Here is a 121,896-nt window from a genome sequence, read left to right as displayed (position 1 = left end):
TGAACTCTAAAGAGGCAATGCCACTGGCAAGTCCAAGTGAACAAACTAAAGACAAGCTCTTTTTCTAAAAAAGAGGAGCTTTACTAAGAAGAATTGCTGCCAGTAGGAGTCTGCAACAATATTGTCTTCCTCCTTCTAAGATCAAATGAGGAGTCTTCTAGATGTTACACCTGCCACCTGCTTTACAAGTTACAGAGAAAGTAGATATACAAAGAGAAAAAAAATGCAGAAATTTGTTTACAGCATCAATATTTCCCAGATAATTATTTTCTTGTTATGTTTTAAACATATCTTCTACAATATTCAATTATCATATCAAGGTATATGCACAAAGTAGAACAGAGAGCACTGACTGTTTATTTTAAGTGAATTTTTCTTTTACAGTTTAGTGTAACTGGAGGTAGATGCAATATTGAGTGATTTTTTCCCAGTGGTTTGAAATAAGTAATCTATGAACATTATAGGATAGAGTACTGGGGATTGGAATCAGTTGCTTGAAGTTACGTCTACATAAACATGCAAATGAAACAACAAATAAATCACAGCAGTTTCTATGATGATTGTCAATACAGTATAGCACAGGTCTTCTTGGATGAAAGGCTGTTCCTGTGATGTCAAAATAGTAATGCCAATACTGCAAGATATTCCATGTGTACTGGAAAAGATACAAGATTCAGAGACAACTTTGCCATTCCTATTATTTCCTGTATAACTCAAATGATCAAAAGCAAGTTGAAGGGAATTACATGGCAAAGAGTCTTTGATCTGCTATCCAGGAATATATTTCTGACCTTGCAGGCAGGAGTTTCATTTCATGTAACTGTATGAAAATGGATACTGCCATTGTCGGGACTTTTGCCTTAACCACATCTGCCAGCCTCACTGTCAGAGCTGTTAAATTTGTGCTCTGCAGCAGATTCCTTTGTGGGAATAATGGAAGTTCCCAGCAACTTCAGTTCAAAGTATTTTTTAGAATTCCATGATTACTTGATCAAATCAATGAACAAGTGCTCGTTAACCTGTAACTGAGGACAAATACTGATAAATAGACAGGACCTAACTATGGTTTATTAACAAAGTTTTGTAGTAATGCCCTTTCCTTAGAATTCTAGATTTGCAAAGGAGCAAAACCAGTCTGGTGTAATACAAATGGCAAGAAATATTTTTAGCAACAAAGTAGAAAATGTTTTTAAAATAAAATCTTCAATGCTCTTTCTTTTAAATTTCCCACAAAGTTTGTTGAATAGATGGACAACCCAAAATACAGATACTTCTGTAAACTGAAATACCAATATATATCTGCAGATATGACCACGCACTGCAATATATCACTAGTAGATGGTCAAGAAGAACTTAGAAAAATCAGAGTACATGCTTTCTGTTTCCTTGGTGCAATTTCTTGCCAGCAGCATAAAATTTTTGTATCAATTAACAGATTTAAGCATGCACTTAAAGTCAAAGACCACAAGTAATTTTACTGGAACAAGTGGGACTCTTTAGAAACTTGCAAGATAAGACTGTCCCAATGTCCTCAAATCAGCAGACCTGTAACATTCTGCCCCTGGCAGAACTGAATTCCTTTCAGGAAATGAAAGATACCAAGTAAGACTGACATCATTCTCACCCTTCCCTACTAAGAACAGAAAGCTTCCCAAATGAAGTTTACACGGAAGTTGAAGCCAAGCCTCTCTCATCATGCAGATGTGATGGTCCTTTTAAAGTCAACAGGCAGGATTAACACTTGACCTCTAATATACAGAACACATACAATAAAACTTACACTGGTATTTAAATGTACTTCCTGGCCCAGGAACTATGAATCTGCTCTGTAATGCATGAAATGTATTAATTTTCATTTGTTTTCCTCTTAGTGAAAACCAAAACATAGCATTCAATATAAACTTAAAGATTTTACATATCAAACTGATTTATATAATATTTGAAACTTTACAAAATAGTACTAAAGTAGTCAATAAAAAGATCAAATTTAAAATATTTACATTTTATACATAATTTCCCCTTACTTACAATTATTAAATTATCTTCCATAGTTTCCTTAATTTTAGGGAAAAAGCTTTTAACAAATAAAAACTAATTTTGAATTAATATCAAATGGCTTTTTACTTGAACAGAATTTTAGCAAAATCCCATTTCCAATGTGAAATATTCTCACGTTTCCAGTAGCAGTTTATAGATATATATAGTTTTATAGGTGTTTTATAACGCAATCCTGTTTTCTATAATAAACAGTGGAGATCTAATAAGAAAATGGCACAATATGGATGGAAAGATTGTATTTCCAACTCTTAAATCCCTTTATGTCATTTGGCTTCTAGAATATCCAGTTTCTTCATCATTTATGTTATTCTTCCAGTACTTTCACGGAATTGCATCCATACTTATTTAGATTTTTGTGTCATCATCTTTTGAGAAATTATTTCCTGAAGGTACTTCACAGAGACTATCACCATCCGTGCTGAAATCATCGTCATCGTCATCATCATCAGAATCAGCCAGCACTTTGCTTGGTGACTTCTTGAGTCTACTAAAACAAAAATACACATATTTGCTATTAAAATAGCACATCTACACAGAACACTTAGAGAAAGCTTTAAACATTGACAGGCAGGATTTACATTTTTGAAGGATGTCGAAGTGCTGCAGCAGGGGTTATCATAGACTACATCTTACATGAAGGAAACATGCACAAGATTGAGCAATCACATTTTTAAGCATCTCTAACTAAAGTGGCAGAGAGAGGAAACTGTAAACTTTGCACACTGGGATGTTCAGAGATGGCCAAGGAAAACTAACACAGGATGACTGTACCTCTCAGCCATTAGAGAAATTTTTACTGCTACAAATGGTAAGAGTGTCAAGTCCCACCACTTTTTTCCATTTTATATTCCCTGCCTCAATGACTTTATTCAGTAGGGAGATCTTGGAAAGAAGGCTGGGACACCTACAGAGTTTCACAGGTCTGTGTCAAACTGTGTGTGCTGATGACAAACTTGTAGAGGAAGCTCTCTCAGAGTTTATGGACTACAGCAGGAAGTGGTCAAATGTGTGAGAAGTGGTGTGATACAGAACTGGAACGTCTGACAATTCATCCTACCTTAATTCTTTTTTTGCAGTGTTAAGCTGTCCTTGCAATTGTTCATTTATGTCTAGTTGCTCTTCAAGTTCTCTCTGAAGTTTCTTTTTAGCATTTTCCAGTCTGTCTATTTCTTCTTCAGCTTCTTCAACTTGACGTTTCATTGCTTTCAAACGCAAACTCAACTGCAATATTTACATGTCATCTGATTAGAGGACTATTTTAACAAAGGAATTTTATTCTTCCAGCATCTATGAGAGGGAGAATAAAGACAAAACTTTGCCTGTGTAGCGACACTGTAATCCGCTGCTTCAGAAATATTTGAAAGTCAGCATTAGACTTTAAGAAAAATAATGTAATACTGGTTTTTACTGAAAAAACTAGATACTGAAAAACCAGCAGCAAGCGAAGAGAGCTTTGGTAGAGTAAGACAGTATTATGTGATAGCAAGAGCTGGTTATCAATTACAACAGAGTAAAGTTATAAGTGCATCTAAGTTAAGCAACTTTAACAGACAGATACTATAAATACATTTCAAAAACCGAGAGGATTGTTTAAGATCACTTCTGTAATGCATGTCTGCAATTTGAGACACACTGTTCATTCTCCAGGCAGAATATTAACTGTTGGCTCAGATGCTGAAACAAACCATATGTTACTCAACCAACACCATGGTAATGGTAGAGCACATTGCTGTTGGAACATCAGTGTGTGCTTAGACTTACAGCCTATATTTAACAGTAAACAGCTTTTTTCTTTATACAAAATTTTATGGTGGTAAAACAATATATTATCTGTTTGTGTATTTATAGGATCTGTTATTTGCTTTATTTCTTAAATTAGCATTACTTCTGTAACTGCTTTCTTTGCATAATTTTCAAAATTAATAACAATTTAGTACCAGACAAAAGCACACCATGCAATGGCAGCTGCAAATATCACTAAATGGGAGTTCATAAACAACAGAGTAACCAGCATCTACCCCTATTTGTCTTGTATCTTTTATACATGATGGTTTAGGCTAGTAGATTAATATCAGATATTTGCATATTAGTCTTTCCCCTACCTGGTCCTTCTGATCAGTCAATGACAGATGTTCATCATCTACTTGCAACATTAACTCCTTCACTTTTCTCTCAAGTCTGCGGTTACTTACTTGGAAATTGACTCTATCCCTAGTAAAAAACCAAACCCAGGAAAAGACAGGTTTGTAAAAAAGCAACTGAAATGCTCCCAATCCTGATAATTTAATTCTTTAACAATCTTATAAGAATTAAATAAATACTTAGGCTCCCTGCTTGGATTTACTGATTCCATGCAACATATTGAGAAATTTGTTCATAAGCAGAAATGACTAAAGAGAATTTCTTCTGACACCATAGCAACATTTAGCAACAAAAGTATACTACTCCATGATTAAACAAAAAGCAAACATGAAAGTGGATGTTACAGTACAGTTAATATTTCTAAGCCTATTCCTGATATTAGACTTCTATGAAATAAGGAGCTATGAAACCATGTTAGGACTGTGCCCAGTTGTAAATTTTAAGATAAACTTCTACTGTGTTTGCAGTAAAAAGGAAAATTTGCAATACTTTTATGAAACAGTAACCATTTTAATTTGGTGGAAAAAACCCCCAGGTTAATTGTAAGAGAGATTTAATATTAGCAAGAGGCCATAATAACAAGCATAAATGTGCATGTTTTGATCTTAACATTACTGGTTTTACCTCTCTTCATTTGCAAGTCGTTCTTCCAGCTCTGTGATCCTTGCCTCCATCTGAGCAACAAGTCCCTCCTTACTGGATCGGTAAGAACCTTCCAGGTGAAGGATTCGGCTCTTCAAGTCCTTGTTCTGTGGTTAGAACACACTTGGTTAATACACACTCACTAGGATCGACAAATATCACCTTAACACCAAATTCATGCCTCCAGGAAAACATGTATCAGTATGTGCAGTGATCAGTATGGTATTTAGTGAACTTGGAAAGTCATTGAGATTTTACAGTTTACTACAAACAAATTTTCTACTACTTTGGCTTATTGAAAAGAATTTACTGTTCAGCTTCAGTTCAAGTTTTAGGATTAAATGGACACTTAAACCTCAGGTAGTTGCAAACCCCTTCCAGCAGTACTTTTTAATGTGCCAATTTTTTTTTTTTTTTTTCAAATACTCTGTTTTATGCTACACTGAATTCTTTTATAAAATTCTGTGTTCTTGCCCTGTAAATCACTGATGTATGGCCAGAACAAGTAGACAAATTACTTACATCCAATACCACTTTATTTAGCAAAGCTATTACTGGGGTGTCCCCTTGCCTTTCTTGACTCTCCAATGCTATTCCTACTACAAAAATAGCTCAAAAAAGATTTGTAAAAGGAGACTTTTTGCTAAGATTTACACTTATATTTTTCTGAGACTAGGTAATATAGGTTTTCAATGGGGAACTAGTCAAAGAATTGACAGAAAAAAAATGCCCCAACAAATAAAGAGTTACATGATGAACAGAAAAATAAAGCTCTTTGTTACAGAAATTCAAAGCATGCCTTCAGGTCTCAAACACAGAAAAAAAGACTATGACAGGAAGATCAGAACTAAAGTATAAGAATGTACATAATTTATACCAGTAGGTGGCATTCTTTTTTCTCAAACAATTAAATGAGAGCCATGTCACATAATTGAAGGCACTTAATTAGGTGTGTTGTACTAACAGGTTCTCTAAATTCCCATTACAATCTGTTTTATGTTCTTGAATGTTTAAATAATACTACGACCTGTTGAGATATCTTTCCTCTGGATCTCACCTAAGGGCTATGATAAGTAACCTTGATTTCAAAGACCACTGAACTGCAGAAGAATTGTTTACTACTACAGAAGAAAACACTCAACTAAAATCACAATTACTTTAAATGATATCTTCAACAGTGCTCCTGAAGGACTGTTCAGCCATGGCAGAAGAGTTCCTCTGAAAGTGGTCATTTACAACCAGACATAATTACCTGTCTTTCCAAGGAAATTTTGTCACACTCCAAGTCTTGCTTTATAGCTCTTTCCTGAAGTAGCTCTGTCCTCATTTGTTCAATCTATTAGAGAAAGAAGACAGAAATGTTAATAAGAGATTTAAATAATATTTATCAATATTATACTGTGTGTACGTATATATATAAACTACATATACCTATGCAATAAGCAATGTGCTCTTTCTCGTAACTCAAGACATATACATGATTTCAGATGAGCTTTACAGCTACAATCTTAGACAAAACTTTCTGCTTCAAGAAGTCCATGTTATTCCCAGCACTCATTCTAGGCATTTCACACCCACATTGGATAGTGTTGATGTTTACCATATACATTCTGTAGCAAGGAACTCAACTCTAAGCTGTTCTATAAAAGACACATCATGTGGTAGAACACTGAGTTCTGGAACATCACATCCACCTTCAAATATCTTTTCCAGTTGTTTTCTTCATACTTAAGTCTGAACCTCTGAAACTGTAAAAACTTAAACGTTTAGTCAGCAGCTTAAACTTTTAAGCTGCTGATTAGTCTTAGTAAAGTTTCTCTTTATTAAACACAAACTGGTACCTGCAGAGAAGTGCCCAGAACTCAGTGAAACACTCCACAGAGACTTGCAGTTTTCTGTATGTATAGGAGTAGTAAAAGCTCTTTTTCAACAGACTCTGTTGGATGATGGATACAAACATTGCTCCCCTCCTTCAGTTCATTTTATGTCTGTTGTACTGGAGGGGCACCAACTTCCACATTTGGAGAGGGGGTGGGTTTTCTTCTTTTGTTGAAAGATAACTTTTTCTACAGTTCCTGTTAATATTTCTGCTTCATATTCAACAACCACAAGGAATATATATTCTCCAAGTGTAAAGATGTTAAAAAGCTACCTAATCAATACAGACTCAAGATAAGAATGCAAAATTAGTTTGTTTTACCTCACTATTGGACTTGATTGGAAAAAAAATCGAGCTCAAAGAACAATTCTAAACTACCTAACAGCTGCTACCGAAACTTTGGTGCTGAAGAACAAAGTTTGTAGGGCTATTGAAATACTTATCTTGCTTCCAATCTTTCTGAGACTCCCTACAAATCTCTAGAAATGCTTTTACAGGCACAGCAAATGTTACCACAATATCTGTGGTTTACACTGCACAGGGCTTTTTATGATGGATATCATCTGGGGAACACAGTGAATATCTGTACCAATTACTGTCCCTGCAAAAAAAAGACTGATAAAGATTTCAGTGGCCACAGCACTCTTCCCTGCTTTGCAGCAGTTACATATGAACTTGCATGAACACATCATCCCAGTTAAGCAGCTCTCAGTTACAAATTTATCTCAGTAAAGGACTTTCAACAGTCATTGGGAATTCTTGCATAAAAAAATCCAAAAGCAATGTTAAGAATGTGAAGGTTAAACAAGTACAACAGATGAAAATTTTCCCTAGGCCTTATTTTTTTAACCACATCATAATATTAAAATATACATTTTCAGTTAATCATGGTTAAAGGAAGTAATTTGCACTTTTTCTGGAGCTTGTAAATTGATATATGAATAGAAATAATGGCAGCAATGCATGCAATTGCATATGTTATGTCACAGGATGGGGACAGAAGAGGAGAAGGCATTCCTGAAAACTAAGGTCATAACAGCTCCTAGAATACCAATAGCAGCACGTGGCTGTGCTCTCAACAGCTGGGTAATTTCTTAAAAGCTCTCATTGTCACATGGGAGCCTAATAACAACATTTTATACGTGATATAGTAAAATATTATATAGTAAAGTATTACTTTATAGCCACAAATTAGAATCATATGTATACAATAGCTGTATTTATTAATGAAATATATGAAAAAAGTTATAATGTGAGGGATTACATAGAATTTATTCTGCTGTAATTGCTTTAGCAAGACAGACATAGGAAAAAATACAGCTAGATTTGTGGTAAAATGAATGACTAATTAAAAATGTAACTGTTAACTGAAGAAAGGGGTTTTGTTTTATGTAGGAACTTGCTTAATGGACTACTCTGAGGTTCCACTGTGCTCTTACTGTGCTCAGAGGCTGTAACAAATTTGTGCAGCCTTCCCAGGATTCAAACTAAAGAATTATTTAGAGGATAATTATTATATTTCCAAGACAACTGCTACTGTTGTTGAACACCTCTTGGTAAAAGCAACCTCACAGAAAGGTACTGGGAGAGAGAAAAATATCTATATCCGATCAGGATCAGTAAGCTACGTGCAAATATCTACAAGAGCTTGTTAAAAGAAAAGGGCAGCAAATAGAATTTTTGCTGGAGAATATATAAACTGTCTTATCTTCTTGTGTTTTTCAACAGTAAACACTTAATTAACATGCACGAAGGAGAAAAGCAGTTGTCTGGCAAAATGTGCTTGAAGTTCCACTTATTTCACAGCAGTAAGATGTACCAGTTTCATGGCCAAACTCTGTGTAAGTACCACGTGGGACTTCATGATCCATGTTCTACCCTTCCTATGTCTAATATATTATAGCTGTGTTAAAAGAATAAACTATTGCTGCAGCTTAAGGCAACACTTATCACAGCTGGATTTGAAGAATGCTAACAACAAAAAATTGAGAAAAGCAGCTATATCAGATTTTACAAAGCTTTATCATTTTGTGCCAGCTTTAGGATTAAAAGCAGCTGTTGAGTTCATTACAGTGAAAGCAAATTGATTTCTAATAATAATTTAAATGCCATCAGTATTGTTTATCATCTCACAGGTTTATAGCCTGTTTCCTGTTAATTGCTAAGTCGTGTGTGTGTGTATACATATATATGTATATAATACATGCCTTAGACACAAGTACGTGACCAAAAAACCTAATGATTAATCAAGAAGAAAGTTAAAGCTAAAAAATCCCTTTGATGCTTCAAAATTGAAAAACAACCTTCATGTCCAGATTTTCATTTCTTTGCTACCCACAGCCAGTGCCAGCTAAAGAGCAGGTATACAGCTCTCCACAGGGAACACTTTACCAAAAGAAAGCAGATTATGCAGGTCAGTGTAATTTTATCCTTATCTATTTATTCTAAAATTGTCATGAAAACTAATAAGTCCATTTTTCACACTTAATGGAAACAACTCCAAAGTCACTAGACTCTTCCTTGCATTGTCACAGAACACAGGAACTGATGAGGGTATTGTCAGGATTTTTCTATTACATTTGTGAAGTCAATATGGCAAGAGATAATTCATATCACTTGTTCATAGGAAAAAAACAACTTACTAAAATATAATTTTGGTTGTCCCTGTTCCCCATGCCCGTCCCTGCCCAGGGGACTCTTTAGACTCAAAGAGCAACTGAGAGGTCTAGCTTTCCATTTGTGTCTGTGTTAATGTGGTTTGAGCATTTCAGTCTTTCTAGAGTTACTAATACATTATTATTTAAAAACTAACAGGATTTGACCCACTTTTCCCCAACATTTTTTTTCTGTTTCCACTCTGTTGTGGTACTTCTTAGCACAAGGCAAAAGGAGATGAGAACAGTGTATCATGCAGCCATTCAGATTCAAAAGGGTGTTTAAATTAAAAAAGAATAACATTTCATGGCAAGTGAAATGTGATCTATTATTCTAGCCAATGTTTATTCAAACATTCAGCTTTATGTAAAACAGAACCAGTTGTTTAAATTTGTTTTTACTGGAATTTTCTGTATTATAGTTCATTATCAGTATGTTAAAATAACATATTTATAATAATGGTTTTTAAAATGTAGAGGAATACAGATATTACCAAAATAAATCCATTATAATTTCTCATGTCATTATGAATGCTTAGCAGACCCTGAAATACTCTTTAGTAATTTGACTACTTAGTCATTCTGGCATAAAATCAAAACAAAGCAACCTTTATAACTCATGTGTGAAATGAGAAATTCCAGACCTCAAAATAAACATGTCTTTTACCCATTATGTAACATTTTAGTTACCAAACTGTATTTTATGTTTCCATTCAATTAGCAAATTAACTTCCATGGCAGCTATGACTAAAGTACTTTTATCCCAGGTTTACAACACAGGCACAGACTCCAGTATTAAAGGCTTCCTGATTTAACAACAGCATGACCCCACATTATTATAGGTCCTTTACATTGTATTTCACCCACCAACTCCGAGTCTGAACAATATCAATAGAACAATAGCAGAAAGTCTTTATTACAATCAAATAGAATATCAGTTGCCTGAGTTCAAACAAAGAAGTATGGTGCCCTGATGCTTCAAGGATGTGTGAGAGAAAGCTGAGCTCTACCTCACTTTAAACTCTCCAGCTGTCTCAGTGGAGCACACAATTTCATTGAAAAGACACAGAAACTAAGATTTTACTTTCTGTTCTCCCTCTAAAGCTACAGCTATTCAAAAGAATGTCAATATTTCTTTTTTTTTTTTTTTTTTTTTTTCCCTGGAGAAAGAGAAATGAGAACAGAACAGATTATTGTGGGTAACTCAATGCTAATTGTCCCCTGAGCTTCTAGGAATCTACTATGAGCTGTAGTACTTTATGCAGTTACAGCAGCAGATACGCTGCAAGGAGTTATGCATCAGTTTCACACCTTTCAGAAAGCAAAAATAAGGCAAAGAACACTACCTAGACCATGATATTCCAAGACAGCCACATCACTGTATTTTTTTCCAGGAACTATTACAACATTTGCGTGATTCTGACTACTGAGCCATGGATGTCTGGCTGCTTTTGCAGTAATTAGGCCCTATACTCTACTAATTTATTATAAATCTTTGTTATAGGACCTATAATTTCTTATGTCAGTTCTTTCAAAAATCTTGAATAACATTGTTAAGGCCTCTGTCTTCAAACCAATGAACTCCTAATTCTTCTAAGACTTGGTAATTTCCAACTCAATGGTCTCATTTCCGATATATTCACTCCAATTCCCCCCACCTGCACATTCACAGGCTTTACTGAAGACAGGGGTAAAATTTTCTTTTATTTGACAGGGCATACCTGGATTACTTTTTATCTTGACTGAGGCCTCATCCTACAGTCTCCACAACTTCTTCCCTCTACTTATACAGACAAAAACCCTTTTGTTACTTGTTTGAGTTACTATGATAGGTCTCACTTAGCTTGGCAAGTATTACTTTATCTTTACATTTTCTGCCCCATGAGATACAACCTCATTAATACATCCTTCTTCCCCTCTTTCTGGGCTACCAACTTATATTACATTTCTGGAACAAAAGACTGATGTTTTTATGTGGAAAATACTTTCCAGTTGTCTTGCCTTTCATATATGTTCATCAGTTTTTACACTTGTAATGAAAATAAAGCTTCCTCTCTGTTGAAACTGGCTAGCATTCTTGGTTCAGCTGATTTCACTAAATAATTCCACAATTTCCTAAAGGTCCTCCTCTTCCTTCTTTGAAATTAAGAGTCTATTATGCTGAATTACGTTTCAGTACGATTAAAATAGTGATCTTTCAATATAAGAGACTCTTCACAACAGGCTTACTAGCCTTCAGTCTTTATGTATGTCCTGTGGTTTTTTTCCAGTTAGAATAACAGGAAAAAATGGTCTCTGATGATGTGGCGGGAGCATATTTCATCATGTTTGTGAACCTTGGGTTTTTTTGGATTTACATGCTCTGCTCAAGTATAGCATATAAATCATATTGCTAATTATTATTTAGTTGATCAATATTGACTGTGATCCTAATAAAACTTTTTCACAGAATCATTACACAAAAGCTGCAAAACTTGAACAAGTACCTGTTCTCTGCACCTGCTGATCCTCTCAGACAACAAATCCGAATTGTTCTTTTCTTCATCAAGCTCAAGTTCCAGGTGAGACAACTTGTCCTAAGTGGAACAAAGGAAAGCAACCTCAACATACTACTTTCCATTCTCTTCAGATTGCTATCAGGGCATTCTTCTTTAAACTGCAAGGACCCAAAGTGTCTGAAAGACTAAGCTCGGAAACTGAAATGCCTCTTAAAACACACAGCCAAAGAGATGGCAGGTAGATAAGCCTCTAGAGTGAATTTGTTTTACAGAAGTAAAATTAGCGTTTTGTTTCCTTTTTTTAATCACTCCCAACAATTTCAAGAATATAAGATAAATTCTGTAATGTTTCTAGAGAATTTTTTTAAGTGTCTGCATTACATTATACATTTTGAAGACTAATTTCTTTTTATCTGAGTACAATGACATAGAGATGTTTGTTTATGAAAGACAAGTGACAGCCTAGTTAAAATGAACAGTTATGAAGCCCTGTAACAAGTTAGAGGAACAAGTTCACTCCTGAAATAAACTGATATCAAAGGCTAAATAAAACTTACACTTCTAAATACTTTTGAAGTTGAATGATGGGCCTAGAAATTAAAATCATGCAAATCTGCATCATAAGCGCTAGATGAAATTAATTAAAAATAATTTAAAGTATGACAGAAAATTCTAATTTAGACCATATCATGTTACAATAGATATGCTAACAAATTACTTTTAAAATATACCACATTAATTCCTGCAGTAACACTTCAAGGATTTTCAAAAACATGAAGCTACTTTGATTCCTTCCAAGTAAAATCCAAGTGAAACAAAATTATGTTCATCTCTTCGAGAAAGAAACAAACCCTTAAGAATGTTTTTTACCTCCATTAGTTTGATTTGTCTTGCCCGATCATCTTTTAAGTGGTTTTTGGCTTCCAGTTCATACTCCAAGCTTTTCACAGTCTGTTCCAGTAACTGAGTTTTTGTTATTGCCTCATCCTGGGCTCTCTGGTGGTCCCTCAGGTTTTCTTCCATCAGACGCATCTGAAGCAATAAGATCAAGGGAATTCACTAACACTGTACTTGCTACAAACAAGGGATGGCAGCAAAGGGGACTCACTGCAAACATACAGATCTGGAAGCATGACAGGAATTCCAGTGAGTTACTGGCTTTTCACAGTAATTTTTGTTTTATCCACCAGATGGCACCAAGAAAATAAACTTGGATTATGACCTATAATGAGATAACTGCAAACACAGTGTGCTTACACTGTGTAAACATATATTTACATATTTGATGTATATATTAGTGCAGGTATCTACATACAACTTCATTCAACTCAAGAGCTATGTTCTCAAAATCACTGTTTTATCTTTCATTTTTCATCATGAGTCTTCATCCCTCTACAGAGGCTCTCCATCCCTGAATGGAATAAATATAGAAGGAAGACACAACAATATACATAAACTAGTCTTTCTTCTATTGTTGTTCTTTTAAATTTAATTAAAAACAAGTTTTCTAAGGGGAGAGGGCAACATAAGAGTTCTAAACTAGAAAAATCCTACTACAAAAATATTCCATACAGAGAAAATATCTGTGACCAATGGATTCTCATAATTTTTCCAACTGGAGAGCAGGTATATGCAGATTTTTAAAAGACTGGATTGTCTTTATGGAAAAATTTACATACTATGAGGCAGACACTCAAGACTGGTTAATTCTTGGTTGCACAGAACCCACTATGATTTAAAGCTCCACCATGGCTCATATGAAAGAAGAGGAGTATGTATGTTTGTATGGTTGTTTGTTTTTCCTAAATAACTGGTGGGTTTTTTCCCTAATTAAAAATATTTCTGAACTCTCAGTTTCTTCAGTAGCAGGTGTTAAAGAGCAGCAGATCATCAATGGAATCCTTGTCATTTCACTTAAGGTGCATTCATTTGACAAACTCTGCATTTATCTGTCCTAAACAGGAACCCCCATTTCCCCAGCAGAAATAAGATGCTGATCACCACCACCATGGAAAATCAAACTCAAAAACATGCTGAGATCAGCCTCTCATGATGCACATGAGAGTACACAAAAGCATGACAGCAAACATTCATTATCTTGAAAACTACCTGCACTGAATTCTAGGCCAAAATTGAGAACTTCTCACTGAACTTATGAGTCGTTACCTCATCTTGCATTCTTATGTTCATCAGGCGTGATTTTTCAACCTCAATGTTTTTCTCCTTTAATTGCCTCTGCAGATCTACAAATTCCCTGCGATTTTTCTCCTTGTATTCATCAAGCTGGCTCTGAAGTTCTAGAGTTGATGTTCTTGAGATCTCCACCATTTCAGACATCTGGCAAAAAGTACATATACAAAAGGTTCTGTTGTGCTTAATACAACAGAAGTTTTTTTTCCTCCAGCTTCAGTATTCAGCTCAGTATTTTCAAACAGAAAATTTATCAAACATTCCCAAATAAATTAATTTCTGTGCAGAAGTGGGAAAACACAAAACAGTAAAGTTAATTTCTAATAGCATGTGTGGCTATTCTCTTTTTGTCTGCCAGCAGTTCTTCCAGCTGAGTGACACTATGAACTGCACAGTCACACTTCAGTATGTCAGTATTAGCTGTACAGTTTACACACAGATAGCACAACAAATTTGATGCAGAAATTTTGAGAATCAGCTGTAAAACTCTGAAATATCACTGTACTGTACATGAGAACAGAACTCAGATCTGGGATCTGATTTGTACAGAACTGGTTTACAATGCCATTTTGTAATAGTGGTGTTCCAATCATTGTTCCAGCCCTGAAAGCTTTTAATAAGAGACATCACTGTAAAGAAACTAATACTAAGAAACTAATACTAAAAAAAAAAAAAAATAAACCTAAAGTTTTCACTTTACTTTCTTTTACACATTTAATAATATATCATTCTTTATAATTTGTCAGTTCATTTACTTCTATCTGTTAAATATTCAGATCTCCGCAGCCTCTTGGGCATGAACTCATACCTCCTCCTGTAACTTCTCAACACTCTCGTTCAGTTGCAATCGTTCATTCTCCATTTCATTCTTTATCTGCGTTAACTGTTCCTTCTGCTGAGTTTCATCTTTTAATTGCTGACTTAACTGCTGTCGCTCCTGCGAAATGCAACGGATCTTCTCCTGCAGGGGATTAAAAAGTACATGTAACGAAATGTAGCCCATCTCTTCTAATGCCTTAAAGGTATGTTACTCATTACAGTAATACCAGCAGCTGCTGTAAAATTAAGGCAAATTTCAGGTTTTACAGTTTGCTAGCTAATATAGGACAAACACTGATATGTCATGCTACAAACAACTGAATGTCCATTTATACCTCTTTTCTTAACTCATGTATTAAAACCACGATGCAATGGGAATGTTGCTACCAGCTATCCAAATGCTGCAGTTTCTTCAGTGTCTGCTTGCTCAGTACACTATACTGAATTTCAGTATTTGAAATCTAGATGTCCTGTAGGACAGCTTCAATGGTCTTCAATGGAATTTAAGTATAATCTCTAATTTGAGTGCCCTTCATGTACAAAAATTCTTGAGCACTTTTCAGTGGAATTGGCTGGCCTGTCACAGTGTAACTGCAAGTCAGGCAAACAGCCTGTCAGTTGCCAATTTAAAGTCAATCTTTAGTGGCAATTAATTACTTTGTGAAGAAGCTAAATTGTTATTATATGAAAAGAGAACAAAATGGGGGAAATGAAAAGGAGTAATTTGTTTTCACACTAACCTAAAAGATTATTCTGATATTTCTCTATTTTTTCCAAACAATACTAGTTGAATGTTCTCTTTACAAAATCAGTAATTCATCTCAGCTGATAACTGAAAATTGAGAATGTATTTCAACTTACAATGCTCTGCAATGCTAATTCTAGATGCCTACCATTATCTACCACAATGAAAAGAAACTTCCTGTTTTTCCACCCATTGAAAGGATCCCATGTTCTGATTGTTTCATTTAAAAAGCACAGATTACTTGATGCTGCCATCCATAATGTTGGTATAATTATTAGTTTTTAAGACATCACAGTACCATATATGCTATGGTTAAATGGCATATTTCCCTTCTCAATGGTACAAAAATGTTGAGATGTATTTCATTTCCTGAAACACTGCCCCACACAGAGGTGGCTACCTTATAACAGAGTTTAGAACACAACACGAAATGCTACAAAAATACTCCTCACTTGTGCATCCATATACAAAATTTCAATATAGAGAATGATTTTAGATGAAAGCACTAATGCAAACTGTCTATTACAATTAAGTGCATACCAGCTTTAACTTTTCTGAAATCCAGAATTTTCTAGATATCTAAATTTTTCTAGAAATCCAGAATAGAGGAGGAATAGACGTGGCTGTTTCCAGTAACTGTTACAGTTCTATTGGTATTGTCATTGTCTTTCTTATACTAGACCACCATTAGAAGTAATTTGTGTTATGTAAAAAAGCAAGATGGGCCAGTCAGGAATTACATTTCCACTGAGATACACATTATTACAGTGCCAGAGTTTGTCGTCTACATTGTCAATGGTAACACAAGGCCAAATCAACCTACTGCACAACATTATTCATTAGAACAAATCTAAAGACAGAAAGGCTGAATTGTTCCAAACAAAAGGCCCACTGATTACATCCTGAGCTCTGTTAGTGCTCATATCCGGTGGACAAGAGTGTAGAATCAGAAAGAGGACTCAATTTAGTGTGCCAGAATTTAGACATAAGTTGTGAATAAAACGTCAAGACAGACTCTCCTGTCACCTTCCCTAGAATTCTTTCATTTGGAGACCCTGCTTGGAGGCAGCTTATTTGGCATGATGCCCTGAAGGATGCATAAACAGAAAAAAAAAGAACACACTTTTCAAGTATCTTGACCCAAAGCTAATCAAGATGCAGGAGATGTGCATGGTGCATTGATCCATGTTACACAGCAAGGTCAAGTCAGACTGTGACAGAAGGGAGTTCTTAGGGGAGTGTGCTAAATGCAAGGCAGTGATGAGCAATGCACCCCTACAGTGATTGTGCAGACTATCAGTGATACAGACAAGCAAACAAGGAGAAACAGTGAGGAAGAGCAGGTAAACAGATTAAAATGAAAAAAAGATAAAAATTAAGACAACCAAAAACCAAGCCTGACCAAAAGTCTCAGAGGAAACACTTATTCATGAAGTTACAAGAAACAAACATAATTTAGCTTAAAAACATAATTTTGTGGAAACAAAACTCACCCATATTGTTCAAACCTTATATTCTTGAAGCACATTAAATTTTAAAGACATAGAAGTATTTTTTTGCTTTTGTTATTTTTTCTTTTTACCATAATTAACTGAATCATGAGAACATGCTGGTTAACACAGTGTTTCCTTGGCTTTTTACTCACATAGAGACAAGTTTCATTTTCAAGTTTTCAAAACAGGAATGCAAAATTTATGTTGAAGACAATAGGGGAAAACATTCATTCAATTTAAAAAGTGGCACTAGCAATTTACATGTACCTCACCTTTGAGTCTGACTTGAATTGAAACTTTAGCTTCTAAAAGCAAAACTAAGATAATTCCAAACTGATACTGTTGAAATCAACCCTTTGGTTCATGTAAAAGGTGAATCACAGAGAAGAAAAATTAGGTTTGTAGCTTTTGTAGACACAAAATATGAGGTAAATAAGAACAGTTTCAACACTTATACACATTCCCGTCATTTACAAATAGATCTGAGTTTTCATGTCATCTGAATCACCCAATCTTGACTCATACACAATACTGCCAACATTTCTCTCCACTGCTTTGAAGTAGATGCATTCCTCACATGTTTAATTTCTGGGCTGATCTGAGAGAAAGTATAACCTTTCCAGGACACTGGGTGGACTAAGGAGCAAGGTGGAAAGAGGACTTCATTCAGAATTTAAGAGTCTGCAAATCCTAGTGATACATGTTAAACATCTCTGGTTTTGTGATTAAATATTCCAGTTCCATACAACATTTGCAAATAAGACAGGTTCATAAAAATAGAGAAGCAAACATCCTGATATTTGTCCATTAACAATATTTTTGTTTATATTCAAGTACAGCTTTTTATTTTTTTACATGTAAATACCTTCATGAGTTGAATTTAATGAGATCATTGAAAATAATAGATTTGTGAAACCTTAGGCAGTTTATTTATTTGGCAATTCATTTCCCCAAAATTTTGCTAGATCCATGGAAATAGAAAAAAAAAAAACTTCATTAAGGAAACAATTTTAATTTGATGATGCTATGGTTTCATTCCACATTTGAACACTGAAGTGAGGTCTAAACTTTACAACGAAGTGTACTTCAAAAATAACGAGATGTAACTGTACAGAAAGCAATAGTGACTCAGGTAAACAGAAAATTTAAATTTAAATTATCCAAATTCTTCTTGTTCCTACCTGCATATCTTCTAGCTGGCTTTCCAAAGCAGCTTTTAACACTAACAATTCTTTTCCCTCCTTTTCAGCATGTTTCAAAGCTTCTTGTAATTGTTGCTTCTCTTCCTGCAATGATGCAATTTGAAACATTCAGAAACAGTGGCCAGGCCTTTAATCTGACAAGTAAACTGAGCTGTGAAGTCTTTTCCCTCTGGCCTGTTACCAATTTCCCCAGTCCCAAGGTGTGACTTGGTTTTACTCTGGTTTTTGATGGGAAAATCTTTCCTACACATGTCAGCAAACTGCATCCTGCTCCTTGACAACCTGGTTTACCTTACCCTATGGCATTGTCCTTACTCCCCTTGGTCAGTTTTTATTGTACAATGAACACATTGCAAAGAGGAAGACTTAAGGGGCTTGTTTGCTTAACTTACCTCATATGTCTTTAATTTTTCCTTCACTGAGTTTTCTTCTCCTTTCATATTATCAATTTGTTTGTGCAGCTCCTCAATTTTCCTCTCTAGCTCAGCAAGTGTTCTCTTCAATTGTTTATTTTCCTCAATCAACTCTTTGACTTGATTTTCTACACTATTTCGCTCCTCTTGTGCAGCATTTTTTTCACTTGCAAGGACAGCAGCACTCTGGTGAAAACAAATTATGTCATGTTTAAAAAAAAAGAATTTATGCTCTTTTCCAACAGGAGTTCCATAAGACATCATAGCAAATACAGCTAGGATATAACATTAAATTATAAACAGAGGCTTATATATTTAGCATTTTTTCTCCTTGGGCATATGAGCAGATAAATATATGACACCTGAACAGTCTCATGCTTGTCATCTCATATTTTCACCTTAACATCTTCCTCTTTTTTGCCCTAAAATATTTAATTACCAAATTCCATTGTTAGGTAATTCCAAGTAAAAAAAAAAAAAAATTACAGATAGAAAAAGCCATATGGACCTTTAAAGAAGAACATATTTATGAAGAGTGTCTTCCACAGCAACACAAAATTTAAGCAGCCTCACCCCGCTGATGATTCCAAGCACTAACATGCAACACACTACATCCACACAGCTACTGGTGGGGCTGCAGAGTAAATGACAGATAATATAAATAGATCTTTACACTAAATAAACAGTGGTGGTTCAACTTGTACTGAATACTGAGTTCAACTTGTATTCAAAAATATACACTTTTTTTTTTTCAGAAACTCAAATCAATACACAGCACAAACGCAGATTATAATAATGAACAATGCATCACAACTTGAGGCACTGGATTTTTTACTTTTTTTTGCGGGGCAGCTGGCTGCAGCATGTTACTTTTCAGAGCTAATCGCCACCTTACCACTTACCCTCTAAAACACCTACCATTTACTGTGGAAACCATGAGTGGAAGTGTCTGTCCATACTGTTATACTATCTATACTCCTGTAACACAGACCAAGTATGCACTCACAAACATTTAATTCTGTAAAGAGCAGGAAGGATTTCATCTTTGCTCTTCACTGACTTCTCATTCAGAGTCCCCTCCAAAGAACATAAAAGAATCCAGGATATAATGCATGGTTCTTGTCTCTGGGCATTCAGGGGCTGATACAAAACAATACTCTGTAAAAAGATCTGGTTCCCAAGTGAAGCTCCACTGTCTTCTAAACCAGGATCTCAAACAACAGCAAGAACATCAGAACAAACATAAGAATCAATCTAGACCAGGATTCTCTCTCATGGCTGTGGCTGATGCATATAGGCAAAAAGAGGAAGAACAACTATGAGGCAAGCCGTTCATCATTGTACACTCCCAGCTTTCACTGGTTTTCTTCCATGAATGTATCATCCATTATTTTCTCTAATCCTTCTCAAATCCATTTATACTGTTGGCCTCTACATTATCTGGGTAACAATAAGTAATTACACATTCATTACTGAAGCACAACATTTTTTGCATGTGAAATTGTGTTTATCTGGGTGAAAATGAAAGAAATCCTAGCAAACTACTCAGAAATTATTTTGTGAAATATTTTATGAAAGCATGTAAATTACTTTTCATTTACACTATTTTTGATTGTCGTTCCTGATCTTCCCCTCTCCTTACCCAAAAGGAATAAGCAAAGTTATATAAAAGGGTGTTTACAAAGAGTGCCCTCACTAGACTGTTTTCTAGCAAGCAGCAGCTTTAAAATCATGCAAATTAGATAAAGCAGTAACTCAGAAAACACTCAGATTGTCTACAGGGTCAATGAACTTATTATACAAAAACTGGCAGCATAAGCAGGCTGACAAGTTCTGGTCTTTTGAAAATCCTGAAAATACTTGTTCTTCTAAATACATGACTAGTTAAAAGCTCTGAAATAAATCTCTGTCAATGCTTTAAGTTTTCATGTACTAGAATTTCAAGAGTATTTATATATTCCTTTAATTTTTTTCTTTCTGCAAGCAGCAAAGTTTTACTAATTAGCAAGCACTCCACCAGTGGCTCCTTTTAGTCTAATTTCTCCTTTCTGGAGCTGAGTGAAGGCAGCTGAGGCATGCTGGGGAGTTCAGGGAAAGGAATGTTGATTTGTCTGTTCTTTTTCATCCAACTGCCTACATGGGGCTGCACAGTAAGAGAGGACTGCAGTAGACCCACATCAGACCTGGAGATTCCACTACATCAACCATGGTTTGCTCTACTTTCCCAACACAGGAAGCAATATTTACCTAAAAGTGGATGCACACATGCATAAAAGCAAACAACCCAACAACCCCCCCAGAGATCCATATACATAAATAAACATAGAAGTAATACCTATCTATATACATTAACCTAGAAGGTTCAAAATTAAGTTCAGATTACACTGATGCCATCATATCTAGAGATTGCTCCAGTCTGCTTATTGTAGTATGTATCTTAGGATACAGACACTAACATTAAACTAAACTATTATTTGCTCTCCTTTTTCAATATAAGTTAGGTAAATACATGTAAAATGTAGAGAAGCGTAAAGAGCAAGTTGCAAGTATTGTCTTTATTAACCTAATTTAAAATTTTGGAAATAAATTGGATATATAAATAAAACCTTGCTAAAGTTCCAGCTCATTGAGTGACCAGCACTTAGCCAGCAGATCTTGACAAGTCTCTAATGACCTTGGCATCATTACAAAGGTTACACCTGCCAAAGCAAATTCTCTAACATGTTAAGGACAAAACTCCTTTCTTTCACACACACATACTTTTAAAAGATGGTAGAAAACTCTCTTGATATATATGGAGAGATGCACTGTATTGTAGTTGGAGAGTGAACACTTTTCTTATAAATTGGGGCGAGTAAAAGGAATTTTTTCCTCACAATGTGGTTTCACTGTTCACCTTGTTTCAACATCTTTTCAAGTTGTTTCTGACAAGACTGAAAAGAAACACAGGAGTATCTATCTTATCAGTTTACTTTACACAACTGTACTACACACATAAGGCATGGAAGATCACCCCGAGGATATTGTTCAGGAGAATACTAGACAAAACAAACCAAAAATATCTTCAATTTGATACTGAAGTTTAAACAAAGAAAAGCCATACAAATACAGTTTAGATGTTTCTAGTATAAGAAAAAGCACACATGGCATCATTTCTCCAAGAGTCAAATTACACATCTGGGTTTAGACAGTAAAAAGCTTATACTCATTTTTCCCTAGAGCACTGAGAACTTCATGCAGAGCTTCTTCACTGGCACAAATGAAGTTTCTGGATTATAAGCTTTTGGCAACGTATGCCATATTCTACAGCATATCACCACAGAAAGTTAAGGTATCAAAATTCTCCACAGCTCTTGCCTTGTATTCTCCATTGTTAGTCCTCTCTGGCACCCCACATCACCTTCTACCTCCCCTCCAGGCCTGCTCTTGGGAAGACACATGAACATGACAGCAAAAAGCTTAGGGATCACTGCAGAGCATACACAAAGCATCCAAGCACTGAAATGGAGTTCTGACAGACCTTGTAGCAACACCATTAGGAGAGAACCTGGTGGAGAGAGATCCCTGTCCATATATTGAACACTTACATAAGGTTCCGGCCAGCAGCTATCAAACCATACAGGGCCACTGCTGACGCACAAAAGGATTGTGTGTCCTTTGCCAGTGGAGCCCCTGCACACAGGCAGTGTGCTCCTGCAGTCCCACACAGCCAGCAGGCACATTACCATGTACAGACCACAGGTACAATTCAACACTGTCATTAGGGATGGCTCACTACACTCTGCAAAGGATTTCCCTAACAAAACACAGAAGTAAAAGATATGAAAATCACTGCATTGAAATGACAGTGAAATTATTAGGTATGTTGATAAAGTCTGGATATTGCTGTGCTTCATAGGCTAAAACTGAATGTGGCAACAACAAGGACAGTTATACTGTCCTACAGTATTTGCCAACAGCCAGGGGTAATTCTGGGGCTCTGCCTACAGGAGCAGGGATGCATGTTTCCACTGAAAATTCAGGGACTGGCTCACACATTCAAAACAAGGAGTTGAAGGCTGTTTGCAAAAGCATTCAACTAGTGGGTTAGAGTGATGAGGATGAAAGAAGAAGGAAAACTGAACACTGAAGGGGTAGTAAGTACAAATGAGGAAAAAGCCAGACAGAGAGAGATTGTGCTGTGGATCCATTTCCCTCAGTCCACATGTGACTTGTTTGTAATAGTGCTGCATATAAATAGTGTGTGTTAACTAATGGTCCTCAAGGCTTAATGACACGACATCAGTTAATGACTCCTGTTGGTGCCCATTCATAAATCCTTTACATTTATTTATTGGGGGCTGTTGGAAAAGTTTTAGCAATTATTTTAACTAAGTTTTTAATTTAACCCATGGTAACAGAACTAGGTGAAGGTCACAAAGTAATGAATTAAGTTGAATATAAAACATTAACAGACATTGTTAATATAAGAACTTTAGTTCAAAGAATTGTGGATCAGTCTCTTCAGAAAGTTTAAAGAAGATTATGCACATAAACATACAGAGCACAAAACAGACAAAACTGGTTAAACAAGATTCTTGTCAACAAAACCTGGAATGAAATACTGTATATTCAGACATATTTGCCATACAAAGAAGAAGAAAAAAAAAAAAAAAAACAAACCAAAACACCTCTGCAAAATATCAAGCCCCTCAAAAAACAGGAGGGGGGGAGCAATTTTATTAAAAATTGAAGTGGGGCCTTTTGGATCTTAAAACTAACATGTGTGAATTCCAATTTTGCAGTTTCTTGCCTGTGATATAGAAAATGTCTATTTCTTTTTAGTCGCACTTACTAGTTGTGGCAGCATGTTTTAGTAAACCAACTTCTTACTGTTACTATTTACTGCATTGTATTACAGAATTATATTTATGTAAGTAAATACCCCATAGCATTTTGCTTATTATGCTTATTTACTTGCACTTGTTTTGTCTTTCCTTTCAATCTGCCTGTCCTTGCTCTGTCTTCCAGGACATTCAGTGCCTTCTAGTCTCTACATTTTTACTGTTTTACATTCAGATATTCATCTCCTCAATCTCTGAAGGAACAATACTTTTCTCTTAATAACCACGTCATTTGAAGACTTCTTAACCACACTCATATCACCTTCTTATTTATTACCTTCTAATCCACTGAATATTTTATTATACTTTCTCAAATTTGATCATGTTTAAACTCCTGATTTAGACTATGTAAGCCTTATCAGCAAGATTAAGCTACAGAGATTAGGGAGAAGGAGCTGGAAATGGGTTGCGAATTTCTGGAAAAAGCTGAGAATAAAGAAAAAGAAGCTTGTCTAGAAGAAAGAAAACACAGTTGTACAGAAGTTCCCATAATACAAAGTTCTCTGTGACTGACTGAAGATAAGCTTCTGCATTTTGATGTTATCACTGTGCCACAGTACACATGCAGTAACTTTACTTATTAGTCCAGCAGTGGACTCAAACTAAATAAAACAAGTTATCAAATCCTAAAGAAAGATGCACTGGAAAAAATCAATTTCTGACCACAAAAATAGATCATACATGGCAGAATATAATCCATGGTGTTCAATAACCACTGACTTTTTAACAGTTCTCATACATTTTAATACTAAAGCTTAAAGGACTAGTCAATTAGCTTGAGATGTTAAAAGTTTACAGCAGAAATTAGTGAGGCAATAAAGAGAAAGGACAGTTTCAAAGCTAAGGTACCCAAAACCTGCCCTAGAGAATCTGGAGTCTTTTTTTTTCTCTGCCAAAGATCTCCTGAGGCAAGTCACTCAGCGAAATCTTTCCAGAGGATCAATAACTACATGCTCCTTAACTTCCCTGGTGTTTGGGACACTGGGGCTTGGTTTCCATAGATTTGAGTTGCATAGAATTGCACAGTTGCAATTAAAGTCAGCAAAAATTGTACCCTGAATACATCAAGGAGTTCATACTGAATAACAATGTTAACCTAGGTACTTTAGTTCAGACATGCAAAACCAAAGGATCCTCTCAACACCAATCTCACTACCTCTTACTTTCCTGTATTTAATACAGGGAATAACATTAGTTAGAAGATGGCAGGGAAAGGGAACGTTGAGAAAAGGAATTAAAAGCCTGTGAAAAAAATGTCTATAATTCTTTCTCCAGAAGATTTTTAATAGTATGTGCAAGCTCCATTTAACTCCTAGCAGATGAGAAGACAGTGAGCACACATATATTTACATACATATATATGTGTGTGTATTGTTTGATTTGGCATGTACACCTGATCTATAAAGTTTTACCTAGCATAGGTCTGCTTATCTGAGCCACACAGTCACAGCTGCTGGAATTTATATGCATGTGGCATTTGGTTTTCAGCTCTAGGCCTATGGAACACAGAAGGGAACATCAGCAGTAAAATACATTTCCCTCACCTTTCATCCTGCTCCTTTCAGGTGTTTTGCCTAACAAGAAATTAATCTAATAAAGCTTGGGTTTGTCCTTGTATATATTTATATATGTATCCAGAAGTATTTTTAAACATATTAAATTTATACAAGTTAAAATAAAACAATAAATATTGTTCCAACTCCTTTGTTGCAGAAACCTTAGTAAAGTAAATATATTTATACAGTATTCTACTCTGAACTGTGTTGCAAGCAGTGAACAGACAGTATAAAAGGCATCAAAATCTTTCCCACCACTGATTGTTCTGTAAACCCAAAGAAACTGGACAGAACACCCATCAAGGTCCTGGAGATGTAAATGAAACATTCAGTTTAAACCTGAATACAGAAAAAATTATTTTTGGATAGGAATGCAGAAAATAATCTGTGGCTCCACACCTTTTTTTTTTTTACCACACCCTCAACATTGGCAAAGACATGAGAGAAGTTGTGTAACTGATCATTAAAAAATAGTTTTGGCTGACTTCAGCTGGTGAAACTCCCCTTTGGCAGTGACTACACACTATGGTATCCTTAGAGTCCTTTCACAAAATAAAGGAAGACTTAAAGTGTGTGGAAGTATCCCATTTGCCATGTATTGGAATAATTTCATTTTGCTAAATCCAATGTTGATCAGCCAAAGTCAGCAAATTTTTCTAAAAACCTTTACACTTCTTTCCAGAATCAAGTTCAACCGAACATCAGGAATTGCATGTCTGGGTTCCCCAGTCCAGGAAGGACATTGAGGGGCTGGAGCAGATCCAAAGAAGGGCAGCAGAAGGGAAGGGTCTGGACTACAAGTCTGATGAGGAATGGCTGAGGGATCTGGGGCTCAGCCTGCAGAAGAGAAGGCTCAGGGATGACCTTATCACTCTACAACTCCCTGCCAGGAGGCTGCAGCCGGGTGGGGGTCGGTCCCTTCTCCCAGGGAACAGCGACAGAACAGGAGGACGTGGCCTCAAGCTGCACATGGGGAGGTTTAGGTTTGACTTTAGAAAGAATTTCTTCTCGGCCATCATGATTAGACACTGGAATGGGCTGCCCAGGGAGGTGGTGGAACCACTTTCCCTGAAGGTGTTTAAGGAAAGACTGGATGTGGCACTTGGTGCCATGGTCCTGCTGACATTGTGGTGTTCAGCCATAGGGTGGACTCAACGTCAGAGGCCTTTTCCAACCCAGTTGATTCTGTTATTCTGTGAAAACTGTTTCAACCAATTAACTGTTTGTTCTTTAACAGCCATACTTGAAGAATAAATCTCCATTCAAAATGAGCTGGGGCACAAACTGGAGATGTTTAATGAAAGTAACAGATTTTCAAATCTTTTTTTTCATATTCATAATTGTGAAATCTAAGTAATTGACAAGATAATCTTCCAAAATCCTCTGGAAAAAAGGGAAATGGTGTTGCTGCTCACTTCATTCAATTCCTGGTGTAGAACACTTCAGGTATCAAGATACTGGCTGTTGAAACCAGCTCTGAAGACTCATGGGCCACCTTTTTAGGTTGATGCTGGACTAGTTTAACTTCTTGAACTACACGTAAGAAGTTTCGTGTGGCTTCAGGGATTCATACCTACCCAGCTCCCTCAGATGATCCAGAGGGGGCAGCCGTGATGGAGATTTCAAATATCTTTCTATTGTCTTTTCCTCTTCTTTTCGTATATAAACAAAATATTTTAAATAAAACTAGACACTGATTTCCATAGGTAAAATGCAGGTGATTTCCAAAGAAAGAAAAGATCCCCAAACCATTCTACACCCAAAGACTGACACCGAGGAAAAAACAGACAAATAGTGAGTCTCCATATAGGGACAGCTCTTTAACTGTCATCATTATTAGCTCTTCAGTAAAGGGAGCTTCTGAAATCAGTATTATTCAGCTACAGTCATCTAGTTTTCAAAGTTCATTAAATGCAAATAACAGGTCTTTATTTCTGCTTGTACCTCTGCTTGTAGTTCCAGCATTTTTACCCACTGTTTACCTTTAGGCAATTCTTCTAACCCCAGACACTATTTGTTAAAGCAGCTGGAAGCCTTGGGATGAATAATAGAGTAACCATAGGGTAGCATGGATAATTGAATCTCATATCTCTACAAAAGGAGTACCAAAATTCCTTACAAATGGAGTGTCAGGCTACCAACCCACCCAACCCATCCTACCTACTCCCCAAAAAAAGGTAAGAACAAAACCAATAAAACTTCTGTAAAAAAAAAAAATAAATAGCTGCACTTACTGTTTTTCTACCTGACACTGATTATATTAATTCTTCCCATCATCTCAAACTGAAGCCTAGCCAACTCTAACACATGACTATGCCTTTGGAAGTTAACTATTATTAGTTACCTATTAAAAGGGTCAGTGATTTTTTTCCCCTCACTTTGCAAGGTACACTGCAACCAGCTTAAATTCTCTGCTGTACTTTGAGAGATTATTCAGTAAGCAAGTGCGCAAATTAACAAGCAAGTCAGACTGGTCTCTCATTTCATTCAAGCTAGAGCCACTCTATAACTCGTTAAAAATTCACTGGTGACAGCTTAGAGAAAAGGTTTGTTTTCTTACAAGGTCATTTTCACTGCTTGAAATGGTACCATGTCTTTAATATTACTTCCAAAACTATTTAGGTTTTCATTTATGAGGTGTAATGAAAGATTTAAATACCTACATTTGAAGACTGAGAATGCAGCCCTCTTTGACACAGAGCATATAAAACAAAATTTTCCAATATAGGCATGACCTAACATTTATATAAGTTATAAAATCCAGGGCCAGGAAAGTATTAACCTCTTAACCAGTACCTGCATCAATGTCATGTTATCCCCCTGGCTATGTATCATGACATACTCAGATTGGCTTATACTAACAGTCTTTTGAAGGTCAGAAGTTGTTGGATAGACTGGAGTAAAATATTAACTAACTCTGTGCTCACGTTGTTCCCTCCTGTTTGACAGAGTCAAATACTTCCCATATATAACAAACAAACATACACTGTCACGAGAAAAATCACCTGAATACATAAACTGGCTTCTGCTAACAAGGATTAGATTCTCCTGATGGCATTAAAGAAGTAACTGGCTGTACAAGCTCTTGCAAAGCTTCAGAAACAAAGAGAATGAAAAATCACACAAACAACCCCCCTTCCCAACCCAGACTTACTGAAATAGTCCTAGCAGAGGAAAGTCCACAATAGTTAAATGACTATTTCAGATAAACAGGATTATTTTTTTATTATCCTATAGATGTGGTCCAATCCAACTCAAACAGAACTTTGCAGGACAATTTTGCTGAGAGGCTTTTTTGACTCTACATACAGCATAAAACCACTAGCTGCAGTTTCATGGTACTGTCTGCACCCAAGCCCACACATGTATCCCCCAAATAAATGGAGGAGTAAACTGCGCGGAAATGAAGGACTGAAGGTGCTGGAACTTAAAGACACAGTCACCAACTTATGTATTCAGAGTGCTTTAGAGGCACATTTTATATTCTTGTTGACAACACTAATATTCTATAATTTGTCTGGTACTTCATTAAATGGGTCCTGAAAGCATGCATGATGCTATTACCAACTTCCTGTCCACACACAGAAGAGACATGTCGGGCAAAACAAATCAAATCTGTCTTCCAAACTTTCCATATACAGTTCTAAAATAGGTGTTTCCAATAACAATACCTATTTAAGGAGTGTCTCCAGCTTTCCTTCCACCATCATACTTCTGTCTGTGTACCCTCCTTCTCTTTCCCCCACTCCATCTGTGTTTGTACCACACTGAAAATCAATCAGAATCTCACCAGGCTTTTAGAAGGCTGGTAAAAAAGGGCAGAAAATGAAAGAGGGAGAAGGGTTAGGTCATGAAAGATGAAACACTGACTTGGCCCACTCATTCCACCATTTGACTCTGTACATAGTTTAGACTTGTAACCAAACAGCTTCTAGAACTGAAACAAAAATTGTTATTTCAACGTGGCAAAAGCTGCCTCACACAGACAGAGGAAAGAAAATACCCACAGTGGCATTTCAAATCCTAGATTACCTTCTCTAAATCCTTTTCAATTGTTGTGTATCTTGCTTGAGGTGAACATACCAGCCTCAGACACAGCATTCAGGATGCAGATTCAGATGAGTTATGGACATATGGATGAGAGCACATATGATGTTTCCATGCCCAAGTAATTCTTATTATATAATTTGTTTCTTTTACTGCTATCAAGACCATGGGTTTTTAGCATGATTCCTTATAACCCTGAGATTTCACTTCAGCGTGAAACAAGGCATTGAGTTTTTTTCAGATATATATATATATATATATATATATATAATTTTACAGTTACATACATTAAATCACTTAAAGTACCAAAGTGGTTTTGCAGTGCTCCACACTTACATCTTCACTTTTCCCAGAGTAACTTGGCTAACCACTGTTCACTGGACAGTATTATTCCAAAATAGGTTCTCAGAATATACTGGATTTAGTTATGTTTCATTTTACATTTCAACTAATTCCAAGCCATTTCTACAAAAAATGCATACAGAGTATATCTCAGTATCATTTGGAATGCTTAAGCCAGTTTTTAAGTTTCTGCTCTACATAGGAGATTTTTATTAGCTTTGAGGAAGACACATCATATTATAAGGTTAAGTAGAAAATGATTCAATAGTTACTTTTCATTTCAAAGGTCTTTACAGTTTGTACTAGATTCATCTAAATTAAAAAGATGGGAAAAAACAAACCCAAAGCTTCTTCTCATGTACAGTACCAGAGATTTATATTTTTTTCTTATCTTAAAAGAAGATAATTTTAGTTCATAACATGTGCAGAAGGCAACCACTGTCTTTTGCTGTTCATACATTTGCTCTGGTAAAATTCCTTCTTCTCTTTAATTATAACATAATCATATGTAACACACACGTGTTAATGGTAACGCGATCACCAGCTTCATTGCATTCTTAAATGCCTTGATAAATTAATCAGCTCTAAACTCTGAGTGTCTGTATTATCACTCTGAGAACAAGGTCAGACATATGACATGCCAAATAATTCAGTCAAGGTCAGGCTTAGATAAGCCTCTTCCTAGCGTGATGATTGCAGCTTTTTCTGAACAACATCATTTGTTCAGCCAGCTCCTCTAAATACAGATGTAAATTTGAAGTGCTGTGCAACAAAATTTGAAGTTTACAACTGCCCTCCTGAGCTGATACAATTTCAGTGGAATTAGAACAGTATTAGCTGTAATGTGCTACAACCTTCTACCTGCATCATTACATTCCAAAACCTATTTCCAAATTTTACTGAAACAGTGGCATTTCATCTACAGTGACAGAGCACTCATGGTTAAAATAGTACAATCCTGGACTGTTGGGTTGTAGAGTCAGATTAAATAACAGAAAATTTTCTGTGACATTAAAACTGGAGTAGAATTCATATTAATATCTGTTCTAGCACTTGCAGTTACGGAGAAATATATTCTTAATCAGAAAGACATTAATTTTGTAATTTATTATTAAATTAAAGGCAATTATTATCCCACTGAGGTATGTCATGGAAGAACAAAACTCTTCAGTCACAGCCATCTCAGTACCACCACAAGCAAAAGACATAACACAAAAATAAGTTAACAAGGTAAACTGTAGCAAAGAAAAATAATATCTTAATATTAGTGACTTTATTTCAAATTCTCTATCAAAAAGAACCAGAAAACAGATAATGACAACAATAAAAACCCAACAAAAAAAACCCCAAACTAGCACCATGTTAGTGAGCACGAGAACAGAATCATGATGACAAACAACCCTGCTCTGTTCTTCTATCAGATAGCCTTGAGTATGTTTCTAACATTATGTGCAAACAGATCTCTGTGGCATTCACATAGACTAAATGCACTGTACATTACTTGCCAGCCTATCTGACACCTCCAGCAGATGAAAATTCTGTTGATTTAACACTGGCATAAAAACTACTTCCTTTCTCCATGCTAAAACTTCCTTAACAGCCTGTATATCACAAAACACCTTTACTCACTGTACCAATCTGGATGATTTAGAAGCAACATGAGTACAAACACTCTTGTACATGGAGGTCCTGATACAACCTGATCTATCACGCATCCATATCCACACTTCTGTATGACAAACCACTATTACAGCATTTACACTCCAGTTTTGCTCATAAAATACAACACAATGGCCCTTCCCACTAATCTTTGATGTAGGTTTCTTGTGTGCTGCCATCAGGTATGAATTTTTCCAGCTGGCAGTAATATATTTTTTAAAAAAATTAACAGGCCAAGTAGCTTCAATTGTTTATGTCTCCTGGGTATTTCAGATTAATTATTAACCAAATAATTAGCAATATATATAAGAACACAGCAGATCAGTCAGGAAACTTCCTGAAGAGAATGGTTATAGTCTCCTGATAAATGATATATCAAACTGAACAACAAATCTTATCCAGCAGGCATAAAGATAATGCTGTGCTTCAAGAAATCACTGAGTACAAATACCAGCAAATTTTAAAAAAACCCCAAAACCAAAAGAAAACACCACTTTCCAATTAAACATGTTAAAAGTTTTACTTCAAATAAAAACAAAAATTTCAACTCATATGGAAAGAGAACTGGTCCTTAGACCACCATTAAACAAATAAATTTCACTTTTGTAGGTGTTATTAAATTTACCATTAGATAGACTATGTCATGCAAGTAAATAAATGCTATTTATAAATATCGCTAAGCCACAGCAACTCAGTCATAGAGCTGTTTCCCAGACCGTGTTATTGTTATGCCAAACAGACTAGCCTTTCATTTCTTGTCAGTCGTAATTACAGCTCCATAATTGAAATACAGTAAATTACCATGCACTAACTTTGAAAAGATGGTTCATTGAGGTTGAGCTGTCACTACGATTACTGTGTAATAAAAAATGATAATTTAAATGTTCTACTTTTCTCTCAAAGAAAAAAACTAATTCAGTTCATGCAGCTCAGACAAGTCAAATATCTTCATGATGATGTAAAACAAAGAGAAACAACACATTTAAGTAATGATGAACAACCTCAACTACAAGTCCTAGGCTGCATAAACAAACTAGCAATTATAAAATTTTTTAACCTCTGAAGAAAACTGCACATTTAAAACAAACCTTTAAAAGGATAATCTTTTGTCAGAATTCGATCACACATTACCTATCCAGCATCTTCCACATGAGCTTCTACTTTGCTCATAGAGCATATAAAGCTTTGGAAACTTATTTCCACCTTCAAGCTTCATTTTCCCTTAATTTTCTGTGTTATGTTTTAGGTCACAACCAGCAGGATAACTGCAACCCACCTAAGACCAGTGTAGGTAACAGACATAAATTAGCATGGATATTTCTAAGCATAAAAGTGGGCAGTCCTGACATACTGGGCAAGCATGGCTTGCCTGCTGAAATTTTCTCAAACATTTGAGAAATAAAATGAGGGAATATAGAAAAAAGCTGTCACTGTAAAAAGAATGCTCAAAACTTTAAGAGAATTGTCCTCATACCAAAAAAATCTTTCAATATGTTTCTACCTGCTGTCTCTATAAAGAAAATTTCACAAAGGACATCTTCTGGAAAACAACAATAAATACGCACAACTGAAACCAGTTCCTATTCTCCCTCTCACAAAGACTTCCTGCAGATGCTGGAAGAGGCAATTCCTTCAGTTCTGTTTTCTTCCTGTCTGATTCAAAACACCCAAATCCCTGCTGTTTTCTTGTGCTCACAATCCTTTGCCTATTCAGTAAACAAGCTTAAGTTCAATAAATGAAAAGGACACAAAATTAAACACAAAACGCCACACTGATACTGAGAATTTGAATGGGCAAGGTGGAACAATGCAATCAGGGAACAGGATATGACACAAGAAGCTGAATGTAGGAACAGTGGCCTGCAAAGAACTGCAGAGAACTAGAAATTATTTCAACAGTATGACTGGCAAAGCACACTGGTGCTCTTCAAGGGCATCCTAAAGGTTTTCGTGACTCTCTTTAACCCAGGACAAATGGTTCTCTGCACTATACTCCCACATATTCTCCCTCAAAGTTTGCAATTAAGCAAATGCAGTAAATAAGTGCTTGAAGAAAGGACCACAACTTCAGCTGTGACAAACAAGCAAAACATGAGATATGTATGAAATAAAACTTAATCTCAGCAGCCGAGAATCTCCTGGCCTAAATGTTTGCCTATTTTGCTAATAAAATAAGAGTATCTGAAAGCATCTGGTATACAGCATCTGAGAGAGGAACAATCTTCCCCTGTAGAGGTAATTGTTAGCACTAACGTACCTCTGTTGCTCTCTCCAGGCTCTGTCGTAGATCCAGCAATTCTTTTTCATGTTGCTCTTTAAGTTTGTCCATCTCTGCGTCATGGCTGGATACCTCTTCTTTAAGTGCTCCTTTCAAAGCTGTGAGTTCTCTCTCTCTCTTTCTCAAAATCTCTTCTTGTTGATCTTTTGCTATCAATACTTCTTGTAGATCCTGCTTCATTTGCATCAGCTCCTAAAGCCCAAAATTAAACACTGTGTGTCAAATAGCCCCTGTGGATGTTCTGTTTATGTCTCACAAAAAGAAAGCAATTAAGGTCCCCAAGGACAACTTGGTTTCTTATGACTGACATATTCTTTACAGCTTTTATAGTTAGTTGAAAATTTGCTCAACCCTAATATTATTAGAAGTATAACATATAGCTGATGTTTTACATAATAGGTCAACATATCTGATGCTGCAAAACTATCAAAATATTTAATGGTGTATGTTATGCCATCTGCAAATAATGCAGGAGTCACTCCTACATGGTGATTTCACTAGCAAGGAGGTAGATAAGAACAAAGATAAAGCATTTTCCCCCAGCTGCAAGAGAAACAAACTCAGTGATAATTCTTTGCTTTCTTTTCTGCTGGAAAGAATAAATAACGCTGCTTCTTCAAGTACTGAAGACAAAACAAGTGCTTCCCAACCAACTCCATATCTTCACACCCCTCCTCCTCCCACCAAGGTAACCCTAGAAGTCATCTCCCCTCTACAAATCTCTGGGAAGGAAGTGGAGAGTCAGTGAATCTGAAGACCAAAGATGCATACAAAAACACAGAATAACAGAAACAATCAAAAATGTACCGCTTCAAGAATTCTCTAATTTGATATTTCTCCAACTGTGAATAATTGTACTTTCAAAAAGAATGCAGGTTTCCCCTGCACTGAAGGAGGATCAGGACATCTAAACCACTCCTGACACACAATCACCAACTCTGCCATTAAAAGCCTACAATGGAAGGGATCCTACCACCATCCCAGCCATCATCTTCCTCTGTTTAATTATCAGTATTAACAGAAACTTTTTCTAACACTTTCTTTAAATCTCTGGAGCTAAGTCTGTCATTTCTTACTCAATCTCCACACAACACAGAGAAATTGATCACTATCACCTTTACAGCAACATTCTGTAAGATGTGGTTTTGACTCTTCCCTTACTTCTCCATTCAGATTGAAGTCCTTCTTCAAAGGTAATGTTTTTCAGTACTATCATCATCATCATTTGTGACATTTCCCTACTTTTCTTCAACTTTCAATTACAGCCTGAGATTTAAGACAGTAATTTAAGAGTAATCAAATCTCACCCATACAAAACAAGGTAGTTATTCTACTCAGCAGATCTTGCATGCAAACATCTTTAATATTTCTGCACTGATACTCTTACACATCCTTATCAACAAATTTAATGAGCTGTGTTCTCTATTTCATCATCAGCATATTAGTATAACCAGCCAATTCTGCTTTCATCCCAAGATGGCAGAAACTCTGTAACTCTTTTGCTCCTCTCTCCAGCCTCATCCCTTCTCTCCCTGGTCCCACCATTAGAAAGTAAACAATTTAGAGACTGCTTTGTTGATTTCTTTTAATTTTTTTAGCTGAATCTCATCTGGCTTTGATAATATATACACCTTCCTTAAACTGATCTGCCCTGCTCTGACCCCAACTCCTAATTGCTAAAACTGACTGTGACTATTATCTGATAATAGTACATAACTCACCAGTCTGTCAACCTGTTCTCCTGCTCCATAAAACAACGGTACTTACACTCTGTACTCCTTTTAGGGTTAATGTTGCTATCATAATATGCATTCTTAGGACCCCTAATAATGGTACATTGTTTTGGATTAATAGCAGAGGAAAAGCAAAGGCATGTATTTCTGTATCTTAGTCTCTACTTTTCATGCAATTTTTCTAATCCCCCTTCTGATACTTCACAATTTACCTCAATCAGAATCTCTTTCTCCCCTTCATCAGTGTGTTTTGCATTATCCAGTTCATCATGCATCTCAGAGAGCTGGTCTTGAAGATCTCTGATCTCAGTCTGGTGTTTTTCCTGCTCCATCTTCACTTGAAAGAGCCTCATCAGTAAAAATCAGACAGGAGTTTTTTAACTTGTAGAAATACTAGTTTGTTCATTCAAGTACTAAAAAGACACACATTCCCATGTTACCCACAAGAGAATGGGCTAAAATGAGGCAGAAAAATTAAATGTCAGAGGGGCAAAAATGAGAAATCTTCTAACTAGGTATTTAAGTGGTGAGTTGTATTTTATTTCATACTGGGAACTCTAGTCATTGAACTGTTTCTACATTTCAAAGACTTGAACTATATATTTTGACTGTGAAATATTAAAAGCAATTTGCACTAAGGGGAAGATTATAATTTCAGCAATCTTTCTCTTCCTTCCAGATATTCTAAAGACATGACTCTTTTAAATGGTAGAAACATTTCCTACAGTAACAAATGTCATTTGTCTAGTTCCATCAACATATTCTGGAGACACATGTACTTTTAATCTAAAAGGTTTACGAAAAGGTAAAATTTCAATGATAACTTTGCTAGAATTAACTCACTCCTCCAGGTTTTGCCTGAGTTCCATCTCGTTTTCTTCCAGCTGCTTTTTTAAGGCTTCCTTTTCACATATACTTCGATCAAGCTGCAACTGCAGATCTTTCAGACTTGCTCGTGTAGCATCCCTCTCTTCTTTGGAATTTTGCTGATTCTGAATTTTGCAACGAAAAGTTAGGCAAAATAATAGACAGCAGCTACATGATTAATACAGTTTGTCTCTCACTCTACGTCTGTCTCACTGCAATCAACAGATTAACATCTACCTCAGCAGATACTTAAGAAGTGCATTGTGCATGTGCTTAACACTTTTATTCACTGCTCCAAACTCCCTCTCAAATACTAAGAACAGATTTGTTACAAAGGGTAATAATGTTATGAGCAACCACCCCTTAAATAAAAAGTCTTCTGAAAAAGCACAGATATATCTGGATTAAGAAGAATATGAAGCAAAAGGTATTTAGCTGGAGGATCAGTTGTCACTTATTTTTAAAAGTGTATTTGAAATAATCAAAGAAAGAAGCTTTATAACAATAAAGTGCTGTACCCTAACTTCCAGATCCAGTTTTTTCTCTAACTCTTCCACTTTCCTTTCAAGTTCTGCTTTTTGTTCCACCAATGCTTTCACTTCAGCCGAAGAATCCGAAACCTACAATTAAATAGAGACATTTATTCCCACAAAGCCAAGATGTTCTTTGAGAATAGTTTCTTTTTTTTAAATCTAAAGCAAAGCTACAAGCAAGACTAACAAAGCGTAGCATCAACTGCCTGAGCTCACCAGGGATTTTTCATATGGGTCAGGCCAAGCTAAGATGTTCAAAGGAACCATGATTTGGTTTTCATAAAACTTCTTGGAAATTGCTCAAGGCATGTTGATGATAAAACAGAAAATATACAAATGTAAAGAAAAATTCAAATTAGGTAACATATGACTCAAATCATGTGTACTTTGGGCCAATTTCACTGAGATATCACTAATTATGCAAAATAGATATCAAAAGAAAGCATGCTCACACGTTAAGACAAGTTTTCAAATACATTTTTTAGGTAATTTCCTAGGATTTATTTTGCAAATAAATAATGCTGTCATTAATAACAAAAGCTACATGAGTCTCTCATGCTATGTCTGTCTCACTGCAATCAAAAGATTAACATTTATCTCTGCAAATAAATTTTATCTTTACCCAAGAAATTATATATGAATATGTCTAATATTTTTCTTCATTGCTCCAAGCTCCTTCTCAAATACTAAGAGATTTCTTTAAAAGGTTAACTGTGCTATGAGCAACTACATTTAAAATCTTCTGAAAAAGAACATCTAGATTAAGAAGAATATGAAGAAAAAAAATTTTCATTTTTACTAGTTATAGCCCAGAATAAAATAATAGACAATAAGCATTTAATCCTTCTCATGCCATCAAAATTAAGATATATTCTTGAGGAACTACACAAATAGCCTAGCAAAAGTCAGTAAGGGGATTCAGATTCTTAAGGCCCTGCCTGAATACTGCACCACTTTGACAAGCCAAAGCAAATTAAAAATTCCTTACCTGTGTCTTTCCAGCAGCTCTTGACTTTAAAGTCTGAATTTTCTCAAAAACCAAGTTCACTTTCCTCTTTGTTGCATCGTCATTATCAGGACTTCTAAAACAGACAGTACAAATAAGCAATGATATGATCAAAGTTACTATTTTGTTAATATCAAACCAAATTCAGACTGTCCAAATTAATAAAAATCTCCACAAAAACCCCCAAAATAATACAAACAAATCAGAAATTATCCTAACTATGATTTGCTAAAAATCTTCAAAGAGAGGAGTTACATTTTGTATTCCAAATGTTTTCTAAAAAGCCAACCAAACAAAAAAGACCACTGAACTCTTGAAGTGCAAATTTCTTCTGTAAAATTGGGACTGTGGAAAGACAGACATTCAGCATGTCTATTACTCAGACATATTGAAATAAGAAGTAGTTCTATGTTTTAGAAGTCCTGACTACTGCACCATAAAATAACACTTGAACAGGTCCCAGAACCTGCTATATCAGGAATGAAAAGAAATTTAAATGCATCATGTAGTTTTAATTAATTTAACCTTCCTTTACATTTCAGTAAGTTATCAGTAGAAAATACCCAGAGTTACAGATGCACAAAGTATTAAAAGCACAGAGGGTTTCTGTCAAACCTTAGCAAATAACACTTCATTATTCTTGTTTAAAAAACCCAAAGGCTTAAAGTTCCATGAGGTACAATTTGAATTCTCCAATAACCTCTGTATTATACAAAGTTTAATTCCAGATGTATTTAAAAGACAAACCATATTCTAATTCACAAATCTCAAGTGCATTCAATCATATCCTGTACAACACCTTATGTAAGTCCTGGTAGCCTGAGTACTTTGAGATCAGATAATGCCTTAGAGGACACAGCTGAGATACAGAATTGTGAAAGAGATGTTTCATTTAATTATAGCTTTCACTTCACTGTTTCACATTTCAAATGTAATAGCAGACAAATACTGAGAAAATGCAGTCTCTTATCAAAAGTTACATATGTTTACTGACCCTTCCTTAAGGTAATTGTAAAGAATCTGCTTAGCAGTCTCTTCATTTGTTTGCTGTGCAAGGTCTTGCTGGCCCTTTAGGAGATCAGGAGTTGCCTAAAAGATAAAGATAAAAATCCTGTGAGAGTTGTAAATACAAACAGTATAATTGGAATTCCCCATTCTACCCTATTAGTGAAAACTTTTCTGTGCTATGGACCTGAAGTTCTGAAAGATCCACTGGAGTTTTGCCTTAATGCAATAAGTAAGCGTATTCCGCACCAAAAGAAAAAAGAAAACAACTTGATTTTGCGTACATATCTTTTCACATTCTACTTTTGTGCATCTATGCTTAAGAATCTTTATATTTGTTTGGCCTCACCATCTTCCTTTACCCATACAAAAATCAGTTCTTTTAAAAATCATGTTTTCTATTCTTAAAACAACAACAAAAAATTATATTTACATTTCTCCAGAACAATCCCATTTGGAAGCATTGTATGATGGGAATTTGTTCTAATGAAGACCAGAAAAATACACAATTAACAATATGGCAGCTTTCATATGCTGGAGTGCAAAGGACAGCTTAAAGAATTAATTGAAAATTACCTGTATATTAGGGACAGATGAACATGTTTTTACAGAAATCTTCTTGGCTCCTGATTCAGGTGTAATTGTAATTCGGTTTGGCAACAACAAAGTAGAAGTTACTGTTTTAACTTCCTCTCTCTTACTCTGTCCTGGGAGTGTAGCTGATTTACCCATCAAGCTCTCTGTATCTGTTCCATTCTGTTTATGGTGTTGCAAAGAGCTGAAACAGCTGCTCTGAGTGTCTTTACTGGGCATTTGCAGTTTTCCAATACTTCGAGCAGGAATCTTTGTCTCTTTGGAAGGTGACTTTTGATCTCTGGGTAAGTGCTTGTGAAGGCAAACTTTAGATGGTCTCAGCAAGTGCTCAGTTGACTTACCCAAGCTTTTACTGAATTCACCTAAATAACCTGAATTTACATCAAGTCCTAATGACAAGGCACTATCAACGCTTCTTGATCTTTTACGATCATCTGGATGAATTCTGTTCCTTTTTCCTGGCCTGCCTCTTCTGTGAGCATCAATTTTCTTATCAAACTTTTCAATTAGCTGATCTACCCCTGGAAGTGAACCAGTGTCAATATCACGACCAGTTCCCGGCAAAAATGGAATGTATCTCCTGTTTTCATGGCGGTTAACATTGTCCGCGTAGATGGCATACTCTTGGTCATCCAGTAAAAATCTGTACAAGGAATTGGCAGAAGTGGGAGTAGCTGATGAGGACGAGGATCTTCGGGAGTCATTCAGTACTGGCCCAGAGGAATCTTGCCTGCGGAAGGGAAGGACATCTGGCCTGGGTTTCTTTGTCTCGGGATAAGCAGTGGGACTAACACAGGGGGATCCTCCTGCAGGTGAAAATGACTCTGAAGCACACACGTCACCGGGGCTGATCGTGCTACTGGGACACTCCTGCAGCTGCTTATTTACATCTTCTACTGACCTGTTCAGATGTATTTTCTTTGAATTTGCTTTGGTTGACTCTGCAAAGCAGGTATTTGTTTTCTGTAGTGACACTACTTTAGATGAGGAAATCCTAGGCTTTGCTTCAGTTTTTTCATCTGCAAAAGACTTAGACTTACTGCATACAGAAGACTGGTAATTATCCAAGTTCAAGTTATTTTTTTCAGGATCATAAGGCTGCAAAAGTTCAGGATGTCTTTGAAAATTCAACAAATTTGAGGATTTCATAGTTTCATCTTTAAAATCTGGCATTCCACTTTCCTTGTCATTGACATTGGTTATCTGCAGTTTTTTAGGCATAGAGGGTTGCATGTGCTGTGTTCCAGCAAATTTTGTATGTTCACTGATTTTGTCCTCCAACTTAAAAGCAGTATTGGAGTCCATGGCTGGCTTGCTTACAGTGTGAGGAACGACCTGCTGTTCTTTTCCAGGAGGAGGAGGATTTTCTGGCAAACATCCTTCCGTATTGTTCAGTACTATGTAAGGATGTCCATCGATTCCTTGGACTCTAATGCTGACACCGTAAGACCCTGTCCTAGAATTTTGCACATTTTTAGTTTTTTGAGTCTCTTCACTTGCAAGTTCAAGAGTGACTTCATAGTCCTGCTGCATGTGCTTAAAACCAGCAAAATATGGCTCCATGTCTATCAGAGGATTATATCTGAACAGGAGAAAAATTACAAAATTCTCATTGTTTTAAGTAAGTTAGATTATTTCATTAATTACTTTATTCAATGTGATGATGAAGACTAATGGCAATAACGCAGGGAAATCAATATCCAAGCTCTATCAAGCCCAAAGCGAATACATTGTGATACAAAGACAATGTCAGACTGACACATTCTGATCAATGTCATGTCATTTTATGAATGTTACCTTCACTGAGTTTGTGCTCATTGCTTTGGAATCAAATTACTTTAAATATAAGCAACTCTGGTACAATTTTTTGAGTCAAAGCATGACTTCTGGGTATTTCCACTATATTTACTGAAGACTGTACCCTTCACAAACCACGGATCATTTTAAAGCCAGCATTTAGTACCAGCCATATTAACATTTAAACATAAGCCCATGAGAAAAAAACCCAACCAGGCAATTTAAGGTTTTATGAGTTTCAGGTAACTAAAGCATTGCAAGGAAGATCAACATCCTCATTCCTTTGAGTTGTGGTTTTTACATACTTGGGTTTCAACATTCGTTTCTAATGACATCTGAAAATAAACTTTTTCATTTATTATCTCATTGTCATCCCTAAGAATAAACTTTCCTACAGATTAATTTAACAATCTCCCAAATGCAAGCTTGTTCCAAAAAACTCCAGTTGCTATTTTAAAACAAGATAATTTGCTGAGCAACAAAAACACTGCTGTATTTCCAAGGCTGACAGTGCCTTTTTCAGATCCAACAGGAATGCTAACTCCAGCCTGTATGTGCCAAAATTGTTTCAATCTAGGAAACAATAAATTCAACCCTACCTGTGTTTTTAATGTTAAATGCCATTCTTTCTTTCTCTAACAGCTGGGTTTGCAGGCAGATTTACTTTGTTGCAGATTATGAGCCAACTGTCTAAAGGCAGAGGCAGTGCAGTGACAGTACGAGTGTGTCTATAAAAGAATGAAACACAAGACTGTGAGTCCGATTCAAAACCTGGAGGGAATAAACTTTTGAACTGAGCTGGGGAGTTGAGTCATCACTGCGGCCTGACAAACCCAAGATCACTGAGCGATGGTAATCAGCAAGAGGAAACCAAAACAACAGGATGTCTCATGGAAAAACAACCTCTGCAGCCAGTTTCACTCTCCTGTCTATCTCAGCATGAACCACCTCCCTCAGATACTCTAGTCAAGAGCAGAGTTCTCATTTTTTCCTGACAGCAAATGGAAAAGTTTGGCTCAATATTCATAGTACACTAATTTCTACCCGATTCCTCCTGCTAGCAGGAAAGCTCCCCTCAAAAACCTCTTCCTCTCTAAAAACCAGCTCCAGCTCCTCCTCAGCAGCAATACATTACAATTACAATATGTCTGTTTGGGGGTGACTGCAAAAGAAGTGCTTTCAAACCATTGCAAAGTTGCTAAAAATATTAAATAACCACAAAAAACCCCAAACAATCCCCATCCCCTCAAAAACAACCACAGAACACCAACTCCCCAACTATATAGGGGAAACAATATTTAGGTTAATAATCTACCTTAAATTAATGTTTAATTTGTCTCTAAAACCATAAAGAAGTATGTGTATTTGTCTTCTTCACAAGCATTGTATTAACAAAACTCCTAATTTTACTGTACAAAAGGATAAAACCTTGTGGAAATAAAAGAGCTGAACAAACAATTTTTTAAACAACACATTTTATCTTTCTGGAACTGAGAAAAAAAGATTATTTTTATAAATTCCCATGACTTCAACAAGAAAAGAAGACAGATTACCCTGCTATTCCAATATTTCAAGGTTTTACATAGAATTTCTATTTTATAGGATGCTGAACTGCATTGGGTAATACTCACATGAACTACATAATATCAAATAAATAGTTGTTTTACAGTACACAATAAAGTGGTTTTGCAATTTTGTAAGCATTTTTAAATTAAAGAAAAAGCACTACTGGCTTTCATCACACACAGCCTTTCTGAGGAAATCCTGAAACTATGTTAATTGATTAATTACAGTTACAGTCATTCTCCTGCACATTCATTGTACAGTCACATCTCAGGCTCTGGCAGGGTTACAGCAATAGAGGAGGATAAGAGGACTGAAGCTGCTCCTCTCCCATCTGTCTGCCCCACTCCTCTGACAGATGTCACCATGTCAAAAATGAGAACATCTGAAAACTCTGCTGGCTCAGTACACACCTCAGCCATGAAAACCTGCAGGTTGGCATACTCGGGTAAGCGAAATCAGCTTGTGCTCCATGCTGTGACCGACTGAAATCCTGACATCTGATCCAGTGCAGGAGCTGACAGAGGGGGGCCCTGACAGCTACAACTGCCCGGTTTTAATCTTCTGTAAGGCTGCTGAAGCCCTCAAATGTTATGACAAAACAGTCTGTTTACCCTTCAGCATATGAAAAGAGGTTAGATAGTTAAATGGCAGCTGGGAAGGCAATTTCCCTGTTTGTGCGGCTCTTTGTTACATACTTGAAGTTAAAAAAATAAAGAAGCTTTTTTTTTTTACATAGAGAGTGACATAAATCCTAATTCCAGGTTTTCTACCAAAGTAATTCTTTAAATTTCAAACAGTACTGTCTTGCTAGTAATTTTATTTACTATCTCAGAGATTAAAAATACAATTTTCAAAAAACAGAAGCAATGACTCTATTAAAGTTTTAAATAGGTGAAAGACTGTCATTCTATTACGAAACCAGTTCCTATCTCCTATGTTGAAGCATCATTACAACACCACATACAAATTAATCAGGATGCAAGAAAAAAACAGTTCAATAAATTATTTTCTTTTGAAAATATTCTACTTGCTAAAACAGATAATATAGTCGAGGACACACAGTCATAAGGATCTTGCTATCAGGTCAGCAAGTAAGGTACCACAGAATGATGGGATCACCTATTTGGTCAGCAACATGGCCTTGGACTGCTTGAGGCGAGCAGAAAATTTCAAACTGAATTTATGTTTTAACTTCATCATCAGGGATAGCAACCTTTAAAAATTTCTGTGAACAAATAAACAAAACTGGAACTCAAAGCTGCTCAAGCCTTTCAGTTTTGAAACTTCTTCCTAAAGTAAGACTTCACAAAGATGTTTAAACTCTCATTCTAAATACTGACTTCAGTGGGTATGGAAGTCCCACATTTTATCATTACTCAAAAACGGTTCCATTTTTCTGAACAACTTTTTTTTGCCAAAAACAGAAACTATGACATTTTTGGTTTATAAAGAGAACTTGTCAGCAGAGGTTTTCATACCTGAAAATCCAATACTCTGCATGTTCTTCTGTAGCACTTTGTTGTTCAGAAGTGATATGATACTCTACAAAGAACCACAGGAGATGAACACTGAAGGTTTAACTGAAGGTCAAAAACTTTTTTTTTAATTCCTTAAAAACATTTCCTTTCACAGCTACTTTATAGCTAGCTAACAGGAGCTATGGGAGACCTGCTCACAATAAAGAAAACCTCTGTCACGTGGAACCCTGGCTGCTCTCCCTGAAAACATGGGCAGAAAAGAGAGCCTTTGAGAAACATACTCCTGTGCCAGACGTGTCTCTTCCCTTCTTAACATTACAGCATCACAAAGGCATGGAATTGTCTCCACCACCCATTTCAATTCTTTAGCCAAATCTACAAAGCCGATTTATTCAGAAAAATTGCTTTCCCAGTCCTGTAAAATGCCAAACTGCATGAGAAGCTTGCTCTCCTGTATCCTGCCCACACACCCTCATTAAAAAGCACATCTCACCTTGTGCTCCAGCCTATGAGCCAAGCACCTGCTCTGGACAGACAGACAGACACACAGTGCATGGTGACCAGCATGGGGAACACACTGTCCCCTGTGTTCCCTGGTACACACTGTTCCCTGGCCTCCTGAAGGAGCCACACATCCTTCAAAGGTACTGCCTCACACTAACGTATGCTCCTTTTGCATACATCTAGTGAGGGAATATGGAGGAATAAAAGAGATCTGACTTTTTTTATGGCACTAGGACTCCTCCCTGGCTCCCTTAATGTCAGAAAACCAGGAACTCCCCCACATCCAATACCACAATCCTGAGTCTCCTAAGACTGGATTACCTGAGGATTTTTCATTAAAGGAAAATGTGGACATATCCCATTATCTCCTCCTTGGATGAGAGAACTTTGAGAATTCTGAAAATTTTAAACTATTTCAGGCTAAATTACAAATGATACATGGTTCCATGTAAATTACTTCCAAATTTTTATTACCACAAGAAAAAAAAATCCTCATGGCCCACATTATTTAATCAGTGTCTTTTTTGAAAAAGCGGGATGTAACAGTTCATGAATGTTTACTTCAGATATTTCACATGCACAGCAAAATGTCAGGAAGGAACTATAAAATTTGTTCTGCAGCCTTACATAACACTGAGCTTGCTCTCCAAGCTAAATAATGGATTCTCTGTGCAGCTGACTATTCAGAAAGTATCAGCAACATCACACAAAGTGGGTGTTAGGTCAATAATAAATGACAGTGTTATGGAAAAAGGACAGGAAATAACTTTATGAGAGGAGAGGAAGGAAAACTTACATACTGGGAGGGTAAAGAAAAGGAAGCAGACAGGCTAATTCATGGAAAGACCAAAACTGTAATGTTTTCACACTTGATGGAAAACATTCTCACAAACATGCCTTGCAAGTATGAGGGGAAACTTCATCATTGTCAATCCTACCTACAATTTGCTTCTGCCAAAGAAAAATGGGCCTGGGTTGCTGTCCCTTTTAGTCCGTGTGGAAGATAGCTCTGCAGGAGGATAAATTTATTTGATCTACTGCTTACAGAGAGCAGAAGGGAGGAAAGTGCAATTTTAAAATTCTAGATATGGGGCTGTAAAAAAAGACAGTAAAACTCATTTAAGAGCAAACTGACAATATCCAGCAATAGAAAGACATCTGAAAAAAGTCTACCATTTTTCCAACTGATTCCTTATTGCCATTTAAGATCTCTTCCTACTTGAGGCTTTTTGTCTATATAAAATTATATTTACAGCACATATGGCAGTTACTCCTCCCAGTTATTAGAAAGAAAATTATGATAGTTACAATGTACAATGAAACGGTCACATTTTGGTTTTCCCCAGGACTGTCTGTAAACTGCCACTCCGTCTAGTGGTCAAAATTCAAAACTTTCAAAAGGTTTATAAAAAAGGATTTTCTAACAATATATCGTGTCATTCTATATCTGCAGGCATCAGTGAGGAAAAAAAACCTACTCAGATTTATTTTATTGTTGCTGTTGGCGTTTCTGATGTCAGCATCAAAGACCTACCTAAAATTTCTATAAATGAAATAAAAAACCACTAAGTTTTCTAATTTTCATTCCCTTTTAAACCAGCCCAAAATCTTCATGTCCCATCTCTTCTTCCTACTTGTTGGAAGGAAAGATATGGTGACAAATTCTATACTTGAAAACAATCAGGAGTTTCTGTGAACCTAAGACACACAGCATGTATTTTTCAAAATTCCATATACCAGTGTTCGACTGCAAGGACTTATGCTTGGTATCACACAGACACAAGACCAAATCAAGGCATTCTCCAGCATCCAAGGCAGGGCTGACCTATCACTGTAGGCAGAATTTGTCTTACATATTTCATAAAAAGCTAGGAAATTATATTCTTCCAAAACCACTCCGTCTAAATGCACTTAACACTACATGCCCTGCACCACCGCAGCTCCAGTCCCCCCATGCACGTGCATTAGTGACTGGTGCAGTGCACAGAGGAGAGGAGCAGGTTTGAGCTGCTGCATCCCGCTGTGGTTCCAGGGCTGCATCCAACCCTGCACTGCTGCTGCAGGGAGATCACAGCCACTGGCAGCCCAGGCTGTGCACAGTGCCATGGAGAAAAGCGACTGCTGGAGGACCACCCACCCACGCTGCCCGTGGCCATGCAGGCCTCCCTCTGAGAGCAGCAATTCCAGCCCCCACACCAGGAGCCATGTAGGTCTGTGCCTGCCAAGAACACGACAGGAGTTGGTTTCTTTCTCCTTTAACCAAGCTGTGATTAAGTAAAGGAGTCATATAGCTTTGGGTGCATAATGAAACATGAAGTCCAGCCAGGAACACTGACTCAGAGAAATACCTTTTTATAGGAAGTATTTCAACATTTCTCAATTAATTGCTTTCATTTTTATTCTGTGAAAAAAAACCTCGCTCTTTTCTGATTTCAGATGGCAGTCTATAGATGACAAGTTAGAACTTCCTGCAGGATAAAAATTCCAAAAAATACTTTTCTTCCATAGCTGTTAGGGAAAGCCAACAGCCATGCTTCAGTTGGTATGCATGACAGATATTATTTTATTAATTTCTCCCAAAATGCAGTACAGCAAAGTGGATGATCTTTGGGCTTGGTGCCTTAGAAAGGAGAATTTAAACCTAAGTATTAAACAACCTTATTCAGATAGCCAACAAAACAGAGTATCAGTAGCCACCTTTTCAAGGAGAGGAAGAGCCTGTACTTAATAAGGACTGCCAGCAGAAGGAACAATTAAAAGCAGTTAGAGCAAAAGATACTGTTCACTTGCTTACAACTGGGTCCATACTTCCTCTGGCTGAAAAATGTTGTGTGTGAGGAAGTCTCAGTGTTTGAAATGTAAAACATCTTGTTAGTCCTATGAAAGTATGTAACAGATCAGCCAAATGCTTGAGCTGTGTGACAACTAGCAGGTTTTGTTGGTTTATTTGTTGGTTGTTTTTTTTTTTTTTTTTCCAAATGAAAATCTGCTTCAATGGCTGTAAATCAACAACAACATATTTTGGCAGATACTCAGGTCTCAAAAATTTTCAGAATTTTATTGAAAACAAGGACATAATACATATATCCAATTTTCTTTATCTGCTATATATGAATTCATGTAGTCAGAATTTTACAGGATTTATCCCCACAGGAAACAACACATGACCTGCTAACTTCATTTACTGAGTGCAAAATAAAGCCTTAATTCTGTTTATGATGAAAATGCTAAGAAACCTCCAAATTTCCATGTAATATTCTAAACTATTACCACTGCGTTATATACTTTGTATCATTATTTAAGAGCTCTCTTTTTCTTTTCTGAAGTAATGTTTCCAGATTTTCTCAAATCATAAACAAAAGGGAATCAGAAACAAAATCAAACACATTCAAAGTGTACTAAAACAGAAGTCAACTTGTATCTGAAATACAGTTCCAAGGAACAAATTCATGTGATCTGTAGTGAGTAGTCCCACTGCAGACTGTGACAGTCGTTAAGTCACTGGAGGGAGATGGGGAGCTGCACTTGTTTATTCATGGTTCCTGTGGTACAAACACCTGCCTGAGTGTATTTGTGCAACGCTACTCTTTCATCTCCCATACAGGCTCAGATAAAGCTCCTCAACAAGTTGGGTTTTGCCACTAAGAGGATCCAGTTACTGGGGTTATCTTGTATCTGACAATACTGCACTATAATTAATATTTACAAACTTCAAATACAAAAAGCAAGCAAACAACAAAACCTTATAAATATTTATTTCAGAGTTGACTATATACACACAATACTCAATTTTCCCTCACTTTTCTTAAAAACCTGCAAAAAAGCTTAAAAACAAGAAAAAAAAAGTCATGAAGTCACTAAGAGGAAATGTTATTATATATACTCTTCTACTTTATCAAATTCTTGATGTTCGTATCTTTATGTATTGACAGAAAAGGTGGCTGAGAGACACGAGGATACTCACAGATTCTAAAAGTGGTTTGTGATTTCAGATACAATAGCTGGTTTGCATCCAAACATCTGACATGAATACACTTACTCCACAAGAGATTCTGTGTTGTTTCATTACATTTTCCTCCAATTGTCAGCGTTAGAAACTGTATTTTGTTCCAAAGGAAATTATCTTAGTACATCCCAATGATATCATTATTGTTTAAATAGAAGAGAGTATCCTTTTAGAGGCTTGAGCAAAAAATCTCAGGTTTGTTAAGAGTCTCTTAAAAAACCCTTCTCAAAGGAATGGACAGAGCTAGGGCAACTTTTGTTAAGAAGTTTTACAAGTGCTCCAGGAACATGTTTATTTATAAAATTATCTAACATAATTAAATAATAAAAGGTTCCTATACTCCAAAATTTTTCCTTCACTTCAAATGTGACATTTCAGGGGACGTTCTTCTCATTATTCCCATGGAAGAACAATAATCTTGTCTACAGGAGCTACTTTTACAGCAACCCAACAGATGCAACTTGCATGACCTTGATTATATACATGTAACTTATTCCTGAACAAAATTAATAACGAGTTATGAGTACAGCTGCTTGCAAAGACACACAAAGCAGGGTTAATCTCTATGGAGATGCAAGTATTTAAGTGCAAAATCTACATGTAAAATAGGCTGTAGGAGTCATATTTACACAGCCAACATAAGGCCACAGCTTCATGTGTATTCAAGCTAGTTATGCCTTCCATTTTTCTACTGTTAAACTTTGTCTTAATTACATTGTATCCCTTAAACACTTGGCTTCACACCCATCTAGTTTCTTTCAACTAGCTCAGCCATGCGTTTTCAAATTTAAATATGCAGACAGAACTGCAGGCCCTGAGCCCAGGCCCCACCAGACAAGATGATATCATCACACTGTCTGAGAGACATGAGCTGAGTGTAGAAGAGAGAGGTTCAAAAACTCCACAGAGGAAAGGAGCTTCCATGGAGCTGGACTGAATCACTTAGAAGGGCTTACAAAGCCTGGGCAGCCAAAGTGACCTGGTGTGGGTCCTGCAAGCACAGGTTTAACCAGCTACCCTGAGCTGCCACACTTCTCACCTTCGCACTGGAACAGCATAATTACCAGGGAAATGAGAGAGGTAGGGCTGCCTCTTTATGAAGCTTGAAGTGTTCGTGGAATTACAATGTAACATTGCATGCCAATTGTTCTTGTAAATAAAGGCTGCTACTGCTGAACATTTGCTGCCTGCATATAACAGCTAACCTGTGCAAATAAATGTATGAAGGCAAATCCCAACCATTTTCAACAAGGCCAACAAAATATACTGAGCTTGATTTACCCACTGAAAACACTCCCCCATCTCTATATAAAAGCTTACATTTCACCCTGCTTCTGCATTATGCTTATGTTGAAGCAGATTGTAAATAACTACCCCCTTCTGCAAACCTTTATGTACATGAAATACACCTCCCATTCTAATAAACTCCAACAGTTCTTAGAGATATCTTTCAACAGAATTCAGAATAGGGTTAAAACATTCCTAAAGGCTGGTAATTACTTACCAGGCTTCTGCAAGTGTGTATGAGAGTTTATATATACACTCAAAGAAACACATAAACACATGTCAGTATGACTATGTAAGCATGGGCAGCCTAGACAACACATCTCCTTTTCACACTGATTTAGCTTCCATGTCCACATTTTAGCTACTTTTAAATGGTGTGTGCAATGCACATGCAACTAAAGTATTATGAATTGCTGCAAATGCCTGGAGTCAAAATATGGTCATGCTCAGACTGCTGCGAGTCATATCTGAATGGTCACGGCTCCCTGCATGCCTGGGGACCCTCAAAGAAAGGGGCCACCATGGTAATAATTGCAGCATCTTCCAGACTTACCAAGCTCCCTGGTGGTTTTTTGTAGTCTAAGTGCTTTCTGAGACATTTCTCCAATCATATTTACTCCTCATTGCTCCCTTTTTTTTTACCAAAATCAAGAAGAAAGTGAAAAGTTATTACAGAATATTAATTTCAAATCTCATACTGTCAGCCTGGTTAATGAAACTCATAAATACAAAAAGATGAACCAATAGAAATGAAAATATTTCATTTGGCTAAAAATCTAGAGGCATTCTTCAAAAAATGAAACTATATACCTAAAATGTCTGGTTATTAATCTTGCTATCCACTTTATTTCACCTAAAATGAAAGGTTCTAAGCCTACTTTTGGATAAACTCCTCCCTGGAGGCTGCCAGCTATGTTGGCAGAGATGGTACAAGATCAAAAAAAATACAGTGAGCTCTAATCCCAAACAGTGGCGACTCCATGACTACCATTCCACTAAATCTTTAGCACATGCATTCTTAATATGTCAATTTTTGGGGTTTAAGATTAAATTTTCATACTTGGCTGCACTGAAAAATATTACCATTTTGATTTAACACCATTCAGAGCCAAGGTCAAAGCAGTTTCTGAAATGTGTCCATGTTTCCAGATAAACATGCCTGGAATAAACACTCCATGGACACGTGAAATGCCTTTCCTCATACATTAACCTGGTCAGAGAGTGAGTGAGTGGATTCTCCATTCTTCTGCCAATTAAAAACAGAAAAAGCAAAAAAAACCACCTCTATTTATTGTGTTTTGCACATCATCCCAACACATCATTCAAGATGCATTAAAAACAGAATTACCAGACCTAAGTTCAGGATGGGTCAAGTCTGTACCACCTTCCTCTGTGCAGTTTGTTGAGACCTAGCAACAAAATCAGAGAAGTTCTAACACATTCATCTCATCCTGGCCATTCAAAACATTGTTAATCTCAATACTGTAAGGATGGAATTCCTTGCAAGGCCTGCCTCTGCATGGTATCACTGAACTGATCAGGTAGAAGATATCCTCCTCCTACCTCTAAAACATAAAAAGGGGGACAGATAGAAGAAACACATATTTCTTAAATCTGCTTTATCTGAACACATGGGCAATAGGTTGCTGCAACATTTCTGATGCTATTCAGAGTTGCAGAGAGGGTGCAGAAGTGAAAAAAATGCCCCATTATTTCAGTGTTCCTTTCTATTTCTCAGAAATCTATTAGTACCAGTGATCTTCAGCAGATACTTTGCAGTTCCTTTCTATGAACATAGGTAGATGCTGCCATAGGCTGAATGTTGTTTTGCATAATCAAGCTTGTGTGCTTGGTATTAACATAAGATTTCAGGTTACCTCCACAGTAAAAAGGCTCTAATAATGACATCATCATCACTATGACTTCAAAAAGCAGAAATAGTAAAACAGCAGACTATAGAACGAAACTGTGATGGTCTGCTTTTGTTTACATTTTTGCATCTGTAGAATTATTTGGCCTCAAAATACTTCAGTACCTATTTTTAAATAACAACCTACCCACTATGATCCAGGCTGAATAAACTCAGCAGTTTATTAATAAACATAGCACATATGTTCATCTTGCATCACTCCATGACAAAACACTTAAAAACTCACATTTGAGGTCATGTCGTTTCAGCTGCACATTTCAGATGACACTACAGAACCCAGACAAACCAGTTTCACCAATAGTCCCAGAAAGATCAACTTCCTATTACACAATGTACACCAGAAGAAGGAACTGTCACCAATTATTTTCTGCAACTTAGTCTACAAGATGTCCTGTATAAGGAATTTTACCTCAGTAAAAGGATGACAATTTCTGCAGAAAATTAAATTCCACATCTCCCATAAAAACTTTGCCAGGGGAACCTAAGTGCCTTCTCAGACATTTTAGTAATGACAGTGAGATCTAATAATGCAATTAAAAGAAATTAAAATAAGCTGGTTTGCTTGGAGGCAATTCAAGCAGCCTAAGCAGTCTAGATTCATTAGATTTAAAAGCAAAATGTAACTAAATCAGATAATGAGAATAAAACAAAAAACCCAAACAGTTGTGTGATACACTCATGGAGTAGACAGGCTCTTGGAAATATCAACACAAATTCAGTAAACAAGAGGGTTAGCAATATAAGGCCTTTTTAGTACTGTCACAACATTAGTTACCTTTGTAGTGTGCATTTGCATTTAGGTGCCATTCAGAAACAGTTCATGTCAGCTGCAATTCAAGGTGTATGTAAACCAACTAGGAATACTTTTCCTATGATTAACATATTTCAGAAACACTTCTAAGTTGTAAACACACATGTAAAAATACCAGTCGCTTTATAAGATACTTCATTTGAAGCACTGCATTTTTTATCTCAGATTTTTTTTAAAAAACATTAATATTAAACAACCAACTGTCTGGTAAAAACAACCATCTTCTCTTATGTGAAAGATTACCTTAATATCCTAAGAGAATTTTAACAAAAACTAGAAGCATTGCTTTCCTATTTTACAGAGCTTTCTATTTTAAAAATGTAGCTGTGTCTCAAAATTAATAACATAAAATAAAAAGCAGTTTAATTGCTTCCCATAACATGAAAAACTTCTAAAACATAATGCTTACTGCATTCTTAATCATAGGCTGTACGAAAACTTTCATTTCAATTCATTATCTTTTTCCAAAAGAAAAGACCCAAGTTCAAACTAATTATTAAAAAAACCAACCGACCAAAGAAAAACTTATAGAACTTGTTACATTTTTACATTAATCATCAGTAACCACATCTGGCTTAGAACACAGTGTGAGCATAAGCAGATTTCTCCTGGGTTTAACATGAGAGAAAAACCCAAGACAATTCAATGACTATGACACTTCCAGAAAGTATAATTGCTAGCCAAACAAGTTCTTACAACACACCTTTAAAAAGTAAACAAGAGCTCGGTTTTGCCATTTAAATTATATTTTTATATAAGTTTTAAAGTTCTGTTAAAACAAGCTCTATAAAGAGATTTATAACTACAACACATGTGACAGTTGTCAGCATAGGTGTCAGACACTGAATCTATCAAATTCCCCTGGGAGTACCAGAAGTCAGGACACACTATGGGGATTTCTGATTCACCTACAGGATTCACTTCTAGGAGTCTGCACAAGATAAATACAGTGTAGATATTCAGAAAAACAGAACAGTTTTCAACAAGAGGTTCCCACTATTTCTATTCTGATAATCATTCAGCTTTCACTGCAATAGTTTTTTAAAAATATCTGCATGCTAAAAAAAGGGACAGATAAAATCCGCAACAATCGTTCTGTCAACTGCTAATCTAATGCAAACTCACCACAGAAGTTTTATCGCAGTACTGATCTCCCCATAAAGTTGTCATCAAATTCGAAGGATATAAATTATATCAGATGCAAAGTTAATTGGAAGAAGAACAAATGGCAGAGCTGCCATTCTAAACTTTTCCCATGAAAAAGAACACACACAAGGCGGACACACCCTTTCAAAAAAAAAAAAAATACGCTAATTCGCGGAATAAAAGGGAGATAAAGAAGTCAAGAGTGCCCTCTGCCCAGGAATGCCAGGAATCCCCGGAGGAATGCGCGCGAGCAGGCGGTCTCGGCGCCCCGCGGGGGCTCCGGGCCCCGCCCGCCCACCTGGACGCCAAGGCCGGCACCAGCACCTCCAGCTGCGGCACCGCAGCTCCGGGGCGCCCGCGGCCGGCCCGGCTCGGGGAAAGACCCTCGCTCCTGACAGCCGCAGAGCAAACGACGCACTCCGGGAACAGTCTGTTCTCCCGGCAGCTCCCTCTCGGCTCGGCCGCCGAGCTCCCCGCCCGGGGGCGGCCCCGCTCCGCTCGCCGGCGCAGCCCCGAGGAGCGCCCGGGGGAAGGGCTGCCCCGGCACGGCCGGCGCTCCGCCAGCTCCCCGCGCGTCACCCGCCGGTCGTGCGGGGAGAGCCGCCGTGTTCTCGCCTCACGCCCGGGAGGGCCCGGTCCCCTCGGCCTTTGGAAAGGCGTGTGTTTAACGGAGCTGAGGGCGCCTCGGCGCCGGGAGCCACTGCCACAGCCGCGGGCAGCAGCGCCTGCGGCACCGCACGGCAACGACTCCCGTGCCCGCCGCGCTCCGGTCCGGTCGCGCCACAGTCCTGTGCCCGCCCGGTCCCGGTCATCGCGGCACGGAAAGCGGGCGACGCGGTGCCCCCCTCACCTCCCAGACCGCCCGCCGCCGTTCTCCTCACCCGTCCCGAGCCGCCTCTGTCTCGCAGGGGGATCCCCGCCAACTCCACACCGCTCTCTCCGCCGCCCCGCCAGCCGCGCTCGCCGCCGGAGCCGACCGCGCACTGCCCGCCCCCTCCAGCGGGGGAGGGGGCGCCGCGGCCGGGCCGGGGAGGAGCCAGGCGGGGGGCGTCCCGCAGGTGAGCCCGGGGCTTCCCGCCGCGTCCCCGCCTGTCCACGGCCTTTGGTCTCTCTGAGGGAGCGCGCGGCGCGCTCGGGGCCCCCCGACGGCCGCCTGCAGCCGCGAGCTGAGGGGAGGGCGCCCCGCTCCTCCTCAGCTCGGGCTGCGGCGAACCGCGCCGGGACGGAACGGGCTGGCCACAACAGCCCTCTGAAGGAGAAACCCAGCCCCGGGCCCGGGTACTGTCGGCTGGAGGCCGCCTGACAGTCGGGGTTGTTTTCCCTCGCCGTGTGGAGGCGACTGCCGAGCCGCCCGGCCGGCGGGAAGGGCTGAGGCAGCACAGGGACGGGGCAGGGCGGGCGCGCCTCTGGACGTGAGGGGGAGGTGAGGGAAGCGCAGAGCGGGGCTGCCGCGCTCGAACGGGGCAGCGTGCCCGTGCTGCTCCCAGAGCGGCGGCACAAGCACCTCGGGCACACCTTGGTGCCTCGGGCACTTTGGGTGATTTTCACACTGACGTCAGCTAGACTGGAAATATCACAAGGTGATTCCAGAATATTCTACACATAGAGTGCAAACTGAAGTGGTGCCGTACCGCAGCATGTCTCTTTCCCTCATCCATCAGTGACGGAAAGGTAGGTGAGGGTTCACAGGTGTTGACCAAAAAAACCCAAAAAACAGTGTCTGCAACCATGTCGCAAGAAATGGCCTCAGTTCCTTTCCATGCTTATAAAGTTGTTCTCAAGGTTTGAACAGCCTTAACCAAGGAGCACAGTCAGAAGATAGGTTCTAGTGAATCTACAGGGAGAAAAAAAAACACAACAAAATGTGATATATCCTTGTCTACAACAGAAAAAATGCTGGGCAGTGAACACAAGAAGGAAAAATTTAGTATATGAGTCATGAAAGCCATGTCAAAGTTGTTCAACAGGAGGAGCATGGATAGGAACACATCCTCTGCAAATCCAACAGTGCTGGAGGTCACTGCTCAAATTTCTGTCAGAACTACTCTGATACCTGTTATATGTCTGTGAAAACAAGCCAAATTAGCAAAGACTACTGTGTATACAGATATGGAATTTTATATAATTATATGGATTTTCTATAGAGAATAGCCCTGTCTTAATTAGAATGTATAAACAGAAGAGGTCCAAATACAACATCAGTATTAATACTGCTGGGACACTGTATCCAGCTTTGGGTTCTGTTAGGGAAAAAAAGGTTCTCACAAATCTACTCCAGAAAATTAAATGCATTCTAAGAGTTTTTAAAAAATATGTATTTCAGTAGTATTGCAAGTCAGTATTCCCTAAGGAGCTGTTGGGTCCTGGAAGAAACAGTCAAAAGCAAAACAATGAGACAGTAGTGTCTGACAGCAACTACTCATGATAAAATACTACATTGGTGGTTAATCAGTAGAAGGAGCTGTAAACTGTAGGAATTGCACAAATTATAAACCGTTCTAAGGAGGCAGCTAGTGAGGTGTTTGCAGACAAATGACAGTGTTTGCTGAGAGGATGGAAGTATTCAGTGGCACAGGGTCTCTAAAGACTTCTGTTGCAAGTCCAGATAACACACTAATTTGATTCTCCCTCAAAATGATAATTGAGAAGAAAGTCATAGATGTATGGAGTTTTCTGCCCTTAATATTAACAAAAAAATATGTTCATGAGGCAGAACAGCCCAAACTTGTGCTGCCGTCTGATTTTTTAATGCTTTGCCATTTAACATTTTTCATATGCATTTTTCCATATAACCCCATAATCTTGGAACTGTTTAAGTAAAAGATGCATAGTGTTTGCTTAGTTGCTTTCCCTGTAGTTTTTGAGAAAGCACACAAAGCTTATACCCTCACCCTACCTGAACTGGAAAACAATGAACAGAAAAGAAAGTAATTAAATTTTTTTTCCTCAGTTACATGAGTTGTGTGGCAACGTTTCAGTTGAAGTCACAGATATTATACAGACATTTATAATGGCTGTATTTTATTACAATTAGAGTGTTAAGAAACATGCTGACAGTTTGTTAAGCCTCATACTGTCATTTGGTAAGATGTGAAGGAATTGCACTTAATAGAAAACAAAATGCTTAATTAAAGAGGTGTATACACCTATAATTTTCACATTGTTGCTAAAGGTTAATGAAGACTGTTAATCAATGATGTTGTATATTAATGCATTTTCATGGAATTTGGATGCAAACCAGAAAAAAAAAAAAAAACCAAGAATAATTTCTTGCTAAAACAACCAGTCTATGATGACTACTAGTCATTACTATATATATAGTCTATAATTAATTTTTTTGATTATTTACCTCTCAGGTACAGCTTAGGAGACAATTCAGTTGCTATCTGTCATGCTCAGCGTTAAACTGCTCAGAAAACCTTTCTCACTGAGTTTCAGAAAAATATGCCAAGGCATTTTTCTTTATTTTATTTCTTTCTTTCATTTAACTTTATTTTTCTGTATCAAAGATGGGGGGGATGAAAAAAAAGAAAAAGGTGGGACAAGCACAATTGTTAAATTACTTGTATTGGCTGCGAGCATCCCAAACCGAAGTTTTGACTGGATTTTCACAAGCTCTATCCTACATTTCCTCAAAGCTCTATCCTACACTTCTTGAGCCTTTGAGGGAAGTTTATTTTGAACCTTTGAGCCTTTAATATTTCATTAAAACTGTAGTTTAGGTCAAACATTTTGTTGAACAGTTTCTTGCAGATCTTTGGCATATTTTGAACATGAGTTTTACAAGTACTTAGTTGTAGTAATGCTGTAAGCATGAACTGTTCAGTAAGAGCCATAGTCCAGCTGTAATACTGCAAAAGTACAAGGTTATCCAGTGAGGTAAGAATTTTTTGAAGGAATGTATACAAACCCAGCAACAAGCTAAAATTGCACTGAGGACAGACTTAGGTCACATACAGAATATCATCCTTGTGCAGGCTGCCATTTCCTTTCCCACCCCTCAGCCAGTTATTTTTCTTTTCCTTGCTTTTAAGTAAAGGTTTTGGTCCTTGTTTACAAAACTGGTTCGACACTATGATTGATGTCTCTCTGTTCAGGCAGTGTATTATCAGGCACTTGTGAAACACAATACAAAATGGAGTTTGCAGCTCAAGCAAAAACAAACAGTACTGCCCCAGCAGCCTGTGATGTAGATGAATTCCAGCTGCTGGCTACTCCAGCACACCTCAGGAGCTGAGCAGCCCTCCTGCATTTGTGCAGTGAGTATCTGTGTTGAAACCTGGTGTATCAGTGCTGTGCTTTGCTCCTAGCAAGATGCACCTCTATCTCTCTGCTCTTCCACTACACATTTAACTGAGTATTGGCACTTCATTATAGTCCCCCATTTCCTTTCAGGAAAGGATCTAATCCAATAATCACAGTAGAAGGTAGGGGGGGAAATTCTGGTATGTAATTCCATTGAAGCACTGCTTCTGACTTATCTTTTACAATATATGTTGGAAATTTTCTTTATTATCAAAGATTAAGCGTCTGTTGCTTAAGAAATAGCGGTTATCCTTCTTCTTACTATATTCAGTGAGCTACTAAGTAGACATTTTTATCTATTTCTTATTTAAAGAAACACCATCTTAAAAATTCAGGTCTTTACTTTCAGAGAAAGAGATGAGGCATTTGAAGAAATGTAATGATACACTCGTATCAGATGCTTTTTAATGTATGATCTCTGGTTTTTCCTCAAATACAAGTAACCAAAAAAGGAGACCTTCCATTTTCTACCTTTCTTCTTACATTCCCCACCCCTCCTCCCTTTTCACAGGGGACCTTCTCTCTCTTCCTCTTCTCTGTCTCTTCCTCCCTTCTTCCCCCACCTCCTCCTTTCCTGTTTGGGGGTAGCCCGTCTTTTACATTTCTCCCATTTCTCTCTTCTCCCACATGCAGCTGTCAAACACAGGGTACTGCTGACAGAACCCAGAGCACAGGGCTCTCTCTATCTCTAACCCTAGCATTCCATGAGCTCAAAAACAGCCTGAATAATCCTAGCCATATATTCAAGAACATATTTACATTGCAGAAGAATAAGACTTATTAAATAAAATGTAGAAAATGACAGATTATATTGTAAAACAAGAGATTTATATTTTCAGATCACTTAAACACTGGAAAACACTTTATATTAGCTAATGCATGGTAAGGAAAACTTAGGAGATGAAGATTTAAATTGTAACTTATCTTCTGTAGAATTTAACTTCATCTTAGCTCAAGTTTACAAATACTCTTCATGTTGAATATAAGACTATACAATTATTTACCTTACTTATGTACATAGAAATCAAGAGTGAGATGAAGAAAGGATACCATTGACTTTAAAAGCTGTTGAGGGAAAAATACACACAACAGAAAGTCTGATCATAAATAACATGATAGTTTTAATATTCATTCAAGAAAAAATTTGTAGTCAAGTAATTAAGTAATTAATTAATACTGACTGAATTTAATGAATTTAAGTTGAAGATTTTGGACACTGTTCAGCATCTTGCCACAATGAGGATCTCTGATTTCCCATTCTTCTCCTTGGATAACTTTTGGCTAAATCCATGTTTCTTCCTACATCTTAGCGACACAGTCTTGCTCCCACTAGTCTTATTTCAGTAATCCTAGCAATGAAAAAAGTTTTTTTCTTTCCAGAAAGAGCCTGCAAAAAGCCTAAGTACTACCAAATGCATTAAACTTCCAGAAATCATTGTAGTCATTACCTGCTTGGCTGTGGTCTGTGCAGCTCTCCTTGGCCAAGCCCAGGCTGCTGGGATTTAGCTGTGCCAAGGCTGCAGGAACAAATTCATTTTTTAAGAGTAGCATAGTCTGAGCCTCTATTTCCCCAAATACATAGTGACTTGTTGGCATTGTCAATGAATTTATTTGAAGAAAGCTTAAAGGATGTATTGTTTCAGTCACTGCAGATGTAAACATTGATTCATTTATCACAGAAATAGTAATGTGGTAAATGAAATGGCTTCTATGCTCTTTATGCAGGTACCTCTTATTTATTTCAATAGAGAGGTGAAATGTTAAATTACCTGGGTCTAAATCCAAGCATCACTATCCCAAGTGAAAATTACCTTCTTTTTTTTTTTTTTTTTTTTTTTTTTTTTCCTTATAGGCCCCTTAATGGATGTGTTAGCAATTAGGGTTTGGGGTGGGTTTTTTGCTACTTTTGGAGAAAGATAAGGAACCGTTTGTGGAAGCCTGAAGCAGTCCTGATCCGAGCCCTTTCTCGGGCTGGCTTTGGGGGCAGCGGCCGCGGTCCTTTTGTGCTGTGGGGCAATGGCACCACCTGGTGGGCTCGGTAATTGTAACACTGCGGTCCTTCGACGCATTCCCGAGTAGCTTGAAAAGAAAGATCAGGAAAAAAGTATTATCTTTAATATTTTTACATTTGTTTTTATTTCCAGCTACTTTTCTTAATTGGGTGAGGCAGTACCATTTAAACCAGTTTAAATTTGACCATTTAAGCAGTTTCGTGAAGCAATATTTTCTAAGAGATATAAACATTTTAGTGATGTCCAATTAGTTTAAGAGTCAACTTAGAGATGCTACATCTTCTCCTTGAAAGAAAAACATCACTCCTGATTCACGTGCAGTAATTTAGCTACTGAATGCACTGAAGACTTAAGAAAATAACTGTATCTATAATCTAGGAAAAACACAGAAAGACAACTTAAAGGCAGGTTTGGATGATTGGAGTTTTCAACACTAGAATGTATAGAATGTACATGTGTATAATAAGCATTTCATGGACAAATAATTTTTTTTATATTTTTAAGTTCCATTTATAAACTAAGTGCTCAATTTTTCACAACTCTTGAAAGAGTTGAACAAACAAATTAAATGAACTCAGGGGAACTAGTTCATCCTGGCCTTTACCATGGTTTGTTCCTTGTTCTCCTTTGAAAATAACAGTGTATTTTATGTGTTTCCATTTCAGATCCCACAGCCATCCATTGTTTTAAGAGAGGAAGCTTACAGCCTAATTATGAGTCAGCACAGAATATATAAGGTATTTTAAATTCTCAGAGATGGAGGCTTTGGTGATGCAATAGATTCTATCTTTGGCATTTGTGCAAAGTCTGCTCCTTTTTACCAGGAGAGATATGTTTATATAGATCTGGCACTATGCTAATGAACTAAACTGCTACTCCAGTTTTCAGTTAATACTATTTTCTTTAGGAAGAACTCTTCCTGGTTAGTGTTTTGTGACTGTAGAGGGTGCTCTTAAAATACTGGAGATGGTAATAATATATGGCAATCAGCTTCTTCTTCTGTAAAGCTTATCAATGTTAGGATGTTTATGTTTAGCAAAGAACATTGTAGAGCTAGTGTGTTTTATTTTTGATATGGGCAGAGTCACTATCCACATTTGCATCCAAAAACATCCCTGGAAACTTTTTCTGGATTTAGTTTATTTTTGCAAGTATGTTTCTGCCAAACAGTGATAGTATCTTCTGAGAAAACTATTGATGTGCTCTAAAACAAGTTGAAAGAAATACTAAATAGAGTGTATTTTTAGTTGCAAGGCCATTGCAAGTTAAATAAGAGCTTATTGTTCCAAATAAGCCATTTAAATATTTCTAAAAATCCTTAGTTACATGAAGTTGATGCTTCCACATTGTGCTATCTGGAATTCTGTTGGGAAGGATTTAACTTTATTTTACTTTCATTTGTCTGTAGTTTTATTGATTGCCTCACCATACTCCCAAGCTATCTGTTTTCTTATACTTTTTTAATTAGCAAGTGAAAAAATCCTAGCTACAATAGACTAAATCAAAATGTATACTACTATACTTTTCCCTCAACAATACAATATTTTTTTTTAAATACAAAATTGTATGTTCCACTCAGTACAGCCAAGAAACAATTGAGTTAATTCTGTGTGCTTTAGAAATGTTGCTTCTTTCCAATGCGAGTGGAATCTATAAACCTCACCTCAAAAAGATAAGAATTTTGTTTTAATAATCAGAACTGTCCATTTTAAATCAGTGTAAGGAGGATTTATATTGCCTAGGTGAGACCACCTTTAGTGAGACCAAGATGAGGCTACAGACTTTGTGGCAGCCCTGCCCTGAGTCGGGGATGTGGGAGGTGTGATCCCTGACTGACTGGGCTGTCAAAAACCCTCTGCTGGAGCTGCACTGCAGCAGCAGAGCTGCCCTTTGCCCTCAGAGGTCATTAGACTGGCAGGACATGAAACAGGTACTACAGAAGCAGAGTTTTCCCAACTCAAACTTTTCCTAGCAACAGCTACTCTGCTTCTTGCACTGGATTTATGTACTTACCATGAGATGATACTGTTAGGTGTGAACTCAGTCTTTTCTAAGACTTCACCAGTGGTCACTCACTTGGGATTCAGTGTCACAAAGGCTGTGACTCTTCACTCCTACAGCAGCTCTGCTGTAGGCCCAGTTTAGTGCACAGAAGTTGGTGCATCTTGTTTTGCCTGGGGAAGCCCTCTGAGCGTTTTTTGGCCAAATTCAGCAGCATCTATTCTAGGGAGACTTTGCCAAGACCACTACATTAGGAAACCTTGTCAGCATGGACCTAGCTTAATAGCTGTTTGCTGGCTTCCAGTGAGATGAACTTGTCCTGTTCCAGTCTCCAGTTTCCACATCAAATTCATCCCTAACAACTTGCAGGTTAGAGCATGTCCCTGGATCGTACAAAGGGGACTTGATGTTACCTAGCGCAGTGACTGCAGGCTTGCCATAGTCAAATGAAATTCTTTGTGAGAGCTGGCAAAAATTAACTATTGCCACTCATCAGGCAAGTCTCTTCAACAGAAGAAGTGTTGCTGCCTGAGGTCTGATTGTGGAAAATATTTCTGTTGCAAGTCATGAACACAATGATTGGCCAGAGACAAGAATTTTGTCCCATAGAGCTTTCCTCCTCAGGATTTAGTAGAGATTTGACCAAACAAAACCTAGGCTTCATCCAACCTTAAGTACACAAACTATTAAGACAAATAGTCATGCTTAGTTCTCTTTCCATTTGTGGTATTTCTGGTGGGCAGTGTTCTCACTTCCCTAGGAGAAACTACAAGTGTTTCCCCTAAACATCACTTGTACTGAGTCTCTTAAAATGGAAAGTTAGAAATGCAAATCTTATACTCTCAGAGTCAAGACCTGAACACAGACTTCCTCTGATAACTAATCTTCTCTTCACTGAGCTATTAGATAAAACAGATTATACTTTTCCTCCCATTTTGTAAGAACAGGTTGACTTAAATTTCTAACTCTAGGAGAGAGTTCAAGAATGTATTTTGTAGATTTTCACACCTCTGCAGCTCACATTAAAGGACCAGAACATCAGAAACAGATGGAACTCAATACCCATCATCTTTTCTTTATAATGGCCAGTCAGGATGTAACTTATCAACTTTAGTCATTCCTGTAGTGGATTCTTTTTTCCTGAAGTGTGAAAAGACCAATGCATTTCATTTGGGGTTGGAGACCTCACTACACAGCAAACGTCACAGTACCTCTAAGCTGCAGCCACATTCTACATTGAGTCTGCCTTTACTGGTTCACTTCTTACAGCACATTCTACAATTCTAGAAAATCTTAAAAGCTCAGGAAAAAAAATCTTACAATGTAGAGTACGTGCATATTTTAAGCAGTGAAAGCTGTAAATGATACACATGCTGGAGTGACAATAAGACAAATGGAAGTTTTCATTGGGAAAATACAAACCAGAAGACAGATAGTTTGTTTTGCTTTAGGCAAAGCATGAATGCAAACATTTAAACTGGAGAAACTCCTCTTTCCTTCTGTGGCCCCTCTGAGTCATTACATTAATTACTTGGAACTATTTACCTACTTCCCTTCATTTAGGCCCCAGGTGCAGAAACTGGGTACAGAAAATTATTTTCGTTCTTTTTTCTGGTGTGAAAAAACAATATATGGAAACACTCATCATTTCCTCTCTGAAATCCATGAAGGTAAGAAGGGGTGGCATCCTAATACATATATTGTACTTTCCTGGGTTTTAATACTCTATAGCAAAACACAAGAGTGGTAGGGGGTGTCAGTGATGTTTCTTTTCTGAGGTGCAGTGAAAATATTTGTTTCATTTTGTTGCATTAGCAGGGGCAGCTGGCAGTGTTTGCAGTTATGCTTCTTCTAGTACTTCACTGAAGGGATCCCCCTAATTCTTGAAGACAGAAAAATATCTTATTTTAGAAATGTGCTGACCTGTGCTTATGCAGTGGCTTTTGCAGCCTCCTTCTGTGATCAGCATTACACTCTCTTTGAAATGTGTCCTTGCCCAGCCACATCCAGGCATACACTTTTACATATGTGAAACTAGGGAATTAACAGAGGCATTGAATGTTTAGAAAATAAACAATGAATCACACTAATTTTTTTTTTTTTTTTAAATCATAGAAGAGGCTCAAAACCTAAATTTCTAAATTGGTAGCAAAGAGGTTCAGTTTCAATATCTACAGTTCTTTTTGACAAGATAGCCATGTCTCAGAGCTCTTGCTTAGAATTTCATTTATAACTTCCCTCTGGGGAAAAAATGAATTAAACCTTTTCTTGTACTCGTACTGAGATGTTCTTCTGCTCTTCATTATTTTGTAATGCAAACAGCAGACTGTAGGACATAGGCTGTATAGATATCTTTAAATACTAACTAACAAAATCTATGACTATTTTCACAAAGTGTAATCAATTTCTCCCTTCCTAATAAAGAGTATCAGTGAATCCCAGGGTAGCCCAGGTCATCAGGGGGTGGCTACTGAGTCTGGCTCCCCCTGTCACAGCTGCCTGGCAGTGGGCCCAACCTTTGGGAACAGCCAGCTGGCTCTGCTGTGCAGTTCAGCTTCCTCCAAAGTCTGCATGTGGACCTGTGAAGCAGCTGAGTGTATTTTGCCTGATCGGCTTATTTGTTGTCAATCCAGAGAGTTTTCCCATTGCCATGAGTGCTGATGATGCAGTCAGTTTTCAGCATGGCCCCTCTGCTCTGTCATTTCTGCTGCTCTGCACTGGCTCTTCAAAAGATCAGATCTGTTTCACAGATTTTGCTTGTTTTTGAGTTAGTTCAGCCTTCTCTGTTCTGATATGGCTTGTCCAGATGCACAAGTTTCTTTTTGCAGTCTGCCAGGTTTTGGCCCCGAGCAGACTCAGGCTATGAGAAAGACAAGTCCTTCCTCTACTTTCTCTTGTATTCCAGCTGCATACCTGTGAAACTATGCAAGCTATAGGGTGACCCTTCATTTAGAATATCTCGTTACAGCATAGATGTGCGTGTTCATTATTGATGACACATCTCAGACTTTACTCAGAAATATAACTCCCTCATGGAGCTGTGAGCAGTAACAATGCAAACAAAAGCAACCTCTTCCATATTACTCCTCTGAGATGTCAAAAGAAGAGCGTAAGTAGCATCTGCCATAGAGAGGGAATTTTAAATTCTAGGGTGTAAATCCATGTGTTCAAGGATTTTCAGAGGCAATTTTAGCATTAATTAAGGAGAGTACCTTCAGAATAAAAAACTATTTTCTAGAACTTTTTTTTTTAATTAAAAAGATTATGTATACCCAAAATATGCAGCACTTTGTTGCAGCATATACCACAGCACATACCACAGTCGAGATGGCCACGATACATAGAGTATCCCCATGCCATTTCAGCAGGAGCAGGCTTTAAGCATTCACCCATACAGAGTAACATCATGTCACATCAGACATGATGTGCATTGCAATTCACACATTGCACCTGTGTGCCCTCTTTTCTTTGGTGGTGCCCTCTGCTCCCTTTGGTGTTGGTCAGTGCCCCTGGGCACTCCATGGCTCATTGCTGTCAGTGCTGCTCACCTGCTGCTCACAGCTGCACCCACTGGGGAGGAGGCTCAGCCACTCTTTGGTGGTGCCCTCTGCTCCCTTTGGTGGTTGGTCAGTGCCCCTGGGCACTCCATGGCTCATTGCTGTCAGTGCTGCTCACCTGCTGCTCACAGCTGTGCCCACTGGGGAGGAGGCTCAGCCACAGCCCCACTCCCAGTTACCACAAACTGTAGACCTACAGCACTTTCTATTCCCAAATAATAAAGTCTTTTTCTGAAAAATAAAGTTACTTGACCTAGTGAACAAAAGATGTTGTAATTCATTTAACTATTTTGTAATATTTTTAGTCTCATCAGATTAATATCCTGTTGTATTTAGCTACCTAGATAAGGGACAGCAATATTTGTAAAACCTTCAGCAGGAGCAGGCTTTAAGCATTCACCCATACAGAGTAACATCATGTCACATCAGACATGATGTGCATTGCAATTCACACATTGCACCTGTGTGCCCTCTTTTCTTTGGTGGTGCCCTCTGCTCGACTTTTTTTTTTTTGAATGTTGTCTTCTTATTCAATAGGACAGCTGTGGAAACATTGGTACTGATACTCATTGCTTTACATAACCTCATAATCTTAGTTACTTTCTACCTGTACTGTGTTCACACATTCTGATTCAAATTCCTGTTTAGTATGAAGTGTGAAAACTCAGGGTTAATATGGAAGTGTAAAAAGTAAATATATCTGGGAAAGAAAATTAATTTTAAATTGTAAAGTTGTACTTGAAAGTTAGTGTTTACACTATACATGAAGTCTGTGATTCATGATTGCTCCTGCTGTTTCTGATTTTTGCTTCAAATGAAATTGGGTAGATTATGAAGAGTGTTACTGAATTCTTCTGCTTATTTATAAAAGAAGTTGGAATTTTTGGAGAATGTAGAGTGCAACCACTATCATAGTATTTGAGGGAAGGGAACTAGAGTCTGAGAGATCTTTTCCATAAATACAATGTTCTTCAGGCACAAAGGCTTGGGAAGGAAACAATTCCTTCTAATTAGGAAAGTAATTTTAAGCAGAAAAAAAAGATGTAAAAGCTTAGGGACTGTTCTTGTCAGAGAGAGATGCTTCCGAGAAGAATTAGGGCAATAGAGGATTATTGTTTTGTTAAGCCTTTGATTGAGATCTCAGACTTTCATCAGTTTTGTGGCAATGCAAGCAGAGATCTAAGGCTCAAATGCATCTCAGAAAAGAGGTCTTGGAGAAATAAATTAAAATAAAATCATTTTTCTTTAAAAAACAACCCAGACTACGATTTAGCTTTTGGGTATTTATAACACGCAGTTTATAGCCAAAGGGAAGTTTTTTTGTCATCACCCTGTTACTTTTAAAAACAAAGGGGGAAAAGTGTTGCTTTTGATTTCTAAAAACATTGTGTTAGTTACTTAAAAAATTCCAGACTAGAGCATGAAAGATCTTTTGGAGGAAAACTCCAAAGCTGTTGTTTAGAAGCTGCCCTGAGTATAGTCAAGATTAAAGCCCTTAATGAAGGCAAAGCTTACTTATCTGATCAGATTTTAGCATAATGGTCTAGCATGTGATATTATTTTGTAAAAGTTACATAATTTTTTGTTTAAGGGCATGCTTTACTTTCAAGCAGCACAAACAACATTTTTAACCTGTTCAAATCCTGGAGAAATGCAAGCATATTTGAAGAAAAAAATTGAATATTTGTTAACAAAAGAAAATCATTCCTTTCTGTGACTTGGTTAAGATGAAAACAAGACAGGAAACTAATAAAAAGGATCAGAGAACCTGGAAATAAATGTTGACAGGCTTGTGCACTGGCAGTTTAAAATCACATATTAAGCATTGGCTTTCTGCTTAAGTGTTTGCCCACAAGATTGCCTTTCTCTAGGAAAGTCTAGAGATTACCAACAACTCATTTGTGTTTGCAGGTTTTCTGTGAGTATGTGTGGGTACATCCTACCATTTATCAGCCACAATGAACTGAGGTCACAAGTCCCCTGCCTCATTAAAAGACAGTGAGCCAATTGAAAAACAACTCTGTTCTCCCGAGGAGCATCTGGACATCTGGTGCAGGAGTAGTCTGCTTAATTTTGAAACAGACTAATCTGGGGGAAACTAGGCAGTTAGACAAAAAATAGGTAATAAAACCTTGGATATACAGAGTTTTCCTGTTTTGACAATAGAATTTGTGGATTACAGCTTAAAGCTTTTTAGGGTTTCTCACACACTGAGATATAGAGTTTAAAACTTACAATATTAAATAGTGGGACAAGCAAAACAAAAACATGACCCTACACCTCTGTGGAAATATCTCAGTGCTTCATGAAATCATCAACTGAATATTGAGTGCTGGTAGTCACAGCACACCATGGTGCAGGAGCATTTATCATCAGGGTGTTCTCTGCCAGGAAACAGAGACAGAGAAGGAGAGAAGGTGGTGGCTTGGCTCCTTATGTGCCCAGAATAATGCAACCTGTCACATTTCAGGGTTGTTCATAAGCCACAATGCAGCCTTGTAACAGCTGCCAGTGCACTGCTAAGGCAGAGTGTGAGGGAGGCTGCTGCTGGCTGGTGTCATGCCATGCATCTCACCTTTTGCACTGCCATGAAAATGCAGTGCTGATTCCTGCACTTCAGACTGCTTTTGGCTAAAAATATTTACTTCATTAAGCTTTTCACTAATCTCTTCTTCCGTTGGCTTGGAGAAACTGCTCTTGTACCTTGAGAAAATTGCCATTATGTACAGTCTTTTCCACACCAAGGAACTGCTTGCTATATTTTCATTCATCTTTAAAAGGGAAAAAGGGAAATAGTCACAAAAAATTTTTATATTTGAATGCGAACTTCAAGAGTTTTGTTCAAAATGGTCCTCCAGAGAGCACAGTGAAAACAGTATCTCTTGGGGAAGCAATGGAGAAGCTTTCACCAGAACTGAGAATGCAAACATTCATTGCTTCAATAGCCGAGTAAATTATCACTATTTGTGACACAATATACTCAATCAAAATAAAATTACTGTTAGCTTTCTTTATTATTCCTTTTTCCTCCTCAAGATGACACATTCCCTGTTGAATATTAAATTTATTCTGGTTAACCAGAAAACAGTAGAGTTACCCAGCTGGGAAAAACTCTGCTTTGCCAAATAAAAGGACACTGCTCCACTCGCCATGATCTCCTACTGATGTAAATAATAGAGTGGAATGGATAGCAGCACTCTTCTGTCAGCTTAATGCTACAACTTCAAACTTCTGCCTGAGGAAAAGGCCAAAACAATGTTAAACAATGCTCCTTAAAACTAGCTTTCCTATCTGTTAGACATAAGCTAATTAATTTTTGGCTATATTCTAAACTAACAAGGTGGGATGAGGCTTTGTAAAGCTCCTCCTACCACATTTGTACGAGGAAAGAATAATACCCAACAAATAAGTGTTACTGCTGTTGAAAGAAGGGAGGGAAAAAAACTGAAACCAACATGGAGGTAGAAGAAATTAAATGTATCTTTTCCTCCCTCTTTGCCAGCTGTACAGAGCTCAGTGATGGAGAGTGCCACATTCAGTTACTTCCTCCCACAACACAGCAAGCAGCAGAGTAACTGATTTTGTTGTCCAGTTCCAGGAACAGATGTGGTTTGAATTTCTGCACACATGGGCCTGAGTGCCTACGCAGACTGAGGTATACGTACCCTGCTTATTTCCACATGCTCATACTTGATTGAGAAGGACTACCTGTAACTTTTTCAATCACCCACAGCCAGTAAGCTGTTCAAGCATAGCTCCAGAGCCAGGCTTATGCTGTGTCACCAGCAGAAAGGCTGTGATAATGCATGATTAGTCCAAATCCTTGAGAAGAAGCAAGACAGCTGGGACTACTAAACCTGGCACTGCTGGTTTGTAGTGATCAAGTTGTGCACTGGAGTAGGGAGACACCTGGAAGCCATTTCCTGCTTGTGAACTGTTCTCCCTCCCCCTTCCTCTCAAAGATAAGTGCATGCCATGTGGCTTTTGGCCACAATGAATTTTTTTTGAATTTGTAACATCAGGAAGGTTTGCTTTAAAGGCACAAATCCAGATCTTGCCTTGCATACAAAACTTCAAAAGAATGTTTTTCCCCATCTAATGCTCCCCCTCCTCTCCCCCCCAATCTCTTCTGACTTCAAATTTCTCCAACTCTGAAAAAGTCCTTGCAATTTCATCTTGAAACTGGCAAATGAACTTTAACAGACTAGAGACTGCTTAGGTACTGGCCTTAGTTTTTGCAGTTCCAAAGCCACTGATTGTTGTTTTCTCACCACACTTTGCTAACGTGCAACAGGTTAAGATCTCCACACATGCACACACCCCCACCCTTAAGTACTTGAAGTTTCCTTGGCTTCGAAAAGCAAGCACATATTTTGTCCATGAGAGTGCCTTTGAGCAGTATCTCTTTTGTCAGTTAGGTTTCTCTTGTGCATTGTAAATCTTTCCAAGAGCCATCTCCTAACTTTTTTTTCTTATTATTATTTATTTTATTTCGTCTCTGGAAATGTTTCATTCCACAGAATAGTCTCACTGTTTCAGCCATTGGGCAAGATGTTGATTCCCCTGAAATCAACAGGAGCCACCAAATTCTAAGATGCCAGAAATTTTCACCTCTTCTCTTCTCTTCAAAACCACTGAAGTCCAGAAACATGCAACACTTCACCAGTTTGAGACAGCTCCAGCCTTCTCTAAATATTTTCTGTGGAACTGCTGGTACTAATAGCAGAGGTGGAACATTCCTGTATTTTTTTGACACAACTTCATAAACAACCTCCAAATAATTTTTATTTAAAGGAAATCCCAGTTTTCATAACTGAAATCTAGAACTTTTTGGAAACAAATTCAAAAAGAGAGACAAATTTTAGTAGGCCAATAAAAATGGGTTTTTAAAATCTCTTATGAAATGTCACTCGAGTAGTCTTCAAGGATTTGAGAAAATTGCACCTAAATTTTTTAAATATACAATTAATTAGTATTATGGTACCATACTATTGCAGTAGTAGTAAGATTTTACTGACTGAATTTAATCTTTTAACCAGTAGTCTGTAGCTGCTACATCTGAATGCAGACTTAGCCTTCAAATTTTACTGGAGAAGTAGGACTTCATAGGAAAGTCAAACTCTCCCTCTTAAGAAATAGAAATGGTAAGATAAAGTGGTCAGATAACAGCAGGGGCTGGCTCCCACCAAAGAAGCCAAACATGATATTGCAGCCAGCATGGTAGAGGCCTTATCAATCAGAGCTCCATCACACAACACCACAAGAAGAGACTAGGGAAGGCAGCAGGGGTTAAGCGAAGTCCAAGAACCAGGCGAGTTTTCGGTGGCAGAGCAGGTGCAGCATCAAGGCAGGCAGCCTACAGGGAGGGCCAGCCCAGGAATCATCAGGCAGGACTATACATGTAAAAGGAAGCTGGGAAATCAGCTCATGATCTGATCAGCGGGGCCGACGGCCAAGCACAGGCACACCTAAGATGTAGCTCGGGCAGAGGCTGAACATCCATGGCTGAGCTTAAATGAAGCCCCTGAACAGGGGTGTGGGTAGAGGTCCCAGGTGAGGCTGGTCAGGGCTGTTCAACCCTATTGGTTCACTCAGGCCCCCTGATATAAGTCAGTGGAACATCCAGACTCATATTTTCATGCATAAGCAAGAAAAGAGGAGAATTATGATTGTGGTTTGACCTGTGCTGCGTTTTCTGACCCCTGAGTGCCTGATTGCTCAACCATGGTATTACAGTAATGCTGTGTCTACTCATAGTTTATATAAACACAGAATATGTTAAACAACTGACTTATGATGTGATACTTTTGTTTCCACTGAATTCTAGGCCATCTGTGTACTAAAAAATCTCTAGACTTGGAAAGAAGATCTGATCTATTCAGTTTTTTCACTAAGTAGTTACAGATACTACCAGAGCATTCTGTATGTATACTTTGACATTTATATTTTATTCCTTTTCTCATTGCAATTAAGCCTCTCTTGGATCCCCAGGCTTGGTAGATACTTCTGTACTTTCTAAATATCTTCTTTACTCCTCTTAAGTCTTTAAAGTTCTATATTCATGTGCTGTTCAAGTTATGGAAATTAATGCAATCTTGAATACTTAGAGTTGCTATAGCAGAGTTTCAGGTCACCTGATTTCTGAGAAACAGTTTCATCCATGTCTATTGACAAGCAATGTTTTCATTTTTCCTAGCTGAGGTAATTCATAATCTTATCTCATATTCTAGGACACAAAGCAGGATGTCAGCAGCATTGCAAGATACAATTCCAACAGGCAGTCTGTACTTCTTGGAATAACTCCTGATCAGTATTTTAAGTGTCCAGTTGGCAAACTGTGTACCCCACTCTATAATTAAAAAATGCATGATTCTCCTGTTGGCAGAGAGATCCAAAGCATACCAATGTCTACCAACTTCTCACTTGGTAGTGAGACTTCTGGCAGGCAGGATCCATTTTGGTGCTTCACACAAAGGGTTTGAGCCCAGCAAACTGTTTAGTAGTTACTGCAGTAGTCATACTTCCCTGGTGCTCTCTGACCAGGACTAGAAGCAAATGAGTTAACAACAGGCTTTGTTCCAGGTGACAGGAGGGAATTAGAATTAGGGAATTTGGGTCGGCCCAAAAGCCCATCTAGCTCTGTATCCTGTTGTGAAGACTGCTCGAGGGTGGGTGCCTTGCAAGAGGGAAATACTTTTGACCTTTTCCTTACAAATACTATTTCCTTCACACCTCTTCGTTAGAGAGCCACAGTGGGTACAACTGCATAAGAGCTAGTAATTAATGTTTTATGCAAGATAAAAGGGATCCAGATCTCGCTGATAAAAAACAGTGTGGCTTCAGTGCCAGTTATCTCTGCTGAGCATATTACCTAAAAAATTTACACAGAAAGAATAGTCTAAATGAAGACATTACTCAGTAGCCATATCAGACTTCATAATCTGTCTACATTTTATGTCTTCTAGCAGATCGTAGCACTGCTCTGTTTCTAGTCTGACACTTTGTTTTGATTTTAATAAACCTAATACGAATTAAAATAGCAGGTGCATAGCAACACCTCTTTAGAATGAGTGTTTGATGCTAATAACCATGTTAAGCAAGATTTTGCTGAGCCATGGCTTTCATCTCAGTCTGTACCATGTATGTATATGATGAGAAACCACTTAACCTGTTAGTTTCTGGTTTAAAGATTGTGAAAACCATGTACCAAATCAATAGAAAAATTATAAATCCAGACAGCTATGGGAGGTCATTCAGAAAATAAGAATGATTCAATGTGATCTGTTGACTAATGTCACTGTACTCTGTATTTTTGGTAATAATGATGCCCACACTGGAAAAGCTGGATGTGGTCTGAGAACAGACTAATGCATGTAGAAGGAACCAAACACTACAGAGAAGGACTCTTGCCCAGTATAAAAATGAAACAAGAATCTGGGCCCAGACAAGCAAACTTGTGTCTGTAGATGCATCTAAAGGAAAATTGAGGGCTCACAAAGTGAAAGGGTTAAGGGAGGGATTATAAGAATGACTCCAGGCAGCCAGTGGATTCATTTCTGGAGATCTTTGGGAGAAGGAAAAAGCTGCATATCTTTGTCTCTTGTAATTGCTTTGTTCATTACCCTCCTAAATCCCCAAAACAAACAATAAACAATCCAAGCCTTCCCTTCACACAGATACAGATATTACAAAGGTTCCACTTGTATAAACCACTCTTGTCTATTTCTGTGCTTTTTTAACATTTTATCCTCTTACCAGGTTGAAGGTCAACAGAACTCACAAAGAAAATATTGTAATTTGTTTTGCTAGCAATCCAGTACTTTACTGGAGACACATGCTGTATCAGACTGATAGTGCAGACTTCGTATTTAACCTGAGTCCAGTTTAGAATTCTGAAAAGACAGCTTGGTTAGACCCAATGATCTCAAAGGTCTTTTCCAAGTTAAATGATTCTATGATTCTGTGTTTCTGCTACAACAGCTTTAGTGTATCATTTAATTTCTCTTCCAGCTTCTGGGGCAAATCCCATACACTCCATTATTATTTTAAACAACACATCATATGAATTCCCTGCATTGCTGAAGTTTCCAATTTCTCCATGACTTTAGTGCCTTTAACATCTCTTGTCACAGCATGTGTCACAGTTGAGATGGCCACGATACACAGAGCATCCCCATACAGTTCCAGCAGGCTTTAAGCACTCACCCATACGCAGTAACACCACATCAGAAGGCTTCAGGAGCCTGCCCATATAGAGGAACACCATGTCACTTCAGAAGCTGCAAGGATCTGCCCTTCTTGTTCTTTAGCCCAACCTTTTATCCCCTCATGTTGATGCACTGCCCCTGTGTGCCCTCTGCTCCCTTTGGTGGTTGGTCAGTGCCCCTGGGCACTCCATGGCTCATTGCTGTCAGTGCTGCTCACCTGACCATTAGAGATGAGCTGCAGCCCCATTCCCCATTACCACCTACAGTCTCACTGAATCACCTGCACCTTCTGATAGGAAACACCAGCAAAATTGCAGATACTAATGAGAAATCCAATACACATGGCAGAATAAGAGGGATTTCTAAATGCTGTTTATTAAATTCTGGGGTTTTTTGAAAGATTGTTGGGTCTTGGTTATGACTTTTATGGTAGAAGCATAATTGCATTAACTCTCAACAAGGAAACAGAATTTCCTTTTTTTTGATTTAGTCTCAGTTTGGAGGAAGCTGTTAATAGGCTAAGTTCTGCAGAAGTGTCTGTGATTCCAGTGAATCCAGACACAATGAATGCATATTTTACATGAGTAAACCTGACTAAGTCAGTGAGCCTAAACTGTGTGGCATAATTAGAGGAATGAGGCTCAGGTTGCTTTGTCAAAACATTCTTTAATTGCTGGATTTTAGGATTATTGGATTAGAAGATTAGATGGATTGCCTGGAAATCTTAATTGGAGCATCCAGTAAAGTAAGACTTCTCATGAATCTGAGTTATGATGTATCTATAAACCTCACAGTTTGTATAGGTTCTTTCAGCAATTGTTCAAAATACTTTCATGGTAGGACAAAATGGACATATTACCTGTGTTTTCTCTGACCCTTCTTTTTAAACACACTTTTAATATTAAGGAACTTGTTAACTTTTTCCATGACAATCAGTTGCCAGCTTCCACATAGCCAGGGTGCTAGAGCTGCTCTGACCTCAGTTTGTGAATCATGCCACTTCCTTGTCCATAGGATCTAAAGGAATCCTGATACCAACCAGACACTGCATGGCATCCACCTTGCAGTGTGTGCATATTGCTTAATTACATTGTGATCAGTAAGCACAGCTATGGGTTTTTATGGCATTCTTACAGGATTTACTCTGTTGTCAACTCTCTCATTCTGCGTTGTGCAAACAAGAGTCACAACATGGTGCACTAGAGGTGCTCTTCTTTTCTTCTCAGAGCAATATCAAGTGTGGAGTCTTCAAACATGGCACACAGAAAGTTATTCCATCATTCCAGTTTATCTCATTTCCAGGGAACACTTTGTACTACACTCCTTAAAGTTTCTGTCATCAAGATTTCTCCAACTGCTGGTGCTCCCCTCCTTGGTTCCACATGTCACATTCTGCACATACCAGCTATGAAAACCACAAGTATATGTGTGTACAAGTAGAAAAGTAGTGGCTCAGGGATAAATAGATGACCAGACAGGAAGGGAAACTTCAGGGCATGGTTCAAATGCCCCTTAAGAAAAATGCTATGAAATTGGTCATGTCAGTATTGAACAGACCTGTCTGGTAAATTCTGCTGGAGGTTTTAGAGTCTGGATGTTTCAAATGGGACAATTAATGTAACAGTACTATGTCCCTCTTTCCTGAGATGGTTTTGTAAGTATTAGGAAGCTGACTTTTAATTAGGATATTAAAGAGTTTTGAAAGTTAATAGTAGTACTTTGTCATGTAATTTTGTCAAGCAAACAGAAGAGCACTTGTGTTCACAAGCAATATGGAGACAGCTGTGTTAGCTGTATTCTCAAGCCATTAAACAGAATAGTCATCAGCACTTCAAAGTACCATATACCCATATCACTTCATATTTACACTGCTAAAATCACAACATCCAAAATAAAAGCCAAAGCACTGAAGTGTCCTAGTATGATGAAGATCATGTCTGAACAGAAGGATCAATATGGGAAGGTGTAAATCATATTCATATTTTCTGGGGTCAAACCCCATAACACTTAGGCACAATTTTGACATCTTTTATGATCAATTGTAATTTTTGTCACTGATTTCCAGAAAGCACCGACTGTGCTTTTTGAGTCTGACAGTCTTGTCAGGATATAACATACCTGAATAAGCAAAATTATATGTAGTCATGGCTTTCATATTTTCAAATTGAAACTGTAGGAGTAAAAAAGATAATAGTTTGTCACTTCCTTCTTTGGTAACAGAGCTCTATAAAAGATAAGTGCTTTCACTGAATTCCCACTCTTCCAAAAATTTCTGTATGAGGTAGCACAGAGCTCTCCAACTTCCTTTAAAATAATGATCTCTGGTTTTGTTTAACCCAGCATTTTGATGAAAATGCTTATATTATGAGATAGCATAAAATAACAAAATAAATGGCTCAACAGATATTCAGTGGGGTACATTTTTTCTGTATCATGGGTGGCAGCTCACTAGCATTGAATGGAAAAGCAAGTACCTGCAGAAGCCCTGTGCTGCATGCCCAGACTGGAAGGGGAGCCTGGCTAAGTCTTGTCCAAGATCAGAAGCAGGGGATTCTCAATCACAGGCAAGGAAGGGAGCTCAGTGTAGGGCAGGCCTTTTGCCAGCATGGCCTCAGCCTGCTGTCGGGATTGCACTCTTCAGGTTCTATTTTCCCACATTTTCCAGCAGTGTAGCTATACTGTCTTCAAAGAAATCCCCCAGTTTAATTCAGATCAGAATACAGCCTTGAGCTACCTGTCCTTCTGAAGCACCTATTTCTGTGAGACAAAGCAGCAGAACTCCTACACAGACAGCTACAACACACAGCCTGTAAACAGGGACAGAAGTGGGCATGAAGCTCTTCCCACCCCATGCCCACCCTATTAACTATACACATTAACTATGAACTGGAGGCCTTGAAATCCCTGGCCTCTTCAGAATTGCTCCGGTAATATTTTCCCCAAAGAGCATGATACCAACTACACATGATTTGGGGGTCACTAGAACTACTTCTAACTTTATGTTAGATTTGTTGGCTTCTTTGTCTCTTAAGAGACACACAAGATACAGTCCTAAAGTTTTTTATATTATCAGAAATTTACAAAAAGAGAAAAGTGTAGAAAGTTCTATAGTAAGTGTGTGAATCCTGCCATTTGGATTATAGAAATACTTTTGTAATCAAAAATATCCTTGCCAGAAACAGTTTCAGGTTTCTTTGATATTTAGAAATCCTTTACTAAACAAAGTAAAAATGAATGATAAACAAAATCGAGTTTCCTTTGAGCCTGATGTTCTTGCAGCTGCACTCCACTTTTAAGACTAACCTATTAGCAATTAATTTAGAATGACACTGGCAAGCAGTCCCCAGACTTTAATTAATATCTCTTTGACAAGCTCATAATCTTTCTAGTTAATAAAGTCTCCCTTAAATTAGTTTAACTCTTATTTCACTTACTGTTGTAAGGAATCGGCATCAAATCTAGGGTACTTAACAGTACTTTCTCATTTCACATGTCTGCAGAAGGAGAAGTTATAGTTAGATTTTACAGAGTAGAAAGAGTATTTGATGAAGGTCACCCTCAATCCAGTGGCAGTGCTGGAAAGAAAATCTAGGTTCCAGCATGCCCTTCTGTTGTGCAATTGATTAAGTAATGGTGCTGTCTCCTGTCTCAGTATCTTGCAAGGAAAGGATTAAATTCTGATTCCAAGTTAAATAATTGGTTCTTTTCCTTTATGCCAATATCAAGATCTTAGAAAGCTACAGTATAGTACTGTAAATATAATATAGTGAGTCATTGTAAAAGTTACTTAAATAATAAGTATTAGTATAGGACAACATAGGGAACAACTTCTTATTTAATTTTAAGCTCTTAATATACTTCTGAAAACTTTGCCTTTAAAATTCTGTGTCAGTTTTACCCATATGTCTGAAATGCAGAACCAATCTACATGAGAACCTTATGCAGCCACATCACCATGTCCTGTGGAATAGGAGATAATACTGTGAACTGGAAAAGATGCTGAGATAAAATCTTCTTTGACCTCTTGGTAAGTCAACAACTTTTATATAAGTGTAATGAAATGTGCTATATAGATGCCTCTTGCATATGTGTATCACAAGAAAAAAAAAATTAGCTGTAATGAGCTAATTTTTGACAACCTACCTTGCTTTCTACTTTGCCTGCAAAATAAACTGAGAGGTGCACAAATTACTGTCAGGCTTTGAGTCTGATAGGGTTTTTGCAGAATTGAGAAAATTCCAACTTCCAGATTGTAAAGCTCTAAACTGATTAAATCTACAAAGAAAGGAGATCTTCTCATTTTAAAGATAATCAGTGTTTTGTATCTAACCACTGTAAGAAATATCTGTGTAAGCATTAATGACCCTGCTGTAGTGTACTGCCAAGGGACACTGAAGTAGGATCTTTTTGAAGGTAATTTTTGCCAGGTGAGGATATTACAGCCTTAATTTGCTGATACCCAGGAATGACTTGTTTATTTTTCTTGTAAGATGAAGCTCGAAGTGAAAATGGGGTATGAAAAAAACAAGATTTGCTTATTTGTCTCCTTCATCTTAAATAAATGTAAAAGCTTAATTTAAAAATCTGTCTCATTAGCAAGGACTAAGATAATTAAGATGGCTGAGAAAGGTCAGTTATATATGCAACTTAATTGGGATCCCAAGACCAGGAGACATCTCACCATCTCTAGAAGTCATGAGCAGTCTATGCACTCCAGAAGTGTTTCTCTAGAATACGTAAAACTGAAAATAGCATGACCCAAACACTCTTTAGAACACTTCTAGTAGCAATAGGCACGAGCCTGTACCACTGCCTTAGAATACTAACTTTGTACAAAGAACTTATTTTATGTTGCTTCTTTGTTTTTTCCTCTTCTTAAGTCAAGAGGGAGGAAAAGAAAAGAGATTAAACAGATATTAGCTAATGAGAAAAAGCACAAAAAATGTTTTCAGTCAGTAGCATATTCTTCAGCTGAATTTCTACAATTTTTCCTTAAGCACTTGCTGCCTCTGTCAGTACTGACACGCTGAACCAGAGGCCTCACTGCTATTTCTGTTTCTGTGGCAATGATAATTCCATTCCAGAAGTCACAAATCAGAAAATAGTTTCTTCCAATGAAACAGCAAATGAAACACAACAAGATCATCCTCCTTTCGCATGCATGTAACTGTAAAAAGTTTCTGTGGTTGGAATGTGGCTCTGATTACATTTCTCTATCCCAAAATAAACATGGTGCAAAAGAAAAGGATATAGGGAGGGGGGGAAAGCCTGTCACTGGGCCACCCTCAGGAAACCTCACAAGATCTACTGTCTGTCTGTGCAAGCCATGGAAGAGCCAAGGAAGTGATCCCAGCTTGGTGGTCTTATTCTTAATTAAAACAAATGAGGCTCTTTCAGCTGTTGCAGATAAATATTTGATGAAAAGAGACAGGAACAGATGTCGAAAAACTGCAGTAAATGAAGAATAAGACCAGAAGAGCAAATGTTACAACAGTATTTTATATTTTAAAAAAATCACTTTACAGATTTCTGTCAAATATCTATTTTTATTAAGATCATTCCATAAGTGGGAAACTACTTTTTTTTTTTACAAAGTAGAATTAAAATACAAATGCATACAGATAGTGAAAAAATTTTAAGTCAACTTGTTGCACATTATAGGGTTAAAGTAAGCATTAGTTCTTGGGCCACTGATGAGACAGAAGACTTTAAAGTAATTTGTACCCTTCCATGAGAGATTATGTTGACTCTTGAGTCATTAGTAGAGTTTTCCTCCATAATTTATGTTAAGGATGCACAGTGAGAAGGTGCCTAGCAAAATACAATAGCAGAATCCTTGTTGCAATAATCTGTCATAATATTTGTAAGTCCCATCCTTTACGAATGGTTAATTTTATGCAGTGAATTCAGCCTTTTCCTGTAGTTGCAATTCTACTTCTGAGTACCCTTGGATCTAACTTTAAAGTTCATTTTGCTCTCAGTGGGGTTTTATTCAGGATGAACTCCAAAGGTCCCTTTCCATTTCACTTACTCCATGCTTGAGAGCACGGGGTCCAAACCAGTTTACCTTTCAGCAAATGCATTTATAGCATTTTATGAAAAAAAATCCTGATATAATTGAAATAACTTAAAGGTAGGCCATAAAAGAAAGCTGAGTCATGAAACAGAGGAAAAATCTCAGTAGCTGGCTCTTTCAACATGAATATCTTCATTGTTAGCACCATATTGGCATTGCCTGCTAGTTTAAGGTCTGGTCTTGCCATTCAAAAACAACATTCCAAAAAGGATGTTTCCATTGAGTCCAACATAAATTAAACACCTGAATGTGAAAGAACTGATTTTATAAGTAGGTCTTACAAAACTACTGAGAGAGTGTGAACCACAGGAGTTTCAATGAGAACATTTTAAAATAATATAGTGATTTGGGTCACCAGAAGCTGGATAAATTGGTATAATCTGAATTCTGGAAATATATATACTGGAGTTAGGAGCACATGGAGACCTGAAATATAACCGTGACTCTGAAGATAGTTGGGAAGAAAAAGTAAACCATTGATTGACTGCACTGCATCAGGGTCTACATGGAATATTACAGAGCTGGGGTCCCACAGTAGGCACAGGTGAAAGCAGAACAATATCCAGAGACATGAAATGAAAGTTAACAGGTTTAGATGAGAGATGAGGAACAAATTTTAAAAACTGAGGAAAAGAAACCTTAGATTGCAACAAACTTTCCATGACTGGAGGAAATTAAATCAGCTAGAATTCTAATGACTAGTTAAATTGAGAAGTATGGTCCTTTATAAAAACTATGAGGCATTTGTAGTTTGCAGAAAGTCGAGATGAATGATCATAATTGTCTCTTCTAATTATCTCTTCTGGCCACAGCACCTGCAAATTTGTAGTGTTCAGCATAACATTGTATCCCTGTCCTCTAGAGGCTTTCTTAAGCTGACACAAAACTCCTAATCCGCAGGTCCTGCAAAACACCTCCCTTTTGCATTGTTGCGAAATCCAGACAAAACCAGGTAGTCTCAAGTGCACTTGATAGTCTCAAGTGCACACCAACGGGGTAGGTAGCTTTTCATTTGAGGATCAAACATAAAGAACTCAATAGCAACCTTGCTTGGTGCCAATTTACTTGTGATCTGATGGAACCAATCTGAACCCAACAAGCTCCCAGAGATAACAGTTTGTCAATTTTCCATTTCAAAGGCAGCATGATAACTAAAAGCTTGCAGATGTATCACATGGAAATCAGACTTGCAGCAAGCAGCAAACTTTCTGATAAAGGCCTAAGCCTAATTCTGTTGAAGTCAATGACAAAGCCCAGCAGATTTCAATAGAGGTTGAGCGAGGCTCAAGGTGAGAAACAACTCTGAGAATAGTTGTAATCAACTCAGTCCCCAGTTAGGACAGAAGAAATGTGAGAGGATTTTCTTGGCGAGCAGTGCCCGAGTTGAGAATTCACAAAGAGTGAGTTGCAAGGATCCGTGACACCGAGAATTTTAAGGGATCCTTGCAGAAACTGATAGGATTTGGCAAGGTCAGCATGTCCCCAGTTAGCCTGGTATTGCCATGCCCAGTGAGCACTTACATGGAACCTGACGGCAGTTACCCTCTTTACTTAGCCCCAAGCAATCTCCAGACTGTCAGCAGAGGCTGCAGCCAAACTGTTGTGCTGGAGCATAAAGTCAGAGTGCGGCTGATGAAGCAATAAATGAAATGAGTGGGCAGAGCAGGGGCAACAACTTTGCCTCTTTTGTCTAAAAAAGTAGCAGAATGTAGTCACATCTATGGCATGGCCAGTGCAAGACGTGAGAGAGGCAGGGAGCAGATACACATCTGCCTCTGTATGCCTCTGACACTGGCTGCAGCTAGAATGTGATTCAGTCTCTGATCAACAAACAGTGGCTACTCTGATTCCCACGCATCAGTTGCAAGAGAACTCAAAATACCTATACACTAGTTCTCTGCTGCTGAGCAATCTCCATGCAGCATTGCTATTCACACAGGCAGAAACTGAGCAATTTCTTTAAGGAACTTCACCTCGGCTTTTCAGAGTGCAAAGGAAATGGATGGAGACGTGTTTGGTATTCCTAATCATAAGTGACATGTTTTATAGAGATCTACTTCTGTAAAGACTTCTGTGATGGGTGAGAAAAAAAGCAAAGAAAAAGAAATTTTTCTCCAATTCCTTGTTAAAAAAAGGTTTAGAAGGTTCCAAAATAATATTCACTCCTTTGTGTCAGTTACATATCAGGGTAAGGTAGACAAAAATGAAAAGACTTTCCAAGGTTATGCTACACAGTCAGGATTTAAACTCAGAACTTCTGAATACAACCCCAGTGCCTGAGCCACACATTCATTTTCTTCTCTGTATTCCCCCACAATCTTGGGCCATGTGGCCACTGTTGGTGAAATGAAAAACAGGTGCAGATCCATGAACAGATGGGAGACCAGCCCTGGCTGATCTCTGGAGGATAATACAACGTTGTTTTCCAGCAAAGAGGATTCCAAAGAACCACAGAGGCAGCACCCCTGCCCTAAAACTAAAGCTGCTCTGTCTCACACTAAATGTTATCTCCACCAGCCCAGCAAATGGGAGTTTTGAGGAATGGTCTGTTGTCTATCAGCAAAGGACACTGCCTCACTGACCTCTCAGATTTGCAATATTGACATCTCTGTTTTTCAGGCATGCCTATAAAGATTGTAGAAGACTAATTGCAATTCCATTCTTAGCAGTAACTGCAGCCAATGTTTCTAAGTTGCTGGAACATGAAATTTCTTCCCTTGAGTAGACATCTTTGGAATGTCTAACTCTCAAAAAATGCCATTAGCCGTATGCACCATCTTTCTCTGGGAAAATCACTAGTGGTATGGGACAAATCTCCAGGTAAGATGAATAATATATTTGTTCTGGATCTTTAAGGAGAGATCTACTTTTAATTTCCAGTTCATGGGGAGCTGATGGCTTATTCCACAACAAGTGGTAAAACAAAGAATTTGGACTGCTTTCTTGATGGGAGAGCGATGGTAGATTACTAATAGGGCAATTGCCTGGGCTTAAGCACAGGATGGAGTGCAAAGTATTCCCTGCCTTGTGTGACCCACAGTTACTGTCCCTGGAAGACACATTTCCCCTCCATGTGTCACCTGACACATCAGAGAAGGCTGGGCAGTCCTCCCTTTGCACAGAGAACAACCCAAAAGGAAAGTACATGCAAGAGGACAGGGTTTCTTAGGATCATAGAATAGTTGGGAAGGATCACAGAATAGTTAAAGGCCATCTAGTCCAGCCCTCCTGGCTGTGAGCAGAGACATCTTCATCTAGATAAGGTTGCTCAGTAGCCCATCCTACCTGACCTTGAAGATTTCCAGGGATGGAGCATCTATCACCTCTCTGGGCAACCTGTTCAGGTGTATCACCACTGTCATTGTAAAATAAAAATTCTTGCTTATATCTAGTCTGAATGTACCCTCTTTTAGTTTAAAACCATTCCCCTTGTCCTATCACAACAGGTCCTACAAACATTTCAGCTTAGATACTACAGGGTCCAGCCTTCTCATTGTTTTTTGGTTTATTTTTGTTCAAAACCACTCCTGTAAGTGCTGTGTCCAAGACAGATTATTTGTCCTTGCTAAAGCTGCTTTTACAGCAGAAATGCCTGTCTACTTGTGCCAAGACATTTGAAGACAACCTGTTTCCTTAGACTCTGTTTGGGGCACAAAACCTGATTTGAAAAAGTAGGCCAAAACCACACTGCTGACATGCATGTATTCTGCTCAACTGTGAATCAAATTCATTGGGAAAATCTATCTTGTCCAAGTGTTAGTCAGGTTTTGAAGAGAAACATTCTCCACCGATGACACAAGCAGAATTAAACAACAAAGACCACCCAGGACACTGGGAATTTCAGACTTCTTGGCCTCAGTTTCTCTGATTTGTTCTTCCCAGCTTCATGTGTGCTCTTTGAGACAGAAAAGAGCATTTCCTTCATTTTGAACTAATATTTGTCTCCCAATGAAACATTCGTGAAAGCAGCTGGTCCCAGAGGTGGAATGTTCCACAATCCCATTTTGGAGCCAAGTGCGTACGTTACGGAGTCAGTCCTGACACCACTTTATAGAGAACAGACAATGAGTTTTGGATCTTGTGAGTACCTTTTCTCCCTGCAGATAAGTTCCCTTCCCCCATTCTTTTGGAAACATCTCCGTCTGTATTGGAAACAGAGGATGTAATTTATTTTTATCGCCTTCCCTGTCAAACTGGCCAACTGCCACAGGGTTCTGCTTTCAGATGTAGCAAGAGGCAGGAGAATCACAATGAAGAACCATTCATTTCAATGGCTCCTCCTCTGTTTCCTTATCTTATTTTGAGGCTACCTACTGTGCTATCTTATCACTCTTTCTAATCATGCAAAACTTCTCTGCAACTTGACCCCTCTGCAGAAAGAGCTGACCTGCTTAGACCTCTGTTCTTCTCCACTCCTGCTCCCATGCCCACAGAGCGTGTTGCTCCCTCCTTTGTTACTGCAGGGCTCCTTTTTCACTGCCTGTCTTACCCCTCTCTCCTCTTTTCCCTAGCTCATGACACTGTGTTACATTTCCTAGCTGAATGTACATACAGCTGTGTGGCCTCCTTGGGCTGTGCACAATTCCTCACTGTCCAGCCTGCCTTTGATGTCTGCTGAAGAAGGATACATCTTCTTTTCCATCTCTTCACATGTGCCTATTAATTACTCTCCTCAGAGGAACTGTTTACTGACTATCACTCTGTTTACAGTTGAATACAGCTAAACATTTGGTCTTCACAGTTCCCCTCTTCTACACCACCCACCCAGTTTCTTCTCAATTGTTGCAAAATAGATGTCTCCATATCTCTTTATAAAGGCACAGATAAAATATGTACCTATGTTCCACACCCAGCCTCCTGCTCTAAAATGCTGGGTTTGCTTCACTTGCAGGGAAGTAGACAAAGAAGCTAGATTGATGGTTTTGTCTTCAGGCCTCTAACAGAAAAGAAGCATTGAAGCTTTTGCTGCACAGATGCCTACCTTGGGTGCTGTAGAAAACCCAGAAAGACCTGCAAGCATCCGACTCATGAACTGTGAAGAAATAATACAAACCCAGTACAGAAGTGTGCCCACTGAAATGAGAAGGGCTATCCTATGCATAAACTGTGCATATGTATTTGTGAGATCAAGGCCCTTGGGCAGAGGGAATTTTAATAGGCTAGTGAGGAAAAAATTACTCTAGCAAATGTGCAGAAAAGTTGTATGGTTATAATGTAGCAGTTCAGCTCTCAGATGAAAATTCCTTCAGATTTCCTACTTATTCCATATGGAGCTTAAAATATTACTAAATAATATGAAATAAATTAAAAACAAATGTGGGATAGATTATCGGGTTTTTCCCAATGAACAGATTATTGTCAATCATAGAATCATGGAATGGTTTGGGTTGGAAGGGACTGACTTCCAGCCCCCCTACTATGGACAAGGACACCTCCCACTAGACCAGGTGGCTCAGAGTGCCATCCAGGCTGGCCTTGAGCACTTCCAGGGATGGGGCAGCCACAGCTTCCCTGGGCAACCTGTGCCAGTGCCCAGCCAGCCTCTTCCTCCAGGATTTCTTCCTCATGTGTAACATAACCTCCCTCTGTCAGTTTAAACCCATTACCCTTTGTCTCATGTCCTTGAAAAAATCCCTCTGCAGCTCTCTCTGTGGGCCCTGGAAGGTGCTGTAGGGTCTCCCCAGAGCCTTCTCCTCTGCAGGCTGAGCCACCCCAGCTCTCTGGGCCAGGAGAGCTGCTCCAGCTCTTCCCCTTGTGGCAGAGGCAGCTGCTGCTGGAGCTGATGGAGGCAGCCCCAGCACTGGGCCTGGGAGGAACAGGAGCTTTAAACTTACAGCCCACAGTTTGGAGACCGTATCTCATGCAACAGAAATAGGGATGGGGTGGGGCAGGGAAGGGCCAGGGAAGGAAGTTCAGGAAGGCCTGTGGAAGGACACACAACCAGCTCAGTTTACAGAGCCTTCCAGCTGAAAAGTCGAGGGGTACAGAAGCATGGGAATGAACCTGTGTGCAGTTAATTTGCATCAGTTATCCCAGACAGGAAGAACAGCCATACCAGAAAAACAGACGGCAAAGCCTGACGTGTCAATTTTGGTGTCATTCACACTCTTTTCCCTGATGCTCCTGTAAATGCAGAATCTGCATTTATATCCAAAACACTTTTTAATGAGTGCTTTATTGACACATTTGTTCTACTTCTATGTAACAGGATAATGATGAACAGCTGGCTACAGATAATGACAGGCACTAATTTATATTGGGTTACTACCTTCAGATTCTGTAGGCTGTTACTTTTTTTTTCTTTAAATTTTCAGTGTTCTCACCCTCTGTTGTACTTGTATTTTATGATGCTCACATTTACTATTCTAGTGTGCTAGGGAATGAATAAACATTTTAAAAGCTTTATATTTAATTACATTTTCAGCTATTAATTAGACACATAAACAAATTAAATGTACATTTAATTAAATGTTACCCATTTAAACGGGTAAACTGGAAGCAGAGTCCATCGACTTTAAAACCAATATTGTGTGCATTTATCTTAATTAGTCAGGTAGTGTTAGGGATTAATGAACTTTAACTGTTCTATTCATAAGCAGATGCATTAGCATTTTGTGTCTTTGTGGCACACAGAAGATGAGTTCAGATGGGAGCTCTCTCCCGCTATGTATTGTACAAACAGAACGGGAGAATGCAGAATCTGCAAGACTTTGTCACCTTGAAAAGGAAATACTGATTATTTGGCTTTTGCAGGTGTGAACTGAACATTCAAAACATCATCCAAAACTTTCCCCTACCTTGTCATTTCATATTTACACCCAGGAGATTCCTCTTCCACAGAGTGGCCATTCAGCATCTTGAGAAGTGGATTCTCATCGTGGCACATCCAGGTTCTCGTCTGAGCAAATAGAGCTCATGAGGAAATATTAAGCCCACAAATGTCCTAAAGAACTCACCTGACTGGGAAAGCAGTTATTTCAGCAGGCAGAGAAAGTAATTTGGGAGCAGCCTGGAGCACCTGATCTGGCTGTGCAGCAAACCATTGGCTGTGTGTTGTCTTCCCAGCAAACACACAATGAGGGCTGGTGATTAATTCCACTTCTGTGATAAACTAATGATTCCGATCACCTCTGCTCCTTCATTGGTGCTGGGAAGTAAAATGTGGAGCCATAGCTCCTCAGATATTTCATTCCACAGATGAATTTATAACTTTAAGTTTGGAGAATTTATTTTTATAATTGATACACACACATTCAAGGTCATAATATTTTTTTAATTGTATTGGACCATCACAAGTATTTCTTTTTCCTTTCTGCCCTCCAGGATAAGTTAGTCACTATTTTGAGAAATATTTTTATCTCACCTGGTATCATTTTGTATAAGTTTGTTTTTGGTTTTTTTTTGGTTTTGTTTTTTTTTTTTTTTTTTTGTTTTTTTGTTTGTTTTTTTTTTTTTTTTAAATCAGGTTCTATTTAACAGATATTAATTGCATCAAAATATTTTAAAAGTCAGGATTAGGAGAGAATTGAAAGGGGTTCTGTTTACAGCCCAGACAATTTGCATTTTCAGAGCCTGGTCTGGACAGTTTCTGACTGATACAAACAACCTGAGCTGACTGCAGTGAGCAGCTGAAGCACTGAACGTGCACACGCCGTGTTTGTGTAGGAGTTGAGCAGTGTATTTGTATCTCCACCAAGAAATAAACTCTCCCTGTTTTGCCAAGGCACCCAGGTTGACAGAGGGATTAACCTCAGTAAAACACATGAAGGTTAAACAGTAACAAAACAACCCCCAAATGGCACCTGACTTATCTGCTCTGTGGCAGCGCAGAGCTGAGGGGAACAGGAGGAAGGATCGCAGCAGTCTCCTCTCAGCACCGTTCTCCCCCAGCCTGGGAGAGTTTCACCTCCTTGCACTGGGCAGAGGAGCAGCAGGAAGGCAGGAGGTGCCTGCCTTGGCCCTGGGACTGCCCTCCCTGCAGCCCTGGGAGCAGGGCACTGGGAGCAGGGAGCCACAGCCGGTGTGCAGAGGCAGGAAGGTGCCAGCCTGCTCCTTCATCCCTGCTGGAGCCCCGCTCTTGATATGCTGCCAGGCTTTAAAGTGCTTTAAAGTTTCTTCCTTTCACAGGACATTTTCGTATCCACAGGCGAGGGGGATGCAGAAGGTATTGGTGTTACAAACAAACAGCAAAGTTTACCACCCACTGTCTTGGTTGTCTTCTACACATGGTTCTGTTTTACTTTTGGTCTGCCATGATTTCCAGATGTTGGGGGAAAATGTTTAATTCTTGGGGAAATTTTAATTAATGAAGAATCCAGAATCTTTTTAGCAGCAACTACTCAGTAGCTGAAGGAAAAAAAGGTAAAGTCCATTTTAAGACCTCCCAATGCTTTACATTTACAGTAGAGCTTTTCTGCAATATTCCAAATGCTAGAAGAACTGTATTTAACAAAGGTATCCCAACATGCATCTCTTACACACACACACACAAATCAAACGGAAAAGAAAGAAAGAAACATGGGAGAAAAAAAAAAAGATTAAATACTTGTGATCAGAAAGTATATGCAAACAGGACAGCGTGTGGTAAAAGAAAGAAAAAGATGGGCAAATGGCCATTTTTACTCTCTCTGAAAGAAGTGACAAACTTGTAAGTCTGAAAGTCTGATTCAGAAAAGGGAAGGGGAACATTGATGGATGTTCAAAGGCTGGATTTAGAATTGTTACTGGAGTAAAGTTCAAATTGGGAATGTGTGCTGGGGAAGGCACCGGGCATCCCTCCCACTGCTGCTGCTGAAGCCATTCTAAGAGGCAGCCTGGCACGGCTGGGTCTGAGCTCCCCTCTGGCCAGAGCTTTGTCTGTAACAAACACGTTTGTCTGCAACAAACACGGGCTCTGAGGTTACCAAGGACAGACTCGGGGTGGGAAGCGGTGCCGAGCACAGCAGCTGTGCTGACACCCCACATCCAAACATCAGCACTGCACACAGAGGAGCTGCATCTTTGAGGGGCTTGCACTACACACTTCCCCCCCTGAAGTTCCACGAAACCTACACAGATGCATCAATCAGTTCAGAAGTAACTTGGCACTGAACTTCCCTGCACAAAGGGGCTCAGATCTGGGCAGCCTGTCTTCAGGACGGGCAGAGACAGGAGTGAGCTGTACAAGAGGCTGTGCCTGTGGGACCAGCAGCTCCTGGTCTGCTGTCTGCCTGTGCAATCTCCTTCCTGCTCTGCAGCAGCAAACGCAGCTCAGGCACTGCTGCTCCTCAGGCACTGGGCACTTCTGGCCTGGCTTCACAGGAGAAACAACGCTTCTTGTGCCTGCAACATGCTCTGCTCCTTGAGAATGTGTCAGGCTTTGTTCTGATAAAGGCAGAAGAGTGTTCTGCCACTGTTTTTCAAGCAACACATTGCCTATGAGGAGAGAGAGATTTAAAAAACTCACTGATTTACCATGTTAAAAAAAGATGGCACATTTATTGCTACATAAATGTTATATACATAGTGTTTTCTGTTACATTGACAGAAATTTTTTGAACTTCTTGCTGCTGGTTGGAAAGGTTTATCAGCAATACCTTGAAATTTGACACAGGGTACAAATCTGCAATAAACCAACAATGGAAACTGGAGAACAAGATGAGAAGCAATTCATCTCGGACAATTAGCTCTTACAATACTCCATAGGTACTACACGGTATGCTAGAACCCTACTATGGTCTTACAATGCTATTGTAAATTTCTGATATTAATGAACAGGTTATGGTAAATAACCCTACATTTTTACTACCTAATATAGTAAAATAAAGTAAGAAACTTTTTACTGAAAACTTTTTTTGATTTCAAAAATCTAGAAAGAGTAATATTTAGAATTCAAGAAATTTTCTTACAAGATTATTGTATAAAAGACTAGCTACAGTGAAAAATAAGCCAAATGTTTTTTTCTTTCTATTTTATGAAGGAAAGCTTCTGGGCATACTGCAAAGTCTAATATAGCCAAAAAGACAACAAGCTTAGAAGGAAAAAGGCCAGGCAGTGGCACGTGATCACTTTCACACGTCATAAGCAACAAATTCCGTTTAGCTGATAAACACTGAAATGAAGAACAAGGCCACAGATATAATCAGGTGTTATTTGATGATATATGCAAATTAAAGTAATAGAAATGAGTCCACTAATTCCACAAACTGTTTTGTTAGGAACCATCCAGAACATGAGCTTAAATTCATTAGTTTATTTTATCAATCCATCTTTTGTTCTTTCAAATTAAATGACTTCATAAAAATTATAGTTTTGTTCCTGTTTTGTGTGTGAACCAATTGCCAGTGATGACAGATGCACTATATAAACAATAGCTCAGACAACCTTGGCTTAGGAAATTTCCTCCCATGGTCATTGCAGTGGAAGACAGTTTCCATGGAAGTTCAAAGGGATTTTAACCATTTCAACACATCTGTGACAAAGGAATACTTATGGACACTATTCTGGTGGAGAAACATTTAAAGGTTTAATGCTAATATGGCTTGGGACGGGGGTATTTGCATTTGATTCACACTATTTTTTCTCCACTGACAAGCCATACAACATGACATGATAGTTAACGTGTACAGGAAGGAAAAACTGGTGACCATTGCTCTTAAGATTCCATTACATAATAAGCCCACCCTGCTGGTGGTTGTATCATCACACTACCTGCCACGGTGAATTTAGGATTTTATATTCACCAAAGTTACAGCCTGAAAAAAATCTCCTTTGTATTTTAATGCATTTTGTGCTTACATACAGCTAACACTTTACATGTACTATATGTAGTACTTACTGCTCGGAAAACAAAGCAACTCTAACAAAGTAGATTCTCCCCACCCAATTTACACTTCACGTTACAAGCTTTACTATGAAGCCTAGAAGCCTAAAAAGGTTTTGTTTATAATTAGAAAAAAAAAATGTTTGAGGAAAGTCTGAGGGAAAATAAAAATCACTTTTTAAATCCAAGAAATGTTATGGTCACAGTATTGCTCCAGCCTTCAGCCTTCATGAGGCCTCTGAGTGGCTTGAGGCACAGAGCTCAGTATGGGAGGGGAACTGTGACCATAACTGTTCAGATTACCAGAGATCAAAAATAACATAAAAAAAGCTATACCAAGGAATAGTTTCCTATTGCATGGAAAACACTAGTCATATGGCAAAAGGAGAGGAAAGGACAACAAAAGACTTTTCCCTTCCTTTTTTAAGACACTAATAGGTATGCTGGGAATGCTACGGGTCGACGGTTGTCACTGCTTTGTTCTCTGAATGTGAACAGCTCTAGTAAATGCTGGCATTCAGCTGAAATTTTATCAGCTTTTAACATGTTAACTTTTCCCTTTATATGTAGACCTTTACAGTTCCATAACAATAAATAAAATTTGTAGTTACAATGCATTTGTCAATTCAGTTTAGGCACAAGGCAACTTCCACAATGAGTGGAGAGATCACAACAGTCTCTGATTGTGCAGAAGCGACACACTGCTTGCAACAGAATGATATGTTCAGAGTATCTCATGGGCTGAAATTCTGACTGAAGATCTTGTATCTTCACTCCTGATGCAGGTGTTGACCAGTAGCTTTGATCATAAGATTGCATTTGGGTTTCTTGCTTCAAGTGTTTTCTCCTGTCAGGTTTGTGTCTTCATATAATGTTAGTTGTCTGTGTCCTTGTGAAGAAAGGTCACCTTCTGTGTATCCTACCAATAATTCTGGAATTCTAGAAAGAAATTCAGGAGAAGAAAGAGGTTATTAGGAAAAGAATAATTAAAAAGCTTAGTATCAACACTAGAGACCTAATTTGACCTGGATTTGGTGACATTTTCAGTCATTTAGGTGCAAAAGAAGATCACATTGAGAGCCCCTGAAATCCGCCATTCCAGAGATATCTGTCTTGAACATGATATATGGAAGAGATCACTCTAAAGAACCTTCTGCTGGGCACCTCTGGATAAGGGAGAAAGAATAATCTGCACATCTCAGACCTTCAGTTTGTGTCTGACTTGCTCTCCAAATCAAGCAGTGCCAAGTTCACTCCCTCCTGAAGGTAAATTGCATATTGCTGTACAGCCCTTTCTGCCAACGCTGCACTTCAGTCAACCCACAAAGTTACTGCTATTAAAAAAGCAAAGACACCAAACTTTTGAAAGTGGTTCTTTATATTTATATGGAAAGAACAGACTAAGTTGGCTGTAAATTAAAAATTATCTGACAATTCCAAAGTAGCCAACTGCTCTTATATGAAATAAAAAAATTAGAGAAGTTCAAAGCATTAAGAATTAGAATATACACAACAAGAAACCTCCCAAAACATAAAATTCAGTAAAGTTCTGGATTAAAACAAGGACACTGAACGCAGTTTTTTATTCTTTTTGGAAGTGGCAACAGGTTTTATTGGAATACTCAATTTTTTTTCCTTTTAAAATCAAGGTTTCCCAACTATGTAGAATACAACCAACAACACAAATAAACCCAAAAGACTGATATTCTTGTAGGGCCTGCCCACGAGTGTGTTTCAATGAGATGTTACATACTGGGCTACCATGCAAAGCTGCAAACATTACTTTTAAATTTTAACTACCTTCACCAATACAGGTTGTGACTTAAGACAGTTCCCAGTCTCTGTTGGGCAAATAAGAGGAGTTAGAATGACTGGCCTTGAGCCAGAGAGCAAATCTCTCTGGGGTGAGGAGTCCCTGAGACTGTATCAGCACTGGGAAACAATACATGGATTTTTATATCAACTAATGTGATATTTAGACCATTTAAAGATGCATAATTCATCTCTAATAAGCTTGGCTTATCTAGCAAGCTGTTCACTGTTCCTCTGATGTCATGCCAAGAAGGCCACCTGAGCCAAGAGATGTAGCCATTGGCAACAAGGCAAGAAAATAGACACTGACGACAATTTCTTGGGGTTTCATTATAAACCCAAACAAATCTGCAGCCTTCTGCTTCTGCTGAGAGATGTGAAAGCACAGAGAAGCCAGCTCAGAACTCAGCCCTCCATATGCAGGTGTCCCCACTCTGGCCAGCACAAGCAGCATGACGTACCTGGCTGGTGTTCACATATGACCCATAGGGTTGGTAGTTTCACTCAGGCCAGGGTGGCTTCCTGGGTGTGCTGTTGGTGGCTCTGCCGATACGGCAGAAACTTTTTCTTCTTCCCTTCTCTTAAGGCAGGCTGCTTTAGGGTTTAGGTTTCGTTCTGTAACAAAAGAATCAGAGTTCTCAATATTCCCATACGCTGACACCACGGGCACTACCGATACAAGGACCCTGGAGTAAAAATAGCTCTGCAGCTTCCCTCTTCAGCTGCTGACACCCCCTGCTCACTCCCAGGTGTCCAAAGCTGCAGACAATCACTACTGAAAGTCCTGCCAGACAGCTCCTAAACTGGTATTTAAAAAAACCGAAGAGACAAAAAGCCAAGCCCAAACCCTTTCAGCCTACGTACACCTTCAGAAACTTTTAAAAAGCACCTCCTTTATCAGCATAAGACACTTAAGTGCTAAGTGAGAACTGTCTGTAATTTACAATATAATAAAATTGAATGTAACCATTTTGTTGGTAGGCTGAATTTTTACCAACCTTGCTGAAATCACACCAGTTTTAATAATGTTGCTGCTTCTTCCTTCCCAGTATTAGCCAGCTGTTAGGGCAGGGGAGGCAGCACACTCTGAATGGATAGTTCTCATCAGCCTCAATCTGTGAAATCACCTCGTGCCCATCTTGGTTCAATCAAAAGACTGTGATGACAGTCACATACGGCAGGAGCATTATTTTTTTTCCAAACCCTATTTCCTCTCACATTAAAGCCAATACTTTATAATAACCAGCTGTGGACCAGCTATCAAGGTGTTTTCATCGGTGTGTTTCCACTTCCCCACTTAGCTTCAATAGATGTAGATTTGGATCTCATTTCCAAATAATGACAGTTTCTAAAAGTCAACTGTTTCTGTTCTTCAAAATGGCTTTTCATGAATCAAATACAGAAGATGTCAATCACAGGGGTCCAAAAGACAGACAAAAAACATGTAATGTATTCCACCATGGAATTTAATCAACATTTTAAGGTATTTTCTAGCTGTCAGTACATTCTGTTTTGCAGTTGGAGATGGCAGATACAATTATAACTGCAAGAAGTCTGCCAAAACTGAACAGACAGCACAAGCCCTTTTCTTGCACTGCACAGGCACCCCTCTAGTAACTGCAGTTTAGTGACCCCTGTGCATTTTAGCTCATCTGACAGAGACTATTTTGGATGGACTTGATAGTTCTGCTGTCACCAAAGTCATTATCAGCAGCCTCCTACTGCATTTCCTTAAGGATGAGCACTCCTAAAGAGCCTACCGGAAAAAAACCCAAAACTGCTAACTTTCCTTAATCACAGTTTTCTTTGTCTAAATGTGGCTTGCCTTGAAGTTTTAAATATTTAATTATGTGGAAACTTTGAAAGGAAGTTAATTTACAGTGATTTAGGAAATGGAGATAAAAACCCCTGGCCTACACTGAGAGCTTAAATCTGAAATGGTTCATTTTGAATAGCACCAATCACAAAATGAGACGCTTCTTTACCAGCAGAGAGAGGAAATTGTTTATGCAATTACACAAAGCACTGTGCAAGCTCCTGTGGGTGTCACACAAAGCTCTGGTCACTCACTGGCAGGAACAGGTGCAGGGGAACGGGAAGACAAACGGAGCCAGGGCCCCTCCCCGGGAGGCCCCGGCCACGCGGAGCTCAGGGAACGCGAGGAAGGGAACTGCTCCGTTTACACTGCCTGTGCAGAGGGGCCAGTTGAGCTGTGAGCACAAAAGTTTTCTACCACAGACACCAGGGCTGGAATCCTCTGACCAAGGCAGAATGATTTCATTAACATGGAGCTTCCTGTGAATTACAGAATCTGTGAGAGCAGGGAGATAGACTTGATGCTTTTTAAACACAAAATCCATGCCTGATTAACATCCCCCTGACTTTGTAATGCTCAACCTTATCTTCTACACCACGACAACCTTTTTCAGACCAAAACAGTGCCTGAGATCTCTCAGAGATGCTAAACTGGGTTTTACAAAGGCCCCAGCTGCTCTGCAGAACAGTTGCTCTGTGCCTTGGAAGAGCTCTGGCTGGAGACCGTGCGTTTCTTTACTGACAATTGGATCACTAAAAGTGCCTGAAAACACAGCATCTCATCCTTACTGCATGAAGTACGTAAGTTTGTGTTAAGTTAGTGATTTAGCCCCTTTCAATAAACTTCTAACTTTTGCTTGGATCTTCTGTGCAAAATGCAAGCAACACATGAGAAAAAGGAAGTAAAAATGAGTTATGCAAAAATAAAACATTGTTATCACTTGTTGACATCAGTGATTCAAAGATGTAGTGCATTGAGCAAATACAACCACTGACATATCCACATCCCAAGACTTTTCACTTGACACACTTCCATCAGTGAGACACTGAGGAAGATGGCTGCCAATGAGTCCCAAAGAGCAAAGCACGAGGACACTCATTTGGGAAGTGCCACCTCCACAGAACGAGACTATTTCTGTTGGAAGGGACTCCCAGCCACCATCCACTCTGACTCAGGGCTGGCCAAAAGTTAGAGCAAGGTGCCCCAGAACTTCAACTTATCTTTGGCAAAAATAAACAGAGATTTAGAGTCAACTGTGGCTTCACCAACTCACAAGAACAGAAGAGTTGAAGAACCAAACGTAATTCCTAGAACCATCTCTCCTTATGAGAATGAATGGCAAAAAATAGTTTTCCTTCTGCACCTACCAGCAAGACTATTGGTTCCTTCTTGGAAAATTTTGAAGGAATCAAAGAAAGAAGATTCATGCAAACCCAGCTCTGATTCAATTAGAGTACAAGCTTCCTCACTCCCCAGTATATGTTTAATGCAAAATCTTAGGAAAACACAAATAAATTCACTGCATTTTAACATTTCAATTATGCGGCGTTCCTAAAACAGATCTCTTATTTTTGTTAAATATTTTCTAGTACTAAACAAGTGCTTGTTACAATTTAAAGCAAGATGTATCAATTCAGAATTGTATCAAATCAAGATGTTCAATTACAGAATTTACCTTGAAAACTTAAGTGAAGTGATGACTAATTGAACAGGAAAAAGAAAGGTCAAATTATAAACCTTATACTCACTCCGTTCCCATTTTTTTAAAAAAAGTGATTCTTTACTTTTTCTAAGGAGCTTCAGCACCACTACAGAACAGCAAACACACTTTCAGTAGCTCGTGCATCTGGCTGAGCAGGTTTCAGGACACTGCTCCATGGACAAAGCTGCCCCAGGCGTGCCCCAGCCCCGAGACCACTGACCTCTCACTTGCTGCTCCAGGCTGAGGATCACTGCCACAGCCTGGTGGAGGATCAGCAGCTTCGTCTGCGGCTTCTCGCTCTTCAGGTGCAGCTGGCACATGCGGCCCAGCTCCTTGAACGCCTCGTTAATGTCTCGCACACGCAAGCGTTCCCGGGCGTTGTTGGCCATTCTCCTCTCCTTCTCTCTTTCTATTTTCTGCTCTGGGTTTAAATCCTCATCTTCGTTAGTACTGCTGCGAGAAAGGAAACGTAACAGGGTATTGAAATAACACTGGTATTTCAAACAAGTGATCCTGGTGCTGACTCCAAACTGATGAAGAATAAAATAATTTCCAACAAAGTTTTTGCTATTTTCTAATGCATCAGCTTATATAAAAACACATTCAAGGAATTTTCAATTTCATGTGCTTATTTAAGAGTTTTACTTTTGTTAAAGACCACACTGGCAAATTCTAGAACTACTTCTACTACTTCTAGAATTTTTCTTCTACTACTCAGTGCGGAGCTAAACAGTTGTATTTAGAATTCCTGAACTGCCTCAAATGATATCAAGTTGCACAGCCTTTTTTAATATAGGTTCATCCAATTTAGTCTAAAACCATGCAAAACCTCTGTTCTACTAAAACTAACACAACTAAATGCCATTGAGCATGTCTTAATACAGATTATGCTGCCTGTGGTTGCAAAAGTCTCATTGTTTACTGTTACCTCAAATTTCAATGGTTGTATCAGGCCTATCAGGCAGATCCTGAAGCATTTACCCAGTATCAGCTCCAGTTTTGTGTCTGTGGCTTAGGAAGGGACAAAGTGTTTCAAGAAGGTATTTAGCCACAGTGTTTCGCCTCACACTCCAGGTGAGGAGCTGGAGCTCTCCACTGCCACAGACTCACATCTAGACAGGCAGCCCAGGCCCAGGTACAAAGTATCAGTAATTTCTGACATTGTCCCATCCTCTGTGCGGGGCAAGGCCCTCAACCTTCTGCTGCTTGCTTGTACAGGCAGACATTAGGAATGGCACTAGTGTAAGGGAATGGACACTTGACAGATGATTTTCCCAACAAATCCTCTACCTTGTATTCAAACATAAGCAGATAGTATAAACTTTTTCTCCCTTTCAGCTGCCTATTGGTGTATGCAGTGCAGTAACACAAAAGCCTTGCAATAACTTTATCAAATGTAAGGACAATGTGCTACTGAGCATTATCAAAGCACAGATTCTCCATGTTATGTCAGCAACGCACCTTGTTCTGCCTCTGGAGGAGACCTTGATATCCTTCTGGGAGGACTCATCATCTGATTTCATGTCATCTGATGAGGGAGGTTCATGGATATTTTCATCCTTCTCCTTATGTTCAGACTTGATTTCTGTTGGACCTATAGCCACAGACTGGCTCTGTAAGCCACCTGACAGTGCTGCAAGCAACCAGAGAGCAGAGTGAGTGTCACAGCACTGAAACACTGGCCAGGACCTCAGCAGAGAATGGCAGTGAGGGGCCAGAGCCGGGACAACAGGAAGAACTAACAGAAACAAGAAATCCTGATGACACTGCTGTACTTGGACATGTGTCATGGGTTATAAAGCAATCACACTCACAGAGCAGCTTGATTGGTAACAGCTCAGTCTAAGGAAAACACTGTTTAAGACAAAAGGACATTGAGTGAAGAAGGAAATTTGCACCTGATGTCTGGGCTGCAAATTTAAGGGCAAAGCTGCACTGACATCGAGGCTTGGGTTTAGGCTGAATGTGCAACACCCCCTAAATGGTGCTAGCATGCCAATAAAGGAGCTGACTTCTGTTTTCTGCAGTTTACTTCTTCAGCTAAAAATGGAAGGAACTGTAAACACGAGTGTGGAATGACCTCCTTCCCTTGGCTGTTCTGAACTCTGGTCTCAGCCCACTCCACAGCTCTCCTGGCAAATGGGAAACTGGGAAATGGCTGCGGCTCTGCAAGTGCATCATGGCCCCTTAAGCTGGAGAAACGTGGCTGTAATGCAGCCTTCTCTTGAAATTATACTGGGAAAATTGAGGGATGTCCTCAAAATTGTTGCAGGAGTCCCTAACAATGATGTTATATCACACTTGTTATTAATTTTTTATTTTTCAACATTATCTATGCCCCTATCCCTTGCACTGATGACATTTTACCAAGATCTACAGCCTCACTGCCTCTGAACTACTGCATGCCCTGTCCAGCATTTAAGTGTGGCAAGTTACCTCTGTAGCTGTCTTGTGTTTTATGATTTAGTTCTGTGCTCTGAGCAGAAACTGTACTGGGAAGAACTGAATGGTTGCTGTTGAGGCTGACACCTTCTTCCCGGTGAGTCCCAACCTAAAGCAAGGCAAAGCAAATTTCTATTAAAGATGTGATTCAAAGAAATAGTCCAAAAATAGAAGTATAAAACACTGAAAGTATTTGCTGGATTAGAGGCCCAAGTTTAAATTCTTGCTGAATAAAAGAAAGATTTAGTTGATAGATGCTGTGCTGTTACACTGAAACACTTGATTAGACCTTACTGGACTGGGCCATGTCTCAAGCAGTGACCAGCCCTATTTGGAATAAAATAAGCCAGGTATCTAACTATTCTTACCACCTATTTTTCATCTATTCCTTCATAATACATCATGATTTAATTTCTGAGCAGCAAGCATTGAGATGAAGAGTCTTTTGAAAAATTCTAATTTTGCATAAACTTGAATTAATGGTACTTATGTGAGACAGCTTTGAGTGTGCATACCTAACCTGAAGAGGCAACTTGTTAAAAAACTGCTCCTCAATACAGAATACTGTCATCAACTTCTATTAAATAATGTTTGGTAGAGAAAAAAGGGGTAAAGATACACTGCCTGTATTTCAATAATTTCCATTTAAAGCTTCTGATTTCTAAAGGCACAAAAGTTCTTTAACATTTATAATATAACCAACATAATACAATTAAACAGTTAAAAATGAACAAAGACGAGGGATTCTACTATTATTTGTATAGTTACAAAAACTGGCTACAGATGAAGCTTTTTATTGGAACAGTAGCAAACATGTCAACTAGAAGATTAAGCCTTTAATTAAATAGGTTTATTGCCTGGAGTTACACATGAGAACCACTGTTTTTCAATAAATCCTTCAATCCTAGTAAACTGCTGAGCTTTGAATCCCTCTTGAGTAATTAATGCAGCTTTTACCTTTCATGTCTTAGTATGGGTTTTACCCAGAGAGAGATAAATACCCTTATGCAAGTTTATCCTTTGTTTAATATACACTTGTTCCTGTAAGCTAATGCACAGGAACAAAAAAAGAAAGGGGGAACCCCCCCTCCCCAACAACCCACAACTAATATCAGGTCATTCCGGGCTGCTATTTGTGTCCATTGTTCTGCAGAAAATCTCCTCTTGTATACTGTGGAATATCTGTTGCTATTTCAAGTATATTTTATCCTCCTCTGCGTGTAATAGGCTTTGTTTGTGAGAAGTTCTACTCTGGACACAGTCGGCCCTGCGAGCTCCTGCAAGAGTCATGAACTCGCTGGGAGGAAGGGGCTGAGCCTGGGTCTTTCAGCCTAAGAGACAACACTCTTTACAACTGCAACATGAAGCTCATTCTCACTCTCGGCTTCTCAAAACGGAGTCTTTTCCTAATTATGCTTTGCAGGTTGCGTGTTTTATTTTCTTCTTCTGGTCATGCTTAGTCCTAACACTTGAGGGTGCTTTTATTCAAGCCACAGACCATTAATTGTTTCAGGGCCAGGTTTGTTCCAAAATCTACTTCTTAAAAAAGGCAAAAATTTCTTAAAGCTATGTACAAACACAGCAGCTGTCAGAACCCTGGCAACTTTCAAATCTAGAGCTAATCTAAAGGCAAGAGATTAGCAAATCAGTTCTGATAAAGGCAGAGAACAGATGAGAAATAAAACCTGAATTCAAGTCCACGTTCCAAACCTTTGAAACCAAGATGTACAAATTAAAAGCATACAATTTAGATTAACAGGATTTACACAGAAATCTTAAGAGCTAAAATGTTACCAAACTGACCATAACAGTGATTTTTATCTGTGATCTATGATATACCAGAAAATCCAATCTGGCAAACAACCCCAAACAACATGACTTGCTGAAAGTCACCGCATCCCATGTGGAGGCCAAAAGCTCTGTTTGCCACAGTTACAATTGTACGGTGGCTACTTCAAGCTACCCAAGATTCAAGTATTTTAAACACTGAGTTCGAAAATTTGGTTTGCTTTCCTTTCCCTGGGCTCGCACTGCATAGAGAAAGGGCTCTCCCCATCTGCATTTCAATGGAGCACAACCTCGGGCTTCCTTTAAGTCTTCTGAAAAGCGTCCGGGGCCATTAGCTCGGCGGCGCTCGGAACAAACGAGCTCTCGACGTGTTTTATCGCTATTATTTGTAAGCGATTCCCAGTTAGGCGCTTTCCTAGCGCCAAGGGCCAGCTCCGGGGGCAGCGCGCTGCCGGCGGTGCCGCGGTGCGGGGATCGCGGCGCTGCGGCGGCTGCCGGGCGCTCCCCATTTCCATACAGCTGCCCCGCCGGCAGCGCGGGCTGCGCCGAGGCGCGGCCCTCGGAGCGCCGGCCCGCGGGACTCGCGGCAGCTCGTCCCGAAAGAAAACTAACTCGAGCTAATGCATCCTCTCCGGCGCTAATCCTGCCTTGTTTCCACGGTCTCTCCTCCCAAGCAAAGCTCACAGCTTCCCAGGCACACAAAATGGGAGACAAACGGAAGGCCGGGCTCTGCCACACCGCAGGCAGGCAGAGCACACACACAGAGTGGGGAGAACACAGCGGTGAGGAGCGAGCGACCAGCGCAAACACCGCGCTCGGGATGTGCTGTGAGCAGGGACCAGCGCAAACACCGCGCTCGGGATGTGCTGTGAGCAGTGACCACACCGCGCTCGGGATCTGCTGTGCAGGCACCCGCTCGGTACCAACGCGTTCCCATCACTGCCCTTTGCCTGCTCCCTCCACACAATGCCAACCCAACAGAGGTCTGGCATCCAGTGCAATCACAAAAAAACTTATCACTCAGTAACCCCAGGTTGAGAAAAACAATAGTCCTGTTACAAGACTGTACGTTGTTGTAATTTACCAGGTCAATGTATTCATTTTTATGCATTTCAAGACTTGTACACAGGACAATCTGCAGACCCACTGACATTTGCAAATTAAAAAAAACTCCAAACCTGAGGGCAGAACATATTTCAGTTGATTTAAGTGGTAACATTTGGGATCTGAAACCAGAAAACCAGTTAAGTATTTTAGGCAACTAAACAAAAACTAGACAAATCATGGGCAGTGATGACACACAACTGCATGTAGGAGAAGCGAGAGTGACACGTGGGGGAAAGGACATCTCTGTCCTGTTAATATTGGTTCTGCATCTCACACTTTAGTTTGGTTATTCATTTTGAGCACTTAGCACGGAAAGCTTTTGAGAACTGGAAAACAAAAATGCCACTGTTGGTCTGAGTCTTTGAAGTTTCCAAGCCCTACTAGCTGGTCAGTTTGGCTATGGTCATTAAAACCACTTCAGACAAGGTGTGCATAATTAAGGCAAAGAAAAGGGCTTTGTAATCAAGAATTTTACACTTCAGACAGCTCAGAGTTGTTCAGTGGGAGCATAATCTCTGCAGGGAAATAGCAACTCTGGAAGGGTTTGAGCAAGAGCAGAGGTTGGTGTTGGCAAAGCTGCTTAACTGGCCTTTCATGCTTCTACTGGAGCAGGCACAGGGCACAAAGAGGGAGATCACCAATTTTCTTAGATTCCTATTATACCTGAAAAAACCCTCTGACTTAAAGATTGAGTTTCATCCTTAACTGAGTTTCCAGGCCTTTTATTTATTTATTTTTAATCAGTTCAGGCTGTTCTTTTTCCATTGTATTACAATGACAAATAAAAAGCAGCTTGAATAAGAACAAAAAGTATTACTTCTTAACTTTTCAATAATACATGAAATAAAATACAAATCAACTTCAAAGGCCAGTTAGCAAATATTTGATGAGTTTGAGATATTAAAAATCTATTTGAATAAGTCTAATGGCCAGCCCAGCTAAAAAGAAAACAAGACCATTCAGAGCAAGCAGGAAATGAAGTCAACTAGAGTTGTAAAATAAATCTGGCTCAAAAATTAAGCAAATGTTAAAATAAAACCATGCCTGGTTACACTAATTACATAAAAAGGAGTTAAATTACTCATTTCCTAGCTCCTTCTGCCAAGATCATCATCTTCAAGGGAAATTAAATTTATTTTTTTTTCCTACTTTTTTTTAAAGAGCAAAAATGTTTTGTGCAAAGATCCCACCCTCCTTCAACAAGGAAGTTTCATTTAGTGCTGAATTCCAATGAACATTTCTTGACCCCATGTCAAACAAAACTTCAAAAATAGGTAATCACCGTTATCAATGTTGACATTTCTCACTATGTTAGCCCAATACTCATTATTTTCTTAAAATTTACTGGATGCCATCTCAAGTAAAGCAGTATTTAAATCCAGAATGCTTACAGTTCAGGTCGTGTGTCAAATCCTCTGCTCTCCTATTTACTATTTAAAAAGAATGCCAACCTAATAGTAAGAGTTTGAAATGACCTGGTTATTGAAGAAGAATTACCCCTGATACTTGGGGCAGTACTGCAATGCAGTCATCGCTAATAAAGCCCTGAGTCTGCAGCACAGCCAGATGTGCCAGCCCCTGCTCTGTACCTATTTCAGGACTCCATGCTAAGGCACGCTGAGCTCCTGCAATTGCAAATGATGTCAAAGGGCGCTCTTTGGGGACTGGGCAAGACCACAACTGGATGCCTTCTGTTGGAGCCAATTATTCTGATGTAACAAAATTAAGATTAATCCAAGACATTCTTTAGCTGACTCACTTTACAAGCCAAAACTGATCTGCAAGCTTGTTTCACCAACTGAGGATGAAATGTACAGCAAATTTTTTTGTTTTGTTAATTTATGCTTATTTCTAACAGACAAGCTTCTGTCAGTCAAATAATTAGACGAAAAATTAGGTCTGTATTACATTTCGACTACACAACTACATTAAACTAGAGAAGATCAAGGAACTTCTGTCCATTTTGGAGAGTCGTTTTCCACTGTCCCCTATTTTAATAAAAACTGAGTTGATAAAATATTTATCATAGCTTATTTAAAAGAGAAACTGAGATTTTTAGGTACATTTTGGCACTACTGTGTCTGGCTTAGCAGTATCAGAAGGTTCCTCAAGTCACAGAAAAAAATTGTCACTGCAGTTTCAGTCACTCACTTTACACCACATCAAGAGCAGAGGGGAAAAAAGTTTTCATTTGTAGGGCTAAATTTCAGCCTACCCTAGAACATGGTAGAACTTTAACAACATTCTTTAAATATTAAATCTCTGTAGGTACTATGAAAAAATTCAAAAGTACTTATGCACCACTTCTTTCATTACTAAAAGTAACTGTGAACTTGTATAGAAAGCTGAAGTTGGATGTGCATTTGGAAAGTACCCCCTCCTCAAAGCCCCCAAACACACGCAGCTTATAGAAAGCAACCAGTTCTTTTTGATGTTTACTGCAGTGGTCCTGAAATTAATATAAATGGATGTGTGACGTGCGAATGGGAGAGCCTGGAACTAATTCTGTTTTATAGAATACAAACCCTTCAGCAATTGGGGTACCTAATTATTTTGATGATAGGTGAAATTTTGCCTTGATCACACAGTACCCAGCTGTGAATCTGTTTTATAACAGAAAATTTCACAGCATGTAACTGGTCTTTAAAATTACGCTGTAAACATGCAAACACATGGCACCACTAAAACAAGCATGTTTTTAAAAGCTCTTTTTCCTTTAAGCATTTTAGAGAAGGAGGGAATGAAAAGGAAGAAAAAGGGAAGTGAGCAATGCTACAAATAGATTTGTTTACTGTGTAATGCTTTTAGCATATTTCTGATCTATAAAAAGCTCGACTACATTTTTTCAGAACAGTTCACATTTTTAAAGAAACTAAGAGATGGATTGAATTATTTCACCCTTCTTGGGGATTAATCTGAAAGTAGTTTCCTTTTCATTGTTACTTACACTACAGCTGTGCTCAAACTCCTTTTCGTTTAGAAAAAAAGTTTAAATTTTGAGCCTGCGCACACTATGGTTCCACATTCCAACAGCTTCCTCCCAGTCCTCTGCCAGCATCTGCTATTGAAGACTAGTTCCAATTTACAATAAACAGCTTTTCCAGACCAGAACACTTGAAATTCAGTCCTTCTTGACTGCTTTTCCCATTCAATCTCCCTATTCACCATTTCAAGGAGAAAATGGTTCTGCCAATTATTACACATCTGGAAAAAATGCATGTATAAGCTGAAACGCTCTCAGCAGAAAGTTTCAGCTTTCTGCATATGGTCACAGCAGGATTTTATGGGCCATTGACCAGGCCAAAGTCTAAGTTTTCCCATCTTTTTCCTCCCCCTCATTTCTGCCCACCCCCACTCCAACATTCTAATTGGAAACCCATAGCAGGTGCAAGCTGTCTGCCATCTTTTCCTCCACAAGAATCTCAAGTGGTTTCTTCCTGATAAATATTAGTCTTAGAGCCCAACTCTGCCTCAGTAGGCTCTACAATAGTTTCAGTGCATTAGCTGTAGCTGCTTTGCATAAACATACTCATGTTTTATAACATCATTACCATGGATGCTTGTCTGTTAGCTGTCACAAGGCTGGATGCTCCATAGTTTGAGTTCAGGCTTCCAATTGGCCCATTGTGGGATGGTCCCAACAAACTATGGATGTCTCCATGGGCAGCTGACAGGCTTGTGGAAGGCCCCACAGCGTGGTTCCGCAGCACATGGATGGCATCATCGAGTCTGTCCAAGCGATCCTCCATCCGGGACTGCTGTGGGGATGCAAGAGGGACAGGAACACCCATTACTGAATAAATCCCCAGGCTCTCTTACCACAACAGTCTAGCTCGGAGGTATTAAAGACAGAAGATGAAATGTTGTATCAAAATAGTATCAAAAGACTTTGAGAGCACCTACCAGCACTACAAACAAACAGGAAAAAGAAAATATTATCTGGAGATTTTGTTCAAGATAGCATTCATTCCACAAATAGGTGGCAGCTTTGAAAGTGAAGCTTATTATAAGGTTAATGTTACTCAGCTGCTATTGTACTGCATGAAAAGAAAAAAAGGAATTGCTACAAAATAAGCTAATGCAGGACAAGAAAGAATGATCATAAAATCAGCCTCACCATGCTGGAAACAATTAAGAGAGGCAGTGGTTTTTTGAGAATCTGCATTACAAAAAAAAAACTGGACAAAACTTCAAGTGATCATTTTATAAAATGGACCTTCAAACAGATTAGGTATTTCAGAAGTAAAAGCGAGTTATTTGTGTTACTGTCGAAGTCTGTCTTAAAATTACTTTCTTTTAATTACTTTCTTTTATTAAAAGGAATACCAAAAAAAATCCCAAAGAAAAACCAATTCTGACACTGCAGCTCTAGAAACTGAAATAGCAGGATGTTGGAGTCAAAAGATGGGTCATACACTACACTAATTTAAGTTTTTAATGGGGAATCCGACGGAAGCGTTAATTGAAACACAAAAAGGCACCATCTAAAGTGAAATAGTACCTCACAGACATCCTTTAAGAAGGACATTGCATCTTGCAAATGCTCGTGAAGTTGCTGTTCAACTCGATTTTTCTGGCAAAGTCAAGACAGAACAGGAAGCAAAGCACAGGTTAAGATTAATTCAAAAAAGAGGTGAGGAAACAGCTGATGTGCATGTCAGCAATAAATTGTTAGTCAAGTTAATGCAACAGAGATCTGATTATATTAAGATAAGAAAAGGCTAATATTTAATACTGCAGTTATGTTAGGATTCTAAGATGTACATAACAATTATATTTAATTGCAAAAATATTGAAGAAAAGAAATATGATTTAACTTATAATTTATTCTTGTTAGGCAGAAAAAAATAGAAATTACATCTGTGGAAACTAGAAATATTAAGCAAGTAATCAAAACCTTCCCTCAATTTTTCCCTGTTTCCTTCCCAATATTGTATCGGAAATGTAAGAAGGAAGTCAGTAACTGAAATCCTCTGCTGAATCCTCAAAAGAAGAAAATTTACAATGCTGTAGATTACTGCCTGTGTGTTTTTCTGTAAAATGTTTAATTAATAAATGAACATTCCCAACAACAAATAATAATTACAAATAAAATGTATTAATACTTTAATAACAGTGTAATGCAAACAAGCCCTAGAGACAGCCATTTGAGGGAGAGAGGGGGAAGGACAAGTAAATGCGGAGGCATGAAGTCTTTATCTTTCTCCAGACTGAACTTTAGATAAGAATTAGCTATGGATTTGTGAAAAGGTACCAGAATCTCATAACAGCGCTTTAGCACCAGCTGTCCTCAGCACAGAAGCCTGATGCCCAAGGAACAGATGGTGAAAGACACACCCTGCACGTCTTATATTGTTCAACTGAACAGGCCATTTGTTAGCAAAGAATTCATTTGTAATGCTATCCTACTGTTTCCTTTAATGATATGCAGGATTTATACAAAACCAAGCCTTCAACTCCTAAGGAAAAAGTACTCTGTTGCTTTCAACAATTCTTACCAAGGAGTGTAGAGAGTTTTCATAGCTGGGAGATGAGGGGGCTTGTCCTCCACTCCTCGACCACTGACTGGCACCTGTCAAAATTGTCTAGGTTAGTGCACAGATTTACACAGCAGAAGTGGGAAGCAGAGACTGTATTTCTCAACATAATTAAACCCAACATATTCTGCATAAAGGTAAGCTAACATATGGGTATACAAAGGAGGACAAATTCCTTCATTCAAGGGATAATTTTCATATCCTGGCATCTGTAGGGTTAGGCCACTGTCAGTGATAAAAGCGGTGACATCGTCTAAGTACTTCAACATTAAAAAGTGGACTAAGTACACACACACCATATTTGAAATACCTGCTTCTGCCTGTGTCACCATAAAAGATCTGCTGAATTCTTCTTCAGATTCTGTTCAGTATATGAAGCTGCATTATTTTTTTATATTGTTAAAATACACAACAAAAATATTTAAAGTCGTCAAATAGGCACCAAGTTAAGAGTAACTGGAGAACCATTTTTATGACACCCCTCTACTAAACACAAAAACTTAAAACTGGATCTAAAAGCTTTATCTGGTCTAGTTATGTACCATACCATTTTAGATTACAATGCATTCCAAGTTCAGAAGAGTAAAAACACATCTAAGTCATTCCCATTTGGTATTTCAGATATACTTAAGGTAAATCACAGCAGAAGAATCATCGATTGTGCAACAAATTGACAATTAAATTCATATTACCTATACACTTCAAATTCAAAAACATAGCCATTCTAATTTGACATAAATATACCTAATTATCATGTAAATTTTAAAAATAATTAGATGTGAAATGCAATAACTAATAAAGCAGTACTTTTAACACAAAGCCTGAAGTAGTACAACATGCATTTTTCTCACCAACTAATAATGCATTTTTTATAAAGATACTACATGAAATTCTATGGCCATTAGAGACAGCTTCCTTTCAGCCATACAAATGTAATAATAAAGCAATTACATTAATAAATTATGGATATACAATCCAACGCAGCTCATTAAAGGAAGAGCCTGTGGGCTTGTTCTTTCAATAACAGCCAGAGCTGTGCGTCTGGAAAACTGGGAAAAGGTTTAATAACATTACAGTTCCTTTGTTCAGAGAGCTGCAAGTAGTTACCTTTTAAAGACAAGGTTTTATTTAACAAAAAGAGTACAGCTTGCATAGCTATTAAAATTATTAAAATACCTAAATATTTCCTTTCTAATTAAAAAATAATAAAAATCTCCTATTTCATGAAAGTCCAGAGCTGCCATAATTGTGTTGGAATTCTCTTTTAAAATACAAAGAATTCAGTGAGTAAGTTTCTAATTACCGATTTTCACTTCCCACAACAGCTACTCTGGGTCTGGACCTGTAGTCTCTGTCTGCATTGCTGTCATTCCTGAACTTGGGAATAATGTTTGGAGTCCCACTTATTTTTGCATAACCATTAATGAAAAAACTAAGGAGCATTTTGGTTCGGCACAATGTTCAAATTTTTCCTGGCTCAGAGATCCATTTTTAGAGACAGGACTGTGGTCAGGAGCACTCCTGGTATCAGAACTCAGAGTACCACTCCCTGCAGCACAGCAGCAGCTCATGATTAAGCAGGAAGGTGGCCAGGTGAGCAGCAAGCAGACTGAAAGCCTGTGCACCTCTTCCAACACATTTGTTTGGGGGCTTTAACTGAAGAGGGTCCTATTTCTATAGTGTAAGCCCAGAACAAAATTGTGAGTGGGGCATCTCACGAAGGAGACAAAAAGAAAAGAAGGGAGGGAACATCCAACTCCTCCTGTGCAATGCCCAACCCAACTGTGACCTGCAGCTTTCAGTCACACCTCGCACCGCCGGGGCTCTTCCCGAGCGGTGGCACTCTGCCTCCATGGCTGCAGGTTGCCAGATGGCACCGATTTCCTGCTTGCCTCATTCCACTCCCCCTCCTAGAAGTTTGTGCATGAAATCCACCAATTATGTTAAAAAGCATCCTGGCACCACAAGCCCTGCAATTAACAACTGCAGCTTTTAGGGCAGCATCAACACAGCAGCATTAAAAAACAAATAAGCCAGGCAAGTGTTAGGATTTACAGGGGTCACCGACAGCAATCACTGCAGTATTGTTCTTACCCCTAGTCTCCCCAACACTAATCCTCTGGCTCCCCTTTCAAACACACTCAGAGCTGCAGAGGCCTGGCTTTGCATCCTCAGAACCCACCAAACCTCCTGAATGCCTCTGATCCTGCAGAAGGATTCTTAAAATACCGAGGCTCCCACCATTCAGATCCCTATATAAACTTCACATGTGTGTACACAATCATTAAAACTATGCAAGATGCTCAGCTCTGGGCATGTTTATGTAAAATTAGAAATTAAATGAGGGCAGGGCAGGCGAGACACGCACTATTGTCTCATAATACTTGGGGGTTTTCATCAAGTTGTTCTCCAAGCTTTTACTTAACTGAATTAAAAAACGTCATTAATCCTCATTCAGCAACACAAGAGCCAAAGAGTCAGTCATGAGCTTATGAAGCCCAAGGTCTCATGGCGTTGGTATCTGTCAGTGCTTTCCCTGGTAAACAGAGTACTCCTACCGTAATTCACAATTAAAGCATGGGCAAACTATGACTTAAGCAATCTGTAATGCTATGAATGCTAACTAAACAAAAACCTAACTGCAAAAGGGGAAAATGACAAGGAAGGCTAAAATGCTCCAAAATGTATTATTTCAGTACACATAAAACATTTGTTTTATCTGCAATAACTTTTTGGGTCAAGACAGAAAATGGCTACCAGGAGTATAAATAGTAATAAATGCAGTAGTAATTACTTCACATTGTGCTTCACCGTGTTCTTAGTGACTCATCTGGGAATAAAGATAAAAGTCCAGATTCATAAATGAAGGTAATTAACTACCGGAGCAATTTACCAAAGGCTTGATAAATTCTGTATCACTGAAATTAAAGGGGGTGGGAGGGTATAAATGTGAAGCAGATGCCAAGTTTGAGCCTGAAAAGGATTTCAGTATTATTTGCTTATGTCTACTACTGTCTTAACCATCAGAATCCAGAATAAGGAACATAAAGTGCCAATTTTGTACATTTCATACAGGTTGCAACAGGCAAAGACAACAACAGCAAAAGAAAACCACAAATTTTAGTAACATCAAATTTGTATTCTAAACTCAGAAATTAGCTAGTGCTTTGATGCTTACAACACGAGGTGCAGCATCTCATTAGGCAACTCTTAAAAAAACCTCTTTGGGATCTTTAAAATTTTAAATACTTTGAAAAGTCAGAACTTCTTTCTTCCAGCCACAAAATATTTTCAATACTTGCTTTGATTTTAAAAAGAAAATAATAATAATTTTCTGGTCTGATCTGCCTTTTCAGTACAACAGAATACACAAAACATTTTTGTCAACTGTAATCACTAAATCAAAAATCCCATTAATCCCATCATTACTCAATTCAACATGGATTATTCAGTAATAGAAAAGAAATGCCCAAAGCAGCTGCTCAGGTAAGCCATGTCAGATATTCATTAATCCATTACATCCACAGAAAAGCAGAGCAGTGTCCATTAAACAGGAGTGAAGCATGATGAAGGCTTTGAGTGACACTGCATATAGAGATATGCATATTCACAGCCACATGATTACGACCGCATTTTGCATGCAATACCTTTACTAATTTATTCTTCTAGATTACAAAAGCGTCCAGCCAAGCTCATTCTGTACCCTTTTCACCTTAAGGTAATTTTATTGTTTTATAAGAAGCACAACATTTTCAAAAAAGTGACCAATGGCCAGAAGCCTGCAGGGGGGATATATTAAACAACAGAGAACAGGGAAACAGACTGTTGTATAAATGTTAAATAATTTAACAAATTGCACTATAGGAAAGAACAGGGTTAAAGTTACATCATCTTACTTGTAATTCTAGTTCTTTGTTAAACAACAAATTTAAGTCAATGGAGCTTTCACAGTCCTCTCTATATGGAGAACAGCTGTTCAACTTTTACTAGACAGCTGAGGCCACAGTGTCTGTGAAAGCTGCACTGCCACTAATAGCTGTAGGCAGCTGCCCACAGTTCATCTCCACACTGGAATGCCCCTTCCCACATTCACACTACAAACACACAAAGCACAGGTGACAGAGGTGGCTACAATACACAGCATTTATTTTAAAAAATGCCAGAAATTCTTCTCCCATAGAATGAAAACATTCATGAAATATATGAATGAAAAGCTATCTTGTGTACAAGTTGGATAGTCTCATAGCCTACTATATTTTCATTAGAGGGAACACACATCTGCTGTGTTTGTCACTGAAAACTGCCACAGAGCTTTAACATATAGCTTTAAAAAAAACCCAAATCAAATCACACTCTTCTTCCTCTCAAACAGTGCAAATCTGTACAGATATCTTTATAGCCCTTATATGTATGGTTAGTTAATGCTTCCAAACATTATTTTAATTAGGTAATTTTCAAAGCAGTTGCCAGGACTCAAGTGAATGCCCCTAACAAAATGTCTAATAATCTGGATTTATAAATCTTCTTTTGTACAAAGGAAAAATAACCAAAATGCACAAGCAGTTATGCAAGGAAATTAATGCTGATTTCATTGTGATTCCCAACAGGACATTTTCGAAACCACAAACAAGGTATTGACAAATGGCCAGTCTGTACCTGTAAGAGGCGATGGTGACCCAACTGGTGTTGATGGATTCGATGGAAAACTACTGCTGGTATGATCAGGAGAATAAATCTGATGACAGACAAAGAGATTATAGATTAATATAAGTTATAATACAGGAAAAAAAAGCTATTAGGATTCTTTTTCATGTTTTAATTGTCACTCTTGATTCTGGATTGATAAAAAATGCAATTTGATCCTTCAATCATAGCTCTGCTTTATTACACTCAAGAACTTTCATTTTCAAGCAGCTGTCCAAATAAGCACAGTCTGTGTTTCATAGTGACACAAGTATAACTGACCTTCCTGCTCATTTAAGAGCAGCAGAAATTACAGCCTTTTTGTCTCTGCAGGGGAACGATTCACGTAAGAGTTCACAGTACACAGCTAATTATATCAAACAAAACTTCAGGAAAATATCAATGAATAATGACTTTCCAAACTTTAGAGAGAGATTTTAGCAGTCAACACATGTTATCTGCTAAAAATTAATCCTTCACAAAATACCAAGAAGGCATTCAGGCTCTCTTATTATTGGTACCTACCAAACAGAAAACACTTGAAATTTTGTTCCTCTTGCACTGTATTGCAGTATATAACATGCTTCTCTCTTATTTCGGTATCAATTGGCCTCTTGAGATACTAAACTTCAACTTACAACAAGTCTTTTCTTGCTAATAATGAAATTAAAAACTACTGGTAGAAAAGAAGACATAATGCTTAAAGCCTTAATTAAAAATTAAAATCTCAAGACACTGGGTAAATTCATTTTATGAAGGGAAATGAATAGATTTAGAGGCTGACTATGGACTTCAGAACATATTTTTATAGGTCAACGGTTCAAACCTGTTTTACTTGAGCAGAGACCAGGATTTGTTAGTCATCAGATGGCAGTTAAAAAAATCTTCACTGGCAGTGTGGTTGATGTCTCTTCACACAGACAATATGACATTTCAGCATTTAGCTGACAATAACTTCATTAAGTTCCATATTGTATTTTCTGAACTGACAAAACCAGGACCTGATAGACCACATGCTCCTTCCTGGTATATCGTACTTTTCCATTAGAAAAGACCATCAGTTCCCTAATGGAAATGCTTCCTCCTTTTCATACATGCTAGAAAGGAAATATATTTAGAACGAACTACCTCATACTACCGGAGGAAATTCATGCATTGTACATCAGCATAAAAATAAATCCTGGGTGTCAGTAAAAGAACTGCAGAGAGTTTCAGACAGATAAGATACAGAAAATTAAAATAAAGTCAAAGGCCACAAAGTTTTCTTTGAAACTGCTAATTTTCCACAGGCATACCTGCCAATTTTATTTTGCTGTATTTTGTAACAGGGAAAATCTACAATACAGCAAAGCCCCAACTAAAATACGAGGTCAGGATTCATTCTGCATGCAGTCCCTGGCTGCTGTGCTGTTAAATGACCAATGATGAACAACCCTGACACCTTCTGCCAGGCTTAAACGGTAACATGACTCATTTTACTGCAACAAATGAGACTCCTCCTCCTATCAGTCATGGTCCATTCCAATCAGTGGGGTGCCAATATGCCAGGGTCTAATGAAAAGGCTCTTAGACAAAAGCTGCACAATTGAGAGCCTGCAGAGCCAAACCTCGGAGCTGTTAGTCCAATTTTTTAAACACTACAGTGTACATTTCAGTTAGGCTTTGTTATGTTAATGTTATTGAGTCTAAAGCAACAAAGAAACTTAATTCATGAATTACTTTTAGAAGTCAACTTCCCTACATTTTCTTTTCTTTTGTGGAGGGACCAGTGGCTATTTAACTACCGAGACGGTACAAAGGCCTTTACCCTAGTGCTGAGGTAGGAATCAAAACATAAGTTATCACAAAGAGGTCTGATATAATCAACAAAGTTAAACAGTCCTCCTGTTTGATCTCCTCTAAATTAAAGACCAAGTGTTTTGATTTGGCATTAGGCAATGAAATAAACCAGATGTTTCTCCTGCCATATAACCCTCCATGGGCACAATCTTAAAGGGTTATTGTTTGGCAAATGTTCAGGGAAACACATTAGAAATGGCACGAATACCCAGATTTTCTTTTCTTTCTATCTATACTAGTTCATTATCCAAACTAATGCATAATCCACAGGGCTTTGGGAACTTTGTGTAAATACTTTCATGTACAATTCTCTTTCTTGCCTACCCTGAGATTAAGACCACAATTATCCAGGCTTAAACCTAAAATAAAAGAACCTTTGCAAATGTATTATCTGGCCTTACATGTTTAATCACATACTATTCTGTACGGTCTTTAATACCTAAACTGAAGAACAAATGTCGTATCCTCTGATGTTTCACACATGAAAGGCCCATTGTGAGATGTACATCAACAGAATTTTAGAACTAGAAATTCCTCTCAACAGTTGCAGCAGCAGCATTTAAAGCCAAAACAGAAAGGAATACAGTGGCATCTTAGGGGGAAAAAAAGGCACGACAATCACAGTATTTGAATAAACTTTGTTCAAACAGAAAAATATTATTGATTTCCGAGCTGTCAAAATTCATGCGTGTCAGCTTCACCTGCAGGAGAGCCCAGCTCCCTCTTGCCCAGCCACAGCGTGCTCGCTCTCGCTGAGGGAGCGCAGGGAGTGTGCTGGGTGCGCGTGGTGCGGGGTGCGGGGGAAGCAGATGGATGAGGCGAGGGATTTGAAGTGTGCAGACTATGGCATGCACTGATAGAGCAGATGGAATGCATCACCATCAGCTATGACAGAAATGATTTATGGAATGACCTGGCTGCTCCTGCCAAGCAACAACACGGGATGACAGAAACAAGTTTCTATGACAACCAGAGCCCACCCACCAGTTAGATTAAACATTTCTGCCCTGACTTCCACTCGCAATATATTTAGTTTTTCCTCAAAACATCAGCCTGGCTTTCTCAGCTAGTGACTTGGACAAAAATACCTGAAAGGATGAGAAAATCATTTAGAAAAGGAGAGCAGTGGAAAATGTCATGAAGTCCCACAGGTCTAACTGGCCAGCGTGTCAGACTTAACAACGAAATCTTGTTCCGGCTGCAGAACTGCAGACACCCAAATACATCTGCAGAGCAATGAACAGCCTGGAGTATGTGAGCACTGCCATTTCTAGGAGGCAAAGCCATCCCCCTTCTTTTCTGACAGGTCTCAAACAGACCAAAAGAGAACGTTAACTGCCCTCTGGACTCCCAAATTGTTATCTACTTGCTGAATCCCTGAAAGCAACAGGGACATTTTTCTCCCCAAAGCCAGTAGGTCAGAGTTCTCCTTCCCAATATGGACATTACAGACATTATCAGATCTGGTAATCTTTTAACATATGACCCTCTGAGGGATGCAAGGGTAACAGGATCTGCATGAATATGCACATTTGCATTCACTGGTATGAGGTGAGGGATGCAGAACGCAACACAGGGATGGTCATTTAGGGCTGCAAAGTTTGCTCCATACAAGAAATACAAAGTGCTTCCCCAGCCACCATTCTCAATTCTGAAATTTCTGCTGCTGCGTATCAATTACACTTTTATAAAAAGTACATCTGACTGTACTAATGAAAAAATAATTACTGTATGCATGCATATGGAAACAGAACTTACAGTAGATTGAAGATACTTGCCATAGTTTACATTATTCCAACAGGAGTTTAAATTTATTCATATACAACATTCTAAAGGCTGTTCCATAGATTACAGCTATACAATACAGCACTCCAAACCTCTCAGTTTGGTAAGACCACTGAGAAAACATTTTAAACCTTGAGGCAGGATCTGCTCTAAGACTAATGTTAAAAATATTTTACTTTACCTAAAACCTCACAGAAAAAAAAATTAAAATCGACTTTTTGTGATTATCTTTTACTTTGTCTAACCAGCTTTTCAAACCAGATCTGCCTTAAATCATTTGATCACCTGAAGAAAAAGGAATTCAGAATGAGTCTTCCTCAAACAAAAGCATGTTCACTTGCATTTAAAAAGGACATTTTTCTAGTATAAGAAATTGCACATTGTTTTGACTTCATATGTAGAAATTCCTGATTTGATATTATCAAATGAATGACATACAAAAAATGGATTAAAATATGTGTTTCAGATCTGAATATTCTAACTGCTACTTACAGATGCCAACGCCTTTCCAAGTGCATCACCTGTCTGTGAGCTTCCAGCACCATTTCCTCTGTTTCCTGTAATGTGGAAAGCAAACCCAACACTTATTTTTAAAGCTGAAATTTTATTTACTTTTATTATTTTATTCATCACATAGAGTTGAGCAACCACTTTTTAAATGGATTTTCTGAGGAAGTCAGTGTCAATAGAATCAGTTCTCATTAGACTTAAAAATTTAATTAAAACAATTAGATTTACATTTAGATGCTCTCCTCTTAAAAGTCAAACACAGTATCACCATGATAACTTAAGGGCCAACAAGTGAAAGTAGCTGGAAAAAGACAAATTATTTTCTAGGATCATAGCCTAATTTTAATGAAATATGAAAAAGAAAATCAAAATCAGGATAATACATTATTGCAGCTTATTTCTAAACTGCTATCACTGAAGTGCTGCACATTTAATTAATTCTTAAAACCAAATTCACAAAATAGTTCCTTGTGTGTCTCCTTGCTCCCCCTGCTCTTAATTCCCTGTGTTGTACTCTCATCTTTAGTTTAAAAAGTCCCTGAAAAGCTCTGATGCACCAAGCTTTCTGTCACCCCTGCTCTCAGTTGCATGTCAGCAGCTTTGCGTGCCCTTTTGCTCCACACACCATTAAGCCAAGAGGAAGTCTGAAGCCCTGCCAATTGGAAACACAGAGAGGAACTGAATCCTCAGAATTATCTGCTTTGCCGCAGAAGACAGACCCTTCAAAAGCAAATCTTCTTTCTCCAATTATCAACTTCTAAAGCCAAAAAATGTATTGAATGTGAATGCAAGCCATTCACATCAGAAATCTAAATAATGCAGTGCTCGCTGTTTCCAAGTTTGTGACAAACTTGGATTTTCCAGCCTGAATTTCCCATGCAGATTCACTAACTGGGTTCTGTTTAAAGATCTTGGTGTAAAACATGTTCCCAAATCAAAGCTAACATAGTTACCCTAACTTTTAAATTCCACTTCCTTAAAATGAAGCTAAGTGCAAATCCTATCGAACCGACAAGGAGCATCTACAAGCATTTAACTTCTACAGTATCTCAAGTCGAGCAAATATGTGCAAGGAACAGATGACCATCCTGTATTTCTTGCTTCCTAGGTGAGCACAGAGGAGACTAAACCAGCCACCATACTGGCTACTCTGTAATCTCTAAAACTGTTAAGAAAGGAATTTACGATGCACTTTATCAAGCTCCCCTAAGAAGCAGCCTTCGTGCCTTTCTCCAGAGCAGTGCTTTGGTGACACAGCAGCTCTGAAAACTTCAGTGCCAGAACTGCCTATATGGACACACATAGTACGCACATGTACTGAACTACGGAGGGACAGTGGCCTTTAAGTCACACACATCCAGTCCCTGAGCACAGGCTTGACTGTGAAAGCAAATAAATGGGTAAGTCTTAAGCTGACTGAAAAACAATTTGCCTTATCTCAGCCATATTGAGGACAGAAATATCACAGTGGTGAATTTTTCCTGATCTACAAGCATGCTATAAATTAGATCTTACTAATTTTGTGCGTCATGCAGCCCTAAATTTCATTTTCTTGTAAAATGAAAAAAAAAATCAGGAAGAACTTTTTACCCAGAATATTATCTGATCCATTGACAGGTGGAGTGTGTGAGGCAGCTACATAAGGTGAACTGCTGGTACTGCCACGATGGAAGCTGGACATTGGAGGAAGACTGGCATTTATATCTGTAGGTGAGACTGAATGCGGGGGATAGCTCTGGAGAGAAGAGAAGCAGACATAAGACATTAAGCAGTCCTTAAATAAATGTTGATATTTTAAAATACCAAACATGTAACACCCAGCTCTTTATTACAGAAGAAAGGGACTCATCTAACCTCTGAACAGATCATAGACAGCCACAGATTTTTATTTATACAACAAACACAACTAAAAGGACATAAATCTAATAATACACAAAGTTTGTGATTTCTAACTGGGTTTTTAACCGACACACATGAGCAGCAAACGAGAAGTTAATTCTCCTAAGTTAGATCTCCATACAGAACTCTAAACAGATTAATGTGTGCTGAGTCTTACCAAACGGTCGTGTGTGTGCAGGCTGCCGTAACTGCCGGACTGGGACATGTGGGAAGAGGAGCCTCCAAGCATCCCACCATAGCCAGGCTGGCTCATGCCATTGGATGAACTCCAGAGGTCAGAAGAATTGTGGGTCCCATCTTTTTTGGTAGTATTTTTTCAGCAGAAAAGAAAACAAGAAAAATACATTTAATGAAGAATACTAATTTCTCTGTTCCTTTACAAGATTATTTTAAACAAATACAGAATTCAGTTACTGAGACTAATATCAGTGGGGAAATGGTGACCAGTTTATACTGCATCTTCTATTTTCATACCACCACACTGTTGCTATATTTATTTTTAAAAAACCAAAGAAACAACAGAGGCTTTATAGCTGAAATATAATCCAACCACAGCTGAGAAAATACCACGCACTTCTGCTAATTACACAGACCTTCAGTAAGGCCAGATTTAAATCAAGAGTGTTGATAAAAAGGCCAGACTGAAAGAAATAATAAGAAAGGAGGTGGAAGGATAAGAAGTTTGGCCAAACAGAACCCATTATAAACATACACTGCAAAACATCTATTTACCTAAAACAAGCAATTTATAGTCTAAGATACCGTAGCACCACAAAAATATAAAAACATTTCAAAACAGCAGATTTAAGCAGCTGAAATGACTATATTACATAAGCCTTAGCCTGTGTGTCAGTGCAGTTTCCCTTCTGTAGCACAAACTGAAGTGCTCTGTGAATTCCCGTACTGAGACACTGAGCTCTCAATGTGCTCCAAACCCCACCAGACTGCAGCACGAGCTAATTGTGTGACGTGAGGCTGAGGAAATGGATTCTGCTCTTGTTTCGTTCAGTGCAACTCCCTTTTTTCTGGCATGCTGGATATACAAGCATTTGAGAACATAAGACTGTTAGCTGATATTGTACAGTCAAATTCCAGAAGAGTCAATAAGCCCCCACCTCATTTTTCTCTATCACTCCAGTGTGCTGCTCTGAAGCCTCTACAAATCAAAGGATGGGAATTCTGTCCATCTGGCCTGGTGTGTAATCCCTTTAAATTTCAGTCAGCAATTAATGTCATGAGAAAAACTTTACATCAACAGACAGTTCCCTTCATCTAACTGTTTCAAATGTATATAGAACTTAACCATAGGCTCTAGCACAATATGCTCTCTTTACACTTTTCCATTTACCCAGTAAAACAGTGTCTGACTGCAGATTTCTGCCTGAAGGACAAGTGACATTTTACCCACCTTGCATAAAGAAAGTGCTAGCAAACATACTGCTTGGTGGCTTAGGAGATGGGTAACTTGGAGATTCTCTGTTGAAATCATCAGAACTTGGGGATGGTGCATACACCTATATATTGGAGGGCAATAAAAGCAGGTTAGCAATAACTGGGTGTAATGCATAAAAAAAACCACAACAGCATACAGATATAGAGAGAGAAAGCACAAATAAAAAAAGAACAGTGTAGCAAGCCGCAGCATTTGTTGCCCTTGTTTTATTTGCTTTTTAGCAAGTTGCCACAGTACAGAGGAACTACAGTAGAATGATCCTAACAACACACTTTCTGGTGTGCCAACTCAGCCAGGTGGCCTGATAAAAGCCTGAATGCTGATTTCGCTTTCTAAGTACATGACTCGCACAGACTTGTTGCTCAAGATAAAAAAGCAAGATAAAACAACTGGGCCCCAAACAAATTTTATTTTAAAACAACTGTATGCTTATTTGAATATTTAATTAGCTGGCATCCCAACAATCAGAAAGAAAAGAACATCCAGTGACAAATAGAAAGGTTTTAATGCAGCCGTTTTATCATCCATTCAGAAACTCACACGCCTTTGGAGAACCATCAGAAATACACACATGCATGTCCTCAGGAATAATCTTAAAACTGCAACAGCAAGCATGTAATTTTCACACTGGCCTAGCATTAAAGAAAAGCAATACTATTGTTTTCTTAGTGTTAACACACCAGTGGAATGCCCGTTCTCAACTTGCGAGCAACAAATATTCTTTTCAAGTTAAAAACGTAAGATGCCAAATAAACATAATGGCTCAAAGTCCTTCACTGCAGCAACTCTAAGAAGAAATATAAAGTGTGTTCAGGAATAAGTTCAGTAAAATGAACAAGGCCCAGTATTCAGAGTCGAGGATTTTACCCATAATTACTTGTTCTATACTCAATTTTGCAATGATTAGTGTGTGTTAGAAGATAAATAAAAAGCAAACCAACATACACAACAGCAAAAAATATAAAAAATGTAACATCGAAACTGGAGCATCTTTTTGCTATGAAGTAAAAAATGTGGTATTTTTAACTGTTTATCTTATTTGTTAAATACAGATGATTTCATAAAAACATATATGATGAATAATTTCACAACTTTAAAGCTTATATAATGCAACTTAAAAAGTGCACTGTGCCCTAACATTCAGAAGTGATTATTTTGATCCCCTCCTATGCACGTACAGACACACATATGTTTCTACGGCATTCACAACTCTCCCTGCTCTTTCTGAGATGTTGTTTACCAAGCAAGAGAAGGGCCAGGAAAACCAAGCCAACCAACAAAAAAGCCTAAGTTCCCCTAAAAAAGAACCATTGTCCTCCCAGAGGCTGACTGTTCTGATAGGGACATTGAGGATAGTGAAGTGGGCAAGTCCCGCTCCATTTGCATCCCAATCCCCCTCCTCCCGCTGCCGAACGCTTTTGCAGCCCTGCTGTTGTGGGAACAAATGGCCGGGATGTGCCCGAGCCAGCGCCTCTGACATCACCCGCACCCAGGCACTGCGCTCTCGGCCTCGCTTCACAGCAACACCACCGCAGCAAAACCTCTGCAATTCCACAATGGTGGAACGGGACAAGGGCACAGGGCACGGGTACAGGGCACAGCTGTCGGGATGAGCCCTGGAATGAAAAGGGCAGCAGGTAAACAGACACCTGGTTAGGAGGAGTCAAGTGGAAAACTCAAAACTTTAAGTTACATGCTTGTTTACCTTTGGTTTTTATTGAAAACAAATGAATTTTTTTTTCTGAAAAAAAGCTTTTCGGAAAGCTGCTCAATATTTTACTCGAAATTTTTCAGTTTATGGAATAGACATAAAATAGAGACGCTTACCAGACCTGAGTGACAGAATGACAATACATCCTGAGCAACGTTCGCAGTACATATGTATTTACTCTATATGATGAATGCATGTATATTCCATGCCTGGGACATATTTTAACAGAAATGTCACTCTGTCAAATTGTAAATACTCGCACTCATAAGACTGCAAACATATTAGGTAAAACTGGGCTTAATTTACAAGTTCTCTGTTGTGCAGAATAACACAGCATATGCTATAGCTGATGGATAATCTATCACTGTCACAGGACAGCAGTGGAAACAAAGCTTTATGACATTTAGGACTGCCATGGAGATGTACACTCATTAATGCAAAGTCACCTACAGTGACGAATTTTACTTCTTTTAAACTGCAACGTTATCTATGAGATTTGTAAATACAAGCTTCAGACTGAAATTTTAACATTTTACATAATTGGGTGATTTATAAAAACTGATTAAACGCTATCTCAAAAGGGGAATTAAGAACTCCGATAAATGTATAATTTACAAATATGTATGTACAAGCCATTAACATAATAAAAATGTTATGAATTATATAAACGTAAAAGAGGCCCTTCCAAACAGCTACATGAAAGTCTTAGCACAGACACATAACTTCATATAGTTTCTGCTTGTTTTGGTATCTTAACTATAGCTTGCAAAAACATAGCTGCAATGTTATGAAGCTGCACTTGTGCCAGTCTAGATTTTTCAGATGAAAGGGTTCTTGCGGCGAAACACAACTGATGTGGTCTCAAAGACTTCATTAACTCCAGATGTGGGGAAATAGCCAGCCAATTCCACAAAAGGAGCGAGTCTCTTTTAGTTACAATCAGAACTACCCACAAATTAAAACCAGGCCTCTGATGTCATCTGATCACCTGCAGATGAGCGCCGGGTTTTTTCTGGTTAATGACCTAATCATAATTTTTGTCCTGCGTTACTACAAACAAAATTTAAAAGCAAAGGAGAAATTTTACTAA

At 38.4% G+C, this 121,896-nt stretch overlaps 3 protein-coding genes across 27 annotated transcripts in view; 1 reads left to right on the top strand and 2 right to left on the bottom strand.

The window, feature by feature from the left end:
- Positions 1–334: 334 nt before the first annotated feature.
- CGNL1 (cingulin like 1) lies at positions 335–55,057 on the bottom strand. 10 transcript variants are annotated; one of them, XM_041469084.1, is made up of 22 exons: positions 54,645–55,057; positions 53,743–53,904; positions 44,080–44,143; positions 41,635–41,763; positions 39,221–40,820; positions 38,634–38,728; positions 37,622–37,715; positions 36,619–36,720; positions 36,077–36,225; positions 35,446–35,581; positions 33,480–33,692; positions 18,715–18,921; positions 18,302–18,406; positions 14,872–15,024; positions 14,040–14,210; positions 12,744–12,905; positions 11,862–11,951; positions 6,095–6,178; positions 4,825–4,949; positions 4,161–4,269; positions 3,116–3,279; positions 335–2,545 (listed from the first exon to the last, which is right to left on the bottom strand). In XM_041469084.1, the coding sequence occupies exons 5-22, from the start codon at positions 40,799–40,801 to the stop codon at positions 2,404–2,406; spliced, it is 3,882 nt and encodes a 1,293-aa protein (XP_041325018.1). In that variant the 5' UTR covers positions 40,802–40,820; positions 41,635–41,763; positions 44,080–44,143; positions 53,743–53,904; positions 54,645–55,057; the 3' UTR covers positions 335–2,403. The 10 variants fall into 10 exon arrangements, with proteins under 10 accessions (XP_041325018.1, XP_041325019.1, XP_041325020.1 ...); XM_041469085.1 differs by lacking the exon at positions 54,645–55,057 and adding an exon at positions 54,062–54,184; XM_041469086.1 differs by lacking the exon at positions 53,743–53,904.
- Positions 54,004–54,825, top strand: LOC121354373 (atherin-like). The gene has a single exon (XM_041468940.1). The coding sequence runs from the start codon at positions 54,004–54,006 to the stop codon at positions 54,823–54,825; it is 822 nt and encodes a 273-aa protein (XP_041324874.1).
- Positions 55,058–89,378: 34,321 nt separating the features above from the next.
- TCF12 (transcription factor 12) overlaps positions 89,379–121,896 on the bottom strand; it is a 160,653-nt gene continuing 128,135 nt past the window's right edge. For 7 of the 16 annotated variants that reach the window (XM_041468951.1, XM_041468952.1, XM_041468962.1 and 4 more), the window contains 13 exons: positions 119,051–119,156; positions 117,800–117,939; positions 117,334–117,478; positions 115,726–115,790; positions 111,583–111,661; positions 106,888–106,961; positions 105,891–105,962; positions 104,941–105,147; positions 98,489–98,603; positions 97,514–97,685; positions 96,273–96,505; positions 92,996–93,149; positions 89,379–91,661 (listed from right to left, as the gene is read on the bottom strand). In XM_041468951.1, the coding sequence (XP_041324885.1) occupies positions 93,007–93,149; positions 96,273–96,505; positions 97,514–97,685; positions 98,489–98,603; positions 104,941–105,147; positions 105,891–105,962; positions 106,888–106,961; positions 111,583–111,661; positions 115,726–115,790; positions 117,334–117,478; positions 117,800–117,939; positions 119,051–119,156 (1,551 nt within the window). In that variant the 3' untranslated portion in view covers positions 89,379–91,661; positions 92,996–93,006. Of the gene's footprint in view, positions 91,662–92,995; positions 93,150–94,604; positions 94,830–96,272; positions 96,506–97,513; positions 97,686–98,488; positions 98,604–104,940; positions 105,148–105,890; positions 105,963–106,887; positions 106,962–111,582; positions 111,662–115,725; positions 115,791–117,333; positions 117,479–117,799; positions 117,940–119,050; positions 119,157–120,584; positions 120,604–121,896 lie in introns of those variants that run through there. The other 9 variants (XM_041468955.1, XM_041468960.1, XM_041468956.1 and 6 more) reach the window with 7 other exon arrangements.

The sequence above is a fragment of the Pyrgilauda ruficollis genome, unplaced genomic scaffold (genome assembly GCF_017590135.1).
Source record: "Pyrgilauda ruficollis isolate IOZ18807 unplaced genomic scaffold, ASM1759013v1 scaffold23, whole genome shotgun sequence".
Taxonomy (NCBI): Eukaryota; Metazoa; Chordata; class Aves; order Passeriformes; family Passeridae; genus Pyrgilauda; species Pyrgilauda ruficollis.
This window is presented reverse-complemented; position numbering and strand designations above follow the sequence as displayed.

Excerpts from the sequence above, each read along its gene's own strand:
- CGNL1 (XM_041469087.1), bottom strand. The coding sequence starts at position 40,801 with ATGGAGCCATATTTTGCTGGTTTTAAGCACATGCAGCAGGACTATGAA. Across the intron at positions 36,226-36,618 it reads AACTGGATCTGGAAGTTAGG|AATCAGCAAAATTCCAAAGA; the intron begins GTACAGCACTTT and ends TGCAAAATTCAG. Across the intron at positions 6,179-11,861 it reads TCAGCAGGTGCAGAGAACAG|ATTGAACAAATGAGGACAGA; the intron begins GTACTTGTTCAA and ends TTTCTCTAATAG.
- LOC121354373 (XM_041468940.1), top strand. The coding sequence starts at position 54,004 with ATGCGCGCGAGCAGGCGGTCTCGGCGCCCCGCGGGGGCTCCGGGCCCC.